This window comes from Salvelinus alpinus, chromosome 8, assembly GCF_045679555.1.
Source record: "Salvelinus alpinus chromosome 8, SLU_Salpinus.1, whole genome shotgun sequence".
Classification (NCBI taxonomy): domain Eukaryota; kingdom Metazoa; phylum Chordata; class Actinopteri; order Salmoniformes; family Salmonidae; genus Salvelinus; species Salvelinus alpinus.
The window spans coordinates 31,558,916-31,703,094 of NC_092093.1; the positions used below are offsets into that span (position 1 = coordinate 31,558,916).

Genomic DNA, 144,179 nt, shown 5'->3' on the forward strand with positions numbered 1-144,179 from the left:
TTTTTGTACTCTGTCCATGCCTTCTCATCTCTCTCTCTGTTTCTCTCTCGCTCCATGTATTTTTCTCTCCTTTCTCTCTCTTACAGTACATAAAATTCACACCTGCTGCTATTTTTGTTTTCACAGGTCTTTTGTCATAGAGACTCCAGGGATTGATTCCCTTCATAATGTCATATCCAGTCTGACCATTGAGGTAGGTGACAGAGAGACATCAGGAGACATTACCTAACTTGGAATCTGTCCACACCAATGGAACCCCATTACAGTTGCAGCTGTATAAATAGATTGTTCTGAGACCTGCATTAAAGGTGACCAAATTATTATTATTGTATATTCAGCTATGTAAACAGTGGTTGCACTTGCACCTGCCTTTTTATGTAGAGTATAGTGAGTCAACACTTTTAGAAAGTCTGTACATTGTGGTAAAATTACAGTATGGTAAAGACATTACAGAGGTTGAGAACATAATTATACTGTGTGGTGAGTTTGTAAGTGCAATGGGACCACTATTGTAGTCTATAATATATGGTTTAGATGTTCTTATTGGAAGTAACTTCATGGGAGAGGGAAACAATCCCTCAAGAATTTTCACGAGGGTCGACCCTGATTGCGGTGTCCAATACTATTTCTCCAAGCTGTAGAAAAAACTACGGCCGCAGAATGCCCACAGAGATTCTAATGTGCTCTTACAGTGTTGTAATGAAATATATAAATGGAGAACTAAATTCAAGTATTATCTATTTATTTGCTTTCCATGACAGAGAGAACAATATAGGTCCCTAGTTATTAAAACAATATGTTTGGAGAGGTCTCTGGCCAAATAAGGCTGATCCATTTAGTCTTTGGCAGTGCTATACTGTACGTATGCTGACAAAAAAAATTCTCCCTGTGTATTTTTGGGACATTTTTTCAATATTCCAATTTGGCACCAGGGATTTATATAGAGTGTTTCAATTTCAATGCTTATTTTAATGAAGTAACTTCTAATAAGCAATGTGTCAAACATTATTAATTAGGATGTAATGGAGATTAATGCTCTGCAAAATAAATGTTGGATTTAATTAATGAAAAATAAGCACACTTTCTTTTCTTTTTCCAAGCTGCAGGAGAATAGTCCACCGTTCAAAAGTTTGGGGTCACTTAGAAATGTCCTTGTTTTTAAAAGAAAAGTTCATTTTTTGTCCATTAAAATAACATCAAATTGATCAGATATATAGTGTAGACATTGTTAATGTTGTAAATGACTAGCTGGAAACGGAAGATTTTTTATGGAATATCTACATAGGCCTGCGTACAGAGGCCCATTATCAGCAACCATCGCTCCTGCTTTCCAATGGCACGTTGTGTTAGCTAATCCAAGTTTATCATTTTAAAAGGCTAATTGATTATTAGAAAACTTTTGCAATTATGTTTGCTGTTCTGTGAAGGGAGTAGTACACAGCATTGTACGAGATCTTCAGTTTCTTGGCATTTTCTCGCATGGAATAGCCTTCATTTCTCAGAACAAGAATCGACTGACGAGTTTCAGAAGAAAGTTATTTGTTTCTGGCCAATTTGAGCCTGTAATCGAACCCACAAATGCTGATGATCCAAATACTCAACTAGTCTAAAGAAGGACAGTTTTATTGGTTCTTTAATCAGAACAACAGTTTTCAGCTGTGCTAACATAATTGCAAAAGGGTTTTCTAATGATCAATTAGCCTTTTAAAATGATAAACTTGGATTAGCTAACACAACGTGCCATTGGAACACAGGAGTGATGGTTGCTGATAATGGGCCTCTGTACGCCTATGTAGATATTCCATAAAAAATCTGCCGTTTCCAGCTACAATAGTCGTTTACAACATTAACAATGCCTACACTGTATTTCTGATCAATTTGATTGTATTTTAATTGACAAAAAAATATATTTTTCTTTAAAAAACAAGGACATTTCTAAGTGACCCCAAACTCTTGAACGGTAGTGTACGTTGTTATGATCTGTGTACTAAGGCACCCACTCATCCTCAACAAGAAACTCTGAAACTCTGAATTAACCTATTTTCATTGTAATTTTGCAGTAACATGTTTTCAGCTAAACAGGTGGGGTCTCTAATTTTCCACTTTGATCTGGACCCACATGGCTCACAGGTGCTCTGCAATCTGGGAGACATCTTGGAAGTGTCTTCCCTTGGTCAGGTCATATTGATGACCACACTCCGCAATTCAGCTACAAAACATTGACTTTGGACCATTCTAACCTTACCCATTCTTAAATGCTATAGTTTCCAAGTTCCCTTCCTTTCAATAACAAATGTATTCACAGAGGATGCACAGAATTCCACAATATAAGGGGGGCAAATGAGAGTGAGACGTGGAACCATAATATGCATTACTGTCCAACAATGTGGTATATTGCGAAACAATATCAAAGTATCATGTGAGGACAGTTAAAGTTAAACAAAGAATGATTCACATTTTCCCCCAGCTCTCAAAATGGTTCTGAATCCACCAAAACCAACCAGAGTTCGTGGGAGGAGTACTGTAAATTGCTTTTTCATTTCCTTGTCTTAAAAATAACAATGTATTTCCAGCAAACCTTACAAAGTCCAGCTCAGCTTCAGAGACAGACAACTCCCTGTTTTACAGTGAAGCAGTGGCACCTTGATTGAATATGGCAACTCAATCAAAGGGGGATGTTAGCAATTATATAAACAACCCCTGCAGGTTACGTAACAAGAATCAGACAATTAGATGAACATAACACCACCACCACAGAGGAAGTGGTAATCTGATGTTAAATAGCAGTTAGTGCTTTGTGATATCTGCTTGTCTTTGTGCCATTTGGTTGGTAGATTTGCATTACTGTACACACAAGTATAAGAATCCTAATCGGCGAGGCCTCCTCCTCACAGCAATTTAGGAAGAATGGAAGTGAGGGATGGAGCATTGGGGTATGGGCCTCTCCCCCCTCCTCCCAGGCACTTTCTGCTAAATTCATCATCTGTGGTTGCCTGTTTAGAGCCTTCGGGGAGGGCCAGGACATGACTGGCAAGGCAGGCTAACGCCATCCAGATGGAGCCACAGCAGCGGGAAGGGGGTCAGGAGTTGTTAAGACAGCTGCCTGTTTCTCTGGACTATTATGGATGGTGGAAACACCATATTATCATAAGAGCCAGTCAGCAGAGACAAAGGGGAATGACTGGGCCAAAGGAGGCTGGTGGGAGGAGTTATAGGAGGACGGGCTCATTGTTGTGACTGGGATGGAATCAATGGAACAGAGTGAAACATTTTGTTTCCATGTGTTTGATGTGTTCGGTACCATTCCATTGATTCCAATCCAGCCTTTACAATTAGCCCGTCCTCCTATTGCTCCTCTCACCAGCCCGCTCTAGACTAAGGACTTAGGATTCCACTTGTAAAGTTGTTGCAAAACATTTTAACCTCTACGGGATCAGTGTCCCTATACCCGGACGGTTGAGCTAACGTGCGCTAATGTGATTAGCATGACAGTTGTTAGTAACAGCAAACTTTCCAGGACATAGACATGTCTTATATGTGCAGAAAGCTTAAATTCTTGTTAATCTAACGGCACTGTCCAATTTACAGTAGCTATTACAGTGAAAAAAGACCATGCTATTGTTTGAGGAGACTGAACAACAACAACAAAAAAGTATCACAGCAACTGGTTTGATACATTCAACTCTGAAGGTAAATCATGTACTTACATTCAGTAATCTTGCTGATTTGTCATCCTGAGGGTCCCAGAGATAAAATGTAGCATAGTTTTGTTTGATAAGATACACATATTGCAATAATGGACATTTTTGTTGTATCAAGTCTGCCCTAATGTGCCGAATTGATACAAAATATTGTCCAGTATTGCAATGCTTCACTAGATCAATTTGAAACTTTACACACTAAATTGCACCTAAACTGCAATATTATATTTTGGCCTTTCTCTTGCATTTAAATTTTTTTTTAAACGCACGTTGTTTTGTTTGTATTAACTTTTACCAGATCTAATGTGTTAAATTCTCCTACATTAAAAAAATCTGAAATACATCATCACCAAGAAGATGAATATGTTGTTATTTATATATATAAATATATATAAATATGTTGTTATTTAACAAACACAACACAGAGATATAACTACAGTATATACTGTACCTTGCGCAGCATTTTTAACACCGTAATAGTGAGGGAATAGGTGTAGGATCAAAAGCGAAAACCATGACATTAACCCGAGAATGATGCCAGAACACAAATCCCTAGACAATTTAGTGTAAAAGTATTTCAACTTCAGGCCACGAAGAAAAGTTATGACATGACACAAATGATAATAGTTACAAATAAATAATCTCTCTTCCACAAAGATAATTGTTTCCAGGGAGAAACGATTATAACGAAGCGCCTCTAAATATGACAGACAGTTTCACCACAATGATAGCTGCGCAGCTGTGACTTTGTTGGAGTCTAGGGTCCCCAGGCATTTCACTTAATTGTGATTTATTTATAATGTCGTTGGGTAAAACATGCAAACACAGCCAGTTTAGAGTTTGATTTCCTTTGGCATGGAGATTATCTTTAGTATGCAGTATGTGGGTCCCAACTCATTAACTTAAAGGCCCAATGCAGGCATTTTTATCTTAATATCAAATTCTTTCTGGGTAAAGTACCTTACTGTGATTGTTTTCAATCAAAATGGTCTAAAATAAAGAAAAATTTGCTTTTTCCAAGAGCAATTTCTCAAGCAACAATTTTGCTAGGACGGTCTGGGAGTGGTCTGAGTGGGGAGGGGAAAACCAAAAAATAACCGCTATTGGCAGAGAGATTTGGAACTCACCTTCTTATTGGTCTTTAACTAATTTACCGGAGGCCAAAACTCCATCCCACCAAAACAGGCTGAAATTTCATGTGGTTTTTTCAAACAGCTCTTACACTACAAGGGCATTATCCTCATTTTCACAATTTCACATGCTCCATGTGGTAAACGAGCATTCAGTTGTGCAAAAAAAGTGTTTTATAACTTGTAAAATAGTCTGGTTGTTTCCAACTATTCCCTCTGGCTCCACACCAATCCACAGATGCAGAGCGGCCCTGCCAAAAGGATGTCAGGGTGAAAGGCAGGAGATTGTGGATGAGCCAAGTGATCTTGGACAGAAGAAGGGCATCACATGGCTGGAATCTATTGTGGATTCCTGTGGCCGGGACTCACTCCTAACCCAGATGAGCCACCCGCCATCCAAACTAAACAGTCATTATTCCAATATGCACTCATGCATAATCCGACAGGATCCTGGGGGTTGTTGCACAGCATCAGATCTCATTATTCTGGCCCGATGGGAGAGCGATTACTGTTGTCCCAAAAATGTGTGAATGAATGCATCCACTTACGAACCATGCGTTGACATGAGTTTATGAGCTCATTTGATCCAGAAAGACAATGTTCCAGACAAAGTCTGAGAGATGACACTAACAGAGTGTCTCATAAGAAGCCAGGCAGATCCAAGTATTTATTGAAGGAAGATGGAAAACATGAATGCCTTTGTCTCCAGTGCCATAATTGTGTTTAACTGAGGATAATTTCACTCTTGGCTCAGAAAAGCCTATTGGATGGGTCAGAGGAGCTGGAGGAATCCTTGTTGTTGTCCTGTGAGTGGAGCAGGTTGGGCAGAGGCCCGTCCTGCTGGTGCACAGATTAGGGACATCTGTGTTCTCCTGCTGGGTCTGGGAACTAGACAAGGCTCCGCTGATAGCCAGGTGTAGCGGTGGTAAGAATTCACTCCATGGTGCTGAAAAGAAAGCTATGCTGTTGGGACAGCTACATGTAGTTCACTAGTCCCTAACACTGACTATACCTTATCTCGTTTACCAATGCCAATCCCAGAATCATACTTTAAAGAAATATATAGGATTTTATATGGGGGAAGGGAGGCCATCGTTTTTGGGCTTGAAAAAACAACAAGCACACCCCTCTAGAGGTGGCTTTAGCCTCCCTAACTTTAAATGGTTCTACTGGGCCCGACAGTTAAACAGCTAAGTGTAGAAGACCAGGATGGAATGGAGCTGTACAAACTGACTGGTATTATATGGAGAAGGAGATGTGGGAGGGAGTATCACCTTGGTGCTGGGCATTTCAATCCCTAACTCTTAGACAACAGGGTCATCCAACCATGTCCCGTGAGGCTGTGAAAAAAAATTGTTTTTAATAAAATGGGATCTCAAAAACAGAAAAACAAAGCAATTGTAATAGGGGGCAAAACAGCAGACTGGGGCGTCTGGATGAAGCTGACGGCCTCAGAAGGTATAACTTTGAACATCTGTCTGTATTCTGTAACATATGATTTGCCTACGACACAGTTTTGGAAATACCCACTGGTCACAGAGGTCAGTTCAACGTCTAGTTTTGATTTACATTTGGTTGAGTTGTCAACAAAAGTGAATGTCATTGGATTTAGGTTAAAAGTTTGGTGAAAAAAAATACGAAATGCTCTTACGTTGCTGATTTTTTGTGAATCCTATCAGTTTTTCACATTGATTCAACGTCATCACTGATTTTTTGGGTTGAAATAACGTGGAAACAACGTTGATTCAACCAGTTTTTGCCCAGTGAGTACCTACAATTGCAGAGCTGTCTGGCTAAAAACCTTTGTCAACCTCTGACTAGTTCAACTAAAAACTAAATTTGAAAGGCTTTTGTTTAAACAAAACAATAGAAAACGCTTGACCTCCTTTACAGTATATTCTTGCCTACTAGATGAAATGGCTGAACCACTGGCAAAAGTTAACAAAATACAACCTATAATGAAATGGGTAACAAATGTATACAAGCTAAAGTGATTCACAGGTGGCACTGGACTCCAGAGAAGCTGTGTAAAACCAAGATATTGCCGAATGATAACTGTTGGAGATGCAAGAGAGACACAGGATCAATCCCTCATATTTAATTGTTCTGTGCCTCTATTCCAGACTGGTGCAATAGTATCATCTATGCTATTTGTGAAGTAGTGGGGACTGATTTTTGCGTTTCTAATAAATGTATAATGTTGGCCTCTACATTAAGTGACAGAGTTCATTCTTCTCTCACAAGGAGGTGGATCTTGCTGGCCCTTCTGCAAAAATAGTAATTTTTAGTCAAAACTCTTATCCAGAGCAAATTATAGTAGTGAGCACATACATTTTCATACCGGTCCCCCATGGGTATAAGAACCCACAACCATGGTGTTGCAGGCGCCATGCTCTTACCAACTGAGCTACAAGGGACATTGGAAGCAGGATCGTTCCTCACTGACTGTGACCTAGTATGGGCTCCATTCCTGCAGTGATCAGCAGGTGGAGCTAGTAACTCATTATTCATGTTCTCAGATACGGCAATATTTCGATAGCATTAATGACATTCTCCCATCAATGTGTAACCATAACAGATTATGAACTCACGATTAATGAAATTGTCTCCCTTAATTGTATATACACTACCGTTCAAAGGTTTGGGGTCACTTAGAAATGTCCTTGTTTTTGAAAGAAATCACATTTTTTGTCCATTAAAATAACATCAAATTGATCAGAAATACAGTGCAGACATTGTTAATGTTGTAAATGACTGTTGTAGCTAGAAACGGCTGATTTTTTAATGGAATATCTATATAGGTGTACAGAGGCCCATTATCAGCAACCATCGCTCCTGCTTTCCAATGGCACGTTGTGCTAGCTAATCCAAGGTAATCATTTTAAAAGGCTAATTGATCATTAGAAAACCCTTTGCAATTATGTTAGCACAGCTGAAAACAGTTGTACTGATTGCAGAAGCAATAAAACTGTCCTTCTTTAGACTAGTTGAGTATCTGTAGCATCAGCATTTGTGGGTTCAATTACAGGCTCAAAATGTCCAGAAACTAAGGACTTTGTTCTGAAACTCGTCAGTCAGCATCCCAGAGTCGCCTCTTCACTGTTGACGTTGAGACTGATATTTTGCGGGTACTATTTAATGAAGCTGCCAGTTGAGGACTTGTGAGGCATCTGTTTCTAAAACTAAACACTATATTGTACTTGTCCTCTTGCTCAGTTGTGCACCAGGGCCTCCCACTCTTCTTTCTATTCTGGTTAGGGCCAGTTTGTGCTGTTTTGTGAAGGGAGTAGTACACAGAGTTGTACGAGATCTTCAGTTTCTTGGCAATTTCTCGCATGGAATAGCCTTCATTTCTCAGAAAAAGAATAGACTGACGAGTTTCAGGCCGTAAAAGAACCCACAAATGCTGATGTTCCAGATACTCAACTAGTCTAAAGAAGGCCAGTTTTATTGCTTCTTTAATCAGTACAACAGTTTTCAGCTGTTCTAACATAATTGCAAAAGGGTTTTCTAATGATCAATGAGCTTTTTAAAATGATAAACTCAGATTAGCTAACACAACGTGCCATTGGAACACAGGAGTGATGGTTGCTGATAAAGGGCCTCTGTACACCTATGGAGATATTCCATAAAAAATCAGCCGTTTCCAGCTACAATAGTCATTTACTACATTAGCAATGTCTACACTCTATTTCTGATCAATTTTATGTTATTTTAATGGACAAATAATTAGTTTTCTTTCAAAAACAAGGACATTTCTAAGTGACCCCAAACTTTTGAATGGAAGTGTATATTGTTCGATGTATAATAATGAATATGTGATTATTATTTATTTATTTACTTGGGGCAGAGGATGATGGTCCATATGTATCTGATGACCATCTTAACATTTATTTTGAAAGAATGACCTGTAAAAATTCCAGGCGCATCTCCCATGCATTGTTTTTTTATATAGTTTTTTTTCCCGTTGTGTTGCTGATGTATGCACCTTCATCATTCAGTAGACCTATTGGCAGTTTCATAAAATACTTTAGGCTAGATTATGAACTGACGATTAATGAAATTGTCTCCCTTAATTGTAGGCCTGCCTACCTCTGGAGGGGATGGTTTTTTATTTATTTTTTATTTCACCTTTATTTAACCAGGTAGGCTAGTTGAGAACAAGTTCTCATTTGCAACTGCGACCTGGCCAAGATAAAGCATAGCAGTGTGAACAGACAACAACACAGAGTTACACATGGAGTAAACAATAAACAAGTCAATAACATGGTAGAAAAAAGAGAATCTATATACAATGTGTGCAAAAGGCATGAGGAGGTAGGCAATAAATCGAATAATTACAATTTAGCAGATTAACACTGGAGTGATAAATCATCAGATGATCATGTGCAAGTAGAGATACTGGTGTGCAAAAGAGCAGAAAAGTAAATAAATAAAAGCAGTATGGGGGGTGAGGTAGGTAAATTGGGTGGGCTATATACCGATGGACTATGTACAGCTGCAGCGATCGGTTAGCTGCTCGGATAGCAGATGTTTAAAGTTGTTGAGGGAGATAAAAGTCTCCAACTTCAGAGATTTTTGCAATTCGTTCCAGTCGCAGGCAGCAGAGAACTGGAAGGAAAGGCGTCCAAATGAGGTTTTGGCTTTAGGGATGATCAGTGAGATACACCTGCTGGAGCGCGTGCTACGGGTGGGTGTAGCCATCGTGACCAGTGAACTGAGATAAGGCGGCACTTTACCTAGCATAGCCTTGTAGATTACCTGGAGCCAGTGGGTCTGACGACGAACATGTAGCGAGGGCCAGCCGACTAGGGCATACAGGTCGCAGTGGTGGGTCGTATAAGGTGCTTTAGTAACAAAACGGATGGCACTGTGATAAACTGCATCCAGTTTGCTGAGTAGAGTATTGGAAGCTATTTTGTAGATGATATCGCCGAAGTCGAGGATCGGTAGGATAGTCAGTTTTACTAGGGTAAGTTTGGCGGCGTGGGTGGGTGGGAATGGAAATAGTCTTGTTGATGTTAGGCTGCATATGTCTGTGTGTGTATCTTGTTTGTTTATTTTTGTCTCGTCTGAATAAAGAAAGAAACTATATATAAAAAAAGAGAAGCACAGTCCATTTTGTTGTGGGGGGAGTGCTCTCGATCACCCCCATGTGCAAGCCATATTGCCTTACATCAGAAGGAGGCCTTTCCAAAGACAGCACCCCAACTCTGCATTTTACGGCCTTGTTTGCTTTTGTTGGAGGCTTCAGCTGGTCAGGCTGGACACGGGGACCACAGCAGAGCAGGTGGGTCTGTTGGTCGGTGGGTCGGCAGTACTGCTCAGTCTGCCCTCCAGAGCCAGACCCTCCATACGTGGCGGTGTGTGGTCCCCCTACCTCTGTCAGCCACAGGCAGATGTTATTATAACCAGCACAGGGGTAAAGCATAGCTGAAAGAAGCCACAGTTAGGGAAACTTTCCTCCTCTCTTTCTCTAAACAGGAAATTACAGGACTGCCTAGCTATAGATAACAATACATCCATATAGCAGAAATGTTTAGGGTAGGAGTTACAATGGGCCACAAGTTGGGGGCACCATCGTTAGACTAGGTGGTACCCCACTGTGGTAAAGCAGTATCTGATACATGTTGTACTGCAGGGAAAGGGGGATACCTAGTCGTAACTGCCTTGCTCAAGGGCAGAACGGCAGATTTTTTCCACCTAGCCGTCTCTGGGATTCCAACCATCTTTTGGTTACTGGCCCAACACTCTTAACCACTAGGCTACCTGCCACCCTGAATGGGCTGGTTTCCTGGACCCAGAATAAGAGAATCCCCATTGAAAATGCTATTTCTGTCCATGAACAGGGTTAATCTGGGTCCGGGAAACCACCAGCCCTAAATCTCAGCCATAAAGCACATAAGCATCTGGCTCAATAGTGTACTGCACCGAAGCAAATTAACAACAATTTGCTCCCACGCTCTCTCTAGTCATTTCCACTCTCCACCCCACTGCTGCACTGTGCTTGGGTTCTGTGAGAATTGGGCTGGGATGAAGCTGAAGCTGATGCTCTGGCAGGGTCACGGGCTCCTGGAGGAGATGACTGCATATTTCCAATAAACACATAAACCTGCCTTCTCCACGTGGAGAGAAGAGGACCATCAGAGGTGGCAGCATTATGAGGTCATTCTTTCCACAGGACCTTACGCCCTGCCAGCATGGCTGACGCCCTCCTCTGCAGAATAACTCCTTTCTCAGGCTTCCATTACTGTGTGTGCCATCTCTATGTTGTGTAGGCCAGCTCTTCTGAAATGTACCCTCTTGTACATTTCTCCCACAATGTACCCTGTGGGAGAAACAGTCAATTCAGAGCTGTAAAAGCTTTGTAAGAGATTAAGCGGGGCTACCTTCAGGTTTCTGAAGCAAAAGTTCTGAGCACTGAGTTCAAAGTTATGGGAAACATAGGGCTTTTTGGCAGGATATTTGCTCGTAAATATGAAATTAAACTATTGTGACAGAGCTGGGAATGATCTCTAGTAGAGGCCTGTCCGTATTTGTCCTGGTTTAGTGCTTTACTTTTAGAATGTCACTGCCAAACTATTATTTTGTGTGATTTGGGTAACCGTTGCCTCCCGCTGCAAATTACATACGGCCCACCAAAAAATGTTTTATTTTCCACAAAATACAGGCTCCTGACACCAGCTAATTAGCCACCAAATTCCTGGTTTTGTCAGTCCCCCACCCAAAAAACAATTCTTTTTAACTTAAAAATATATTTGTTTAAAATGGCACCAATTTGCTTTCATCGTCCTGTCCCAATTAACACAACATACTAATTTATGACAAAACAAAACAACGGTGTAAATATAGATGCTGACTTGCAGTATATGAGGAAAACATAGGCATATAGCTTTGTCTCTGTGAGATCATATTGAAGAGACACTTCGAAAGAAACAAATCTGTAATCGACATCAAGTTTGATTATTGATCAAATCAATCAATGAATGAGAAATTATACCATTTACCATGTCAGAGTGACCAACTCTAGCATGATATTTAGTAAATGTGCACCTCCGGAAATAAAGCAATAACCTGCCATCTAGTGGTCCTAAAGAAAATGGAATATCAAAATGTGAAATAAAGCAACAGTAAATATTTTTCAGACTTAGTACAAAGTACATGTTGTTACAATGGGTGTAGCATAAGTTCTTGACTCTGCACTCATAGCTGTAAATCTATGTAGATCTCATTATAAAAATAACTGGGACGTCTTCTCAGTTCTGGAACTGACTCATACAACAGGACTAATAAAACGAGACAAGAATTACAAATTCTGGATGAACCCTTAATGACTCCCTTGCAAAGGAACAACTGAACTGCCACAGTGGTACCACTCAAGAAGTACATCTCTTTAGAACAATACAATGCAGGCTACTTCTAATCAGCACTGAAACATGACAGATTCAAAGGAAATCTCTAGCCACCTTAATAATTGGATGTAATAAATTGATCACTAGCCACTTTAAACAATGCCACTTTATATAATGTTTACATACCCTACATTACTCATCTCATATGTATATACTGTACTCTATACCATCTACTGCATCTTGCCTATGCCGTTCGGCCATCGCTCATCCAAATATTTTTATGTGAAATTGTTAGATTACTTGTTAGATATTACTGCATGGTCGGAACTAGAAGCACAAGCATTTCGCTACACTCGCATTAACATCTGCTAACCATGTGTATGTGACAAATACAATTTGATTTGATTCCCATGTAGGCCTGTTATGATAAGAGCAATTTAAACACACAACCAACTGTCAGGTCAGCTATAACTTCAATATCATGCCTTTGTCCAACAGTTTATGTCTTGAAAATGTTTTAAATAAATGCCTCAACCATGAAACAACTTTCATAAAAACATGTATTGAAGGTGTAGGCAATATTCCAGTCAGCTTGAAATCATACTTGCATGTGACAAATATGCATATTCACAGTTCGTTGAACACACAGGGTCCTGTAGTTACATACAGTTGAAGTCAGAAGTTTATACACCTTAGCCAAATACATTTAAACTCAGTTTTTCACAATTCCTGACATTTAATCCTAGTAAAAATTCCCTGTCATAGATCAGGTAGGATCACCACTTTATTTTAAGAATGTGAAATGTTAGAATAATATTAGAGAGAATGATTTATTTCAGCTTTTATTTCTTTCACATTCCCAGTGGGTCAGAAGTTTACATACACTCAATTAGTATTTGGTAGCATTGCCTTTAAATAGTTTAACTTGGGTAAAACGTTTCGGGTAGCCTTCCACAAGCTTCCCACAATAAGTTGGGTGAATTTTGGCCCATTCCTCCTGACAGAGCTGGTGTAACTGAGTCAGGTTTGTAGGCCTCCTTGCTCGCACACGCTTTTTCAGTTCTGCCCACATATTTTCTATAGGATTGAGGTCAGGGCTTTGTGATGGCCACTCCAATACCTTGACTTTGTTGTCCATATTGACACAACTTTGGAAGTATGCTTGGGGTCATTGTCCATTTGGAAGACCCATTTGCGACCAAGCTTTAACTTCCTGACTGATGTCTTGAGATGTTGCTTCAATGTATCCACATAATTTTCATTCCTCATGATGCCATCTATTCTGTGAAGTGCACCAGTCCCTCCTGCAGCAAAGCACCCCTACAATATGATGCTGTCACCCCCGTGCTTCACGGTTGGGATATTCTTCAGCTTGCAAGCCTCCCCCTTTTTCCTTCAAACATAACGATGATCATTATGGCCAAACAGTTCTATTTTTGTCTCATCAGACCAGAGGACATTTCTCCAAAAAGTACGATCTTCGTCCCCATGTGCAGTTGCAAACCGTAGTCTGGCTTTTTTATGGCGGTTTTGGAGCAGTGGCTTCTTCCTTGCTGAGCGGCCTTTCAGGTTATGTCGATATAGGACTCGTTTTACTGTGGATATAGATACTTTTGTACCTGTTTCCTCCAGCATCTTCACATGGTCCTTTGCTGTTGTTCTGGGATTGATTTGCACTTTCCGCACCAAAGTATGTTCATCTCTAGGAGACAGAACGCGGCTTGTTCCTGAGCGGTATGATGGCTGCGTGGTCCCATGGTGTTTATACTTGCGTACTATTGTTTGTACAGATGAACGTGGTACCTTCAGGCATTTGGAAATTGCTCCCATAGATGAACCAGACTTGTGGAGGTCTACAATTTATTTTTCTGAGGTCTTGGCTGATTTCTTTAGATTTTCCCATGATGTCAAGCAGAGGCACTGAGTTTGAAGGTAGGCCTTGAAATTCATCCACAGATACCTCCAATTGACTCAAATTATGTCAATTAGCCTATCAGAAGCTTCTAAAGCCATGACATCATTTTCTGGAATTTTCCAAGCAGTTTAAAGGCACAGTCAACTGAAATTGTGATACAGTGAATTTAAGTGAAATAATCTATCTGTAAACAATTGTTGGAAAAATTAATTGTGTCATGCACAAAGTAGATGTCCTAACCAACTTGCCAAACCTATAGTTTGTTAACAAGAAATTTATGGAGTGGTTGAAAAACGAGTTTTAATGACTCCAGCCTAAGTGTATGTAAACTTCCGACTTCAACTGTACGCCATCCTGTCACTGAGAATAACCCACTTTTATTCATGTAGTGGGAGGCATATCACATGTAGTGAAACAAAGGCCTTTTCTTCTGCTTGTCACGGTTGTTTGGAGTGAAATTGTTTATGCAGATGTGAAATGAAATTCAAGTCTTCTTGGAGAATTAATTTGGACGCGCTCCTCATACCTTAACCTGCTCCACGCATTTCAGTCTGTGTGATGTGGACCAGAGGTCAGGCACAGCTGCTTCCCATCATACATACACAGCATTGAGAAATGAAGAGATGTCACGCTTTATACTGAAAATCCAGCATGTTAAACCCTAGCTCTGATCATGACCCAGGAAAGAGAAACCTGATCTGTTACCCTGACAAAAAGCACTTGGAATAGGTAGGGGAGAGAATTGTACCCATATGACTAATAAAGGACCAAGTAACTCAAACCATTCAAATGTCTCACTCTTCATTAGCAAAGCTATGTCAACATCTTTTCTAAATAATAACCTGGGCAATTACTCTACCTTCTGGGCAGTTCAATTTAAAACAAAAATGGAACTTTGCGTGGATAAACAAGGGGAATTTTATTAATAACGTCAGCGCTCTTTCGGGCTATTACAAAGAAACATTCAAGATAAAACTTATTTTGCATGGCCTCATGGGGACACAACTACTAGGCTCCAGTCTCTGGGCAGGACAAAGTCTGCACCATCGGCCAGGTAAATTATAATAGATGTAAAGTACATATTAATTTCACCCATAGCTAGACATACTGGTCAAGAGATCATATATTCATTCATATCATTAGGTCAACATGCACCAATTCTGAATTAGATCATACAGCGTGTAAGGAATAGCAGTCCCAAGACTAAATCCTTGACAGCACTTGTCTGAGGAATCTGGAATTGCCGTTACCCTCGTCAGTCAAGCAGAGGATGTAAAGTACAAGATACCAATGATGTTTGAATTTTTCCTTTGAAATTCAAGAAGCGTAGGGAAAACAAGCAGTTCACTATGGTCCTGAAATTGTACATAATTGGCACGAGTACTGTTCCAAAAATACAGTAGCAAGTTTATCGATCTATACACACAATGTCAAAGCACTGTCCGGTATAACAGTGTGTATAACAGTGCAATCCAACAATTTTTAATTTCAGGGGATGGTGTCTCTCCGATGTCCCATATTCTCCTTTTACATGAAGTCATCCGAATCATTTCCGTCCTGAAAAAGACTCCATTATCCATTTCTGACATAATGAATGGTCGTATTGCAACAAGTCATATAACCGATTAACAGGCCAGTCTATTTCTAAAAGAAACAGATTATAACTCTGTTCGGATTTTGTTAATCAACTCACCTCATTTGTTGTCATATTGTCACTCGTCATCAGCGAAGAATAACTTCTGTTTAGGAACAATTACTGTGTAAGTTCATATCATTCACATAAGTGACACATGGTGTTTTGGGATGCCAGTCAAACATAGATGATGTAGCTAGGGAGATAACTTACTTGAGCTCCTCCAGCTCTCTTTTCTTTTTTACGTCATCTTTCTCTTTCTTTTTCAGATCTTGTATCTGGGCCTTCTTCTCGTTTCTCTCCTCCCTGTCTCGAGACTCTTTCTCTGCTGCTAGATCAGGGTATCGCTCGTCCTTTGTTTTCTCCACCCTGTTCACTATCTCATTGACCTTTTTCTCTACTGCCACGACCTTCACCTACAAAACAGTTAACAAAACAGGTCTAAATGATCGTTTCATAGAAATGACCAAAACGTCACAATACGGTGCAGTGTTGGATTTGGCTGCTCCGCTAAAACCATTGACAACTATGTGCCGTTTTCAGAGGATTGTTAAATAAATACTATAACCATTTGGTTTTAATGTCATCACCTCTTGAAGAGCATAGTCAGAACTACACGTCCAATTATTCCACATTTAGCTCTATAATTAGACTTATACAGCATGTAACTGCATGCCTTTCATGATCAGTAAACATCAATTGACAATATATTTTCAGATATGTTAGGGTAGTCTATCCATTTGGCATGTAGCTAGCTACAACATGTGTCATTTAGCTTGCTTCATCAGAGATTAGGCTTTTGGAAAGAGCTTGACATCGGCAAATCCTCGTCCTGGTAAAGTTCTCAGTCGGACTACTGTCATCACCACTGCAAGTTAGCTTGTTAACTAACCATATTGACGTGATCTGTTATTAGCTAGCTAGCCAATTTGACATGGTCCATCAATCAATGTAGCCAATCATGTCTGTCAGCAGCAATTGTGATTTAACACTCTTAAAAACAATGTTGAAGAGAATAATTTGTATGTGCCCTGCTGTTTGACAGGCAGAGCACACAAATGAACCTAAACCACACATACTTGTCAGGTATAGTTCACTTTAATCGAATTAATGGAGGACAATATTGAGAGATATCATGAGTCTACCCTCAGGTATCTGAAATTACATGATCAATTGATGTTTACTGATCATGAAATCATGCAGTTACTTGCTGTATAACTCTGATGGCAGAGCTAAATGTGGAATAATTGGACATTTGTAGTTATGACTATGCTCTTCAAGAGGTGATGATATTAAAAACCAAATAGTTCAAATTTATTTAACAATCTCTTGAAAACGACACGCAGTTATCAATGGTTTTAGCAGAGCTGGGGGTCTCCTTGCAACCCAGCAGGCAAATCGAACGCTCTGCACCTTATTGTGACGTTTTATTGATAACAACCTATAGAAACAAAGAACATATGAACAATAAAAGCTGAGACACGTATAAAAGTGACAGATCGGAAAGTAACACGGATTCATTATGCCAGAGAGATCACTGACCTCCTTGTGTCGATGGAAACCTATTTGGCCTACATCCATGTCTCCTGTTTTCTTTAGGTTAGCCCATGGTGTGTAGACAACATTGATGTTGTTCATTTTACAACCTGTTAAGAGTAATTAAGAGTTAAAAGGCTATCACCAAGTTTCCTGGAATTGCTTGTGATATTGTATTAACTACTCTATTATTTGTATCAAACTCACCAGGAAACTCAATGTATTACCTTGGATGCTGTTGTTTTTCACAAGCTGTGCACAGTCAATCAAGACTTCCTTGGGAATATCCTCTATTGTCAGTCCCTTAGGCATTCGCAGGTACACATGGGCAGAAGAGAGTTTATCCACATGAAACCTGTGGACACAATTATGATATAATTATTACAACAGCCTTAAGGCACACATACTAAAATAATCAATGACATACAGTACCAGTCAAAAGTCTGGACACACCTACTCATTCAAGAGTTTCTTTATTTTTACTATTTTCTATTGTAGAATAATAGCGAAGACATCAAAACTATGAAATAACACATATGGAATCATGAAGTAACCAAAAAAAGTGTGAAACAAATAAAAAAATGGTTATATTTGAAATTCTTCAAAGTAGCCACCCTTTGCCTTGACAGCTCTGTACACTCTTGCCATTCTCTCAACCAGCTTCATGTGGTAGTCATCTGGAATGCATTTGAATTAACAAGTGTGCCTTGTTGAAAGTTAATTTGTGGAATTTCTTTCCTTCTTAATGCGTCTGAGCCAATCAGTTGTGTTGTGACAAGGTAGGGGTGGTATACAGAAGATAGCCCTATTTGGTAAAAGACCAAGTCCATATCATGGAAAGAACTGCTCAAATAAGCAAAGAGAAACGACAGTCCATCATTACTTTAAGACATGAAGGTCAGTCAATACGGAACATTTCAAGAACTTGAAAGTTTCTTCAAGTGCAGTCGCAAAAACCATCAATCGCTACGATGAAACTGGCTCACATGAGGACCGCCACAGGAAAGGCAGACCCAAAGTTACCTCTGCTGCAGAGGATAAGTTCATTCAAGTTACCAGCCTCAGTCATTGCAGCCCAAATAAATGTTTCACAGAGTTCAAGTAACAGCACATCTCAACATCTACTGTTCAGAGGAGACTGTGAATCAGGCCTTCGTGGTCAAATTGCTGCAAAGAAACCACTACTAAAGGACACCAATAATAAGAAGAGACTTGCTTAATCCAAGAAACGAGCAATGGATATTAGACTGGTGGAAATTTGTATTTTGGTCTGATGAGTCCAAATTTGAGATTTTTGGTTCCAACCGCTGTGTCTTTGTGAGATGCAGATTAGGTGAACGGATAATCTCCACATGTGTGGTTCCCACCGTGAAGCATGGAGGAGGAGGTGTGATGGTGCTTTGCTGGTGACACTGTCAGTGATTTATTTAGAATTCAAGGCACACTTAACCAGCATGGCTACCACAGCATTCTGGAGCAGAATGGACAATGACCCAACACACCTCCAGGCTGTGCAAGGGCTATTTGACCAAGAAGGAGATTGTTGGAGTGCTGCATCAGATGACCTGGCCTCCACAATCACCCGACCTCTACCCAATTGAGATGGTTTGGGATGAGTTGGACCACAGCGTGAAGGAAAAGCAGCCAACAAGTGCTCAGCATGTGGGAACTCCTTCAAGACTGTTGGATGGAAAAGCATTCCAGGTGAAGCTGGTTGAGAGAATGCCAAGAGTGTGCAAAGCGGTCATCAAGGGAAAGGGTGGCTACTTTTTTGGTTACTACATGATTCCATGTGTGTTATTTCATAGTTTATGTCTTCACTATTCTTCTACAATGTAGAAAATAGTAAAAAACAAATAAAAACCCTAGAATGAGTAGATGGGTCCAAACGTTTCACTGGTACTGTACATACTACCACAGCCCTATTAGCTGATATAGGACTACTGTATCTTTGCTTAGCTCTAGGTGCCACCATGTGGATATTTTTCAACACTGCATAGAGTAATGTATCAGACAAATGTTCAGACTCAATGGTCAAATCACAATAAGAGGCTCATGGTTTCAGTTATAAGCAGAGAGAGATATTTGAGTTTCTCACCAAATGTCTTCAGGCCATCCATATTTGATGAGATCTTCATCTAATTGTGAGAAAGAAGTTGACAGTTAGCTGGGTAGGCATCTTTAATGCCTCTAACAACATGAATCATGGTTTGTTAGACAACAACACTTTAAATGACCAGCTACCTACTTTCATATTTGTCTTTCCCCATGTAGATAGTGTAGGGAGGTGTAACAACTGTACAATAAAAAAACAAAGCAAAAGTTAATAGTTTTAGTTAGCTATATCAACAAGGCTTTGGGGCTAATTAAATATGAATAATATGATAATTTGCCTAGCTACACATACCTGTCCGTTCTCAGAATAGGACAATAACTCTGCCATCATCCACTCCACATGATTATTATTCCTAATTAAATGCCTAGCTTCATCTGCTGACCTGAATATGTCAACAAACATCCATGACGAATGACAACTCGTGATTATATTTGTCAAGAAAGTAGCTATCTAACGTAGCTATCTAACAAAATGATTCAAGAAGATTCTCTAGGCTAGCTAGTTCAGCTGCTAACTATGGGCGGGATAGCAAGCTAAAGAAAAGCTCACTTACTCACCGGCACTCGTGAAGTAAAACACCATCTTGCATAAATCGAAGAAACAGTTTTAAACTTTAGAAACAAAATATGAATGGAGTACTTTACACACTTGCCAAATAACTACATTTGCCTCATTACGAGATGATAACTGTGCTGACAGTCAATTTCGCATGGAAAGTTGACCCGGAAGTTGGCGGCGGTCACAAACCAACTGTTTCCGCTTAGGTTATGCTGCTCAACTTTTTTTTCAAAGTGGGACGCGCTCATATTGTCATTGGGCGCGCTGTTCAAAAACAGTCTGCACAGGAACCGCGGGGAAAACAAGCCACATTCCAGAACTTTGCTACACATTGGATCACTTCGGATTTGGTATGCATTTGTGAAGAACAATTTATTTGATCAAAGTTAGCTAACTGTTTAGATGGCATTTTACATTTTGTTTTGCCTGTCAGCTGTTTGTTTGCACCAAAACGTTGCAAGCTAAAATAGTTAGCTAGCTAACAAGCCAATAATCATTTCAACCACAATAATAACAACTTAGTTAAAGTTAGTTTTTATATTAGTAACTTTTTAGTGAAAAGTTGCCGGCATGTTTTATCACATAAAGGACATTCCCACAAACGTTTCGTTAACTTTGTATGCCACACAGTGTATTTGTGTCAGATCCATCCCGCCAATAATGATTCACTCAGACACTGAACTAACGTTAGTCAGCTGGCAAAGACTGCGCTGTCTACATAATACAACATTTATTTTCAAGATATTAACCTTTTCATGTTGAAAGGTTACCATTACGTTTGCATTGCAAGTATAGCTAGATATGCTAGCTAGCTGATTATGCGTGGTTAATTTAACTAATTACTGTAGCTATCTATTGATTATCCAATGCGGGGCCTAGCTAGTTAACATTAATACTTCTATTTATTCTTCCAGTGAAGTTACAAACATGATGCCCAATACTACAAGGAAGAGGAAGCACTCTTCAGTTGATTCTGACAGGTAAGTGACAAGATGTGTATTATGAAGTCATGTGTTAAATCAGTTACTAATCAATCATTCATGCATATAACATTGAGTAGGGCCTAACATCCGTATAATTCTCCTACATTTTTAGTAACTCAACCAAAAGGCCTGTTACAGATGGAGGATCTCCCCTAAACAGGAAGTCATCTCGGTTGCCCCAGTCTCCACTAAAGATATCAGTCAAACACCAGGAGAAAGAGAACTGCCCATCTCCCCAGAGATCCCCAGCTCCATCTCCCCTAAAGATTGCTCCGAAGAGAGGCTCTCCGTTCAAGGCTGCTGTGGTAACAGGGTCCTTCTATGGTAAACGCAAACCTTTGTACCTGACACCCCTGGAGAGGAAGATGCTGAATGAGACCAAATCACCCCCAAGGCTGACCAGTGTGGATCCTTATGGAATGCCGACCGCTGCTGAGAAGAAGAGGATGAAGATTAAAAGTACCAAGGCCAAAAAGGTGGCCACTGTACACGGAATGAAGACTGGCGTAACGGGAAACGTCAACTCCAAGTCAAGCCTGATCAATTCCTCAAAGCCTAAAGCACCCACCAGCACAGAGCAAGTGGAGCTGAAAAAAGGCATCATCTTGACCTTCGGCGGTTTAAAGCCTAAGCCTAAAATCTTCATTGGGGCTGCCTTTTTCAGCACAGGAAAAAAAACTGCCTCCATGTACAAAAAGTCTGCCCCGAAATCTACCAAGCCAGCTTTGAGATTTGAGAAAACAAAAGCAATGGTTCCTGCCTTAGAGGGAAAGCAAGAAAAAGTACAACAAGCCCCCTTTCCACATCGATGTGCTGTTGTAGTGAAGACACTGCAGGAAGAGCCAGAGTCAACGCTCAGTGTGCAGGATGTACCAAAGAGTCCAGAGTCACTCGAGGTCCTGTCACCCAGAGCTATAGCAGAGAAATACGGCATGACCAAGGAAGTCAGGATTGTGTTAAGCCGATCTCCGTCTCCCACATGTCCAGCATCCCCAGAAATAAACACTCGGGTAAGCTGTATATCACTGGAATAGCATTTAGCATAGGTCTCACTGTCTGTAAGCATAGTGTATCCGTACTACATTTAGGATATTGTTCTTTCTGTTTGTAGGAGGACTTTATCACAGATACAGGTTCTGAGGCAGTGTTTGATCTCAGTGATATCAGCCCATTAAACAGCATCACCAGTCCAGTCAAAGGTTGGTTGTTTATCGTTGGTCAATTAGCATAAATGTTTTTACTTAGTGTCTTAATTTTCATTCATGGTTTCTCTCTCCCCTTTATGGAATCCTCAGCTGATGCTGTGTATCCAATCTTTGGATCTGCATCAAAGAGGTAGGCAATAACACTTTTTTTATTATTTTTTTAGCTAGAATGGTTTACTGCCCTCCAGGGATGGTATTATTTTCGGTGTTGCACATGGACAAATAGTAGTAACTCCACACACTGTCAACAGGTGTGTATCGATGTATATATGCATTTATCACTTTCTCTTTTCTGCCTTTAGGCCCCAGAGCAAGGCAGCTCTGGACTCTCCAGTGAACTGCAGCACCCCCTCGGCCCTTAGTCACCCCCTTAGTGCCAGGAAGAAGAGGGAGACTAACAAACAGGCTGAGGCTGATGATCAACTCATCATCGTAAGTAAATCCTCTGGAAAGATGATGGATGGAAATATTTATGATGACCGTTGACTGCCTCTCACACTGTCACCTGTGAGCTTTGCTAATGCTCTATGTTCTGTTCTGTGTTTACCTCAGGATGCTGGCCAGAAGCAGTTTGGTGCCACCGTGTGTGGGTCCTGTGGCATGATCTACAGTGCAGACAGCCTGGAAGACAACTTCCAGCACACACAGTTCCACCAGAGTTTTCTGGACGGAATTAAGTTTGTGGTACGTATGCCTAGGCATTTCCTCCCTCTCACCGACGCGTACAAGTTGACCTAAGCATGTTGCTTTTAGAGTGGCTTCTTATTTATTTTTTTCACAAAAGCTTAGCCAAAACCGTTGATGTGGTTTAGCGAATAAAGTGAAACTGACCACTCACTCTTGATTTCTGACGGTTGCTTAATCAGTGTTTCCTTCTCGTCCCCAGGGCTGGAAGAAAGAGCGGGTGGTAGCAGAGTTCTGGGATGGAAAAATCATTCTGGTTCTACCTGATGATCCAAAATACGCTGTCAAAAAGGTTTATCAATCATATCAGTGCCTGGGTCTGAAATGGCACCCTATTCCCTTTATAGTGCACTACTTTAGGCCCATAGGGTGTGTTTATGCATTTGGTGTGAATGGAATCGTGAACGCACTTGTTCATGCTTAATGATGATTTTTTTGATCAGGCAGAAGATGTGAGGCGACTTGCTGACAACGAGTTGGGCTTCCAGCAAGTGTCCCTCCGCTGCCCCAGCCAGGCTAAAACCTACCTCTATGTGAACAGTGACAGGATGGTGGTCGGCTGCCTCATTGCCGAGCACATACGACAGGTAACTTCTCTCTCCTCCTGTGCTGCTAAACTTTTGCACTCTGCTCCGATGTGTAACTTAGTTTTTCAGGAATGGATCAGGAGTCTTTTACCACAATATGCTGATGTAAAGGCCTGTGATAATGTAAAAAAACATTTGGTGGTGTGCACGTGGAAGATGGTCTGCTTGATCAAGAAATGAACAAATATACGCTCAGTCAAATATGATTAATCGGACGTTAGCTTTTGCGGCCAGTGAAGGGGTGGTCATCACCTGGCTCATTACAGAGCGTGTACAACATGTAATTAACAAGGGTCTCCTTCAGAGGTAGAAAGGTAGCACGCTGGAGGTGATTGTCAGATCTTTGTTAACACTGGGTGTAGTTAGCGAGTGAATTGCTATCTTACAGGGGTATTTAGCTGAGTGACTGAGTGATTAGTCTATCTTGCCCTTTTGTTTCCAGGGCTTCAGAGTGCTGGAGCAGCCAGAGCAGACCAGGGACATGACCAGGGAGGACTTCATGGAGCACCACAGAGCCTGGTGCTGCTCTACCACGCCAGAAAGGGCCATCTGTGGGGTCAGCCGCATCTGGGTGTTCAGCCTGGCCCGGAGGAAGGGCATCGCCACACGCATGCTCGACACAGTCAGGTTAGGAAATTATTACAGGTTAGGTAGTGCAAACTTACTTTTGATTTGTTAAACCGAGATGTGAGGAGCACAACAATTAAAATCAGCCAAACAGGCATACTGGTTTGAGGGCCTATTTCAGGGATGTATAGCTAAATGGAAGATGCCATGTATGGCCATTTTTTTAAATCTGAATGTATTTCTGTCATTTTCAGAAACTCCTTCATGTATGGGGGCCACCTGACCAAGGAGGAAATAGCCTTCTCTGACCCCACCCCAGATGGCAAACTGTTCGCCACAAAGTACTGCGAGAAGCCTGCATTTATGGTCTACAATTTCATTGGGTGACTTAAAGCACAAGTTCAGACTTTTTTTTTTAATGCTTTGAGTTTGATCAATGTTTGCCCCTTTTTGAGGAGTTTAATTTAAATCAGAAAGTTGAAGGTTTGTTGAACATGCAAGTTATGGCTGTTGCAGTCAAATTCCGTTAGTGTTGAACTCAAGTATATTTTATTCTACAGCTTGTATATAGTTTTAATAAAATTTTACTGACACTTCAAAGCCCAACTTCTTGACATCATGCTCCATCAACACTAAATGTTTTTTTTCTCCCCAAAATACACCCATTTCACTAGTAGTTTGTCTGTAATATGACAGTTGTGCCACTGCTATTCACAGAAATGCAGTGGGACCTAAATATAAACAGTTAAAATAAAGAGTAGTATGGCAGAGCATCTGAGCAATTTATTTAATCACATGACTGACATTCATGACACTTTACAGCCTTAATGATCCAGCATAGAATGCATCTACACTACACATTCCATTTTAGATTATGCAGCACAAACCATGTAGGACACTACTAAAATGCTCAAGTATTAGTCAACTCTAGTTTAAACAACCGGAGAAAAAACATGCTTCTTTGAATTCCTTCTGTTTTCATAGCAGTATATTGAAATACAACATTTTATTTACAAGTTTCACCTGACAAAGGAGTACAGGCCTAGAGAAGAGTACAGGACAGAATAATACAATGATATTACAAAAGTCAAGGTTTCTGGACACCGGTCTAGTCATTACAGTATGGCTTGATGAGACTGGTCAGTCTATGACAATGACCTCACTATTTTTGTTGTCCGCCTGCATGTTGGACTCCAGAACCTGAACTATTTGGGTAGCTGAGGGGCGTTTCTGTGGATTCTCCTCCGTGCAGAGCCAGAAGAGCTCCACCATTCTCTGGTAGGCTCCCCCAAGACTGTCAGAGTCCAGCGCTGGCCGGGTGCCCAACTTCTCATAGTAGGCATCCTCATCAAAGTCGTCCATTGAATCATCTGAGAATATAACGTTTATACAATTATTTAAAACTATTGAGCAAATGATCTTGTACGGGACAGAAGTCTTACATAAATCCAAAACAAGTGAAATTGCCTTTAAAATGAGCTCTAGACATATAGAACTCTCCTTACCTCCCTCCTCCTCACTGTCCAAATTCTCCAGGTGAGGCATGGCCAGAGTCATCATCTCCCACAGGGTCAGTCCGTAGGCAAAGATGTCTGCCTTGTCTGTGATCACTCCTCCCTCCAGAGCTTCCTTGGGCTTCCACGGCTCAGTGCCAACATACTCTGCCTTGGGGTTACTCACTGAGAGAGGAGCAGAAACAGGAAGAGGTTTAAACATGTCATACAGTAATTAAAGCATTGGTTTTTAGGCTTACTGGGCATTGGTATATTTGACCAACAGTTTATTTCTGAGTATTGGTGGTTCTCAGAAAATCCAAAAGTAGAATTTAAAGATCTGAAAGTTGGGAACATATGTAAGAAACACTAAGAATAAAGATTTTTTAAATGTATTATTTCACCTTTATTTAACCAGGTAGGCTAGTTGAGAACAAGTTCTCATTTACAACTGCAACCTGGCCAAGATAAAGCAAAGCAGTTTGACACATTCAAAACAGAGTTACACATGGAATAGACAAACATACAGTCAATAATACAGTAGAAAAGTCTATATACAGTGTGTGCAAATGAGGTAGGATAAGGGAGGTAAGGCAATAAATAGGCCATGGTGGCGAAGTAATTACAATATAGCAATTAAAACGCTGGAATGGTAGATATACAGAAGATGAATGTGCAAGTAGAGATATTGGCCAGCCAACGAGAGCGTACAGGTCGCAGTGGTGGGTAGTATATGGGGCTTTGGTGACAAAACGGATGGCACTGATAGACTGCATCCAATTTGTTGAGTAGAGTGTTGGAGGCTATTTTGTAAATGACATCGCCGAAGTAGAGTATCGGTAGGGTGGTGAGTTTTACGAGGGTATGTTTGGCAGCATGAGTGAAGGATGCTTTGTTGCGAAATAGGAGGCCAATTCTAGATTTAATTTTGGATTGGAGATGCTTAATGTGAGCCTGGAAGGAGAGTTTAGTCTAACCAGACACCTAGGTATTTGTAGTTCTCCACATATTCTAAGTCAGAACCATCCAGAGTAGTGATGCTGGACGTGCGGGCAGCGATCGGTTGAAGAGCATGCATTTAGTTTTACTTGCATTTAAGAGCAGTTGGAGGCCACGGAAGGAGAGTTGTATGGCATTGAAGCTTGTCTGGAGGTTAGTTAACACAGTGTCCAAAGAAGGGCCAGAGGTATACCGAATGGTGTCGTCTGCGTAGAGGTAGATCAGAGAATACCAGCAGCAAGAGCGACATCATTGATGTATACAGAGAAGAGAGTCGGCCCGAGAATTGAACCCTGTGGCACCCCCATAGAGACTGCCAGAGGTCTGGACAACAGGCCCTCCGTTTTGACACACTAAACTCTATCAGAGAAGTCGTTGGTGAACCAGGCGAGGCAATCATTTGAGAAACCAAAGCTGTTGAGTCTGCCGATTAGAATGTAGTGATTGACAGTCGAAAGCCTTGGCCAGGTCGATGAATACGGCTGCACAGTAATGTCTTTTATCGATGGCGGTTATGATATCGTTTAGGACCTTGAGCGTGGCTGAGGTGCACCCATGACCAGCTCTGAAACCAGGTTGCATAGCGGAGAAGGTACGGTGGGATTCGAAATGGTCGGTAATCTGTTTGTTAACTTGGCTTTCGAAGACCTTAGAAAGGCAGGGTAGGATAGATATAGGTCTGTAGCAGTTTGGGTCTAGAGTGTCTCCCCCTTTGAAGAGGGGGATGACCGTGGCAGCTTTCCAATCTTTGGGAATCTCAAGACTACACGAAAGAGAGGTTGAACAGGCTAGTATTAGGGGTTGCAACAATTTCGGCAGATCATTTTAGAAAGCGAGGGTCCAGATTGTCTAGCCCGGCTGATGTGTAGGGGTCCAGATTTTGCAGCTCTTTCAGAAGATCAGCTATCTGGATTTGGGTGAAGGAGAAATGGGGGAGGCTTGGGCGAGTTGCTGTGGGGGGTGCAGGGCTGTTGTTCGGGGTAGGGGTAGCCAGGTGGAAAGCATGGCCAGCCGTAGAAAAATGCTTATTGAAATACTCAATTATAGTGGATTTATCGGTGGTGACAGTGTTTCCTAGCCTCAATGCAGTGGGCAGCTGGGAGGAGGTGCTCTCCAGATGAGGAATTGATGTGCTTAAAACCCCAATTATATAATACATTAAACTTTTTTTAAACCCTTTTTGTTCCTGCCCATGTTAATGTCTATAACTAATCACACACACATTGCTCAAAATATTTACCAAAAAAAGCATTAAAAAGTTACCATGACAGGATCGAAACTATTAGATACAAGTATCGATATGCAAACAAAGCTTTTCTGCATTTGGTTTGAGGTTAACAAAACTCTTATTGCATTTCACTTGACAGTTGAAATGATTCACTATTGTGTCTTGACATACAGTGGGGAGAACATATATTTGATACACTGCCGATTTTGCAGGTTTTCCTACTTACAAAGCATGTAGAGGTCTGTAATTTTTATCATAGGTACACTTCAACTGTGAGAGACGGAATCTAAAACAAAAATCCAGAAAATCACATTGTATGATTTTTAAGTAATTTATTTGCATTTTATTGCATGACATAAGTATTTGATCACCTACCAAACAGTAAGAATTCCAGCTCTCACAGACCTGTTAGTTTTTCTTTAAGAAGCCCTCCTGTTCTCCACTCATGACCTGTATTAACAACTAAGGCACGACAGGGGGTAGTGCGTACAGCCCAGTACATCACTGGGGCCAAGCTTCCTGCCATCCAGGACCTACAGCGGATTCGGAAAGTATTCAGAACCTTTGACTTTTTCCACATTTTGTTACATTATAGCCTCTGATTCAGAGCGGTTTGGTTAAATGCAGAAGACATTTCATTTGAAGGCATTCAGTTGTACAACTGACTAGGTATCCCCCTTTCCTTATTCTAAAATAGATTACATTGTTTTTTCCCCCTCATCAATCTACACACAATACCCCATAATGACGAAGCAAAAACAGGATTTTAGAAACCTTTGCAAATGTATTAAACTTTTTTTTTTTTTACTAATCACATTTACATAAGTATTCAGACCCTTTACTTAGTACTTTGTTGAAGCACCTTTGGCAGCGATTACAGCCTTGAGTCTTCTTGGGTATGATGCTACAAGCTTGGCACACCAGTATTTCTAGAGTTTCTCCCATTCTTCTCAAGCTCTGCCAAGTTGGATGGGGAGCATCGCTGCACAGATATTTTCAGGTCTCTCCAGAGATGTTTGATCGGGTTCAAGTCCGGGCCCTGGCTGGGCCACTCAAGGACATTCAGAGACTTGTCCCGAAGCCACTCCGGCGTTGTCTTTGCTGTGTGCTTAGGATCGTTGTCCTGTTGGAAGGTGAACCTTCGCCCCAGTCGGAGGTCCTGAGCCCTCTGGAGCAGGTTTCATCAAGGATCTCTCTCTACTTTGCTCCGTTCATCTTTCCCTTGATCCTGCAGCTGAAAAAAAATCCCCACAGCATGCTGCCACCACCACCATGCTTCACCGTAGGGATTGTGCCAGGTTTCCTCCAGACATGAGACTTGGCATTCAGGCCAAAGAGTTCAATTGTGGTTTCATCAGACCAGAGAATCTTGTTTCTCATTGTCAGAGTCTTTAGGTGCCTTTTGGCAAACTCCAAGTAGGCTGTCATGTGCCTTTTACTGAGGAGTAGTTTCCGTCTGGCCACTCTATCATAAAGGCCTGATTGGTGGAGTGCTGCAGAGATGGTTGTCCTTCTGGGAGGTTCTCCCGTCTCCACCAAGGAATTCTGGAGCTCTTTCAGAGTGACCATCGGGTTCTCTGTCACTTCCCTGACCAAGGCCCTTCTCCCCTGATTGCTCAGTTTGGCCGGACGGCCAGCTCTAGGAAGAGTCTTGGTGGTTCCAAACTACTTCCATTTAAGAAAGATGGAGGCCACTGTGTTCTTGGGGACCTTCAATGCTGCAGAAACGTTTTGGTACTCTTCCCCAGATCTGTGCCTCGACACAATCCTGTCTCGGAGCTCTACGGACAATTCCTTCGACCTCATGACTTGGTTTTTGCTCTGACATGCACTGTCAACTGTGGGACCTTATATAGACAGGTGTGTGCCTTTCCCAATTATGTCCAATCATTTGAATTTACCACAGGTGGACTCCAATCAAGTTGTAAAAAGATCAAGGATGATCAATGGAAACAGGATTCACCTGAGCTCAATTTCGAGTCACATAGCAAAGAGTCTGAATACTTATGTAAATAAGGCATTTCAGTTTTTTATGTTTAATACATTTGCAAACATTTCTAAAAACCTGTTTTTGCTTTGTCATTATGGGGTATTGTATGTCGATTGATGAGGAAGAAAAGTTAAGTAATCAATTTTAGAATAAGGCTGTAACGTAACAAAATGTGGAAAAAGTCAAGGAGTCTGAATACTTTGCGAATGCACCGTATATACTAGGTGGTGTCAGAGGAAGGCCCCCAAAAATGTTCAGGCTCCAGTCACCCCAGTCAGACTGTTCTCTCTACTACCGCACGGCAAGCGGTACCGGAGCGCCAAGTCTAGTACCAAAAGGCTCTTTAACAGCTTCTACCCCCAAGCCCTAAGACTGCTGAACAATTAATAAAATGGCCACCCGGACTATTTACATTGACACCCCCCCCTCTCTTATACACTGCTGCTACTCGCTGTTTATTATCTATGCATAGTCACTTTACCCCTACCTAATGCACATGTACTAATGACCTCGACTAACCAGTACCCCTGCACATTGACTCTGTACAGGTACCCCCTGTATATAGTCTCGTTATTGTTATTATATTGTTTTACATCATTTTTAAAACTTTAGGTTATTTTGTAAATATCTTCTTAACTATATTTCTTGAACTGCATTGTTGGTTAAGGGCTTGTAAGTAAACATGTCACGGTAAGGTCTACATCTGTTGTATTCGGTGCATGTGACAAATACAATTTGATGAATAAAATAGATTGTTTACATAGCAAACCACCTGCAGATGGTTTGTTACTCTATACCCGTCCCTACAGCATCCCTACTATGAATTGAAACGCTGTGTTCCAAGAAAGCATGATGTAACCACTGGGCATGTGTTCCATTAGGCTCGTGACATGAGTGCGCGCAACACTGTGAAAATCATCAACAGCTATGTTGCAAGAACAACAGATGTTTGGCATTACACCCCAAGACCTAAACTAAAGAGGGCTAGGAATGCATTTTGTTCAGGTCCTAATCAGTGTTTACATCCGGCTAATTTCTCAGGTTCACACTTTCTAAACAGAGACAGGTTGTCTAACAACAGCAACAGATGGAGAAAAGAGACCAAAATACCAAGTTCTGCCTATTTTACCAGTGTTTGAGTGTATGTATTGAGCTCAGATGGTGATATCTACCTTTCATATTCTCATCCAACTGCAAGGAGACTCCCACATCACAGATTTTGACAGTCTCAAAGTTTCCCTTGATGACAACATTGCAAGACTTCATGTCGCCATGTAGTAGCTTCTTCGTGTTGTGAAGGTACTGAAGGTGAAACAAATATACATTTCATGCGTTTCCTTAATAATCAAAGATTCCTATACTCAGCAATGATGCTGTTTAAAAACTGCTGCATAAAGCAACACCCCCTCAGGGGATTACAGAACATTTGAAATGCTAAACCTGAAATTGTTGATGTAATGACACTAATGGAGGAGAAACTCAAATACCCTTCATCACCACATATTATTCATGTCAGAGGATGATTGAGTAGGGGAAATGTAAAACAGCAATCTTTAATTACATTTGCTTACATGACCTCTCTGCCCCAAAGCATGAGAATAGAGCCAATCCATATCGATGAGCTGGATGATCACATCCAGTCTACACTACAGCACTCCTGGTATTACAGCTTTATGTTACAAGCAATATCTCCATTCCTCCCCCTGTAACCCATTCCAGATCAATACCAGGTGAAAACTGGATTCAAAAGATGAGTAGGATGTTACCTGTAGGCCACGCGCCACATGTAAGGCCACTTTGTCAATGGTGGCGGCTGGAAAAGCCTTCAGGCCCTCCTCTCTCCTCCTCTCTATCAGATCGTTCAGGGACTGCTCCCCACCATACTCCATGGCCAGGCACTTGGAGCCGTCCTTGGCAGTGGTGAAGGCACGGAATCCAACAATGTTTGGGTGGTGCAGGCCTTTCAGGATCTTTGCCTCGTCACGGAGTCTTCTCTGGTATACACCCACCTGTTTTGAGGCACATTTGCTGTTGATCTTTTTGACAGCCCATGGAGACTGGTTAAATGTACCAAGTCTGCAAAAGAGCACATAGGAACATGACATACCAACACCATAGGTAATACTGAGAAGCTAAATGACAGAATATACTGTAAAGAGATGTATAGGAAAGATATACCAATGATGTGTATTTAACATGTGGAAATATGTCTATAGTTGGCTGAGATTAAGGATGAATTACATAAAGGTTATCCCACAAAACAAACCTGTTCATGAGATAAACATTCACCCCAGTTCCACATCCCAGTTTCTTCATGAAAGGGGAGGCAGGGATAGTTATGGGGGTTCTAGGACTGGGTGCGCCATCAGAGAGAGGGCTTTTAATCTTGTCTGGTTTGCAGGGCGTCTTAAATGCATTCACATCACTGGCAATAGAAGAGTCCATTCTTTCATCGATCTGTGAACACATTAGACAGAGTCAAAGTACCTCAATGCTAGCAAAGCTGGCTGGCTAACTTCAATAACAGTCAGTAATCTATCGCAAGGACCCAAAGTTAGCGATCAACGACCTAATTTACTCAAGTGGGAATATTATTTTTTTACGTAACTAACGTTACAGCATAATGTAATAAAGGTTTATGAACAAATTCAGTGATTATTCTTACCAATATTTCTGTCTTGTATGTCTTGATCACAAAAGATGCAGTAGAAAAGGCGCCCAACTTTTAAAAATCCAAAATGTTTTCGTACGTCAAATACTGGCGCCCTAGAAGGACAAACTGCAATCTATCAAAATTACTGAAAAAAGCGTTTCTAAAATATGTAGCCTCCCAACTATCTGAAATACAGGTCAGGGGCATTAACACATTGTTTTGTGTATAATATAAAGTACTGGTGTAGCTAATGGTGTTTCTGGTTTGATTAAAACTATGTTTATGCTTGTAGAAAATATTTGTAAAGTAAAATACATTGATTACACCACCAGAGAGCAGACTTAGGCGCTAAATAGAAAGGAACGTTGTGTAGACATAGTACTGCATGCTGTTTAATCCTTGGTAAAAACAGATTTCAATAGGGACATACCTAATCAATTGTACAACTGAATGCATTCAATTGAAATGTGTCTTCTACATTTCAGAGTGGTGCCTTAATCAACATCTACGTCATCAGCGCCCAGGGAACAGTGGGTTCACTGCCTTGCTCAGAGCAACAGATGTTTACCTTGTCAGCTCAGGGATTCGATCCAGCAACCTTTCTGTTACTGGCACAACGCTCCTACCTGCCAGGCTACATGTAGTTTCCTCTCTTTCCTTCAACCTGATATAGCAGAAACAGAGTATAATATGAAGAACACAGTACCTTGGTTAGAAAACAAATGTTCAAATAAACCTCAGAGGGAAATTAGCAAAAAAATGTGTGCTTGCTACATGTTGTGGTTGGTTTTATAGAAAAGTAGAGTGTGTTCCTTGGTCAAACCCAAACCTCAGCATGGGCTCTGGTTGGGGAGAAGGAGCTGTCCCCGGCTCTGCTCAAATTGGGTAGATTTGGGGAAATCCACAATTTAATAATTTCATGCATGTTTTCAATGTCAAACATTGTTCTGTAGACATGGTTTATTTGTCCATTGTTTTACTTGAATAATCAACTGCATTTTGATCATGTATGGCTTATTGTTTAGCTTTACAGTATTTTGGATCATATTCAGTGTATATACAGTACCAGTCAAAAGTTTGGACACACCTACTCATTCAAGGGTTTTTCATTATTTGTACTATTGTCTACATTGTAGAATAATAGTGAATACATCAAAACTATGAAATAACACATGGAATCATGTAGTAACCAAAAAAGTGTTAAACAAATCAAAATATGTTTGAGATTCTTCAAAATAGCCACCCTTTGCCTTGATGGCAGCTTGCACATTCATGGCATTCTCTCAACCAGCTTTATGAGGTAGTCACCTGGAATGCATTTCAATTAACAGGTGTGCCTTGTCAAAAGTTCATTTGTGGAATTTCTTTCCTTCTTAATGCGTTTGAGCCAATCAGTTGTGTTGTGACAAGGTGGTATATAGAAGACAACCCTTTTTGGTAAAAGACCAAGTCCATATTATGGCAAGAACTGCTCAAATAAGCAAAGAGAAAAAACAGTCCATCATTACTTTAAGACATGAAGGTCAGTCACTACGGAATATTTCAAGAACTTTGAAAGTTTCTTCAAGTGCAGTCGCAAAAACCATGAAGCGCTATGATGAAACTGGCTCTCATGAGGACCGCCACAGGAATGGAAAACCCAGGGTTACCTCTGCTGCAGAGGATAAGTTCGTTAGAGTTACCAGCCTCAGAAATTGCATTTCAAGTAACAGACACATCTCAACATCAACTGTTCAGAGGAGACTGCGTGAATCAGGCCTCATGGTCGGATTGCTGCAAAGAAACCACTATGCTAAATGATACCAATAAGAAGAGAAATTTGCTTTGACCAAGAAACACGAGCAATCGACATTAGACCAGTAGAAATCTGTCCTTTGGTCTGATGAGTCCAAATTTTAGATTTATGGTTCCAACCGCTGTGTCTTTGTGAGACACAGAGTAGGTGAATGGATCATCTCTGCATGTGTGATTGCCACCGTGAAGCATGGAGGAGGAGGTGTGATGGTGCTTTGCTGGTGACACTGTTAGTGGTGTATTTAGAATTCAAGGCACACTTAACCAGCATGGCTACCACAGCATTCTGCAGTGATACGCCATCCATCTGGTTTGCGCTTAGTGGGATGATCATTTGTTTTTCAACAGGACAATGACCCAACACACCTCCAGGCTGTGTAAGGGCTATTTTACCAAGATGGAATGCTGCTTCAGATGACCTGAACCTCCAAAATCACCCGACCTCAACCCAATTGAGATGGTTTGGGATGAGTTGGACTGCAGAGTGAAGGAAAAGTAGCCAACAAGTGCTCAACATATGTGGGAACTCCTTCAAGACTGTTGGAAAAGCATTCCTCATGAAGCTGGTTGAGAGAATGCCAAGAGTGTGCAAAGCTGTCATCAAGGCAAAGGGTGGCTACTTTGAAGAATCTAAAATATTTTTTGGGTTACTACATGATTCCATAGTTTGATGTCTTCACTATCATTCTACAATGTAGAAAATAGTACAAACAAAGTAAAACCCTTGAATGAGTAGGTGTGTCCAAACTTTTGACTGGTACTGTATATTAATCAATTCTGTAGCTATACTCGGTCTCAACCTTTAAGTCTTTACTGAAGACTCATCTCTTCAGTAGGTCATATGATTGAGTGTAGTCTGGCCCAGGAGTGTGAAGGTGAACGGAAAGGCTCTGGAGCAACGAACCGCACTTGCTGTCTCTGCCTGGCCGGTTCCCCTCTCTCCACTGGGATTCTCTGCCTCTAACCCTATTACAGGGGCTGAGTCTCTGGCTTACTGGTGCTCTTCCATGCCGTCTCTAGGAGGGATGCGTCACTTGAGTGGGTTGAGTCACTGGCATGATCTTCCTGTCTGGGTTGGCGCCCCCTCTTGGGTTGTGCCGTGGCGGAGATCATTGTGGGCTATACTCGGCCTTGTCTCAGGATGGTAAGTTGGTGGTTGAAGATATCCCTCTAGTGGTGTGGGGGCTGTGCTTTGGCAAAGTGGGTGGGGTTATATCCTATCTCAGCGTCCAGTATTTATGCTGCAGTAGTTTGGGTCTCGGGGGGCTAGGGTCATTCTGTTATATCTAGAGTACTTCTCCTGTCTTATCCGGTGTCCTGTGTGAATTTAAGTATGCTCTCTCTAATTCTCTCTTTCTTTCTTTCTCTCGGAGGACCTGAGCCCTAGCACCATGCCTCAGGACTACCTGGCATGATGACTCCTTGCTGTCCCCAGTCCACCTGGCCGTGCTGCTGCTCCAGTTTCAACTGTTCTGCCTGCGGCTATGGAACCCTGACCTGTTCACCGGACGTGCAACCTGTCCCAGACCTGCTGTTTTCAACTCTCTAGAGAAAGCAGGAGCAGTAGAGATACTCTTAATGATCGGCTATGAAAAGCCAACTGACATTTACTCCTGAGGTGCTGACTTGTTGCACCCTCGACAACTACTGTGATTATTATTATTTGACCATGCTGGTCATTTATGAACATTTGAACATCTTGGCCATTTTCTGTTATAATCTCCACCCGGCACAGCCAGAAGAGGACTGGCCACCCCTCATAGCCTGGTTCCTCTCTAGGTTTCTTCCTAGGTTTTGGCCTTTCTAGGGAGTTTTTCCTAGCCACTGTGCTTCTACACCTGCATTGCTTGCTGTTTGGGGTTTTAGGCTGGGTTTCTGTACAGCACTTTGAGATATCAGCTGATTTAAGAAGGGCTTTATAAATACATTTGATTTGATTTGATATGGACATGTTGACAGAATGTGTGTTCCAACAGCAGCATCTCAGCAGCATCTTCATCTGAACATTCAATCATTCATCCTCCCAGACACAGGAGACAGAAGATTGTTCAGGAAATCCAGGCCAACAGCCACCGATAACTCTCTCTAGTTTACAATAGCAAACAGCTTTGTCAAATCTCAAGGGAGGACTCTTTCTTATAGAACTTATCCTGTCCAGAATACACATGGGCACATGGGGGAGTTCAGGAGGGCTCTGGGGAAGCTTACACTTCTAGCAGTACTGATTACTGGAACTGCTCTTTCTCTCGCTGAGTTCTGTGACGTGACCCTAAACTGCTCTGAACAATGTAGTTTCTTTTTATAAATGGACTGAAGAGGTATAGTTATTGAGCCCACTACCCCTTGCACAAAATCTCTATAAATGGTTGCACTGTTATTTCAAACCCTTCTTACAGAGCTGACTCAATGTGACAGTCATGGATGTTAATGTCAGAGAGAGGTCCTCTGGGAACTATAGAGGATAATGGAGTCCAACGGTTCCTGTGTCCATCTGTGAATTCCCCTGAATTATCGCATCAGAAATATTGTACTCGGTCATACCTCAAATAAAATACTTGTTGTTTGTCTGCGTTTGACATAAAACTGAGGGTAGAAAATAATTTGAGACAGTTCCAGATGCTAAGGACTTTTCACAATGGGAGTGTATGAAACAGATTAACCCAAACATTTCAAAATGGAAAATTAAATATGTTCTATTACCTTCCAAAGAAATGTTTCCTCCAATAAAAGTTCAAACATTGATAAGAAGCATCTTTCCCTCAGCCGTAATTCAGGGTCTTTGTTCTCCTTAGGCTCACCATACGCTGAGGTGATCAGGTGATTCTCCAGCAATCATTTCTATTTTCGTCCTTCATGTGGAACCACTTTTAAGGTAATTGCTTCTCAGTTGTCAAACCAGAGATGATATACCCAACTTCCTCTATCCCTCCTCACCTGTTCTATTGATGTACTGTATCTAGGGTATGGGCTAGGATTACTTAGCTTTCAACTGAACTGCCTCAACCATTTTCATCTTAATCAGAAAATAATCAAGTCCACATGTATAAACAAATGTTTTTTTTATTATTTCCATGGTACATGAACAATTAAAAAATCTGAAAAATCTAGTAAAAAGTATTGTCTAATGGACATATGAAATATTCTTGTGACATATTCACTGTATTTATTTATCTATTTCATACTACTTCAGGTATTGTTGTCTGGGTGTTATGACCAGCACAATCGATAAGCAGATATTTACATTCCTCAGCAGTCCCTTTGTCCAATAAAAGTGGTGATTAGGGCCACAGTATAACCAAGTATAACCATAGTATAACAAATCAACCAATCTCGACATCACATAGCAATCATACCATCCTGGCATTTGATAATATGCTCCTGAAGTGGGAACCTGGGTTTGTGGTCCCTATTATACAAAGCAAATGTGTGCAGTCTGCTCCCTTAAATGTATGTGAAAAAGCATTGCATGACAGTGATTCATTTCCAGCACAGTTGAAAATCCATGCAAGAATAACCTCTGTTATGTTCACAGACTAACTGCACCCTGGTTGAATATTTGAGACAGGATTATAATAGAGATGATCACGTACTGTTGGAATATCTATTTCTACAAAACCAGAATAAATGTTTTGTATGAAAATATTTTAGGTAGAAAACATTTTTTCTCCTTTCTTTTCTGTTGAAAGACCTTTCCCAAGAGGGAAGCATGATCAGTCTGAGTGAAAATATATAGAGATTGTAAGGTATTCTCCTTGGCTGTCGGCTTAGAAAACGAGTGCATTGCAACACCTCTATAGCACTTGTCTCCGCTTGAACCTAAGTTGATAAAAGTGTGTACCATTTCTGAGGGGAGCTGCTCCACTGCTCCAGATGAAATACTGAGATAGTCCAGATTCATGAGTCTGAGAGTGGATCAAACCTAGTCCTCAGGACCTTCAGACATTTCATTGTTTATTCCAAATCAATATTTGGCAAGGGATCATCTACAGAAATATTTTTCTTACAGCCATCATATCATGTCAACACGTGATTTACATGTGAAAGTATCTTACATCAGGGGTTGGTTTTGTTTATTTCACACAATAATACATATTTCCCTGTTTCATTTCCTGTGAGAAACCTCAATTCATTGTGCATGTTTTACCATTTCACTTTATTTTCCCCAAACAGTAACTTGCCCTCTTAGGCTGTAATTTGTCTTACTCGTCGTTAGAGTCATGGTTTCCATACATAAACCAAGCATCAATCTTCAAACCGCCCATGCAATTATCGATGAAGAGGGTGACATTTTTGGATGCGCTCTAACAAAAAAAACTGTTGACGGGAGAAGCAAAAACGAGAGAGAGAGAGAGAGAGAGAGAGAGAGACTTATCTACCTCACTTGCTTTGGCAATGTTAACACATGTTTCCCATGCCAATAAAGCCCCTTGAATTGAATTGAATTGAGAGACTCTCGTTCATGATGATAAAAAACAATGCTTGGCTCTACAGGCAGAAATAGTAAAATTGTCAGACACAAACCAATAAATCGTACTAGGGCCAAGTCATACATCCATTTAAAATGGCATCTCTTCCCCTTTCTTTTCTTTGCAATCGCTTTATCTATCAAAAACTTCGACAAACATTTGTGACTGACCATTTTTTAAGTTGGTCCATTTTTGGCACTGAATCTAGTTCAGCTAAGAAGTATCTGCTATTGATAAACCTACTTTACATGAACAATAGCCATCCAAGAGGCCCTAAGGGGTCTGAAATCAAAGCATGTTTGCACATAACTGTCAACTCAGTTGCCCACAGCGGTGGGTGGGTGTAGGACAGCAGGACACAGCTCCTCTGCTCTACGTCACGCTGCCTGTCAACTGCAACTAATCTCAGCAGTTTGTAACTGAACTCGGTGGGGGTTCAAATGGTGGGTGTTAGGTGTTGCATGTCACCCCCGCATCCTCCACGTGCCCACAGTTTGTCTTACCCCAGCCTGAGAACTTGCACTGGTGAATGGTGTCCTCGTTCCCAACGCAGGCCACATCATCCATCCAGATGAGCCCAGTACCTAGAGAGAGAGAGAGAGAGAGAGAGAGAGAGAGAGAGAGAGAGAGAGAGAGAGAGAGAGAGAGAGAGAGAGAGAGAGAGAGAGAGATATAGCTCATCTCTTGGCAGTAGCACTGTAGACTACTTTATCACTGACCTCAACCCAGAGTCTCTCAGAGCGTTCACAGTCAGCCCACTGACACCCCTATCAGACCACAGCAAAATCACAGTCTACTTGAACAGAGCAATACTCAATCATGAGGCATCAAAGCCAAAGGAACTGAGTAACATTAAGAAATGCTATAGATGGAAGGAATGCAGTTTGGAAACCTACCAAAAAACAATTAGGCAACAGCAAATTCAATCCCTTTTAGACAACTTCCTGGGTAAAATGTTCCACTGCAATAGTGAAGGTGTAAACTTGGCAGTAGAAAATCTTAACAGTATATTTGACCTCTCAGCTTCCCTATCAAATCTAAAAATCTCAAATAGAAAACCGAAGAAAATGAACAACAATGACAAATGGTTTGATAAAGAATGCAAAAATCTAAGAAATAAATTGAGGAACCTGTCCAACCAAAAACATAGAGACCCGGAAAACCTGAGTCTACGCCTTCACTATGGCGAATCACTAAAACAATACAGAAATACACTACGGAAAAAGAAGGAACAGCACGTCAGAAATCAGCTCAATGTAATTGAAGACTCCATAGACTCTAACCAATTCTGGGAAAATTGGAAAACACTAAACAAACAACAACACGAAGAATTATCTATCCAAAATGGAGATGTATGGGTAAACCACTTCTCCAATCTTTTTGGCTCTATAACAAAGAATAAAGAACAAAAACATATACATGATCAAATACAAATCCTAGAATCAACTATTAAAGACTACCAGAACCCATTGGATTCTCCAATTACCTTGAATGAGTTACAGGACAAAATAAAAACCCTCAAACCCAAAAAGGCCTGTGGTGTTGATGGTATCCTTAATGAAATGATCAAATATACAGACAACAAATTCCAATTGGCTATACTAAAACTCTTTAACATCGTCCTTAGCTCTGGCATCTTCCCCAATATTTGGAACCAAGGACTGATCACCCCAATCCACAAAAGTGGAGACAAATTTGACCCCAATAACTACCGTGGAATATGCGTCAACAGTAACCTTGGGAAAATACTCTGCATTATCATTAACAGCAGACTCGTACATTTCCTCAATGAAAACAATGTACTGAGCAAATGTCAAATTGGCTTTTTACCAAATTACCGTACAACAGACCATGTATTCACCCTACACACCCTAATTGACAACCAAACAAACCAAAACAAAGGCAAAGTCTTCTCATGCTTTGTTGATTTCAAAAAAGCCTTCGACTCAATTTGGCATGAGGGTCTGCTATACAAATTGATGGAAAGTGGTGTTGGGGGTAAAACATACGACATTATAAAATCCATGTACACAAACAACAAGTGTGCGGTTAAAATTGGCAAAAAACACACACATTTCTTCACACAGGGTCGTGGGGTGAGACAGGGATGCAGCTTAAGCCCCACCCTCTTCAACATATATATCAACGAATTGGCGCGGGCACTAGAACAGTCTGCAGCACCCGGTCTCACCCTACTAGAATCCGAAGTCAAATGTCTACTGTTTGCTGATGATCTGGTGCTTCTGTCACCAACCAAGGAGGGCCTACAGCAGCACCTAGATCTTCTGCACAGATTCTGTCAGACCTGGGCCCTGACAGTAAATCTCAGTAAGACCAAAATAATGGTGTTCCAAAAAAGGTCCAGTCACCAGGACCACAAATTCCATCTAGACACCGTTGCCCTAGAGCACACAAAAAACTATACATACCTCGGCCTAAACATCAGCACCACAGGTAACTTCCACAAAGCTGTGAACGATCTGAGAGACAAGGCAAGAAGGGCCTTCTATGCCATCAAAAGGAACATAAATTTCAACATACCAATTAGGATCTGGCTAAAAATACTTGAATCAGTCATAGAGCCCATTGCCCTTTATGGTTGTGAGGTCTGGGGTCCGCTCACCAACCAAGATTTCACAAAATGGGACAAACACCAAATTGAGACTCTGCATGCAGAATTCTGCAAAAATATCCTCCGTGTACAACGTAGAACACCAAATAATGCATGCAGAGCAGAATTAGGCCGATACCCACTAATTATCAAAATCCAGAAAAGAGCCGTTAAATTCTACAACCACCTAAAAGGAAGCGATTCCCAAACCTTCCATAACAAAGCCATCACCTACAGAGAGATGAACCTGGAGAAGAGTCCCCTAAGCAAGCTGGTCCTAGGGCTCTGTTCACAAACACAAACACACCCCACAGAGCCCCAGGACAACAGCACAATTAGACCCAACCAAATCATGAGAAAACAAAAAGATAATTACTTGACACATTGGAAAGAATTAACAAAAAAAACAGAGCAAACTAGAATGCTATTTGGCCCTAAACAGAGAGTACACAGTGGCAGAATACCTGACCACTGTGACTGACCCAAACTTAAGGAAAGCTTTGACTATGTACAGACTCAGTGAGCATAGCCTTGCTATTGAGAAAGGCCGCCGTAGGCAGACATGGCTCTCAAGAGAAGACAGGCTATGTGCACACTGCCCACAAAATGAGGTGGAAACTGAGCTGCACTTCCTAACCTCCTGCCCAATGTATGACCATATTAGAGAGACATATTTCCCTCAGATTACACAGATCCACAAAGAATTCGAAAACAAATCCAATTTTGATAAACTCCCATATCTACTGGGTGAAATTCCACAGTGTGCCATCACAGCACCAAGATTTGTGACCTGTTGCCACAAGAAAAGGGCAACCAGTGAAGAACAAACACCACTGTAAATACAACCCATATTTATGTTTATTTATTTTAACTTGTGTGCTTTAACCATTTGTACATTGTTACAACACTGCATATATATAATATGACATTTGTAATGTCTTTATTGTTTTGAAACTTCTGTATGTGTAATGTTTACTGTTCATTTTTATTGTTTATTTGACTTTTGTATATTACCTACCTCACTTGCTTTGGCAATGTTAACACATGTTTCCCATGCCAATAAAGCCCCTTGAATTGAATTGAATTGAATTGAGAGAGAGAGAGAGAGAGAGAGAGAGAGAGAGAGAGAGAGAGAGAGAGAGAGAGAGAGAGAGAGAGAGAGAGAGAGAGAGAGAGAGAGAGAGAGACAGACAGAGAGACAGAGAGCAAGTGAGAGAGCAAGTGAGAGAGAGCGAGAGAAATGAAGAGGGCAGAAATACTTTAGTCAAGATTAACCTAACAGTGCACATATGTCCTCTCAGCCTCCCACTGTTATTAATTTAAAAAAAACATCCAGATCGACTCCAGTATTCAGGACTTACAGAAAAGTATGGTTTACAGCTAAGATGATAAAGGAGGGATATACAGGGCGGCCAAGTATCAGGCTCTGCTATTCTATTGTTTTTCTTCTCAAATCACAGCCTTTATCTGAATGAAAGAGAGTGTGATAGCAGAGTCTGGTCTGGTCATACTCTGGCTCCTCTTATTCATCACACCACTCTCCTCTGAGAGCCCTTGGAAGCGTTAATGTGAGGCAGATATCTGGCAGAGGGATGAGAGCATGTCATGGCTCCACAAACACAGAGGCTGGCGCAAGCCTCTCCTCTCTCCTCTCCCCACCAGGCAAGATAGCCAAGAGCCACCAGAGGGGACCTCTGGCATGGAATCTCTGTCTGAAATTGGGTTTATTGTGGTATCAATTACATTGAAGACAGAACTGAGAGGCCGAAAAATATACGAGACAACACCCTCTAGTGCCTGTTTCTCGGTCCAAATTAAAATAATTTCAAGACCCAGTCAAAATCTCTCGATGGCTTAAGTAATAATTGCTGTCTGAAGAATGACGTGCAAAATGAATGTCCAACGTATGAACACAAATGTAGAAACTCCATTGTTCATGATAATGAGTTGTGAGTTACAACGGTAGAGGTGGGACACTGAATTCATCATTGGGTTTGAGAATTTTTTTAACTTTCAATCGTTATGTATAGGTTCAGAACATTTGTGAAACAGCACAGTTAAAAATATACGGCAAATAGAAAACAACACTGGATGGTCTTCAGAGATAGATGGGAGGGGTTGAGGGTAATTGAAGGATTGGATTCAAAACAATCAAAAGATAACTAACGTAAAATACTCTGTGTCCGATCTAATTTACCTACTTGCCAAATAAGCAGGTTTGAGAAAGACATAGGACCTTAAATATACAGTGCATTCGGAAAGTATTCAGACCCCTTCACTTTTTCCACATTTTGCTACGTTACAGCCTTATTCTAAAATTTATTAAATTGTGTTTTTCCTCATCAATCTACACATAATAGCCCATAATGACAAAGCAGAAACACGTGTATTTTTTTTTGTGCAAATGTAGAAATATATAAAAAACTGAAATAGCACATTTACATAAGTATTCAGACCCTTTACACAGTACTTTGTTGAAGCACCTTTGGCAGCGATTACAGCAACGAGTCTTCTTGGGTATGATGATACAAGCTTGACACACCTGTATTTGGGGAGTTTCTCCCATTCTTCTCTGCAGATCCTCTCAAACTCTGTCAGGTTGGATGGGGAGCATCGCTGCACAGATATTTTCAGGTCTCTACAGAGATGTTCGATCAGGTTCAAGTCTGGGCCCTGGCTGGGCCACTCAAGGACATTCAGAGACTTGTCCAGAAGCCACTCCTGCATTGTGTTGGCTGTGTGCTTAGGGTCAATGTCCTGTTGGAAGGTGAACCTTCACCCCAGTCTGAGGTCCTGAGCCCTCTGGAGCAGTGTTTCATCAAGGATCTCTCTGTACTTTGCTCCGTTCATCTTTGCCTCAATCCTGACTAGTCTCCCAGTTCCTGCCGCTGAAAAACATCACCCCAGCATGATGCTGCCACCACCATGCTTCACCGTAGGGATGTTGCCAGGTTTCCTTCAGATGTGAGACTTGGCATTCAGGCCAAAGAGTTCAATCTTGGTTTCATCAGACCAGAGAATCTTGTTTCTCATGATCTGATAGTCCTTTAGGTGCCTTTTGGAAAACTCCAAGTGGGCTGTCATGTGCCTTTTACTGAGGAGTGGCTTCCGTCTGGCCACCCTACCATGATTGGTGGAGTGCTGCAGAGATGGCAGTCCTTCTGGAAGGTTCTCCCATCTCCACAGAGGAACTCTGGAGTTCTGTCAGAATGACCATTGGGTTCTTGGTCACCTCCCTGACCAAGGCCCTTCTCCCCTGATTGCTCAGTTTGGCCGGGCGGCCATCTCTAGGAAGAATCTTGGTGGTTCCAAACTTCTTCCATTTAAGAATGATGGAGGCCACTGTGTTCTTGGGGACCTTCAATGCTGCAGACATGTTTTGGTACCCTTCCCCAGATGTGTGCTTTGACACAATCCTGTCTCAGAGCTCTACGGACAATTCCGTTGACCTCGTGGCTTGGTTTTTGCTCTGACATGCACTGTCAACTGTGGGACCTTATATAGACAGGTGTGTGCCTTTCCAAATCATGTCCAATCAATTGAATTTACCCCAGGTGGACTCCAATCAATTTGTAGAAACATCTCAAGAATGATCAATGCAAACAGGATGCACCTGAGCTCAATTTCAAGGCTCATAGCAAAGGGTCTGAATACTTATGTAAATAAGGTATTTCTGTTTTTTATTTTTAATACATTTTCAAAAATGTCTGTCTGTAGATGGATTTAATTTTTTAAATAAATTTTAGAATAAGGCTGTAACGTAACAGAATGTGGAAAAGGTCAAGGGGTCTGAATACTTTCCGAATGCACTGTATGCCTAACATAACTACAACTTTGTTTGATTTATAACAAGGGATAATATACATGCAGGAAAACCACAGTGAATCCAGGTGAAAGCTATGATCCCTTATTGATGTCACTTGTTAAATCCACTTCAATCAGTGTAGATGAAGGGGAGGAAACAGGTTAAAGAATGATTTTTAAGCCTTGAGACATGGATTGGGTATGTGTGCCATTCAGTGGGTGAATAGGCAAGACAAAAAGTTCCTTTGAACGGGCTATAGTAGTGGGTGCCAGGCACATTGGTTTGTGTCAACAACTGCAATGCTGATGGGTTATTCTCGCTCAACAGTTTCCCGTGTGTATCAAGAATGGTCCACCACCCAAAGGACATCCAGCCAACATGGGCCAGCAACCCTGTGAAAAGCTTTTGACACCTTGTAGAGTCCATGCCCAGACGAATTGAGGCTGTTATGAGGGCAAAAGGGGGGAGTGCAACTCAATATTAGGAAGGTGTTCTTAATGTTTTTTTTATACTCACTATATACAGTTTATCAAACCAATCCAGAATAATATATGTTTTAAATGCAATAAGTCATAAGGATATCACTCTCCCCACAAAAGGTTCCCACAAAGTTAACATTAGCATAAGCATGTCTGTCTTATCCCACATTTGAATCAGATTTCACATTATAATTCCTGGTCTTCTTTTTGCTTCAGGGTTATATTCGAATGCTAGCAACATAATGAGCACAAAAAGTACAATATGCTTTTTATATCCTGAATCAGACATTCATTTCTTTCACTCTAAGATGACAGTTTACAGATGTGCATGTAGGCCTCATCCCCATAGGCCTATCAGGGGCTGTGTACCAGTGAGGGAATTCATAGACAGACTTGATGAAAGATAAGAGGCCAAATATATTCTACATTGGCTGGAGGCCGCAGACTAGACCATCAACCCTTTTAATGCCAGGGCTTGTCTGATATATCGTATAAATATACGTCTACAATGAGAACTATGTGTGTAGTTAGGAACTAATGTCTCCATTTCAGCTATTTTATTTTATGTATTTGTGTGTCGTACCTCAAAAGTAGTAGTATCACTAATGCTCAAAGGAGGCCCTTTGTGTGTATGGAAATATCGTTCCATATTGTTTTCCATATACTTTATGACCAGCAGTAATGTTGAGAAGGAACCAGGACCTAGTAGGCCTACCGTCTATCTACTCTATCTGTTTGTTCACGGAAACATTTTGAACTTTGAGTGTGAGCAATATTTTCCCTCAGAATGTTGGCAAACACACTCTGTATGATCAGAGTTTTTGCTTTAAGGTCATTCTACCACATTTAGCACCATGAGAGAAGACTCCAAGTTTGAGCATCACCAACTACATAACATTGAATAACTGAAACATCTTGAGTGCAGCATGAACTTGAAAAGGAAACTTGGCCAGGACCAGTATAGTATAGTGTACATTCACCACAGATGTTTGGACTGGGCCTAATACATCACTGTTGGGTTTATTTTAACTAGACATGCCTCCTAAACTGGTTTACCCAGCATCTCAACACTTATTTTGAGAATAATTTATTGTATTGACCATGTACAATGTCATCTCTAACATAATTATAGATACAAATATGGGTCAGGATGAGGTCAAGAATAAAGAAACAACATTTTGCTTCGCAAATGGGGTCTATGAAAGACACATTTACAACTGTTTAAATAATCCTCAAAAGTAAATGTGAATTATTGTTAATTTTAAAGAATGGTTCTTGGAATTAGATTTGTTTTTTTTAATTTTCCAGATTAATTTGAACTAAATAGTATTAATACACCATAATATTTTGATTGGACCAAACATAGATGTGTGTGTATGCATGATGTAATGATGGTTGTGGAAAATAGGTCATAAGAGAGGAAACAGATGGATATTACCACTGGCAAATTTTTGATGGCATCTGGCTCCTATGATGTTCCCTATAAACGTATATGAATCTCAGTAGTTTTCAAATGCTTTGTGCACTAATACCCACCATAAAAAAGTACAATTACAAAAACAAATGGTAAAAATCCTAATCCGCCTCCACAAGTTTATCACAGTCTGCACTGTAGTTAGTTCAAATCTCGGTAGAGATAAAAACAGCCAAAAGGCTTACCTTGTCCAAACCGGCCTGTTTTATGGATCTCGAAGGCTCCTTTGTAGCCAAGCATCCTGCAGACCACGTCGCCGTCCTTCTTGTCCCAGACGTCATCACACACCGTTCCCCAGCGTCTCTCGTGGAACACCTCCACTCTCCCCTCGTGAGGGCCTGATCCATTCACCAGCCTCACCAGTGTCTCATCCACTAAAATCGCACGCACGCACGCACGCACGCACGCACGCACGCACGTACACGCACACGCACACACACACACACACACACACACACACACACACACACACACACACACACACACACACACACACACACACACACACACACACACACAGCAGAGGAGAGAGACATGGATGGTGGTTTGAAAGGGGAAGCTGGTCATGGGCCAAACAAACCCCTAGCCACAGACCACTGATCAGATTGAGGTGGCTTGACTCAGTGTATTAACCTCAAAGATGGATCATAGAGTGCATTTCTGTAAAGTCAACTAAATTATAGTAATATTCAGAGGACACCGGCAAGTTGATTTGCTGTTGATTTCCCAACCAGGTTAGTGAAGTCATACTTTTTGGATTAGTTTGTTCAAAACACTGTTTGTACATTTCATGTAGACAAAAACAATCCTTCAGGTATGGAGCAACAAGCCAAACATCTTTCTAACTTTATTTAATGTAAATTATTTTTCCATAACCGGGAAAATAAAACAAAACACTTGAACACATCTTTAGGAAAGTCTTTCCATGAAGCTTGTTTGTTCAAAGGGGTTTGCTATTAGGGGTCATTACTGCCTCCATACTTGGTGACCTCTATAACTGCAGTTATAAAGAGTTTGGAGTGACATTTGTGGTCTTGTCGGGGCAGGAGAAGGTGTTGAAAACAATTAGTACCTCTCATTGGAAGATTAACTCTGACCGAACTAGCCTTTATTGACCTTTTCAGGAGATGGATAACCTGGGGCTCCAATGGCTGAACATGAATCTGGAGGACAGACTCGAGAAGAGCACAGGAACAAGGTCAGGAATTAGGTCAGAGAATGTTGTCACAAGAAATAGAGATGCAGGGACCGGATATTAGCCATATAATCAAGTGAAAATATTACAGTTTGTCAAAATAAACTTTAATTGACTAAATGTGTTTGTCAGCTTTTTGGTTAGGCATACGCAATCTGTGCTCTACCCTGGACTGTATGTGCCTCTGTTTCATATGCAAGACCTCACCTCCCAGAGATGGCCATCACAGGGACCAGTCTATGTGATATCGTAACTGTGCTGAGGCCATCTCCTCCATCTCAGGTCACCTCCGCTGTATGTGTTGATGCTAGACTGTGTTCTGCCTTGTTTAAAGAGGGTTATCTGTGTGTGTGTGTGTGTGTGTGTGTGTGTGTGTGTGTGTGTGTGTGTGTGTGTGTGTGTGTGTGTGTGTGTGTGTGTGTGTGTGTGTGTGTGTGTGTGTGTGTGTGTGTGTTTATGTGTATGTGTGTGTGTTCCACAAGACAGCAGGCGTCTCTTTCCCCCAGCACACACTGTGGGAGGCTGATCCGAGGGACCTCCCGTCCACCATCATGTTTGGGAAGATTTAGTAAGAATAGGAAGGAGAGAAAATGCTATTTCTAGCCAGGATGTCATATTACAGCTCCCCTGCACATGAAGCCTAGTCCTGTAATGAAGCCTAGTCCTGTAATCCTGCAACAAAATACCTAATGAAAAACATGTTGCAGCCAGGTTTGGACCTACCTTCACGCCAGCATGAGGCTTGGTTTGTTCAAATCATTTTTGGAGTTCAGACAGAAACTTAAGTTAAGTTAATCACACATCCAACAGAAAACCTCTTAGCAGACTTCTCCTGAGAGAGACTCATGCACAGTATAATACAGGGCCTATTAAAGTCCAGCTAATTGATAAGATGAAAACCAATACTTCCCATTTCTACCACCACACTCATGACATCTCTCTGTAGTTTCACAACTGAAGTATTTGTTCTAGAAAAATAGTTGTTTCGTCTTATGGGAGAAAACACTAAAAGCAGTGCTGTCAATACCTTATAAAAGTAGGCACGTTTCCAACTGTGCCTTTGACGATTGGAGCACTGGCCCACTTTGCTATACTTTACATCATCAAAACTACAATTTGAACTAGGCTTTTCATTATTAAAATACACTGGGGGAAAAATGATATCTGACTTGAATTTAGCATGTATGAGCAACATAATTAGAACAAAAACAATAACCGATTAAAGAACAAAAATGGCTACACTGACCTATAAAACTGTCAGTCAACCAAACTTTATACCTTCCTCTACTCTTAGGGGAGAGTAAGAGAGTGAATCTGAATCTTAGTGCAACAGCTTACAACATCTGGACCCTTTGCAACAACATTTCTGGACTAATGGACTAAGACAATGCTGTGCATTTTGGGGCGTGTGTGTGTGCAGGTCTAAGTGCACATGTGAGTGTGTATATGTTCACAACTTCAGGTTGTTCATGTGTAAATGCACCTCCCATTGGAAGATTAACTCTGACTCAACTAGCCTTTATTGACCTTTTCAGGAGATGAATAGCCTGGGGCTCCAATGGCTGAACATGAATCTGGAGGATAGACTCGAGAAGAGCACAGGAACATCTTGTTAATGTGTTGCAGATGCTGCAGCCTGAGCTCCGCTCTACTCTTAGCCTGAGACATGCAGCCAATCTGGCAGACTGAAACCATGTGTCTGCTGCAGATATGTAGGCATAACTTTACTCTGGTAATGGCTCAGGAAACTTCAATATGTCCAGTGAGACGCAGACCCAGGTTATCTCTGATAGGGGTGTGATGGGGCTAGGCCAGAGCCATGGTGGTATTAGCAGGGTAACTAACATGGCATAGTGGATCAGGATCTGTGTGCAGTAGGTAGCAGAACCGACATGGAGAACCCACGCTCTTATAAACGGCTAATTCAGCACAATGGTGCATAGGTCTACTTGACTATGAGGTCAGATTGATTTAGCCTACAGAGCCAAATTAGAGATACACGTACTTACTGTAGTATCACTAAAACTTAACAGTCGTACAGCTGTAAGTGAATCATGAAATACTTCCTTTAGGGAAATGGGAAATGAGAAATAGAATTGAGTGCACTTTAGAGGGCCATGTTACACTGTTACAGAGAGACATTTATGACTATGTGCTGCAGTAGAGGAAAGCCTCCCCTATCCGTTAGTGGAATTAGGTCCGAGAATGCTGTCACAAGAAATAGAGATGCAGGGACAGGATATTAGCCATATCATCAAGTGAAATGATTACCAAGATAAACTGTCTAGCTGTAGCCTGCTGCAGAACAAGGACAATATAACAAATAATCTCCCATGTTGACTTTGTCTACTTGTACAAGCATTTACTCTATAATGTATCTCTGCTTGACATCTGTACGTCTGAATACAAACACCACTACATCTCTCTGGCTTGCATTGACTAAATGTGTTTGTCAGTTCTTTGGTTAGGCAAACACAATCCGTGTTCTACCCTGGACTGTAGGTGCCCCTGCTCACGGTCCCTAAGGGACTTTCATATGCAAGACCTCACCTCTGCCTTGTTTAAAGAGGGTTCTGGGTGGGTATTGTCGTTATCCTCGTGTGTGTGTGTGTGTGTGTGTGTGTGTGTGTGTGTGTGTGTGTGTGTGTGTGTGTGTGTGTGTGTGTGTGTGTGTGTGTGTGTGTGTGTGTGTGTGCGTGTGTGCGTGCGTGCGTGCGTGCGTGCGTGCGTGCGTGCGTGCGTGCGTGCGTGCGTGCGTGCGTGCGTGCGTGCGTGCGTGCGTGCGCGTGTGTAGGCGTCTCTTTCCCCCAGCACACACAATGGGAGGCTGATCCGGGGGCCTCCTGTTCACCACACTCAAAAAATGTGGGGTTCAACAAGGGTTCTTCTATGAACCTTAGGGTTCCTGACACTGAAAATGCCCCCCAAAAGGTTCTTCCAAGAAGCCCATATGAGGTGGGGTTCATCGAGGAACCTCCTAAGTTGGTGGGGGTTCTTACAGGAACCTAACTGCCCAACTGAAACATTTGGATTTGAATTTGAAAGGACAGCAGGTGCCGGCACTTAACTGAAAAATATAAAGATCTCCTCAATTTAAGGTAAGGTTTGTTTCTTGTATTATCTACATTTATATTGTTTTATGATGATACCATCTATCTTTTCATATTGTGCAAATCTTTCTTAAACAGAAAAAGGACACAATTCAATGGATATCAATCAACAGAGAGGTAATAATATGTAGACCATAAGAATATGTTGAAGGCTAGCTGTTTTGGGTGAAGATGATTGAACTGCTAATTTTTGTGTCTTTGTCTGCAGGTATACAGACAAGGAGGCACACAAAGGTACAGTACCAGTCAAAAGTTTGGACACACCTACTCATTCAAGGGGTTTTTCTTTATTTTTACTATTTTCTAGAATAATAGTGAAGACATCAAACTATGAATAACACATATGGAATCATGTAGTAACCAAAAAAGTGTTAAACAAATCAAAATATATTTTAGATTTTAGATTCTTCAAAGTAGCCACCCTTTGCCTTGATGACAGCTCTGCACACTCTTGGTATTCTCTCAACCAGCTTCACCTGGAATGCTTTTCCAACAGTCTTGAAGGAGTTCCCACATATGCTGAGCACTTGTTGGCTGCTTTTCCTTCACTCTGCAGTCCAACTCATCCCAAACCATCTCAATTGGGTTGAGGTCGGGTGATTGTGGAGGCGAGATCATCTGATGCAGCACTCCATCACTCTCCTTCTTGGTCAAATAGCCCTTACACAGCCTGGAGGTGTGTTGGGTCATTATCCTGTTGAAAAACAAATGATAGTCCCACTAAGCATAAAGCAGATAGGATGGCGTATCACTGCAGAATGCTGTGGTAGCCATGCTGGTTAAGTGTGCCTTGAGTTCTAAATAAATCATACAGTGTCACCAGCAAAGCAACTCCACACCATCACACCTCCTCCTCCATGCTTCACGTTGGTAATCACACATACGGAGCTCATCCATTCACCTACTCCGCGTCTCACAAAGACACAGCGGTTGGAAACCAAAAATCGCAAATTTTGACTCATCAGACCAAAGGACAGATTTCCACCGGTCTAATGTCCATTGCTCGTATTTCTTGGCCCAAACAAGTCTCTTCTAACTCTGTCTCTTCCTTTCCTGTGACGGTCCTCATGAGAGCCAGTTTCATCATAGTGCCTGATGGTTTTTGTGACTGCACTTGAAGAAACTTTCAAAGTTCTTGAAATGTTCCGGATTGACTGACCTTCATGTCTTAAAGTAATGATGGACTCTCGTTTCTCTTTGCTTATTTGAGCTGTTCTTGCCATAATATGGACTTGGTCTTTTACCAAATAGGGCTATCTTCTGTATACCTCCCCTACCTTGTCACAACACAACTGATTGGCTCAAACGCATTAAGAAGGAAAGAAATTCCACAAATTAACAAGGCACACCTGTTAATTGAAATGCATTCCAGGTGACTATCTCATGAAGCTGTTTGAGAGAATGCCAAGAGTGTGAAAAGCTATCACGTTTCAGGAGAAGAACCAGATGCAGACAGTGTCTAAGTAACAAAAGTTTATTACTAGAACAGGGGGCAGGAAAAACGACATGTCAAGGGCAGGCAGAGGTCAATAATCCAGGGTGGTGTGACAAGGTACAGGCCGAATGGTAAAAAACGGGAAAACAAGAAAAATACAGGCGCAAGTGGAAAACCACTGATAGGCTTGACAAATAAAACTAACTGGCAACAGACAAACAGAGAACCCAGGTACAAATACACTGGGGATAATGGGGAAGATGGGTGACACATGGAGGGGGGTGTTGACAAGCACAAAGACAGGTGAAACAGATCAGGGTGTGACAAATGCAAAGGGTAGCTATTTTGAAGAATCTTAAATATAAAATATATTTTGAATTGTTTAACACTTTTTTGGTTACTACATGACTCCATATGTGTTATTTCATAGTTTTGTAAAGTAAAACCCTTGAATGAATAGGTGTCTCAACTTTTGACTGGTACTGTATGTCCATTAGTATTGGTATGTTATGCAGATCACATGTACCATCCTCTTCCCTTACCTCTTCAATGAAAATCACATAGGCCTCAACATTATGGACAAGGTATGTGTATGAAAACCATAATCAAAAGTTTTTTCATTCACATTTACCATAAAAACTAAGGTATGAATACTGTTGTGTTCGTGTTTTGTTAATCATCTGTATAATTACTATTTTTGGATTCATAGACATCACCCTCCCTTCTGCTTTTCCACAAAAATCATAATAAACACGGCCAACTAAAATACACTCATGACATCTCTCTGTAGTTTCACAACTGAAGTATTTGTTCTAGAAAAAGAGTTGTTTAGTCTTATGGGAGAAAACACTAAAAGCAGTGCTGTCAATACCTTATAAAAGTAGGCACGTTTCCAACTGTGCCTTTGGCAATTGGAGCACTGGCCCACTTTGCTATACTTACAGCTACAATTTTAACTAGGTCTTTTCATTATTAAAATACTGTAACGTCTGCTTCCAACTCACACTCTCAAACACATAGATCCCCTGAACACAGCTCACTCTCCAGATCCCAATCACCTGAATTCTGATCACCTGTTCACACACCTGTATGCCATTTACACAAACTATTTAGCTCAGTTCATTGCATCCCATCATTGTGAGGTATTGTTTGTTTTTGTCCACGGTCTAGGCGGAGCGCTGTTTAGGGCCATACTAGTCCTCCTGTGTATCATAGTTTTTGGCCATTCTCACTAACATCGTTTTTTTCCCTATTTCCTGCCTGTACTTTTGCCTATCAGATTTCCTGTCATCAACCTCTTGCCTGATCTCCCAGACTACGTTATTAGCCTTTTTCCTTGCCTATGCTGTTACCTTTTTGGATTCCCTGTGTATGACCTTCTGCCTGTCCCTGGACCCAGCTACCTGCCTCCTCCTGTGGTCCTTTACTAAATAAACACCTGCTGCACACTATGCTTGAAACAAGCACTCTGTCTCCCATCATACTCATTACAAATACACTGGGGGAAAATGATATCGGACTTGATTTTGGCATGTATGAGCACATAAGGCCATAAACAATAACCGATTAAAAAACTAAAATGGCTACACTGACCTATAAAACTGGCAGTCAACCAAACTTTATATCTTCCTCTACTCTTAGGGAAGAGGAAGGGGAGTGAATCTGAATCTTAGCGTAACAGCTTACAACATCTGGCAGGGAACCAATGTTCGGCCCTTTGCAACAACATTTCTGGACCAATGGACTAAGACAATGTTGTGCATTTTGGGGCGTGTGTGTGTTATGTTCACAACTTCAGGTTGTTCATGTGTAAATGTGACCGCTCATGCATGTGTATATGAGTAAAGTCTCAGTAACTCAGCACCGGGTTGACACTTCAAATGTGGAGAATGGAGCTTGTGCCTGTCCTGTAAAAATAATCTTTCCAATCCAAGCTTACTCCAGTTTCTGTTGGACTCTTGGGATATCGTATCAAAGTTCGGTACCCCCATCTTGAGAGGTGTGTGGATGTTAGGGTGAAAGGCAACGCTATGGCAACAATTACCAAGTAAGCTTTAAAGCACCTGACATTTTACAGCTTGTCACGCTAGTTACGGTATATGGGGCTTTAGGTTCAACTGCACCCCCAACTCTCAGCCCCAGCTCTCAGCCCTAACCCTCAGCCGGAGGTAAGCCCCAGCTCTCAGCCATCTAGGAGAAGCATGGTTGTCAGTTGTGACATTCTAAAAGTATAGCGGGGTAAAGAAGATAAATGAACAAGGGGACTGGGGGAGAGCCCCACGGTGTCTGAGCTGTGACAGACCTTCCTCTCACTACGAGGACCTATACTTTGTGTGACACCACTGCTTTCCATCAACCACTAGCATGAGAGCTTGACAATTATGGAAACAAATCCAGACCAAGTACCAGAAGAAAACCTCTTAAATCACATGGCTTTGAATGTGGAGTTCTGATCTTTTCCTGGTTGTAGCTAATGAAGAGAAATGTATTTCAGATGTTTGTAGCTGTCACTTTAAGAAGAACACCGTTCCAGCTCTCATCACACCAAAATGGGTTTAATGATGTCATAGAGAAAGAATAATATTTCCTGTGTGAGGGAAGAAATTGAGGTTTGCGGGTTTGTTTTCTTTCCCTGCTTGAAAACACATTGTGGTTTTATTGAAATGACCTGTCAGTGGGGGTGTGCGGGCATATACTGTACAACGATACGACAGGCCCACTCAGTACAACCAGGCCTACTAACCAGTTTGCCCATGCTTCAAACACTGTGAATAAATGTTTTGATACTTATTATTTGGTGAGGTAAGCCATATTGGGTGGTTTGGATACAGGAAGAAACCTGTAAAACGTGACGCTAATAACTGCTTCAACATATGAGGTGACCGTTCCATGTACAAGTAGAGCAGAGATTTATGCCTGTTGTGGCTCGGTCCATAAAAATAGTTTATTTTTCTGTTTGATCCACTGGCATCCCTGTTTACAAGTGGGGTCTGCCAGGTGAGAGCCTCCAGCTACTGATGTAAATGAGTAATGAACTCACTAGACTGAGACCAGCATGTGACTTCAGCTCTGGTGCTGAGTTTTGGAATGTGTTGTGATGGAGTAAACAGCATTCCAAAGCAAAACAGAGAGGGAAAAGGCCTCAAAAGACCCTCTGCACTCCTTCACCCCCTGAAGGAGTGCAGAGGTAGTGAAAGTGGATTGGTAGGTCAGTTAGGGTTAAATTCTATAGCCTACCTGGGTTTTATTACAACCTATTCCAATAACTCATTTTACGATGCAGCAGTGTTTGCGATATGTATGCAGATAACAATGGACAACATCATCGACCAAGATCATTTGGAGGATGAGGAGGAATCAGCAATTCCATAACTCTTCACTGCTCACTGGTCTCACCTGTTTTTTCACCACGGTCTCCCTTCTCGCCCTTCAGTCCTCTGTCTCCTTTGTCACCTTGGAAACGAAAGACAGACAACAAAATATTGTGTTACGCTCAGTGGCAGAATAAGAAGTAACACAGATTAATATATAACATCATGTAAGTGCAAAATTAAACTGAACACAAGTGATTCACTTGAAGAAGAACAGTATTACGTGTATGTCCCTAGAGAACCTTCCAGCATGCTACTTCTCTGAGCGGTGCCCTCTCCGTCTGTCATGGTTGACTCTGTCATTGTTGACTTTATGTGGGTGGGCAGGGATTAGACCTAAAGATAGGCTATGGTTTGAGGTTTCCAAATTGCCTTACTGTAATACTTGGGAGACATGAGAGGGTCTTTTTGCTCTTGGTTGGGGGAACATAAAGTAGCTCTAAAATAGCCCCCCTCACCCCGAGAAGAACGCCAGATATACCAACCTCAGGTCTGATATTAAACATTATCCCTCAGCTCAATTTCCCTTTGGATAACTTATTATCTTGTTAACCTGAATTGAAGCCTCACAAACTAAATGTAATTACCTTGTCATTAGACATACAAATTATAGGACAACCCCCTTGTGAACTACAGTCTCTTCGGCTTTTGGTTTTCCTAGCCAATGCATTGGACTAGAAACAGTAAAAATAGCAAATATGGTCAGGGTATATGTTTCCCCAAAAGTCAACATGAACCCATATGTCCTTGATTCTCTGTGATCTGAAGTCCATTATTGTGGGCCATTGTTTTGTTTGTTGCTCCGCTCTCAACATCTGAGGCAACTCAGCTGTCTGTGGATTGTATGCAAATTTTGAAAGACAAAAAAGGGTCAGGGCAAAAGACAACATCAATTTAACGATTAAAGGATTTAATTAACAAAATGAGTGGGATTGAGAAGCTGAAAGCACAGTTGTCCTGCATCTCCTCTTTCAGAGTGAGCGGAGAGAATCGTTATGGCATCTTTCTGGCTTGTCCGATGATGTTATATGCTTTACAGACATAGAAAGCCTCACTACTTGAGGCCAGTTAACAGTCTTATAAATGCGATTGAAAGTAGATCCTCCTTGAAGACATTTGTGTCCTGAATGAGGGCATCTGATGTTGATCTGATGAGGATCGGAGTGTGGACGCAGGGACATTCTAGAGCAGGGGTGTCAAACTCATTCCACGGAGGGCCTAGTGTCTGCAGGTTTTTGGTTTTTCCTTTCAATAAAGCCCTAGACAACCAGGTGTGGGGAGTTCCTAACTAATTAGTGATGTTAATTCATCAATCAAGTACAAGGGAGGAGCGAAAACCCGCAGACACTCGGCCCCCCGTGGAATCAGTTTGACACCTGTGTTCTAGAGCCTTGCAGTTTCATCTGAAATTCTTGATTTCAGATGCCAGCACCATACATGCAATTTACTGTCTGGACTTGAGAGAGGCTGTAGAAAATGAAGTAATCATTCCATTTCAATCTTTAATTCCACTCAATAAAATCTTCAGATTTGTTTTATTTTAATGTGCAATACCAGAAGTATGTCCATGATAATAGAGGACACCACGCAATAAGGCAAAAAGGAACATTATTGTACTATTTAGTAGAACATTCATAAAAATAACAAACTAAAGATATGCCTTTGATGGAGTCCTACCGCTCAGTTCTGTGGCAACATTTCTCTGTAATTACAAGTCTAAAACCCCAAGGTGTGGTTATGAGCTGTTACTGTAATAAAGTAACATTACACAATGATTATAAAGTGACCATTATCCCACGTTTATTTCCTGAATTTTCATATTCAAAATCACAGGAAAGGGACCAATTGCAGTGGCGCCCAAACAGAAGCACCAAGTGTCGGGTAGTGCTCCGTGCTGACCACATCCTCATCGTAGGTTGAGATATTTTAGACACTCACTCTGGTTCAAACACCTACCGCAAACACCACTCTGCCTCACAGAAAAACAGACATAATGAAACTGCCTGGCTATTCATAGGCCTGCTTTAACAAGCCCCAAAACACCTCTGCCTTTTCCACAAGGATCCTTTTGCAAGCATCACTGATATTTCTCTAACCCTGTTAATTGCGTGTTGTAGTCTCAGTGAGTCAGTCTAATAGAGCTGGGCCTGGGAGGCCAGGGCAGATAGACAGCACAGGGCATCCACATCCCATCTTAATGTTGTTGGCTCACAGAGGTTTGAGCCTCCAGCACTGGACAGTTCAGCCAAACTAAACTGATCCAGAACAGCTGTTTGGTTAGCATGGAGAAATAGAATAGGCCCATTGTGGAGAGTCAAATCTATGACCAATACGATAAGGCGCTGTGTCTCGAATCATGTGTGTGAGAGGAGTATCTCTCACACATATCTTTCAAAACAAGTGCTGCTTTCCAACACACAAGGTGACGAAAGAGGAAACGGCCTTCTAGAAGGCTTTGAGACATGGCTATAGACTCCAATGGTGTCGAGGCACCATATGAGTCTACAGCCAGTTCTCAGGGCTAAGGTTGGACCAATTAAAGCCCGTACATGGCTTTCCTCTATTAGTATGGCAAGAGCAAGACATACACTATATACACTACCGTTCAAAAGTTTGGGGTCACTTAGAAATGTCCTTGTTTTTGAAAGAAAAGCACATTTTTTTGTCCATTAAAATAACATCAAATTGATCAGAAATACAGTGTAGACATTATTATTGTTATGTCTCATTAACCATGCCTACGCTGTATTTCTGATCAATTTGATGTTATTTTAATGGACAAAAATGTGAGGACATTTCTAATTGCTCAGTGATTTTTATTTTATTTTATTTTTTATTTTCGTGGTATCCAATCGCTAGTAATTACTATCTTGTCTCATCGCTACAACTCCCATACGGGCTCGGGAGAGACGAAGGTCGAAAGCCATGCGTCCTCCGAAGCACAACCCAACCAAGCCGCACTGCTTCTTAACACAGCGCGCCTCCAACCCGGAAGCCAGCCGCACCAATGTGTCGGAGGAAACACCGTGCACCCGCCCCCCTTGGTTAGCGCGCACTGCGCCCGGCCCGCCACAGGAGTCGCTGGAGCGCGATGAGACAAGGATATCCCTACCGGCCAAACCCTCCCTAACCCGGACTACGCTAGGCCAATTGTGCGTCGCCCCAATTGTGCGGCCGGCTGCGACAGAGCCTGGGCGCGAACCCAGAGACTCTGGTGGCGCAGTTAGCACTGCGATGCAGTGCCCTAGACCACTGCGCCACCCGGGAGGCCCTAGCTCAGTGACTTTCAACGTGGCACCGTCACCTTTCCAACAAGTCAGTTTGTAAAATTTCTGCCTTTCTAGAGCTTCCCCGGTCAACTGTAAGGGCTGTTATTGTGAAGTGGAAACGTCTAGGAGCAACAATGGCTCAGCCGCAAAGTGTTAGGCCACGCAAGCTCACAGAATGGGACCGCCGAGTGCTGAAGTGCGTAGAGTGTAAAAATCTAACTGACTTGGCTGAATGGAAGCAAGTCCCCGTAGCAATGTTCCAGCAAAGGTGTAGGCAACTCCATATTAATGACCAAGATTTTTTTCAACGAGCACGTGTCCACGTACTTTTGGTCATGAAGTGTATTTCTATCTTCAAGGTTTTAGGTTGGCTCAGCACATCAGCTGATAAGGTAGGTCTGCTATGGGTTAGTCTGGGAAGGCAGAGGGCCTGCAGATATAGTTGTCAATGAGACACAACAAATCAGACGGAATTGACCCTGATCCTCCATCCATCTGCCTTGGATTACCTTCTCTTCTCTTCTCTGGAGCCTAAGAGAGAGCACGGTGGCACAATCGGTGAGAGCACCCCTTTAAGGTTCAAAGAGACAGGTAGGTACAGATGATAGTTTAACTAAGGATTCTACAGCTGTCAGACAGTAATAATATCAGACATACCTTTGGGCCCTTTGGGTCCCATATCCCCTTTCTCCCCCTGTAGGCCGTCGGGGCCGCTCGGGCCTTTTAGTCCCCTTGGACCCTGGATGCCTTTTTCTCCTGTTAAACCTGCCGGGAAGACATAGATAAATGTATTTTCCCAAGTCTTTTCAAACAGGATATCTGGCATGCATTTCAAAGAATGAAAACAACCTATCTTATTGGGATATTTGAGTACGATGGCATGCCATAATAACATTTTCCAATGTTCTCTTTCTTTATTCATAATTTCATTATGTCATGAAAGACTATCTAAGGGAATGCCTTTACTCCCTTTCCCAGGATGCTTTGAGCCCAGTTTGAGGGGCTGTTATTAGGTTGTTAGCAAACAGAGTGGATTTATGGGTTTGAAACCACCAGTGGTCCTGTTCACTAGGTATTGAAGATATTGTCACTGCATTACTCACAAGGTAATGTACTGGAGTACCCAACTCTTTAATGAGTAGGAAAGTGGAAAAACTGAGATTTTGAATGTGGTAGGAGGAGTGTTTTGGGTGGCTATAACAAATGTTCCATGTTCCTAAAGGGAGGCTTGCTTTCAGCATTCTTCTTGGAAATAAGTCTTTGAGGGTCTATGAGGGTTTACATAATTCACAATTGTGACCCGGGCCAATTACAGTAAGATCCTTTTAGAAAAACTTTGTTTCAAAAATGGTTGAAGAAAGTAATGTATGTTGAAAGCTAGAATAGGACAAATGACAGTACCGTACAGTGTACGAACCTCTCATCCCTGTGAGGCCTGCCACACCAGGGGACCCAATTGGCCCAACATCGCCCTTCTCACCCTTTGGTCCTGGAGGCCCTGTTGAAAACAACGTAATTAAAGCATTAAGTTGATCCCAAGATAATATAAACTGATTAATATACTGTAATATGAAGACAATATGATTATTGAAGTTGTGTAATCCCATAAGTCACTGGTTTCCTTTTGGTATGTCATTCTTGTTTCACCACACCCTCTGACTAAAGCAGAGGAGCTTAAGGCAAAATCTGAGTCTGAAACATGGATAAGGGACATCGTTCAATGGTTTGTTGTACTTGGAACCAGTTGACTGACTTCAGACTTGTTTGTAGAATTAGCTTGGCCTTGATGGAAAGCACATGTTACACAAGGTACACCACAATGGAACCACAATGGAATAGTTAGACATTTGTCTTGTTTTGTCCAACTGACATGTTCCAAAGTAGCCTTTCACATAATGGTGTGATCTGATCCTTACAGATGTAGGATCTTAATTTGAGACATTTTGCTACAGCAGGAAGATAATCCTGCAGCAACAGGAAATGTTGTGGATTATAATGAACTGACATTTTTGTAGGGGTTGACATATTTTCCATAAGAGAAAATCAAGTCTGATGTTTTAAAGTGGAAATTAAAAAATGTCAGAAGACTTTTTAAACCTCAAATACACTACAAGTTTTATATTTCCTGCATTGCAGGAAATTTCTCCTGCAACAGGGTGATCAAACTAAGATCCTACATCTGTATATCCTAAGATACTGTCCTGGCCATGCTTTGAGCCACTCAGCATCCCCTGGCCTGGCCTGAAACTTTACTAGGAAAATATTAATCTATCGGAGTGAAATAGTGACTAGTAAGAAGTCAGGTTGACTTGGAAGTCATATCATCCTGGGTGGCTGAAGGAGAAAACACTGAATTGAATTGAGTGGTGACTGGTTTGTTTTAGTAGGATCAACGTTATCACTCATCACTTCTTATTTAGAGTCTTCTATTAATTAAATTGAGAATGTTTAACATATAATGGATCAGCAAATCTGATTTGGCTGAGCAGAATCCATATGTTAGTAATGGGCTAATTGCATGTCAAGGGAAAATGGCTGCAATGCAATCAGTTTTGACACGTTTAATATCAAGCTGATAGATAGATTATTTGAAAACATTAGACTGCTTTAAAAAAAAGTTTAGGCTATTTTAGGTGACTGATATTGTTTTACACCAGGATGTCCATTTATCAAATTATCTAAAAGAACATTTTCCTTATTTTGTTTCACCATTTGTGAATAATGAAAACAGCGCTAGATCAATGTTCTATAATGAAAATCACATTTCCATGAGAATTAAATCAATAGACACACTGCTCCTCCCAGTCTGAAGACACTTCACTAAAACAGCAAACAGGTCACTCCTGAGGCCAATACTGTTAATCAAGTGGCTGTGTGATGATTATAAATGTTTCCATGCTCATGCTCTCCTCAGACCAACACATCACAGTTTCTTAATCCACCTCTCAACTTTGCAAAAATGTGTGTTTTTGCAATATGTTTTTTTCCCCTTCTCATTTGTCCACCGCTGCTAAATTGGAAGGTAGGCATGAAACATAAGCAAAAGGCATTGGGATGGAGGGAGGGAGAGGAGGCATCAGGCCAGAAACACCAAGTACCATGGCGAGGTGCAGCTTTCCTGGCTAAACCCACACTTAATGACAAACAAATGTGATGTGAGGGGAAACTAATGACAGGGCTGAGTTCCTTGGTTTTGGAGGCTTCTAAATGGAACCCCCAATTGTTTCCAGCCTAGATAAACCACTGTCCCACCTACAAACAGCATACATCAGATACTGGTTTACTTATTATGCAAAGATTAACATCACTCAACTCCTATCAACATGGAGGTGGTGCTAAGATGACGTAAGGAATTGTTTTAAAATGGTCATACTATGGATAATTTAGCTATTTGATTCTGAATTTTAGGATGCCTTTAGGAATACATTTTACATTTTTTATGTTTTCTTTTGATAAAATATAGAATTCGGCCATTGAATAGCAAATTCATAAACGGCAAAAAGGACAGTCAAAAAATGTATCATAAAAACAAGATTTGGAAGTGTCTGTCCTAAATCTAGGAGATACAGATTTAACCCCTTTTTGGGGGTAGGTACAAAACTACCATAATACTTCCATTCGTTTTTTAAAAACTGGTACTGTTCATAATAGTTTGTAGGTCAAACCGTTCGGATGCTACTGATGTTTATGTGAGAAGACTGATTTTCGGGATGTGTCGTGGTCTGACAAACACTGCTCTAGCTCTGCCACCCTTTCACTGTGGAAGTGAAAGTAACACATACTGTATCTCAAGCTTAAACTCACAGATTTTGCTGGGGATTTTTGTGTTATGTAACTTAGATTGATGCACCGGTGTGTCAATCGACTCTAGGGGGATAATCATGACATGAACTTCTAGCCAGTGATTAGTGTTGGGGCCGTTATTACCTTCTAGGAAGGTGATGTTCTTGAGGATATTGGAGTGCTCCCAGTCCTTGAGCCTCAGGTCCTCTGTGATGGTGCTGAGGATCTCCACCTCGTTCTTCAGTGTCTCCTCCATTTGCACCTGTGTCTCCCTCATGTACCGTGTGTCCTGGCTCACGTTGCTGATCTGCACCTGCAGGTCCTGGATCTTCAGGTGATGGATGCTGATGTCACTCGTGAATGTGTGGTTGACCGCATCTACCGTCCAGCCCACCTCCTCAAGCCTCTCCTTGAGCTGGTCCACCTGATCCGCTGCGCTCTTCAGCAGTATGTCGTGGTCGTGCAGCGAGACAGAGGCCTGGGCCAGCTGGTTGCTCAGCCCACTCACGTTCCTCTGGGACGATTGGTTCAGGGTAGAGACACGGTCCCCCAGCTGCTCCACTGCACTGTCTGTCGACTGGGAGTGGCCCTGCAGATCCCTGATGTCCCTCTCCAGGCCGTGAAATGCCCGGCCCAGCTGCTGTAAGGACTCGCTGTGGTTCTGGAACAGGTTCTCCAGCTTCCAGATTTTCTCCAGGAGGTTTGCCTGAGAGGAGATGTCGCCCAGGGACTGCTGGAGCTCCCGGGAGCGGTCCCCCATACGGGTCATGTTCTCCATCAGTGCCTCCTGCTTCTCTGAGGACATCTGAGACCTGGACACTGAGGAGGACACATGGAGAGAGGAGAGAGATGGGATTTTACAACGCTTACATAGAAAACGCTAAAGATGAACAATGCTTACTAGAGTAAAAGTGTGAAAAAATTGGATCAATGTTATTTCCTGACATTTGCTGGTTGGAAATACAATCTACATGATCTTCTAATCAGCAGGGTTTGAATGGGTGGAGTTTCGGCTTGCCTAAATAAGTCAATAGACCAATAACAAAGAGAGTTACAAACCTGTCTGCCAATTACAGCTAGTTTTCAGTTTTCAGGTGCCCTCCCCCTCCAACAAAAGCCATTGTGTTTCTTGTTTTTTACCATTTTAATGGAAAACTATTACAGTAAGGATCTTAATTGTTACACAGAAATTATTTGACATTGATTTAAAAACAGCTGCATTGGGCCTTTAAAGTTTAGGTTCTGTTGGAGGGAAGTTTCTTGGTAACAGTGCAATCAGCCAGATAGATACAGTATGTTGAAACCAAATCCTCTCAGCTCTGCAATGACAACATCCTCTGTTATACTTTCAATGTAATGTAATGTTGCTCAATGAGAGAAAAAGAGAATGTTGGAGAAATGGATGGAAATGGCTAATTCCCAGCACAGATGCTCAGAACCCCTCTCATCCCTGTCCACAGCTATTATAACATTGTTGCCTATGTGTGTGTTGTGGGCCAGAACTAAATTAATTATTTCAATATGAGGGACATGTTGCCTACATGGCTGCACAAAAGGGACTTTATATTCCTTCTCATTTTATGTTGTGCACATTTCCAAAATGACAGTCTATCGTACAGTATGTTATTTCCACACGAAGATAAGCCTAATTGTTATTCATCAGGAATTCACTGACTTCGGTTCTAACGTGGCAAAAACCACAAAACCAAAACAGATGGATTTGTTTCCCAGCAGGATAAATTAAGAGGAGAGAGATGTGGGTTCCTGAACTAGACTCGGGTGAATATAGAGTTGGTGAAGGTCTGCACTCATTTAGCATTCAATCACTCATCCTTGGTGACACCGACGTCTCTGGTAACACATTGAGGCTCTTGGCGTGACCTGCTCTACTGAAGGCCAGTTGCAAGAACTCACACAAGAAAACAGACACATTCCTTGAAATGCTCCAAAATGCACAAAGACTCTTTGCTCCTATTCATGTATTTCAGTTTCCAAGAATCTGGGAGCCCAATTAAGTTTCAAGCAATGCTCTGGAGAAGATCTGATGTATACATTTCAACATCGCCCATGCAACATTTACCTGCGCACCAGAGACAAACAAAATTGCAAACAGGGGTGTGGCGACCAGTAAACTGGACTGCTCATGTAAACAGCCAGCAGGTGAGGTCAACAACCCCAATCCTCCACTAGACTACCTACCATGAGGACTGCGGAATCTGTAAAAGATATGGGGAGTCAATGTGTAAAACATCCCCTGTGAGAGTGTGGTGGCGGACATGTTATTCCCAGAGTCCTCACTGTTCTGGTGCATCATGGAGTTTTACAGGATCATACTGTGCAAGACCATCTCTAGGACCAGGTGCTGGGCAGCTGTTTACTCTCAAACTAGTTAAAAAAAAACAGGAGTTTGAAACATACAGGCCACGCACCTCTCCTTTTCCTGTTTTTGGATTTCACATCCCCACACCCAGGTCCCTGATTATCCACTGTTTTGCCTCTTAACAAGCCTCTTCAAAAAAATAGTAGCCTCATACATGTTCTGTACCTGTCCCAGGAGTTCAGTATGCAGGGGACCTTTGACCTCGTGGAAGTGTGTTATTGTCAATAAGAACTGACATCCTCTCGTAAAATAATAACATCAATACCTCAATAAACAACCATATGTTTTTTCAGCTACACACCTCCTCTACCAGTGGATGTAGTGTAAATATAAAACCAAAACATACCCACTAAAGCTCGTTATGGGTTCTATAACCAAATGACCTGGAACTAACAATACCATAACCACTATGATTAGACAGATAAAGTTGACTAGGGGCGACTACGGGTCTGGGGCGACTACGGCTTCAACTCCTGAGGAGGGTTAGTAGAGGGGGAAGGGGGTACTTGCATTGCTAACTATCCATGGACAACCTGCTTTAAGCATGGTCTTCATTCCTGTCTCTGAGAAAAGTCCAAACAATATACAGGTTTTCGAAAAGGAATAGTGGCAGTTTGACAGTTTGCTAGGCTCATAGCGCCTGTGTGCACTCAGAGGCTCAAATGACCAAAGGGGGCTGAGGTTGGGGCTGATGAGGTTTGGGGCCCCACACCCAGAGCTGGTCTGGAACCGGCCTAATGGACTACACATACCAAGTGTGAGGAAGGCGATCGCCACAGCCCGCTGTGACTCATTTGTTCTCGAACAGAGCGAGGGCAGCCTCAAACTGAGCGGCTTGGCCAACTAGTCTCTCCATCTAGCTCTCAGAGGATCACTGAATCTCTCCCTGAATGGGCCTTAGTTGAGGGGATAGATTACAACAGTGCCTGAAACTCTAAACATGTTATGTCACAATATTCTAACAGTACTGTCTGATGTGGCTCATGTCTCTCTTTTTGGCCTTGGGTGTTCTGGTGAAAATCAAAAGTTAAACAAAACTTGTCACTGATATTCTGTATTTTAAGAGTTAAAATATGTCAAACATCCAATTTACAGAGTGTACCAGTTAATGTTAGACCGCACTCTATCAATAATACATCAAGATCATAACACACTTATCTAAAGTTCAAGTTAGACGTTCAAGTTAGACAAGTTAAGCTACAGTGGGGAGAACAAGTATTTGATACACTGCCGATTTTGCAGGTTTTCCTACTTACAAAGCATGTAGAGGTCTGTCATTTTTATCATAGGTACACTTCAACTGTGAGAGACGGAATCTAAAACAAAAATCCAGAAAATCACATTGTATGATTTTTAAGTAATTAATTTGCATTTTATTGCATGACATAAGTATTTGATACATCAGAAAAGCAGAACTGAATATTTGGTACAGAAACCTTAGTTTGCAATTACAGAGATCATACGTTTCCTGTAGTTCTTGACCAGGTTTGCACACACTGCAGCAGGGATTTTGGCCCACTCCTCTATACAGACCTTCTCCAGATCCTTCAGGTTTCGGGGCTGTCGCTGGGCAATACGGACTTTCGGCTCCCTCCAAAGATTTTCTATTGGGTTCAGGTCTGGAGACTGGCTAGGCCACTCCAGGACCTTGAGATGCTTCTTACGGAGCCACTCCTTAGTTGCCCTGGCTGTGTGTTTCGGGTCGTTGTCATGCTGGAAGACCCAGCCACGACCCATCTTCAATGCTCTTACTGAGGGAAGGAGGTTGTTGGTCAAGATCTCGCGATACATGGCCCCATCCATCCTCCCCTCAATACGGTGCAGTCGTCCTGTCCCCTTTGCAGAAAAGCATCCCCAAAGAATGATGTTTCCACCTCCATGCTTCACGGTTGGGATGGTGTTCTTGGGGTTGTACTCATCCTTCTATTCCTCCAAACACGGCGAGTGGAGTTTAGAGCAAAAAGCTCTATTTTTGTCTCATCAGACCACATGACCTTCTCCCATTCCTCCTCTGGATCATCCAGATGGTCATTGGCAAACTTCAGACGGGCCTGGACATGCGCTGGCTTGAGCAGGGGGACCTTGCGTGCGCTGCAGGATTTTAATCCATGACGGCGTAGTGTGTTACTAATGGTTTTCTTTGAGACTGTGGTCCCAGCTCTCTTCAGGTCATTGACCAGGTCCTGCCGTGTAGTTCTGGGCTGATCCCTCACATTCCTCATGATCATTGATGCCCCACGAGGTGAGATCTTGCATGGAGCCCCAGACCGAGGGTGATTGACCGTCATCTTGAACTTCTTCCATTTTCTAATAATTGTGCCAACAGTTGTTGCCTTCTCACCAAGCTGCTTGGCTATTGTCCTGTAGCCCATCCCAGCCTTGTACAGGTCTACAATTTATCCCTGATGTCCTTACACAGCTCTCTGGTCTTGGCCATTGTGGAGAGGTTGGAGTCTGTTTGATTGAGTGTGTGGACAGGTGTCTTTTATACAGGTAACGAGTTCAAACAGGTGCAGTTAATACAGGTAATGAGTGGAGAACAGGAGGGCTTCTTAAAGAAAAACTAACAGGTCTGTGAGAGCCGGAATTCTTACTGGTTGGTAGGTGATCAAATACTTATGTCATGCAATAAAATGCAAATTAATTACTTAAAAATCATACAATGTGATTTTCTGGATTTTTGTTTTAGATTCCGTCTCTCACAGTTGAAGTGTACCTATGATAAAAATGACAGACCTCTACATGCTTTGTAAGTAGGAAAACCTGCAAAATCGGCAGTGTATCAAATACTTGTTCTCCCCACTGTATATCCTACAAAATCGTGTTCACAAGGACGAGTGATACATTGCTTCATTGTGTTATCAAATCAAAAATCACATTTTATTTGTCGCGTACACATATTTAGCAGATGTTATTGCGGGTGTAGCGAAACGCTTATGTTCCTAGCTCCAACAGTGCAGTAATACCTAACAATACACTCAAATCCCCAAAAATGTTAAGAAAATAAGAAATATAGAAATATTAGAATGAGCAATGTCAGAGTCCGGAATATAAATATATATATATATACAGTATATGATGTTGTGTATAGACATTATGGACAGTATATGAATAGAACAGGTGTGTTCAGCAGTAGTTATATAGGATGAGCCTTGACTAGAAAACAGTATATCCATATGAAGTGGGTAAACAGTATGTAAACATTATTATAGTGACCAGTGTTCAATGACTATGTACATACTGTTGGGCAGCAGTGTCTAAGGTGCAGGGTTGAGTACCGACTGGTAGTGTGATGTTGAGTTTTGTGCCACTGGACAACTGCTTACATTCCTGCAGCTGGAATCTTCTCATGGATTAAGTAAATCTCATCGAACCATTAAACTGCCAATACTATAATTTGCAATGCATTCCTCTACTGTCTCTGTCAATCAGCCTTTTATAAGAAATACCCTGAGGACGTGTGATGTTCATTCATAGTGGCATCTTTTTCAGTGGGTACCACATACAGACATGCATGACAACCATTACAAAATACACTGAGTATACAAAACATTAAGAACACCTGCTCTTTCCATGACAAAGACTGATCAGGTGAATCCAGATAAAAGCTATGATCCCTTATTGATGTGACTTGATTTAGATGAATGGGTGGAGACAGGTTAAAATAGGATTTTTAAGTCTTGAGACGATTGAGACATGGATTGTGTGTGTGTGCCGTCAGAGGGTGAGTGGGCAAGACAAAGGATTTAAGTGCCTTTAAATGGGGTATGGTAGTAGGTGCACTGGTTTGTGCCAAGAACTGCAACATTGCTGGGGTTTTCACACTCAACAGTTTCCCGTGTGTATCAAGAATTGGCCACCACCCAAAGGACATCCAGCCAACTTGACACAACTATGGGAAGCATTAGAGTCAACATGGGCCATCATCCCTGCGGAACGCTTTCGACACCTTGTAGAGTCCATGCCCCAACAAACTGAAGCTGTTCTGAGAGCAAAAGGTGTTCCTAATGTTTGGTATACTCAGTGTACAAGTAGTAATGCAGTCAAGGAGGTTTTTCTCATCTCTATCTGAACGTGCCTAGAGGAAGGACGCAAATATATGAAGGTATCCATCACAGAATATATAATTGAATAAGTTAAAGGGAACCTTAACCTATGACCAGGTAAAATATATCCATCATATTACAGCATGAATCTAATACTTCAAAATATACAGCCTAATATACAGCCTACAGTTCAATGTGAATATAAGGTAAACACATGGATTCTACAAGTTTGAAACGTTCCACAGCGATGTTGGTCCATGCAGACGAGATGGCATCAGCCTGTACCGTTGACACCAGGAAGGATGGGTCAATGGACTCATGCTGCTTACACCAGAATCTGACTCTGCCATCAGCATGACACAACAGGAACTGGGATTTGTCGGACCAGGCAATGTTTTTCCACTCATTCTACACCACTGTTGGTGATCACGTGCCCACGGTGCCCACTGGAGCAGCTCCTTCTTGTTTTTAGCTGATAGAAGTGGAACCCAATAGCCCAACCGTGACAAGGATCAACGAGGTGTGCGTTTCGAGATGTCGTTCTGCACACCACAGTTGTACTGCGTCATTGTTTGTCTGTTTGTGGCCCGCTTGTTAGCTTGCACGATTCCTGCCCTTCTCCTTCGACCTCTCTCATCAACAAGCTGTTTTCGCACACAGGACTGCCGCTGACTGGATTTTTTTGGTTTGTTGCACCATTTTCGTTAAACCCTAGACACTGTCATGCGTGAAAAGCCCAGGGGGGCAGGTGTTTTTGAGTACCTGGATCCGGCGTGCCTGGCACCACGATCATACCACACTCAAAGTTGCTTAGGTCACTCGTTTTGCCCAGTCTAACGTTCAATCGAACAGTAACTGAATGCCTTGATGCCTGTCTGCCTGCTTTATATTTCAAGCCATGGCCACGTGACTCAATGTCTGTAGGAGTTAACACTTTTCATAAACGGACGGTGTAGCTAATAAGCTGGCCGGTGAGTCTATGTTCCACTGTACATCCATATGTAGAGTCTTTATCAATAAACATTAAATGACCCACATCAAAGCAACCCCAACAGCTGTTTCTCGGTCTTATCTGTTACCATTCTCCTCCTCTGACCCAAGGTCAAGGGCCCTTCAGAAGAAGGGTTAGGGCTTAGAGGCATGCATATAAGTGAATCACCCTGATAGAGAAAGAGACCGTGCAGGGCAGGACAGGGCAGGTGCTGACAGTGTTCATGCTCCAGACAGACAGACAAACAGTGCATCTGGACAGAGCAGGTTAACCTGAATCTGGGGAAGTTTAAAGGCCATCTATCAGCCATGACAGTTATGGCTCCCTGTCCTCACATTTATCTGTTATGTCTCTGACTGGTTCTGGGTTCTGCATAGGCTCTATCATTAACAAAACAAATTATATATCACATTCAGAGAGGTTCAACATAATTTATCCTATATGAGTCATTTACTGAAAGAACTGGAATATGAGTATACTTCTGACAGTGTCTAGCTACCAATAAGCTGATTTACAGATGATCTTGCACCTGATTAAATCATTATAAATTCTTTCTCTATCATCGCTCATTGCATATGAGAAAGTATTCTCTCCCAGTGACAGACAACGATGCAGATTAGTTACAATCTCATGCACAGGTCTGGGTGTTTTAGACAAAGGGCTCTCTGGGGAGAATCAACAACCTTGTCCACCCAGCAATGCTCTGGAGCTCTGGTCTGGCCATGTCTTGGCAGGGGCACAATAGGCCTACAACAGCGCTCTTGTTTTCTGAGGAGGACACAGTGTCACAGAATGTTTGAGTAGACACCAGGCCAGAGCCCAGTAGAAACCTGTACCACTACGTTATCACCCAGGCCTGCACTCCCATGCTGGATCCATGGTGGCACACCCAGCCCTAGGGCTCAGCCAGCATACCCACCCCACAATAGGACCATTGTCTCTGGGAGAGGCCAGAGAGACGTCCATCCTAGATCCTGCTCAGACCAGCTTGGCTCTTTCATCCACAGTGTCACAGACTGGCCAAGAAGCAGCCCACTCTCAAATCAAAGGGATCTCAGATTGTTAAAGGGCTTTGAGAGAAAACATACAGATACAACCAGGCTCTTACAGTTGAACAACTTAATGTGAGCCATGGGACGCACAAACTGACATGACATTTACAGGGTGGCTCGCTGGGCTGGCTCCATCTGCGTCCACTTCACAGTGCCACTGTCAAGAAGATGCACGGAGACGACTATTAGAGCCGCATTCCTCCGAGAGACAATTTTGAAAGCAGTGAGTCAGTGGCGTCATTTCGTTCTGGGAATGCGTGTCAGGGCCTCGTCAGTGTTGCTGAGTGCTCCTCTCGGCACTGAGAGCAGAGAGCAGCACTGAGCGCTGTCACAGGGTGCCAAGTCACTCTTTTTTTTTAGCACATCAGAGTGTGTAAGCTGTGACATGACTGTCATCTGGAACACATTTCAGTTTGTGTTCTGCTCTCGGTGTCACGCGCACATTAAACAGAGCATTAACTTGTACTCAGGCTGCAGTAAAAGTGGTGGGGAGGTCAGGAAAAAGAGTCTCATCGGATTTATTCTGTATACTGCACAGTGCATGTACGGACCTGACCCTGTAGCCATAGATGCTAAGCTGGCTGTTTAGGCCTCTCAGGGTTTTCAATAAGGTTATTCAAAGGGCCTGCTGAAATTTCTGAGGTGGCCATGGAAATGTATACAGGCGTAATTAATTTTGGACTGTCTTGCCCCAACAAACAGCGATATTGGACGCCTGAGTCAAGATTAATATCCCACGGGTGTCACATCTTCTCCTGCTCCTTCCCTCCGGCGTACGACGTCGCCAGAATACTAACCACCCGTCCTGGGATTCATCATTACGCACACCTGCACTCATCATTACGCACACCTGGACTTCATCACCTTCATCATTTCCTCCCCTTTATATGTCACTCCTTTATGTTTTCTCACCAGTTGGTATTGTTCTTGTGTACCGGCGTGTAGCCTTATGTAATTGGCTCGTTACTGGTTGTGTTGTTTTATTAAATGTTTCACCTGCACTTGCTTCCCGACTCTCAGTGCTGTTATTACAACTGGAGAGATCCTTTTTAGGTCAACCGTTATCATATTGACCTTTGACTAAGCGTTCCTGTTGAAATTAGAAACCTCTCCCAGGACAAAAATCCTTCTGTCGTCCAACTTTAATATCTAATAATAAACATTCTCTAATCGCAGTTTTCGATGCCATTAAACCCTTCCCCACCCTGGAGCTTTAATCAATGATAAAAGTTCCTCTGTGTGCCCAAGTGCTCTTCAGAGTCTAAAAACATGGCCCAAGCTTGGTTTACATTGGCCTTCACCAACTATGCTAAAAGCCAGCGTGTCACTTGATTGTTGACTCTGATACTGTCTACTAGCTATTCGTTATGTCCACCAGACAAATTGATGTGCATTTGAGCTGTTTGTGGGGGAGGATGAGTGAGCAGACCAAAAACAGCTGCCTGTGCTTCCAGTATGCCATCTATCCCCACAGTGTGAGTTCTGTTTGTGGTGGATACACATCAAGTAGTTCCATGTTGTGATGGCAACCTCCGAATGTAATACCTCAAACAGAGAGTCAGGTACTCCAGTGGACATCTGCTATGAAGGGAGAAATCGAATCTGTGCACACTACTGAATTGTCCGAGCAACTAGAGCCGTTTGGGAACTATAGAGAGACCTTGACATTTTCCAGGTGGAATAATACAATTATGGGAGGTTAAATCTGTTTTGTTTCACATCAGTGAAAAGCCATTATTCATACTGTCTGGACAAGACAAAGGCCCGACTTAGTCCTGTTCCCGGAACAACCTTTCTTACCCATAAGCCTATGGGATTGAATGCGTAATTGAGGAGTGTAGGGTCGTTTGGACGGTATGTGCGCTAAATTGCTGTGGATTACATAGATCAGTCAGTGTCCCAGACAGGGAGTTACCAACTCTATCTGGACCATGTGATCCAGGAGTGGCTATGAAGGGACTGTCTGCTGGACAATGAGAAGGTCAGACCTGACCAAGAGGCTGTAGCTAGCTCGGGATGTGTGGAATGGAATTTCCACCAGCTATCTGAAACCTAGCTGCTGAAATATAGAACCCAGGCTTTTGTTTGATTCTGATCCACTTTCTCTGGTGTGAGAAGGATCAAAGCCAAGTCCTGCTGAAAGGGGGGTTGGCTGGTTGAAGTGATGCATTCTGGGACCACGGGGGGAGCTTTTCCCTGAAGCCCCTGAGGTAGAAAGCACCTGTTCTCGCTCTCTCCCGAGGGCTTTCACTATGGAAATTGAAAATGTCTTGTGCCTAAGGAAACTTAAATTAGAGTATTCTCTCTCAATTCATCTGAGCTTATCTCTGCATCTATCCATTACTACTTCTGACGTTCAGGGAGGGAGGGCATTATCTACGTCATTGCCCGTAGGTTTGCCAACACTACAGTTTTATGAGATACTGTACCTTGAAGAAGCATTGAGGCAAACAACTTTGAACCACTAGTAAACCAAGTAATGAGACAGATGAAATTTCCCTCTTCGAACTATTGTTTCCCTAGACTAAACACTATTTTTATAAGAATGCCACAAAACAACTTTTACAGCCACAATAGAAGGTAATGATGTTGATCTCAGAGGTTTACTGTAGAGTCAACACAAACATATCAAGTTCATGTAACTTTACTATCTATAACCTGGGGCTTGGACATGAGACAAACAATCCCTTCGGTTTTTGCTCTCCAATCGTTTGTTTAATTTGTCTTTGCCATCTAATCAACTCCCCATACACTGTTTGAAAGTAACAACTATGCAAACCCCTGATGGCAGCCATCATGCATTGTGTGTTTTCCCAGCAGTATAATCACTGAGGCTGGAAACCCTATGGCGGCCAAGACACAAACACAGCCCAGCATGAGGCCTCGGAATCTTTTGTGCTTAATTACCTCTTTGTAAAACATAGAAACATTTAGAGGTTTAATTTTGTACCCTGCTGCGACATTTGAGTGTGATATACATTTATAGTCCTCTCCTGCAGACTTCTAGAATCACAGTAATCATTTGTGAAAAGTTGTATCAATGACACTGCTGGTTTATTGGACGGGCAGAGCTTCGGTTTTCCGATGTTCATTTTTCTAAAACGTGTCTGTTGTGAACTACTTGAGGTCCTTGGAAGTGGAATAGTTTATATCCTATTAACCTCTTGACATGAAGGGCTTTTGTCCCGGTCGGTTAGCAGGGACCACCGACAGCCAACGAAAAACTAAGATTCAAATCAACAATTCCCAACATAACTTTTTAATGAAAGTATATTATTAACATCCAGCCCAGATATGGGGTCAGAGCTTATCGGCCCTTTCGTCACTAACCCCTGACTATTTTTAATAGAACAGCTGACAAAGCTCTCTGCGTGGAATGAACTCAGCACATGGAGACAACTCATTATAACAGTGATGAACTGCAAAGTGCACAGTCCAGCAACGGGCCAGACCAATTATGGCTACAATGTTAATTGACACGCTGTTTAGCTCTCTGTCTGAATGGGCATCTTTTTAGCATTCATGACTTCCTAGTAAGCCTATAGGGAGCAGGACTTATCCAGCGGGAACCCAAGGGTTCATCCATGTCTGTAATGAGTTCGGCACAAAGGAGCCTGAACGTCAGCTCAGAAGTTCATTAGAGGGGCTTTTCCAAAGAAGAATGGACGGAAACTGGGGCAAAAAGGGGCACTTGGAAACTAGAGAGGGTTCCAGCCAGGGCTTTAACTCTGTTGCCAAGCTACACGTGTTTGCGGGAAATCTTTGTCTTCTTCGGAATGCTTATGAAGCCCATATAAAAGTTCACTTCTCACTAATATCAAGCGTAAACACATAAAAATAAGAAATAACTTGCAAATGTGCACGGAAACCCAATCGTTTTTCAGAGCTGGGTGTGGCAGTTCTATTGATGTTCTCTTTCAGGTATGAGGAGAAAGTTATTCTATGGATGAACTGGGCATGACATGTGTTATAGATTCATGCTTTTTCTTATCGTATCATGTTATATGAAATATGTAAATATGGTCATAAATAACTTCAGACATCGTAAAAAACTTGTCTGTGGTTATGCTAAGCTCAACTTCTCATTATTTTCCCAAAAACTCAGACTGGATTTGATTGTCTCCTGCCTCGCCCAAGTCCTATACTTCTAATAATTTGGCTGAGTAGTGCCTTTCTAGTTGGTCACAGATAATGAAAACGCCACAAGGTTGGCATCAGACCACAGACCTTCCTTTAATCTGTCAGTTTGTGGTTAAGTTGGCCAGCAGTGTGGTTGAGAGTAAGCAGAGAGGTTTGGGACTAAGCTTTACTGCTTTACACAAACTGGGCCAAGAAAGCCCCAGCGCCCAGTCCAGATCATATCCTGGAAACATCATACCGCAGACAAGGAAGATGGTTTCATTGGTCCAAATTGACTTCAGCAAGGCAGGAGAAGTTCAATAGCGCACGGGTCTTACCAATCATATGACTTCAAAATCACATATAAAACGAATTAAAAATTAAACCCTAGAAAGATTTTGCACCATAGAGTTGGGTGTTGTAGTACTATTGATGTTCTCTTTGAGCTATGAGGAGCGGCTCAATTGACCATGCATGCAGAGTCAAGGTCCACCCCAAAAAGCAAAACATCTAAGGAATGACATGTCAGGAAAAAAAACAAGTTAATTGGAAAACAAAATCAGAGGTCTGATTTTTCATAGCAGAAACCTACAGTATGATGGTAATTTATGCTAACCAGCAACTTGTCAGGAAAATCAGCAGCCCTCAACTTTTCCAACGATCCACTTCGGAAAAAAAGCCATAAGTAAAAATGTGCACAAAATTGACTGGTTACATACAGTACATTCAAATGGAAAACATTACTCAAATGTATAGGGTAAACAGAGGCATGCAGGAAATGGTTCCTGTGGTAGAGAATCATGCCACATAACATTTATTAATACACAGGGGTTGGAGGGTATTTCTAAACATTGTTTGTGGACGCCAATGATTAGCAATAGCCTAAGTACTGTATGTCTACAGTAAAATACTGTAGATGCCTGTATCTATAAAAGGTCATTTCCTCTCAACAGAAGGATGTAAGTCTCTATCCAGACAGCCTAGCAGGGAGGAAGGTCCAAGAATAGGGATCCCTAAATATAGCAAAACTCTGATTGAGAAAAGCAAATAACTAGACACTGGTATCAGTGAACAGACCAATATGTTTTTTACCAAGACTATAAAAACATGGACAGTGATGCCTTGATCTTGATCTCTCGGAACTGCTTAGACATAAAAACCAATATCATCTCAGGTCTGACTGCATTCCTTATAAAGTAGCCTCAGAGCATGTTAACCTGGTGCTGAGCCTGTAGAACTAAATCAAGTCACCATCGTTCCAACTAATAACCATCTGGGGAGAAGTGACGGTGAGGCCGTAATGACTCATGACAGAGCAGAAAGGTTTTCCTGTTGAATGTTCTCTCTCAGCAGTGCTTCTCTGTTTAACTATTTACACAGATGGATGAGGTTTAGTTCATGGAACTGGGCTTGCACAACATTGAAACACGCCCAACAACGCTCTTTTAAATCTCTTATATTTCAAATGTATGCCAGACAGGCCTATGGAAAATGTTGTCCTACAGCTTCAAAAAAGTCTGTTGCTCTCAAACTAGGGATTTGCTGGCTAAATGAGGTAAGTAAAAAAAGTTATTATTTAATTGAATTAAGTGTGTAAGAAATATACAGACATTGACACACCGAGCCCAAAACAGGAGGTAAAATACCGACGTAGTTTGGCCAAATACGAGAACATAACATATGTCTTGTCAGAAAGAAACTAGGTAACGTTAAGTTCACATTAGTTGAAAACTCAACCAAATGTAAATGAAAAGTACACATTGAACTGACGCCTGTGCACAGTGGGTTATGACCGTATCATGGAATAGGCAATTAGTCGGCCTTCAAAACAATAGATGATCTGAACAGGTCGATCTGGTTTATTTCATATGTAGAGAGACTGTCCAGATGACCTGTAGGCATTTGGAACAGGACTATGCAGGAAAAGGTTTGGGGAGCAGTTGTTACCAGCAAATCCTGGTGTTTTCACGCTTTGAAACATGAACCCACTATAAGGGGGTAATAGCTCCCAATGCCTGAAGCTTAACTAGGCACTTGATTATGATTCATAGGGGCCATTTATACAGACTAATGTAGCCAAGTTAAAAACATTTTTTAAAGCAGCTGCAATTTGTTTAGCTATTGAAATAGAACAACTCTAACATGACACATTAGTTATGTACCTGGAATAGGAAGCTGCCTCTCTTCACGCTCAGTTGTTGACAGTAGAAAAGCATGAACTCTCTGTGACATCCTCCTTCAAATTTATCCTACATACAGTTTTTGGGTTGACACTTCATTTATTTTTTTTGCAGTCTTTTTCCTCTTGACTGCACCGGTTCCTTCCCATCTAAAAACACTGGTCGAACAAGTCCATTACTTTTACTCATAAACATGGAGGATCAAAACTATGAGAGACAGTAAGGAGCCTAAAGGTTGTTAAACTCACTGGAACACTTTCAGGCAGCTGAGAGAGCCAGACTTAATCAGGGAGGTCCCCACTGGAACCTAAATACTAGCTGGGTCACTCACTTCTCATGTACTCTCAACATCATGTGCTAAGGTCAAGTAGCCGTAGAACATGGAGTGCTTCAGTTTTACTTCACTGCTCTGCTAAGCTGAACTCTGAGATTTTAGACTGTTATACAGTATCCCAATTCTCTTTTCTCTCCATATGTCCCTCCTTACTGTCCTTGGCACTTCCATTCCATCTCAATTCATGAGGAGGAGGGTGATAGTTACTGTGATTGTCAGAGTAATGTGTAGTTATACTAATCCTAAAAAGTAGCAGATTTCTTTGATTGTACTGTATGTAAGCTGTTCAACTGTTTAACAGCTGCGACAGCCATTCTGAGTCAGTGTGCAGTGGCCAGAGGTATAGCAACAGAGGTTGTTTATGGAAAGCGTGTGAGTATCCTCTGATACAGTCCACAGGGTTCAGTTCTGTATTCATGCCGCGCCTTCTCCGACCTTACAGAGATGTAATCTCTCAGCATGGGTCAACAAGTACATCTGAAATATCGAGTGATATGACCTCTCTCTCTTACAGTATCTATCTAAAAGTATAGATTAAAGGTTCAGATGTCAGGTCTGCATATTTGTGCTGGCTAGGAGATTGAAGCCCAGGTCATATAGGGAGACCTCATAAATATTCACATATGAACGCAAAGTATTTATATGAATGAAAGCAAATGTGGATTAAAAAGTGCACTGGGTGTTGGTTCGTGTTCACACTGGAAGCTTGGCATGGTCCCTATGTAATTTCCCTATGTAATTTCCCCCTCCACAGCGGTCCTCATGTTATGTTAATCTCATTTAGCCTCTAATGATCCACATGTCATTTTATAGGGACTATCTGAAAGTTAGATTACTTTTTAAATTAGCTTAAATTTAAACCACAAATTACTAAATACCTCCATGACAGTGTTTGTCTCATACAATTTTCAGGCTCCTTTTCAAATGATGTCACTGGTATTGCATGTCGGTCCCAATAATGCCTTTGCCTGTATCAACCTATAGAACTGCAGTTATTATGGTCCTGATGGAAGGAGTTGGAAAGGCCTGCTTCAAATTACATAGATATTACACAGAGTTTATCCATCCAGATACCCGCTGTTCACCAACCCAAACGCTTAAGTCTGTGTCCGGGAACTTTCCCCCTTTACTAATAATGCAGAGGTGTGATTTACAGGGAAACACTGCAAGGTTTCACTGGGCTACAGACCTAGTATCTACCAGTGAAACATTATTCATTTGTCAGCCATGGCTACCAAGAGCCTCATTCTTTTCAGATGCTTTGGATTTTTCCAAATCAATCAAAAAAGCTAAAACAAAAATGATGCTTATGTTAGTCCTATTTCACACATGTACAAGCGTGTAATTCATTTGCATGTTGGAATTGGAAATGTGTTTTTTGCAGATCCCACTCTTCCTGAGACACCCTCGGAGAGTGGGGTCACATCTAATGTGAATATATCTATGGAAACAACGGTACAATTCAAAATCGGTGTAAACAACAAAACACATTAACATAAATCCAACTTCAAACTTTCCACAGTTTTGCATTCATCCCACCAGAGTGGTCATTAGTTTTGAAAGACCTGTCAAAACAGTGACTTCACATCACTCCCCTGTTCAAGCCCCTTTCTGTTAGTCCTGCTGCTCTTGTCTAAATAAAGCGCCAAGGTGTTGCCCACGTCTGATATATCAGCATTACAGGTCACCAGGGTATTGGTTCTAACCCTGACAAGTCACGTTATAGACATCCTTCCACAGACACACACAGACTCAGGCCTGGAGGAGGGGAGAGGCTCTGGGCACGGCTTGACAGGAGAGTCGTTCCATATCATTTCATCGAGCCAACAATTCTGAAATTGTTTCCGTTGTTAGAAAAAGATAAGATTAGCATTCCTGCAACATTATTTTGTTGAAATTTTATTTGATCTGACAAATTAAGATAATTGATTGCACCAAAATTGGCCCTTTTAATTTATAGGATTAGCATAATCAATAAATATACACCCAGTGGCCAGTTTATTAGGTACACCCATCTAGTACTGGGACAGACCCTCCTTTGCCTCCAAAGCAGCCTGAATTATTCAGGGCATGGAAACGTTGCCTGTTTCAACCTATAGAACTTCAGTTATTATGGTCCTGATGGAAGGAGTTGGAAAGGCCTGTGTCAAATTACATTATTCCATATACTGAATGAGACAGTTACTTAAATTTAAAGTGGGGTACAATTGCAAAGCACAATCCTTATGTATTACCTCAGACAGACTAACTGTTTTAATGTCGCAGTACCCATACATTTACCAATTCATTCTTCATCTTGTGGGATCACTGATGTCATTGGTTGCAAACGGCTGGAGCCCAGAGTTCTCAAGTGAAGTCAGATGGACTAACAATTTGGAATTTCACTCGAAGAACTTGAGAACTGAACACATCTGAACACAAGTCAACCAGAATACCCGTTTCAGACAGTGTACATCATTGATTTCAATCACATTTGATCCCACAAGGAAAAATGTCAAGGATATTATTGTAACATCCACCATTCACCTCTTAGGAACTAGAATAACATTGACAGTGTCCAATATAGTCTTTTATCTTATTTTAACTACCCAGATAGGGTCGATGTGGTTGTTAATTTAAACTCACAAAGAGCCAGTTTAGCAACAACATGCTTTGTAACTCAAGTGATTTGACTTACCTGCTAAACAGAGACCAAGGATACACAGAAGTACCAGGATGTATAGAGACACGATAGCATACTTGATGGCAGACAGAGAGTTCAGGTGGCTGCAGCAATTGTCTGACTTTCTTCTCCTCTTGGCAGAGCCGGCTAAAAAAGAAAAATCTCTTTAGAAATGGACGACAAAGATGGATATAAAGGCTCTTAGGTGAGGTCTGAAGTGAGGGGTAGAGGATAAAAGAAGTTGGATGAAATTAGGATAACATGTCATGAGGTAATAAAAATGTCCTAGATGAAAATGCATGCCTGACCGTAGACTGAATGACTTATTGCATTGTTGCTGTCAGATACAATATGAGCATCTCTCATTCCATAGGACAACTTTATGAGTGCAAAAAAATCCCCCCAAATGATTGTGTTATTGCTCTATTAGTACTGACGTAGCGAGTTGGAGGCCTTGATTCTCCACTGGGCTGATATTGTAGTGAGCATGAGAGTCAAAACAAAGTCTGCAAGTCTGGCATTTGGCCTGTTGGCCCCTGTTGCACCACCATACATCACAGGGCTGCCACACAGATACAGAGCAATATATACATTCATTAAACACTTGTGGAATTCATTTTGATAAAACTGTCATCGTGAAATTCCAGTTGGAAGTGTGTGCGTCATGTGTGTGAGCAAGCAAGGATTACTGAGCAAGCAAGGGAACATTCAGTGCTGGTCAAATAGGCCCCAAAAATGGTGACAGAAGACATCATTAGTCATGCTAAGAAGATTTCAGTCTAATAGGAATTTGGTATCAATTCCAGAGTGTATTATGCTATTAGGACATGAAGCACATTGTCTTATTTCAAGGCGACATAAACCCTGAGAGAGACCAAGGGGAAAGTATTACACACTTTGATTTTATGTTCTCCTGGCAACTCATCCCAGCCACAAGACAAAAAATGACTTGTTTTTAGAAACAGGCTGAAACATGGTTCTTCTATGTGCCTTTGGTCTTTCTCTTCCTCTCTGTGGAACATATAGCTCTGAAGTCACAGAGGAGCCTGCTTTAGAAGACAAGGCCCTCAGCCTATTTTCCATAAACAGTCTTGTGCCTGCTCTGCAGCCCGGTTTCAATTGTACTAAGACTGGTGATGTCATGTCAGTGGAGACAGGCAGTGGATCTGTGCTGCACACGTGCTGTGGCTGCTGGGATTCTGTGTGAACAATAACCTTGCAGAAGAGCCACTTCACATCACATCCCACTAGGCTGAGCTCCATGATAAAGTACCTTTTCTTAAGGCAAAATAAAATATACAGCTGTTTAAGCGAGTCAAATATGTGGAATGTATAGAAATTTAGAGGCCTTTGCATATTTGAGCCATGCAAACGTGGACCTCAATGACACAAATAATAAGCATTTGTTTGTTGAAATGTGCCTTTTTGAATGTTAGTGTGAAAACATAAAAGTGCAAGACTTAAAATACATTTCCATTTCGGAAGGTATGTATGCTGGTCATGTAAAGGGTGACTCGTTTGACATTTTTCAGTAAAATTTGCCTGCTAACTAAATCACACTAGTTTTTCTGTGGAAGAGAAACACGTAAATAAAAATGTTCCACAGAAAAACACTGGTGCTTTAAAGTGTTTTCTTCATGGCATCATGTGTATCATATATCCTACCATACACCCCGAGTATTTACCATATATACTGTGCATTACAATATTTACTTATCTTAGACATTCATAGGGGTCAATAAAGTCTAAACACAAGCTGACATCAGGCAGTGAGACTGAATATTTATAGAGGAAGTGGAGCAGAACAGCTTCGACTTTTTTTAAAAATCCTGCAAAATGAAGACAGAAATTGTAATACGTTTAGACACAACACCAAAGACCACAAGTTAAATTGGCAGTATGTGGCTGCATGTACAGCCTAACTTTTTTAAAAGGGGGTGTGATGGCAACAATATCATTCAGTGTTTACAGTGAGTATGCTTGGCAAGTTTAGGGACAAACTAGTTGACTTGGGCAAGAAGAGACCAACAGAATTTTAACCATTTCACTGGTAAGACTCGTTAAGCCTTTCCCACCAGCGTGGCATGCCGGAGGTCATAACTTGAGAACACTAAAGTCGATTTTCTCCGCTACAACTGTCCATGCCCGAAACCCTCACACATTAACACACAACAGACTATCAGCACTTAGTGTTTTTTCACCGCTCGCTGGGTGAGTGAACTCTTCAGTCCCCAGGAGGGTTGAGGGACAGGAGTCAGATTTCCCATATTTATCTTCGCAGTTACAAGCATATCCTCTAAAAAGGTAATGACTAAGTTGGGTCAAAGGAACTCTGCTTGCATCCCTTCATGAGCTGAAATACGAGCACATCGCATATGGAGGCACTCAATTAATTCTTACATCAATGGCAGAATTCAAAGAGGATTCTAATATGCTGTGATTATACATGGGCCTGTGGGCCCATGTGTGAAAGGTCAAGGGGCAAGGATTTATACGGGACATAAGGGAAACTGCTTCTTTACCGTCTTCACACAGGTTCAGCTTTGATAGGTTCTTGCCATCGTAGCCCTCCTCATAGAAGGATCCGTTCTCCCTCTCTTCGTATGTACTCAGGTACATGGCCTTATTCTCCATTCAGGAACTGTAGGGTGGACAAAACAGATGATTTCCATGCAACCAAAGCAATATGCAAGATAACAATAAAAAGCTCTCTGTATGCATGTACTTTCATAATCATTCATGGAACAGAGAATTACAGCCGAAATGTAATGTAAAGCATGTGAGATTCATCATCTTGACATGCTGATTCTAACCCCCCTGGACAAGATGATGTATCTCCTTCAGAAATGCTTGTCTTTGGCATACAATAGCAGACACCAGACTAACCACACTACCTTCCAGTGTAATAACAGCTATTACAATCAGGCTGTAATGGTCTGGCAGTCCATAGCAGCTCAGGAGCACTAAAGAGACCAGACCACCGCTCTATTCTACTGGCCTATTTTAGATTTAGTGTGCCACTGCCATGCCCCTCCCCCCCTTTGCCTGTTGTTCTGATTATGAACTACTTGGATGAAGTCACTGTCTTTGATTTAGGGGAGAGAAAAAATACTTGCAATGAATGCACTCCAGATTGCATGAATAGATGAAATGTTCCAGTAAAACTTCTGGCAGGACAAAGCTGACTTATTACATTCTATCAAGCTCTATTTCTCCCCACTCTTGTTTCTAACATTGATCTGAGTGATCTGTCTCTTATACGCCATGGCTGAGTGTCAATTACAAATCTCAAGTTTTAAATCATCACCAGACCACTAATGTGGCTGGCTGTCAGTGTCAAAGCGTTCGTTATTAAGTTGAAGTTGAGGTGTGGATGTAGGGCCGTCGGTCGAGCACTGTACCTCTGTCTCTCAGACTACTACATATTATTACAAGTATCCTTACCAATCTATTACCTTATCTTTTTAGCATGGAATACAAAACCTAGGTCATAACTTTTGTCTCTAAAGCAAACAGCAGAGAATCTAAAACATAAAGCAAGTGGCATGGGTTGAATTATAATAATCAATGGCAAGAATGTAGAGGGTTCAAAGCCTCCTGTGCTGCCATCTAGTGCCATAAATCAGACTGTAGTCAGAGAGAGAGAGAGAGAGAGAGAGAGAGAGAGAGAGAGAGAGAGAGAGAGAGAGAGAGAGAGAGAGAGAGAGAGAGAGAGAGAGAGAGAGAGAGAGAGAGAGAGAGAGAGAGAGAGAGAGAGAGAGAGAGAGAGCAAACATTCCCATCTGAACAGCTGTGAGAGAGAGAAGCTCCCCCACATTCCTGGGCCACAGCAGAGGCAGACCTATGGAGTCTTCCCCCTATGAACAAGAAGCAGCAGGAAATAAACCAGAACCTCATAAAATATAATATAATTATATAAAATAATCCACTAGATTTAGGAGAAAGGTGCATGTACATGTACGGTATGCTATGGCTGAGAAAACTGTGCCATTTGGACTTTAGTGGGTGGGGAGTAGGTCATTAATAACTCCGTAATAGAGAATAGATAGTGAATACAGAGACGGATGTGGGACTGTTGAACAAAGTCATTAAAAAGAGTTCAATCTGGCCTTTTTCATTACACGGAGGGAGTGTCAGTTGACATTTTTGGATAGGGGGCAGACAGCCATTACCGAACCAGGCTGCTAGGAAACCTGTACAGTATGCTAACACCATCACTGATCATGGTCACCCCATGCAGGACTATGAGAATGTACATCCCTTCCATCCTGCCTTCATTCACATCTTTGTGTGTTTTCCCCCAGAGGCAGGGCACTGATAGGTTCCCATCATGGTATACTTCCTTTGCGATCGGAAGCTACAGTACAACTCCTCCATGGTATTGCTCTACCTGGCAATGAGTGAGCCTTGTGATGTCTCCTCAAATACAGGAACAAACCCTTGAGCATGTCCAATCTCCATGAGGTCATTATGTATCATGAAAAAGATAGTCCCTATAGGCAAAGGGAGAAGACAGAGCTCTCTATCCATCATTGTGACAAAAATCCACACTGTGGGCTATGACTATGCCATTGTAATATTTGCCTTCTCTCTGCCAGCCAGGTAGGTCTGAATAGACTAGACGCACTGAAAACCAGCATACATGGATAGTGATGGAATCTAAAGGAGAGAAAACAATTAAAATGTCCCCGGGTGCACCTCACAGCTGAGTGGCGTCTCTCTGCAGAGTGCACGGGGTCAGCAGTACGTGTGGTCTCAGAGGTCTCACATCAGCGGAAACTTTTATAGAGACATCCCGTGTCCATCCGTCCGTGGGGAATTAACCCATTTCCCAGTTAATTAAACGCGCGGACACTTCACCCATGAGTGGAGAAATATAGAACAAAAAACGTTCAGTGGTTTTGGATGTGCATTTTCTTGGCATGAAGTCAACGAGGAACACAGACCCGTTCTTTTTTGGATACCAGAGCACAGGTGTAAAATAACGTGGCCATACAGTAATTTAATTCAGATGTCATTATGAAGAGGCTACAGGTGAATTGTCTCGTTGTTTTTTTTGTAATTTCAAAGTCATGATGCAAAAACACTGAAAATAATGTGTCTATGGACATAAATTAATGTAAGGTCTGCAGGGATAAATGCATTTCAGGTTCACTATGTTGATGTTTTCAAATAACTCATAGAACAGGTGTCACAATTACACTACAGAAATTGATGCAACATTTCGAAAAGTTTGTCACTCACCTTGTCAACGTTCTGACTAAAAAGTATTACAAAATGTTATCTAAAAAGGGTGCATGTTTTGCAAATGAACTGACATCTCAATAAATGTTTCCTCTCAACATAAGACAATTCACTGAAGTCTCTCTCAGCAGATAAACGCAGGGTGGAGATCCGTGCAACAGCCAGTCTGTGATGCTTGGGTGAATTAATCCCTGTTTAAAAATTGTAGTGGAGGCATGGAGACTACGATGTGACGAATACCGCTTCCTGCACAACTCTGATTAGATGTGTTCGTATCTCATTCTATATAGTATCTAGTTTCTCAATTCATGCGCCCGGGGCAGGGTCCAGTATAAATTATGTACCGCGGTAAAACTTTTTTACACATTTCTGAACAAATGCGCCCTCCTCTGGGCATTTAAGCATGGCACGTCAGGCCTACAGAAAAGGTGCACTGTATCTCTACAGATCCTATACAAAGACTACCATCCTAATTCCTCATAAGATACATACATTATACATAGTTCAATATCTTCAGAGGAAAATAAACTATTCTTAATCGAAAGTAATTCGTCTGCAAAAATATTAGAATAGACTAATGTTAATTTGTGTCTTTAGGCCTATTTTGTAAACATGACTCTGTGGGCCCAGTATATAAATAATCTATATTAAACCATGTCCGTCATAAAATAGCCTTTATTGCCTCTACGTGAAATGGGATTTTTATTTGGATGAATATGGCTGTGGTCCAAGATCACATTTTAGTTAGAGTTCCTTCCACACGAGGCCGCCCTCGAGTAGTGGTTCTTCCTCCAACCAGGTGTGCACGGACCAGCGCAAGCACCCACTGCAGGACGCGGGCGCGACAGAGACAGGAAGGGTTGTGCAGGTAAGATCTGACTGCCGATAAAACGATGAACTGTACTTGATTAAACACTACAACAAATTGTACTGTTATTAATTTCTAGCCTAGTAGATAGTGAATAGTGATAGTGATAGTGAAAGCAGGACATCGACAAGGTCTAGCCTACTCAAGTCTGCCTTACCAGAGCCAGGTTTAATTTACAAATACGACGTGGTAGGATTTACAGTAGATTGTATACTAGTGGCACTAGTAAACAAAGACTACCGATTTGGTTTCACCCCTTTTAGACCTTTGTCGGTCTTTAGTGCAGTTCAGTACATTTCCTGTGAATGGCATACTGTAGGCTACCATTACTGTAGAGCGAGTGGGGTGACGTTAAGTTGAGCCCTTTTTACATTCAGCATCACTCCATGATGATGTCTACATATATTTCAGGGTGTTGTGTATCCCTGAAAATATTCAGAATTCATATAAACATTACAGGTTTGACCACAAAGTAAAGCCACCTACATTTGCCTGTATTTAATTAAATATTACCACTAAGGTTACCTTTTTAAAACCATGTCTACACCGAGCTCCAAAAGTATTGGGACAGTGACATTTTTTGTTGTTGTTTTGGCTTAAAAATTATACAATGACTACGAGGTTAAAGTGCAGCTTTAATTTGAGGGTATTTTCATCCATATCGGGGTGAACCGTTTAGAATTGACAGCACTTTTTGTACATAGTCCCCCCTCCCATTTTATGGGAATACATTTCAACTCTATATCTGACATGGTACAGGTGTCTTCTTTTTTCTAAACCCATAACCATGTGTGTGAGGTGTATTCTTTTGTTTCAAAGTAGATTTGTTTAAGACTACCAAGAAACACTCTGTGTGACCCTGATTTAGCCCACTGCAGTGAAAGGTTAATTCCATGTATACCTGTGTAGCGCGTGAACGTACAATATAACGTCATTGAATGACCGTCAGTAGTAGAATTTGGGAGGTGAATGTTCTGTGATATTGCATATCACCACTAGGTGGTGTATTTCTCACATTGGGCCCAATGTTGTTCAGTAAAAACCCACTGGGAGTTCTGTTGGCAAAGACTGTCCGTAATATATATACACTTCTTGTATACCCAGGTCCTTCAAAACATTAAACAGCTGTTTAAGGTATGTTCAATTACTTGGCAAGTTTGATTAATTAGCTGAGCAAGGGGGACCTACTGTATGCACCTCCTCACATAGAAACGTACTGTATCATCTCCCTCTCTCATTTTCCCTCCTTCTCCTCTTACGGTCTCTCTGTATCTTTATTCCACCAACCCATATAATGTTTATTGAACCTTTTTCTTATAACATTCCAGGCCCGCAGAGCTTTACTCTAAAATTGATATATAGTGTTTGATTAGGTCAGTCTTAAATTAAGCGACATTGACTCCAAACCTCATACTCCGTCTGGTCCGTGGTCTACCCCTCCAAGAGTTTGTGAAAACAAACAGAAGGGAACTGCCCAATGGGAGATTTGGGGTTGGGAGTAATGGTCAATATGGATGGATGTATTTTTCACTACTTAGATCCTATCTCTCCAGTATCATGTGATTAACCCGGGTGTATTGTAAGAAATTAAATACTCTAGACTTTGAATCACACAAAACATTGAATTACACACCAGTCAGAAATGCACTGGGTCAGATTATGTGGTTTCATTCCGGTCAGATCAGGAAGATGGTGATGTAATCCTTCTAGAAAGCAGCAAGACTGATAAAGAAAGATGCTTCTCTGCTCAGATTGTTTCATACAGGTTGCCGTGAGGTTTGTATACAGATGTCAAAGTCTAATCCCACTGCCCCTAGCTCCGGAGAGAACATCTTACTGCAACATTTCACAGTGTTTAGAGCTTTCTTTATGTGGGCCGAAAAAACTCCTGCCGATACATACTATACAGATGTGGATCTTAATTTGAGCCAGTTTGCTACAGCAGGAAAATAATCCTGCAGTAACAGGAAATATTAATTATGTGGATTATAATTAATGGACACTTTTGTAGGGGTTGATACATTTTTCGTAAGGGAAAATCGAGTGTAAAATGGAAATGACAAACTTCAGAAGCCTTTTTAAACCTTCAATACACGACACGTTTTACACCCTGCAACAGGGCGATCAAATTACATCTGTACAAGAAGAGAGGTTCTCACTGTCTGGTCTGGTGGTCCATGGAGCTCATTCCATCATAGATCAGTCTCTTTGTTAAATCAGAAAATTACATTCCTATATATCCAACATCACAAAAACAATACTATGCCCCACAGCATGTAAAGGCCAAATAAACATTGATGCAGTTTTAGCTCTATAAAAGTTACTGGTTGAACCCTAGGTGATATGGCTGAGGAAATAGTACTATAATGAAGTTGATTTACAAAAGCAACAATCTCACTGTCATAACATTTGCGAATGCAGTATTCATTTATTTTCTTACCTTTGTTTTAGCAGGGAGTTCCATTGAGAACAAGGTCTCTTTTACAAGGGAGCCCTGCATATGCACAATTCACTAATCCAACATAATACAAATATACACAATTTCAAAACACACTCAAGAGAAACATTCACATTCCTCAGCAAAGATGTTCCCAATCAACATGTTGAACTGTCTGAGAGGCACCAGTGCATCTAGTTGTAGGGAACTCTGTAGATTGTTTGCACCCCATGTATGGAACAAACTAAAAGCAGATTTACCTAACTCGGTGGAGACCAAGTCGGTGGAGTTAGCCATCCCTAACACCGGGTATGGTCATTTGTACGTCTAAAGACGGAAGTTTTTGTAAGAGAGCTTTATACATAAAAAGACAGCAATGAATCGACCTACTGTACATGACTTGAACGAGTACCAGCCTATTTTCTGGTATAGAATGCAGTGATGTACTGAAAGTGGGTTGCCACTTTTTGAGGAATGTATCCAAGGATCCATTGTGTGATGCTAATCTCAGATTTATACTAGTTTCTCACGCTGTTTATTCCTCCCCTGGCATATACATTGCAGCCCATGCTAGAAATCCACAATGAGCCTCCCGAAAAGGGTCTCCCTCTGGACCATGGTGGATGTGTTTGACTGGGTCAAGGAGAAGCACCCCTACCAAAAGAGTGTCCTCCAACTGGCCATCGTGAAGCATGACATATCCGGTAACTATCTTCAGTAGCTCCTCTACTTACCAAATCTTGTCCTAGAACAAAACAAGCTATGGTCATGTATAACAGTCATTATTAATACACTGCTATGATCTTAAAAAATCTTGAAAAATTGTGAATATACGTGATATTTTATCCCTGGCCTACTCCAACCCTGTACTGTATGCAGATAGTTCACCACAAAATGACATGGAACATTAACTGCCTCCAATGATCTTCCCAATTGCTGTTAATCATACCGAACACAGAGCTCATGTTTGACACAAATAAAGTTTATCATGCAATTCAGCCAATTTTCTATTTAAAATCCATGCACCCAGCCTGAATTGACAGGCATAATTTTGCCTACTACTCTAGTAGCCTCCCCTCACCACCTTTCTTGCCTCCTTGCTCTGCCCCTCCCCAGGCCGAGCTCTGCTGATGATGGGTGAGCACCAGTTGGAGAGGATGGGGGTGAAGGGGGAGCATCTTCAGGACATTCTACTGGACATTCTTCACCTCAGGGTCCAGGAGGAACTGGAGAACCTCAACAACATCTTCTCTGGTGAGGGATTCTACAGTCTCCTCTTAAAGAGATAGTTAGACATTTAGGCAGTTAAGCCATTTTGTAATCTTACCCAGAGTCAAATGAACTCATGGATAAGGGACAGTGGAGTAAGTTGAGTCAAAAGGGTTAGTTGAGCCATCCTTGTTTCTAGGAAACCATACACAAAAGTAATAATTTGACCAAAATGTAGGAAGAGGTCATCATTTCATAGAGTCCGAAGGAAGAAATCACATGGGAAAAATGGTAAGCAAGTTAGGTCCAAAAAAATGATTTTCAACAAGTCAAATTTATTTATTGTGTTAGATGTTTCATGATGTTTGTATCTAAACCAAAGTAGATAATTTTAAGATCTTCTATGCATCATTTGGGGTCTCTATAAGCTTCAATATGATGTCCTAAACCTAGCATGAAAGTGCATCCTTGTAGCTGTGTGGGATTATAGTCAAAATGTTTTCCTTGGGGTAAATTGAGCCAATGGTTGTGCCAATGGCAAGTTTGGAAAATGGAAGTGTTTTCTTCCCAGGCATAATACAAGGCATTATCGCTGGGATATGAGGTACCAACAGGGCCTAGCCTATATTAAAAGTGTTTTTTTTAAGTACAAAGGGTTTGGTTGTTGTTAAGCCTGTGTTAAATGATGCTTAAAATAATTAAAAGACAAAAAATTATTTTGATTGTGTTAAATTGTGTTTGGGGAAATAAAGATAGACATGGTTTTAAAAAGGTAGTGGTAATATTTCATTCAGTACAGAAGTTTGTAGGGGGCTTAACTTAACCTATCCCGTGGCTCAACTTAACCCATAACGGGTAAGTTGTGCAAAGAGACCACTTTTTTTGGACAAGCTATGTTTTCAAAACTGTAATGTTTAAATTAATTCTGATTATTTCCAGGGATACACCACATCCTGAAATATATATAGATACAGTGTCTTTGTTATAAAGAATACTATATTTCTGTTGATGGAGTGATGCTGAATGTAAAACATGTCTCTACTTACTCCACTCTACCATTTTTATGTCTGAGTGCAGTTTGAAGGAAGTTGAAGGTCATTTCTGGATACATTGCTAACTGGCGTTAGCACAATGACTGGTCCTCTACTGGAGCAGCTAGCATGATTTCATCTGACTCTGAGTAAGTAGAAAAAAGGGTTTGATTGCCAGAATGACGAACTATCCCTTTAAACTATCAGGAATACAGTTGTAGCCTATATCAACGGCATCTTCTTTGATGAAGAAGTAACTACTGTATTGTCTAAAACTGTATCATAAAGGGACAGACATCTACTGTGTCCTTTTAGATTGCATAAAACAATTCACTTGTAGCCTATATCAGTTGGCTCATATAAACTCAGACAGTGCAAATACTGTGAGAGAGTCATACAAGGTTCCATCATCAGCCAACATGATTGACAGACATGTATTTCATCAAGAGGGTTAGCTTAGAGATACATATCCCCTGCCAAGAATAGATTGACATCGAAAGAGAAGAGAAAGCCTCTGATGGATTATTCAACAGAACTGAAAAGAAAAGACAGAACAAGTTACGTTATTTGGCATGGATACATAAAACAAGTTCAAGTTCAATACTATAGATAAAATACGTTCACCAGGGCTTTTGTTCGCAGTGGGGTATGCTTGCATTTAAAATGTATTTTTAACCAAAGGTTTCTTTATCGCTTTCTCTTTTGAGTGTTTCTCTTCATGACTAGGAGAAGATGTCTCTGATATTCTTATGTTCCCCATCTACTATGTGGAGGTCTAGAGAAGACAAAAGCATTTGCTTTCAGGAATCATTGACCTGAAGAAAAAAGGCCAGATTGGTTTTGGCACAGTGGTATTTTCACGGACACTTCTGTGAATCAAGTCCTTGCCTCTTGCTCTGTGCTGCTCTTGCAGTCTTATTTTTCACAATACTCAATACACTATGTGGCAGTTATTACAGAGGGAGAATATAATTCCCCATTGAACAGGGGATACAGTGCATCCCTCATCTGGACTAAATGTTGCCATCCCTTACTCAGTGCTGATTTGGCTATCTAATGGCCTGTTATATTACTCTCAGGAGACCCTGTGTGAATTAGAAGGGAGAGTAAGTAAATTAGTCTTGAGTTAAATGTAGGGACACATGGCCATAATTTAGATAACATCCCAAATGCTGCTCCAAGCTATTAGGTCTTTCACAGGGACGGTAATGGGGGATCATTTAATGGGAGGTTTCCGGCAGAGACAAAATGTCTAATGTATTTGCTTATAAGTTCGATGTTGGAGCAAAGATGTTGTGTCTTCTGACTGAAATTGGTGTCGTCATCTTTATTTGTCTTTTGTTGCTCCGAACCTCATGCTTGTAAGATGTCAGCTGTGTTTTGTAAGATGTCAGCTGTGTTTTTCTGTCGATCACATACAATGCAATCACTGACACATCTTGGAATGAAACACAACTATGTATAGAAACCGTCCAGACAGAGATGTATGTATAGGCAGAGATTTCCTCCTTTATTTGGTGCCGAATCATGTTCATATTACTGTAACAGTCCATTGTGTTATCATGTGTGTATTATATGTGCTAGTTTAAAGTGCATAGAGATACTGGTTTGGCATATTAAAGATGTTTTCAAGTTGAGCAAATAAAAGTGCTAAGTTTGCAAATACTAAGTATGTTTCTTTCAAATCCTTCTTGCTCAGAGCAATCCCTCCCCAGACTTAAATGTTCTGCCCATAGCACAATGATAACATTTGTTTGCTCCAGCTTGAAGTATTTTGGTGCATCCCTAAGGTTCTCCACGTTTCACTAGACAGTATATGCACATGAAAAACTGCAGGACTGTCAAATCTGAAGCTCATACCTTAGCGTATTTTACAATGCAATCCAACTCTAAACCACTATACCTGTATTATAGTGTAGTATTTTCAAAAACAGGAAGACATCCATTTGCTATATCCAGCCTAGAACTCAGGAAAAAAACAAAGTATGGCATTTGTGAGCTCCATTTAGTGGAGGAATCTGACTTGACACCTTATTTTCTAATGAAGACCAAGTCTGATCCTTGTTGGTTTGAAATAATTGTCTCCAATGATAATTATCTAAAAATCAATATGTAGAATCAGCCAGTGGCCTAAATCTTGAGAGACATACTGTTGCCCTAGACACTGTCCATTTGTCTTTGTTACATGACTCACAGTACATCTTTCCACTTCCCCACAAACTTGTCAGACAACCCAAACTTGCAATCTCCTCGTTATTCTGAAGGGCAGACCAAAAAAATTGAGGACAGCCGAATGTAAGCAACAACATGTTGTTCAGTGAAAGTAACACCTCTACGGGAATTTCAGATTTGTTTTTCTTTGTTCAGTAATCCAGCCCCTGAAAAGTGCAGCCCAGCACTGACGTGCTGAATCTGATGTGCCCCATAAAAGGAGTGTTTACATTTCCTCACCTTCCATGGACATTAGCAAGTGCTGAGCCTGTGGCTCTAGGGTCCCAGCGGGGGGTACACCAAATTAGACGGGCTGATTAATATCCCTCAGAGATGCATGGCATTTGATTTCTTCCATTCAGGGCAGTGGTGCATCAGGAAAGCGCTGACTCATATTAAATGTAAATATACCTCGGGGAGAGATACTAAATCATAGCTGACAGAAAGAGGGCTGCCCGAATATTCCAAAGGTTAGCAAATCGTGCCGTCGACCCAAAGAGATTAAACAAAAAATATGAAACTGGGCTGTGTATTGTTTGGCATGCAACAAATGAGAGGTTGAAAAAAAAAATTTTGTGTTGTTTTGGGTCCGTACTCCAGCACTTTGGATTTGAAATGATACAATGAGGTTAAAGTGCAGACTTTCATTTGAGGGTATTTTCATCCATATCGGATTAACCGTTTAGAAATTACAGCACTCTTTGTACGTAGTCCACCCATTTTAGGGGACCTAAAGTATTGGGACACATTCACTTACAGTACCAGTAAAAAGTTTGAGCACACCTACTCATTCCAGGGTTTTTCTTTATTTTTACTATTTTCTACATTGTAGAATAATAGTGAAGACATTACAACTATGAAATAACACATATGGAATCATGTAGTAACCAAAAAAGTGTTATTTTATATTTGAGATTCTTCAAAGTAGCCTTAATGACAGCTTTGCACACTCTTGGCATTCTCTCAACCAGCTTCATGAGGTAGTCACCTGGAATGCATTTCAATGAACAAGTGTGCCTTGTTAAAAGTTCATTTGTGGAACTTCTTTCCTTCTTAATGCATTTGAGCCAATCGTGTGCAAAGCTGTTGTGTTGTGACAAGGTAGGGGTGGTATACAGAATATATACCTATTTGGTAAAAGACCAAGTCCATATTATGGCAAAAACAGCTCAAATAAGCAATGATAAATGACAGTCCATCATTACTTTAAGATATGAAGGTCAGTCAATCAGGAACATTTCAAGAACTTTGAATGTTTCTTCAAGTGCAGTAGCAAAAACCTTAAATCGCTATGATGAAACTGGCTCTCATGAGGACTGCCACAGGAAATGAAGACCCAGAGTTACCTCTGCTGCAGAGGATAAGTTCATTAGAGTTAACTACACCTCAGTAATTGCAGCCCAAATAAATGCTTCACAGAGTTCAAGTAACAGACACATCTCGACATCAACTGTTCAGAGGAGACTGCATGAATAAGGCCTTCATGGTCGAATTGCTGCAAAGAAACCACTACTAAAGGACACAAATAATAAAATAATTATTTTCCTTTTTTTTTACACCTCCATTAAAGAGTTTGTTTGGTAATGTATTGTTGTTATATATAAAAGTACCATGTATGTAAAATGTATATGTATATGTAAAATGTATAGGTAAAATGTATGTATATATAGCAAAAAAGCTGTCCTCAATGGAGGACAAATATTTTTGTATTCTTTTACAGCTTTTTTGCTCCATATACATACGTTGTACCTATACATTTTACATACATGGTACTTTTATATATACCAACAATACATTACCAAACAAACTCTTTAATCCTAACCCTCAGCCACTCTCAGCCCATCCCACCTATCACCATAGACCACCCTCGTTTGGTTTCCATGTGCCATATATTTTTCAATTGTGCTGTGATGTTTTACTACTTTTTTGAATCTTTGTAATCGTATATTGTCCACAGATTGTTAGTTAAAGATGAAAACCTTTCCTACGAGTATTATTAGATTATTTATTGACTGACTATGGCTTTCCAGATCACCCAACACTGCTATTTGTAAGGTTAATTTTAAGTGCATGTTGTGATTTTCTTTAACCATTCCTGAAACTGTGACCAGAAACAAGCTACATAGGGGCAATACCAGAATAAGTGAGCTATTGATTCTGTCTCTTCGCAACAAAATCTACAGAGATGAGATTGTTGTATGCCCCATATACAGTGGGGAGAACAAGTATTTGATACACTGCCGATTTTGCAGGTTTTCCTACTTACAAAGCATGTAGAGGTCTGTAATTTTTATCATAGGTACACTTCAACTGTGAGAGACGGAATCTAAAACAAAAATCCAGAAAATCACATTGTATGATTTTTAAATAATTAATTTGCATTTTATTGCATGACATAAGTATTTGATCACCTACCAACCAGTAAGAATTCCGGCTCTCACAGACCTGTTAGTTTTTCTTTAAGAAGCCCTCCTGTTCTCCACTCATTACCTGTATTAACTGCACCTGTTTGAACTCGTTACCTGTATAAAAGACACCTGTCCACACACTCAATCAAACAGATTCCAACCTCTCCACAATGGCCAAGACCAGAGAGCTGTGTAAGGACATCAGGGATACAATTGTAGACCTGCACAAGACTGGGATGGGCTACAGGACAATAGGCAAGCAGCTTGGTGAGAAGGAAACAACTGTTGGCGCAATTATTAGAAAATGGAAGAAGTTCAAGATGACGGTCAATCACCCTCGGTCTGGGGCTCCATGCAAGATTTCACCTCGTGGGGCATCAATGATCACGAGGAAGGTGAGGGATCAGCCCAGAACTACACGGCAGGACCTGGTCAATGACCTGAAGAGAGCTGGGACCACAGTCTCAAAGAAAACCATTAGTAACACACTACGCCGTCATGGATTAAAATCCTGCAGCGCACGCAAGGTCCCCCTGCTTAAGCCAGTGCATGTCCAGGCCTGTCTGAAGTTTGCCAATGACCATCTGGATGATCCAGAGGAGGAATGGGAGAAGGTCATGTGGTCTGATGAGACAAAAATAGAGCTTTTTGGTCTAACTCCACTCGCCGTGTTTGGAGGAAGAAGAAGTATGAGTACAACCCCAAGAACACCATCCCAACCGTGAAGCATGGAGGTGGAAACATCATTCTTTGGGGATGCTTTTCTGCAAAGGGGACAGGACGACTGCACCGTATTGAGGGGAGGATGGATGGGGCCATGTATCGCGAGATCTTGGCCAACAACCTCCTTCCCTCAGTAAGAGCATTGAAGATGGGTCGTGGCTGGGTCTTCCAGCATGACAACGACACGAAACACACAGCCATGGCAACTAAGGAGTGGCTCCGTAAGAAGCATCTCAAGGTCCCGGAGTGGCCTAGCCAGTCTCCAGACCTGAACCCAATAGAAAATCTTTGGAGGGAGCTGAAAGTCCGTATTGCCCAGCGATAGCCCCGAAACCTGAAGGATCTGGAGAAGATCTGTAGGGAGGAGTGGGCCAAAATCCCTGCTGCAGTGTGTGCAAACCTAGTCAAGAACTACAGGAAACGTATGATCTCTGTAATTGCAAACAAAGGTTTCTCTACCAAATATTAAGTTCTGCTTTTCTGATGTATCAAATACTTATGTCATGCAATAAAATGCAAATTAATTATTTAAAAATCATACAATGTGATTTTCTGGATTTTTGTTTTAGATTCCGTCTCTCATAGTTGAAGTGTACCTATGATAAAAATTACAGACCTCTACATGCTTTGTAAGTAGGAAAACCTGCAAAATCGGCAGTGTATCAAATACTTGTTCTCCCCACTGTATATAGCATTCTGTCGGTGGCAAGAATTTTATATAATAATTTAAATTGAAAAACTCTTAAGTGTTTAGTCAAGTGTAGTTTTTTTGTACCAGTTCATAAACCATGTGCCATGGAATTGGTACATCAGATCTCCTCCCATTTATTTTGCATCCTGTATGGCACAGCTGTCAACATTTTTGTCCTCAGATAAACTGGTATATTTTTCTATTTATGCCAGTTCCTTTCAGCCAATTTGTATCTTTAATATATGGCAGGCAAACAAGTTCCTTACCTTCTCCCTTTTCCACTTGCCTCCTCCATTTTTGTGGTTGTGCTGCAATCAGTTGGTTGTGAATTTGTATTGAGCAGATATTACCATATATTTTCAATAACTGCATATGTGACATAACTCCTCCATTTCTATTCATAATTTCATTAATAAATATAATACAATTTTTAAACATTTTTTTCCATAAAGAGTGTTTTTTTATAAATCAATATATTTTAGTTTAACCATAACATTTGTTGTATTATTTGTTCTATCTATTCTGGAGGATAAAACATTGTAACCAGCTTTGCATGGCTTGTTTAAGAAAGAGCAATACTTTAAACAAAATTTCATTTTCAAATAGTCGGAAATGAGAAGTTGTAATCTGTATGGATGTCAGAGTCGTGTGTATAGGTGGCAGGGAAGTCAGGCGCAGGAGAGTCAAACGGAGTGTAAATGGAGTCTTTTAATATATGTCCACTTAACATGCTCCAAACACTAATATGTACATACATAAAATAAACATGGGTACGAGGACCCGTCGCGCACCTATACAACCATAAACAACACTGACATAAAACAGGCTACCTAAATATTGTTCCCAATCAGAGACAACGCAAAACACCTGTCTCTGATTGAGAACCATATCAGGCCAAACACATAGAAATAGACAAACCAGACATACAACATAGAATGCCCAATCAGATCACACCCTGACCAAACAAAACATAAAACATACAAAGCAAACTATGGTCAGGGCGTGACAATGGAGGCAAAAAAGTCATTTTTGAACAAAGGATGAGCTTTTCTTAATAATCTACTGGAGAACCATTTTGGGTTTAAGTATAACTTATGTATGAGTGAAGCTTTTAGTGAGGTTTAAAGCTTTACTATTTAATAATTGTAGCCCATAAAACTCACATTCATTATATAAATAGGCACGTTTAATTTTGGCTGGCTTAGCATTCCAAATAAAATGAAGTATCTCATATGATTTTAAAAACGAATAATCTGGAATAGGCAATGTCATTAGTAAGTAAGTAAACTGTGATAGGACCAAACAGTTAATCAATGTAATTTTTCCATAAATAGACAAGTATTTACCTCTCTATGGTTGCAAAATCTTATCTATTTTTGCTAACTTTCTATTGAAATTAATTGTGGTAAGTTAATTTATATTTTTTGAGATATGAATACCAAGTATGTCTACTTCACCATCTGCCCATTTTATTGGTAAACTACAAGGTTCTGTAAACATGGTATTTTTTAACGATCCAATACGTAATATTGTCATAATTAGGTTTTAATCCAGAGAGGCTAGAAAAGTGATCAAGATCTTCAATGAGACTGTGCAGGGATCCAAACTAGAGTCATCAGCATACATTGACACTTTTGTTTTTATCCCCTGGATTTCCAACCCCTTGATGTTCTTGTTGGCTCTCGCATTTCAATGGCTATAATAAATAGATATGGAGATAACGGACAGCCTTGTGTTACTCCTCTTAAAAGCTCAATACTTTCTGAGAAGTAACCATTGTTTACTATTTTACATCTGGGGTTGCTGTACATAACTTTAACCCATTGTATAAGAGATTCACCAAAATTAAAGTATTCCAGGCACTTACATATAAATTCTAATCGTACTTTATCAAACGCCTTTTCAAAATATGCTATGAAGACCAGACCTGGTATCTTCAATGTTTCATAATGTTCAATTGTTTCAAGTAATTGTCGTATATTATCTCCAATATATCGTCCATGTAAAAAACCTGTCTGATCAGGATGAACAATATCTGGTATAACCTTTTTTATTCTATATGGTATGCATTTCGCCAGGATTTTCGCATCACAACATTGAAGTGTTAGAGGCCTCCAGTTTTTTAAATGGACTGGATCTTTATACTTACCACCTGGGTCCTGCTTTAGTAGTAATGAAATCAGACCTTCTTGTTGAGTACCTGAAAGTCTACCATTTGTATAAGAGTAATTAAAACATGCTAATAATGGATCTTTGAGTATATCAAATAAGGTTTGATATACCTCTACTGGTATACTGGTATACCGTCAAGCCCTGGTGTTTTTCCAGACTGAAAAGATTTTATTGCCTCAAAAATGTCCCCTTCTGTAAGTTGGCCTTCACAATCTTTCTGTAAATGTGTTAATTTGACATTATTATTATTAGGAAATAAATCCTTACCGTTAACATCATTCAGTGGACATGGAGGAGACTGAAAAGAAAACATATACTTAAAATATTTTGCTTCCTCTTTCAAAATATAATTTGGAGAATCATGGATAACTCCATCATTTGTAACGAGTTTCTGTAAATTCTTTTTGGTAGAATTTCTGTGTTGAAGATTCAAGAAAAATGTTCTGCATTTTTCCCAATTTTCCATCCAATTCGCTTTATTTTTGTAATACATTACACTTGATCGTTCTTGAATAAGTACCTCCATTTCTTTTTGTTTTTCCTCTAACCTATTTTGTGCCTCTATAGTACAGTTTCCATTACCATCTACCTGCGCTGTTACTTCCTCTATTTCCTTTATTAGTCTAATCTCTTTTGACCTAAACTACTTTTGTTTTAATGATGAGTATTGAATTGCCTCTAAAAGTACATTTGGAAGTGTCCCATACAATAAGGGGATCTGCTGTACCTATGTCGTACAAAAAAAGTAAATTATGAATTATTTTGTCTTAGTTAAGAAAAAATTGTCAGCCAATAAGCTTTGATTATGTAACGGCTGATTTCCTCCTCTTCGTCTGAAGGTGTAGCAGGGATCGGACCAAAACGCAGAGTGGTAAGTGTCCATGTTTTATTATAAAAAAACTGAACACTACACAAAACAAAATAACAAAGAGAATCTAACCGAACAACAGTCCCGTGTGGCACTGACACGGAAGACAAACACCCACAAACCAACAGTGAAAACAGGCAACCTAAATATATTTCCCAATCATTGACAATGCAAAACACCTGCCTCTGATTGAGAAACATATTAGGCCAAAATACAAACCTAAACATAGAAACACATAACATAGACTGCCCACCCCAACTCACGCCCTGACCATACTAACTAAAGACAAAACAAAGGAAAATAAAGGTCAGAACGTGACAGTACCCCCCCCCCAAAGGTGCGGACTCCGGCCGCAAAACCTAAACCTATAGGGGAGGGTCTGGGTGGGCGTCTGTCTGTGGTGGCGGCTCTGGCGCGGGACGTGTATCCCACTTCACCATAGTTTTTGTCCGCTTCCTTAACCGCCCCCGTGGCCTCTTATGAGCGGCGATCCTCACCGCCGACCTTGGCCTGGGAACCTCAATAAATGGGCTCATAGGACTGAAAGGCACCTCTGGACTGAGGGGCAGCTCCGGACTGAGGGGCAGCTTCGGATTGAGGGGCAGCTCCGGACTGAGGAGCAATTCCGGCATCGCCGGCGTGACAGGCGGTTCTGGCAGCTCCTGGCTGACTGACGACTCTGACAGGTCCTGGTTGACTGACGGCTCTGGCAGATCCTGGCTGACTGACGGCTCTGGCAGCTCCTGGCTGGCTGGCGGCTCTGGCAGGTCCTGGCTGACTAACGGCTCTGGCAGCTCCTGGCTGGCTGGCGGCTCTAGCAGGTCCTGGCTGACTGACGGCTCTTGCAGCTCCTGGCTGGCTGGCGGCTCTGGCAGCTCCTGGCTGGCTGGCGACCCTGGCAGGTCCTGGCTGACTGACGGCTCTGACAGCTCCTGGCTGGCTGACAACTCTGGCAGGTCCTGGCTGACTGGCGGCTCTGACAGCTCCTGGCTGACTGGCGGCTCTGGCAGGTCATGGCTGGCGGGCGGCTCTGGCAGGTCCTGGCTGGCGGGCGGCTCTGGCGGCTCCTGACTGGCGGGCGGCTCTGGCGGCTCCTGACTGGCGGGCGGCTCTGGCGGCTCCTGACTGGCGGGCGACTCTGGCAGCTCCTGACTGGCGGGCGACTCTGGCAGCTCCTGACTGGCGGGCGGCTCTAGCGGCTCAGGACAGACGGGCGGCTCAGATGGCGCTGGACAGACAGGCGGCTCAGATGGCGCTGGGCAGACGGGCAGCTCAGACGGCGCTGGACAGACGGGCAGCTCAGACGGCGCTGGATAGACGGGCAGCTCAGACAGCGCTGGACAGGCGGGAGCAACTGTAGAGAGAAAACGGAGAGACAGCCTGGTGCGGGGGGCTGCCACCGGAGGACTGGTACGTGGAGGTGGCACCGGATATACTGGACCGTGAAGGAGTACAGGAGCTATTGAGCACTGAGCCTGCCCAACCTTACCTGGTTGAATGCTCCCCGTAGCCCGGCCAGTGCGGCGAGGTGGAATAGCCCGCACTGGGCTGTGCTGGCGAACCGGGGACACCATGCGTAAGGCTGGTGCCATGTACGCCGGCCCGAAGAGACGCACTGGAGACCAGATGCGTTGAGCCGGCTTCATGGCACCTGGCTCGATGCCCAACCTAGCCCGGCCGATACGAGGAGCTGGAATGTATCGCACCGGGCTAAGCACGCGTACTGGGGACACCGTGCGCTCCACCGCATAACACGGTGCCTGACCAGTACGACGCCCTCTCTCTCCACGGTAAGCACGGGGAGTTGGCTCAGGTCTCCTACCTGGCTTAGCCACACTCCCCGTGTTCCCCCCCCCCAATACATTTTTGGGGCTGACTCTCGGGTTTCCAACCGCGTCGCCGTGCTGCCTCCTCATACCAGCGCCTCTCTGCCTTCGCTGCCTCCAACTCTGCCCTGGGACGGCGATATTCCCCTGGCTGAGTCCAGGGTCCTTTGCCGTCCAGAATCTCCCTCCAAGTCCATGAATCCTGTGTCTTCTGCCGCTGCTGCTGCTATCCTTTACCACTCTGCTTGGTCCTTGGTTGGTGGGTATTTCTGCAACGGCTGATTTCCTCCTCTTCATCTGAAGAGGAGGTGTAGCAGGGATCGGACCAAAACGCAGAGTGGTAAGTGTCCATGTTTTATTATTAAAAAACTGAACACTACACAAAACAAAATTAAAAAGAGAATCTAACCGAAAAACAGTCCCGTGTGGCACAAACACTGACACGGAAGACAAACACCCACAAACCAACAGTGAAAACAGGCAACCTAAATATGGTTCCCAATCAGAGACAATGCAAAACACCTGCCTCTGATTGAGAACCATATTAGGCCAAAATACAAACCTAAACATAGAAACACATAACATAGACTGCCCACCCCAACTCACGCCCTGACCATACTAACTAAAGACAAAACAAAGGAAAATAAAGGTCAGAACGTGACAGATTAAATTTCCAAAATCCCTGTCCACGTGGAAATTCTGTAAGAGATATATGAAGGCCAATTAGATGGTGGTCCGATCTCATTCGGTCTCCTATTAATACTTTTTAAAACTTTTGATGCCAGCAAGAACGAGACTAGGAAGTAATCAAGACGGCTAGCTTGATTAAGCCTCCTCCAAGAATATCTCACTAGGTCAGGGTTTTTCAACCTCCACAAGTTCTAATGTATCCATGATCTTTGTAAACCTCCAATTGTCCTAATATTCCACCCACTAAAACCTCCCCCCATATCTAGGTCTGTTGTCACTAAGACCATCAGACCCTCTCCCTGACTCGTGATGCACCATTGCGTCCTAAGGCAAACCCTTGGCCGCCAAATGGCGTTGGCCAGAGGGAAATATGGGCAGTCCCATGATAACAATTATCTATGAGGGTGCTTATGAGAACTAACCAAATAACATGGAAAACTGTCCGATTTTTAAAATAGTAACAATAATATATAATATTAATATAAATAATAACAGCACAATCTTAAACATGCATGCTCATATTTGGAAGTCCTAGCAAGGCTATAAGCATGTCAGCCCAGCCTGCTCAGTTCATTGGATTCAATTGTTCGTAAAAAAAAAAAGGTTTTAAAAATGAAAAAAAAGAGAAGACAACAAATATATCGCAAGACCAGTCCTCTTTTTTTTAGGCCCATTACATGCAAGACATATTTCATGTAGTCCTCATTATATCCTGTTGTATTCCGACCAAAAAAGGAAGAAAGAAAAAGGAACATAGATTCTAACGGCCGCAAGTAAAAAAATGGCATCACATTATATCATTATCCTGTTGTATCGTGCCATGGCTGTGCCAGAGCCGACCGCAAGCCAACCCCTGGCACTCCCTTATGGGAAGGCATACTCAAGTTCAACTCACAATCGATTCCGACACAGCCATGGCACGACAGCCAAGAACACATGCAGTACTGACAATCCAGAGTAAGTAAACCTGTAAAACCAATGCTCTCTCCACCCTACACATTGTTTTTTATTCCAGGGTCGTTGCTCTATTGCCTCGACTGTTTTACATTACACCTTGGCCTATATCATTAGGATCAGGAATATAAAAGGTAGCATAAATAGCTTATATAGAAAAATATACTATACTAGACAATTATTGTATTAGTTCTACCGTTAACTTTAATCTCTTTATCCCAGTGTTAACGAGCCCACACACACTAGAGACAACAACCCTGTTGACAATACCTAATCCATCCATTTGCCGGTGTGTATCGGAACAATAATCATCCTTTACATTTTTTAAATTTAGATTTATTTTTTAAGTGTAAAAGGGTAATAGCAATTATTTAAGGATTGTATATGCCTATTCCAATAGAGAACCTAGGCTGGTTTTTAATTATATAATCCTTTCTCCTAGCCCTATAATACATCTATACATATTTATTAGGATTTATCTAAAAAAGCTAATCATTCCGATTCACATCGGCGAACAAGGGCCGCACTATATAACAGCTTTTAAGTCATAATACACCCGACCTCTTCAATTAGGACATATTATATTAAACTAAAAAAAGTGCCTTGTTATTTCTGATGTAAAATCTTCAAATTAAATACATAAAAAATCATGAAAAAAAAAATGTCAGCCATACCCCACGTCCATATAGTCCAAAGTTCCATATGGCCTAAATAGAAAAAGGATAAGTTCATCATACCCATTCTGCATTACCACAAATCCAACCTTATTTTAAGTCCACATAGTCCACCGTTCCATAATGCATGAATATAAAACAAAACAAAAAGTAGTTCATGCAAGAAAATTGTTTTTGTAAAAGAACAATGAATCCATATTTGTACTGTGTAATGCGGTGCAAATATGTATCGGGGACTACATCAACAGGAGGTAGTGATCACTCACAGCCACATTGTAATCTTCGAGTCCTTGAACATTTGATTATTTACATATAATTTATCAACCACGAGACAAACATTCTGCTTCTCGGGGGGGGGGGGGGGGGTACTGTCACACCCTGACCTTAGATCCTTTTTATGTCTCTATTTTGGTTTGGTCAGGGCGTGATTTGGGGTGGGCATTTATGTTTTCTTCTATGTTGTCCTTTTCTATGTGTTTGGCCTGGTATGGTTCCCAATCAGAGGCAGCTGTCAATCGTTGTCTCTGATTGAGAACCATACTTAGGTAGCCTGTTCCCACCTGTGTTTCACCTTACAGGACTGTTTCGTGTCGTTCACTCTCTTTGTTGTTTTTTGTCATTCAGTGTTCAGTTTATTTGATTAAATTTACTATGAAAACTTACCACGCTGCGTGTTGGTCCGATGATTCCTATTCCTCATCATCAGACGAAGAGGAGGAGCGTTACAGTCATAGAAAATAAGAATGTGTTCTTAACTGACTTGCCTAGTTAAATAAAGGTGTAAAAAAATATATATATCTATTTTTACTTTTATTTATTTTTATCGGCCACATACCGATGTATGTATGTATGTACAAATACCGATTTCCGATTGTTATGAAAACTTGAAATCTGCTCTGCCACCAAAACAGAGGCTCTTTGAAAAACAATTGTTTCCACCTGTTCGTCCGTCATCTTGAGATTACGTTTCATGAACACCTTGACTTTTTCCTCCATTGACTGATAGTTTTCATCCTCCTTTATTCCCATTATAACAATATTATTTCTCATACTTCTGCACATTAGATCAAGTAATTCAGCTGTCATTGTTTTATTGTCATACCGTAGACTCTCTGTAGTGTCTTTTAGGGAGTCCACGGTAGTTTTCAATATGTTATTTTACGCTCGTATTATTTCCATCATTTATTACTGTAATCCATTCCTGTTTTTAAGGCCTCAACCTCCCCCAGTAGCCCAGGCAATAGACCCAGTTTTTTGAACTGCTTGCTCATGCTTGTAAGCAATGCTCTATCTTCTGGAGAGAAAGTTATAAAAACGCTCCCCTCCAATGTTAAGTTTAGAATTTTAGACGGCGGCTTTCCTCCCGTTTCGCTCACAGAACTCGAGGAAAGATCTTCTCGTTCGCTTCGATGTATCCGTTTCTTTTTCGAGCATATCAAAATGCTGATCAATAAATACTTCCAGAATCTCTATATTATCCAGAATGTTCGTTGCGTAGTTCAGCTAATCCTCTGTTTTTGTGATTAATTCATGGAACAAGGTTGTCATCCACCCTGTGCTGAAATGTCTGTGCCTTGAGCCTACTTGTATGGGCACTTCTAATGTAACTCTCTGGCAGCACTTGCTTTGGCCAAGAAACACAAGCAATGGACATTAGACTGGTGGAAATCTGTCCTTTAGTCTGATGAGTCCAAATTTGAGATTTTTGGTTCCAACCGATGTGTCTTTATGAGACGCAGAGTAGGTAAACAGATGATCTCCGCATGTGTGGTCCCACCGTGAAGCATGGAGGAGGAGGTGTGCTGGGATGGGGGTGCTTTGCTGGTGACACTGACAGGGATTTATTTACAATTAAAGGCACACTTAACCAGCATGGCTACAACAGCATTCTGCAGTGACACGCCATCCCATCTGGTTTGCGCTTAGTGGGTCTATCATTTGTTTTTCAACAGGACAATGACCCAAAACACACCTCCAGGCTGTGTAAGGGCTATTTGACCAAGGAGAGTGATGGAGTACTGCATCAGATGACCTGGCCTCCACAATCACCTAACCTCAACCCAATTGAGATGTTTTGGGATGAGTTGGACCACAGAGTGAAGGAAAAGCAGCCAACAAGTGCTCAGCATATGTGGGAACTCCTTCAAGACTGTTGGAAAAGCATTCCAGGTGAAGCTGGTTGAGAGAATGCCAAGAGTGTGCCAAGCTGTCATTTTGATCTGTTTAACACTTTTTTGGTTACTACATGATTCCATATGTGTTATTTCACAGTTTTGATGTCTTCACTATTATTCTAGAATGTAGAAAATAGTAAAATAAACCCTGGAATGAGTAGGTGGTCCAAACTTTTGACTGGTACTGTAAATGTGCTACCATGATTACAGATAAATGCTAACCTCCCCTGTTATTGTAATGGTTAGAGGTTAGCATGTCTTGGAATGATATTTGTACGTCTAACTTTCTCACGCATTATTATTCACGGTTCATTCAGGATTATCTATAATCATGGTAGCATCCACATTAATGTAGAAGTGTTTAGAAACATATTCTATTCTTATTTACAATAAAAGTGACTCCAAAATGATACAATACATTATTTACCATTCATTTATATTGGCTACAAAATAATCTGAAACACAACCAAAACAAACTGCAAATGTATCCAACAAGTTTGTAGAGCCACAAGCTTGATGCAATCATTGTGTGCTAGGAATTATGGGACTAAATACAAAACCAAAGTGCTGGAGTACAGAGCCAAAACAACAACAAAATTGTTACTGTCCCAATACTGTTGGAGCTCAGTGTACAGACTCGGTAGTAACAGTCTTATTGTAGTTAGACTGAAGTTTCCTGACCAACATAATGTTCCAATCATCCGGGGGGGGGGGGGATTTCTGCAACCTACAGTATTGGTCTTGTTTATTTTGGACTCAAATGTCAGTTCAAGAATGCCATCAGGGCTTTGTTGATGTGGAGTCTCTGGTCTGTCTTATATTCCATATCTAATTGACAACCTGTTGCCATAAAGAGAGTACACCATGCAAAGGCCTGACTAAAACCTATACTTCCCTCTACTAAGAGATAATGCATAAACAGTTCATTGTCTGCACCACTGGATCAATATTTAATGCAGGCAGCAAATAAAACAGGGAAGCTTTGTAGCATCTACTTAATTATTAAGGGTTTGTTGAACTTTTAACATGACCTTCCGATTCTCATTTTAGTTGAACATTAACAAGATGTTTACAAAATTACTTGAACCAGGAGTCAATTAAAGGTTATACGTTACTCATTCTTCATTATGCAGCTACAAAGAAATGTATTTCCTGTCTGAACTTCATGCCATGATCTTATTGCTCAGGTTACAATCTTAATTCAGGCGATGTAGCAGGGCTGCACGGCAGAGCAGACGACTCACAGATGATCCTCAGCTACACTGAGACGGACAGGACATCAGAGGAATGCCATTACAGATCTTTGTGCATGTTGATCATGACTGCATTGGGTCAGCACATCGCCATAGAGATGTGTTTCTAATGGGATACCTGGGGAGGTTCAGAGGAGATGGGCCTTAAATCTCAGCCTGACAGACATTGCTTTTACTGTAATGACACTACTGATGCCTATCGGTCACACAGACAGGCAGCCAGGGGTTGGGTAGACTTTAGATTGGGAAAAGGATGACAGGGCTCTTTTCAGAATAATGAACCAATTAGTTCCCTTGTCTTTGAAAGTGGGAGGAAAAAACACTGTTGCCGGGCCGGACAAAGTAGTGACATTTCCCTCAGCAATTAAATCATTTGCTGCCAGTAAGGGGCTGTATGTCGTTGTTTTTCATCACAACCCTGTATTTTTCCCTTCGCTCCCTGTTTGCTGTGTTCACATTGTAGAAATGGCAGTGCATCCCATCCCTATCACCCCCAAGTCAGCCAGCCAGCAGTACATCCATCTGATGCCACTGCAGACTGTTTGTCACTGTCTTGTAATTTATTCATAGCTGCAACTGCAAGAAAAAGGATCAATACATTCTGACAGAGAAATGAGTTAGTGGCAGGGCATGCGATGCATCCATCTTTGGATTAGAGAGAATAAACAGTGGAAACAGTCCTGGAAGTGATATTGAGGTTGAAGAGGCCATGCCAGGAAGCTGCTTTATTTTGGCCCCCTAAAGTGGAGTGAGCAGATTTAACCTGTTCCCTGCTGATGTGTTTTATGCCAAAGAAATAACTCTGACGTTGGTGACCAATGTGTTAGTCACTCCATACACCCTAAAGACAAACCATAGAACCCAAGTTAAATTATTTTCAAATGTTCCATGTTCCATGGAGGAAGAGAGTGTGTGTGTGTGTGTGTGTGTGTGTGTGTGTGTGTGTGTGTGTGTGTGTGTGTGTGTGTGTGTGTGTGTGTGTGTGTGTGTGTGTGTGTGTGTGTGTGTGTGTGTGTGTGTGTGTGTGGGCAGACAGTGACATTATAACAGAATGAACCACCATAACAAGTTTTACTGCACCCAAACTGTCACTCTGAAGCAACAAGATAGGAAATCATATTTATTCAATTTTCTCTGAGTGTACCTGCTTATGAAATCAAGCTGTGTTCACTGAGGCCTGGGGGCTGGTAAACTGTAGAATTAGACTGTAAATTAATTTATTTGTGAAAAGTAACAACTATCCTCTCATATCCCCGACATGCTTCTATACATGTGCTGTCCTCCACACGAGAGACGCATATGAAAGTATATGTATGTATGATCTACTGCATAGGAAAAATAAAGCAAGGAGGTTGGTGCATCCGTATGCCTACAGACAATTTACATCTTGCAGTTTATTCATTTGGTCCTAAATATCCTATAAAATGGAAAGCTATGGAAATGACCTCCCTTGCTACATGACAAATAGTTTGGAAATATCTGAATTGGAACATAAATGAAAATGATGTATGGCGTCTGTATCTATGACATCCTATCTGAGTTTCATCCCATTAATTGTTAGATTTAAGCTAGGTTGAGAAAAAGCTTGAAGAATGGAAATCTTGAATCCTTAGTTCTTAAATCCATTGTTGTTACATCCGTTAATTATATACTGTGTACCCATTGATTCTTGAAGAATATAAAATGCCTCAAGAGCTTAGTTCAACTGTCGTACCCCATCAGAACCCCAAAAATAAGCTGGTTTTACTTCAACGTTTGTATGCAACCCACGTCCTTTCAACAAAAACTAAAAACGTGATGATGTTGAATCAACGTGGAAAACTGATTGGATTTGCAAAAAGTCATCAACGTAAGATAATTTCTTTTTTCCACTCAACATCTAATCTAAATCCAATGGCAGGGGGACATTTTTGGATGATTTCACGTTGTAACGTTGAATTCACGTTAGTTCACAACTCAACCAAATGTAAATCAAAACTAGACGTTGAAATTACGTCTGTGCCCAGTGGGAATGTAAATGTAAACACACACTGTATAGTCTCAAAATATGGTTAGAACTACAATTTTGATATCATGAATGGTCAGTCCTTGCATTCATAGCTTTTTCTGTGAATTTGAGTGGTTACATTTCTCTAGGCCCATTCCTCAGCTTTTTAACAAAACTGGGGGGTCACCGCTTTGCTATTGTTTCAATTAAGGACTCTAGCTTTAAGGTGCCATACTTAATTTTGACTGACATTAATGATTATTAAACTGTTTTTAAAGTAAAACCCATAAAATCTTTGGAAAGTATTTGGCAGTAGGGCAGAAAAAGCTACATTAACTTGTTCCTTGTTCTGATGTTTATTAGGATTCTTGAAATTCTTATTGGACTCCTGCTGCAAGGCTGCTTGGCGATTGCATTTCTGTAGGGAGCAAATCAAGTTACTCCAGCAGACATTCGGAATGGCCTCCGTATCCTCATAAGACATTGGTTCGATGGGTTCTCTGTGATTAATGTGGCGTAATTTGCAAGTCATCCATGCATTCAGTCAAACCTTCACACCAGGTGAGAGGAAAGGAGAGGGGGAAAGAATTTATGATTGAAGGAAGCAATCATACAAGACATTGGTACTTTTATTAGCATAGAGTACACCTAGAAGCAGTCTGCACACTAACTCCAGGTTAAAGAGCACAGCTTGTTATTGAATATGTCCATTTGTCAAGACAAATGAGGTACACAGCTCTGGGTCTGATGGGCAGGCTTCTAGCAAGGCCAAACTACCATGTAGTTTATTACCGGGGTGAGGAAAACTAGTTCTCTCAAAACACAGGCAAGGGCAATTTATTTGCCTGACATCAATGGACCTTTGGCAGATAATTTATCTTTGGTGTATTCAAACTGATTGTGTGAGAGCATCTACAAGTGGCTTGTTGGAGAAAGGGTTTCAGGGCAGAGCTGCCTTGGCTCATTTGGTTGTTGTAATTTATAGTTGCAAAGCCTTGCAAAAGTTCTCATAGAGAAATCTTCCATTTTCAGTGGCTTGGCATGCCCTGTCTATATAAAGAAAAAAGGAATGCCTCTGGTAAAGATGCTGTATGTATTTGGCAAAATCTTATAAAAGTTTATCTAATAAAATAATGGCTATACAACCTGTTACAAAGCTGAGCAACATGGACATCGTCTTTTTGGGGATGTATAGATATTCCGCTATCAAGTGTTATCATCGATCTTTCCCATCATACGCATGTTTGGCTATAATATTTTCAGTAACTTGAATGCCTAATATAAATGAATGCCTAATATGGATATCTCCTCAGTTATTCTTGTTTCCAAACTAATTTCAAATGTATGAATATGCCATTCATATGGCATTGCATAAACATTTTACAGCGGTTGGTCAGTGAAGCACATCATATGCAATACATGTTGCACATGAAGCTCAAGGGGGAAAGGGGGGTTTGAAAAATGTATGGTGGCAGGGAGACACGTTGTAAAGTGTTGGAGGTAATTGGTGCTCTGATACGGGTGCTTCACTTTCTAATTATTTTACAGTTAGTATATCAGGTCTGGTCCTTAGTGGCAAATATCTTTATGGAGATGTTTAGAAAATGCTATATCTTGTTGAATGATGATACAAAAATAGTCTGAATAGTCATAGTTCTCAAATTATATGTTTGCATCCAGTTTCTGTCTTGAGTTTTTGAGTGTTCTTGTGTTTGGGAGAATTAAAATTTCATTCCCATCAGCTTCTTGACAGCATTGACAGATTCTGTCAGTCTGAGACATGATCTTCTCCCAGTACCTCTTGTTATTGAAAATTAAACTTTGGAATCATCTCTTGTCTGATGTGAAAGAGATACTGCCTTCACAGGGCATACAAATCAAGCTTCAAGACCTGTCGTACATGGGATATAGCACTTAATGTCCCTGTCAAGAGTGGGCATGCTAATGAGAATGGGTGAGTTTAATTCAAGCTGAGCTGTCAGAATGAAGATAAATATTCACGACTGGTGAAGAGGGATTGCACACTAGAGAAAGAGAGAGAGAGAGAGAGCGAATGAGTGAGTGAGTGAGTGAGTGTGAGAGAGAGAGAGTTGTACTTTATTCCATACAAAACATGGATTATATTCTCCTGCTCACATCAATCACCCTAGTGAACGGACTGTAATAATACCAGTATAATCTTACATATCCTGTTGGAAATTCCTGTGATCATTCCACTGGAGCTCTGAGGGGATATGTGAGATCAGGATCTCTCATTTCTGTTAATTTACGTAGTCCCTTTGACCGAGTGTCTGGTTAAAATGAAATTAAGAAAACACAAGATGTCATCTGTTTTAGGTCAAGTGTCCAAATGTTTTACTTGGATTCATGCTGTGAATCAAACCAATTGAAGTCTGAATTCTTAAGTCTTTATTTTCATGGCTTTTCATGAGTAAAACTGAATTGTTACGCTGCTCTATGTTCGCTACCTACGTCAGTCTGAGACGGCCATCGTTCAAGTCGTTTGGGGACGTCAAAACAAGGGCTGTTGTACAAAACAAAGTTGTACCAATCAGAGTATCTAAGCCAGTGACACATTTTCAAAACGGTGCTTTACCCACGTGTTCTGGCTCTGGCCCTACCCATCAGTTTCTGGGACTAATCAAAACTGTTAGAATGTGTTTGCGTTCTAGAAATCATCAGGGAGTAATTCAGATCCAGACTCATTGCGGAGAAGAAACTAACGTCCGTGGGCATGGTGTAGAGTTAGGCCGGAGCAAGGAGTCTGGGTAGCCAGGCAAGAGTATGAGAGCATTTCCACTGATAAGTGTCGATATCAAGCAGTGACCACACACAGAGAAGTAATACATTGTAAAGGCATTTGAAACTGGGTTTCAACCAACATTTACTATAGTGCAGCACATTCAAGTCAGGATTCAATTGTAAGAAGACATCTCCACAGGTAAAAACAGCCTGACTCTAACTACCTTGTTGATGTCCCGACAGTCCTCTGCAAAAATATAAAGTGTCACAGCACCAAACATTGGGAGTCCACCCCACCACAAAGCACTTGCCATCCTCCAGTTATGATATGAGGGGCTATGCTAGCATCAGCAGCTCTCGCTGTAAAACAAAATGCCTTTGTTATGAAAAAAATTATCCATTCTCTGAATGTAAGACTTTCCCTGGCTTTTAAAACATGAAGAATGAATAGTTAGCTCTATCTTTGGTTCACTGCCTCACCCTTATTTTCCTCTCAAAATGTCTTCATTCAATAGCATCCAGATGGCAATGTTTGGTATATGCAGCCACTATTAGCCTCATAACATAAATATAATTGTTATATTTACTCTAAGTTCAAGTTTGTCCTGACCTGAGTTTGTAGTCCCTTCCACTATTTTGTCAGAGCGCTGTCAGATGTTTGCAGGGGAGAAACAGCTATTGGTTAATCCGTAATAAATACAGTCCTACAATATGTATAAATAAAATGTCTAAATATGTTTCCCCCAGTGGTTACAAGCCTCCACTGTGATTATTATTTGTGATACACAGTGTACAAGTAGCCCATGAGCAAAGACATCAATTTGGCTCCCCACTCCTAAGAAATAACAACACTGAAGCACAGATCATCAGCACAGGCCTGTACTCAATCCTATGAAACATTTCAAGACACTCTTTCTAACACAGAAAAAATATCTCAATTTCAGGAAATCCTGTCTGAGGCTCCCTACTGAGAGTACATGCAGTTTGACCAGGTGTTTGTAGCTGTTCTGGTGCTGGTCTGGGAGTGGGCCCCACAGAGCTGTGGGTGTGAGAGAGGGGTGTCTAGATCACGGGTGTTGGCCAGGGGTACCGCTGGCGTCTTTGCTGGCCCCAGTGCTTTTCACTGGGATGGAGAGAGACATGTCCTGTGGCCTTGTCTGGAGGGGCCAGATGGTCTGGCTTCAGATTTCATCTTCCTATGCTCCTGGGCAACCATACATACTTGTAGTGTGCAGAGAGCTGCATGGTAGGCTGCATGGTTTTCATAATTCAAATTGACAACCAGCATTGAAACTAAATATCTACAGTATATCTTCATTCCACACAAGGATTTTTTTGTTTGTTGCATTTTGTGTAACTTATTATTTAACTTATTGTGTACATAATGTTGCTGCTACCGTCTCTTATGGCCGAAAATAACTTCTGGACATCAGAAAAGTGATTACTCACCACGGACTGAAAGAAACTTTAACGAGTCCGACGAGAAGGATATCCTGCTTTCACTGGAACAGGCCCAGATCCATGCCTTTTGCGTGAAGAAAATACGCCGGAAAAGAGGACGCAGATCGGGAATCGTTCTGAGAAGCCGGAGGCGAGCGAGTAAACTCCTAATGCCTTCCATTCTCCTTGCTAACGTTCTTCATGGCTCACGTCGGTAGCCATGAAGTGCTTTGAAAGGCTGGCCATGGTTCACATCAACAACATCCTCCCGGACACCCTAGACCCACTCCAATTCACATACCGCCCCAACAGATCCACAGATGACGCGATTTCAATCGCACTCCACACCGCCCTTTCTCACCTGGACAAAAGGAACACCTATATGTGAGAATGCTGTTCATCGACTACAGCTCATCGTTCAACACCATGGTGCCCACGAAGCTCATCACTAAGCTAAGGACTCTGGGACTAAACACCTCCCTCTGCAACTGGATCCTGGACTTCCTGATGGGCCGCCCCCATGTGGTAAGAGTAGGCAACAACACGTCTGCGACGCTGATCCTTAACACTGTGGCCCCTCAGGGGTGTGTACATAGTCCCCTCCTGTATTCCCTATTCACCCACGACTGCATGGCCAAACATGACTCCAACACCATCATTAAGTTTGCTGACGACACAACAGTGGTAGGCCTGATCACCGACAACGATGAGACGGCCTATAGGGAGGGGTCAGAGACCTGGCAGTGTGGTGCCAGGACAATAACCTCTCCCTCAATGTGATCAAGACTAAGGAGCTGATCGTGGACTACAGGAAAAGGCGGGCCGAATAGGCCCCCATTAACATTGACGGGGCTGTAGTGGAGCTGGTCGAGAGTTTTAAGTTCCTTGATGTCCACATCACCAACGAACTATCATGGTCCAAACATACCAAGACAGTTGTGAAGCGGGCACGACAAAACCTTTTCCCCCTCAGGAGACTGAAAAGATTTGGCATGGGTCCCCAGATCCTCAAAAGGTTCTACAGCTGCACCATCGAGAGCATCCTGACCGGTTGCATCACCGCCTGGTATGCAACTGCTCGGCATCTGACCATAAGGCGCTACAGAGGGTAGTGCGAACGGCCCAGTACATCACTGGGGCCAATCCTTCCTGCCATCCAGGACCTATATAATAGGTGGTGTCAGAGGAAAGCCCATAAAATTGTCAGAGACTCCAGTCACCCAAGAAATAGACTGTTTTCTCTGCTACTGCACGGCAAGCGGTACCGGAGTGCCAAGTCTAGGACCAAAAAGCTCCTCAACAGCTTCTACCCCCAAGCCATTAGACTGCTGAACAATTCATAAAAATTGCCACCGGACAATTTACATTGACACCCCCCCCTCTCTCTTATACACTGCTGCTACTCGCTGTTTGTTACCTATGCATAGTCCCTTCGCCCCCACCTACATGTACAGATTACCTCAACTAGCCTGTACCCCTGCACACTGACTCGGTACCGGTGCCCCCTGTATATAGCCTCGTTATTGTTAGTCTTAATGTGTTACTTTTTATTATTACTTTTTATTTTAGCCTACTTGGTAAATATTTTCTTCTTCTTGAACTGCACTGTTGGTTAAGGGCTTGTAAGTAAGCATTTCAAGGTAAAGTCTACACTTGTTGTATTTGGCACGTGGAAAATAAAGTTTGATTTGACTTGGAAAATGTCTCCTTGAGATGACATTTGTATTCACATACAGAATATGTTCTAACATGGTAGTTCCCTAAAGATGATCAAACATACAGTAGCATCTTCATCTGAACAACCAGGATGACCAGACCAGCTCTTTATAACCCAGATCTGCACCGATCATGTCATATCAATTGTTATTTTAAATTTAGAATGACTCTTTAGACTGACCTAAGTCTCTATATTATATTGGGGAGATTACTACAACTATAATTGCCTATTACCTTTTACATCATTATCAGAGGGACCGCAGATGATTTACTCTCCAAATCAACGGTAAAAGATAATCATGCTAGGGCGGTTAGTAGAAATAACTAAGGTTCTGTTATCCGAACACCTGCAGCGTATCATTTATCTGCACCACATAAAACCCCAAAAAATTGTGACAATTAAATGTGTCTGAAGGCACTTTGTTTATCCAGAGCCACTTTTTCATTTTGACAGAATGCGTGTCTGTGCAAAGATGAACTCAATGACACACCACACTGGGTTTAAAATCTTCAGTAGGTGTTCAGTACAATTACTGAAATGCTGCCACTACTCAGAATAAATTCATAGACTTATGAAAAGTGCAAGAGCATTCATGATGTTTACACTCGCTATATACTTTAAACATACTTTTTTATTGATTGATTTGGTGGTTGTCCATTTCATATGGATTAAAATCACATCCATTTTCAAATCTTAGGTTAATGCCAAAATCATGTCTTGTATAACTGTAACTGGACCTTGAATAATGATAATTTGCTGGGTGCTTATGTCATATTTTTATAAGTGTGTATTATATGCATGTGTTTTTTGCATTTCCCAACTCCCCCTGAGACACCCTCGGGGAGAGTGGGGTCACGGCCAGGGTCAGCCATTACAACAGCGACCTTGGAGCAATCAGGGATTCTTCACCTTGTCGGCTCAGGGATTCAAACTAGCGACCTTTCGGCGTCATAAGGCATTCAAAAGTCTTGATGGTTGATATTTCACTGCAGCAGCTGATACTTCCTCGCCTGAGGAACGCGCCCTGGTGTACTCTGACATTTTCTTGGGAGAGCTAAAGGACACCACTCGAGGGACTGTATTCAGAGCTGGTTCTGCTCTTTTTATTGATTGACCCAAATATGTTGTGAGTTCCTCGACATGGCGCTTCTTCTCCCCCAATAGCACCAGCGGTGGCAACACGAGAAATCCATTTACACCATGGCTGAAATGCAGCAGACCCCTTTTCGCAACAGAGGCGAGAAGTACCCTGATCCTCCATGTAATGCAGTAACCTCACAGCTTCAGTGCATCCATACACTCTCCAAGTCCTCATAATGCAGTAAAGCTATCCTGAGAAGAGGTATGCATTTTTAGCACCAGAATAGTTTATCATTTGAAAATAATAGAGGATGTATTGTTTATGCTTGTGGTGGTTTTATTCAGTGCAAATAATATAAATCAGTCATATAACCCAACTCCCTCGAATCCAATTTTGCAAGGTTTTCAGTGACAAATGCAACACATCACATCTTCTGTCACTTTCACCTTACTTTCAGCATAATATAGTTTACTTGCTTTGCTTGTTCATCCATTTTTGATGGCATCCATGTGTTTACGACAGATGTGTTGTTTTTAGTGCTATCAAACATCAGTCTTTAAAGTGCTAAATTAGCCGGCAGGGTGTACTAATGCATTCCATCTTTTACAGACCATCTGGGGTTTGAACTATGAAGGTCAATTAAAGTAGAGGGCTACAGAAATGACAGTGTGGCATTACAACCAGCTTGTCATTTCTACATGTACTGTATGTCTTCAAACCACTCTCTTCATGTAATCTGCACTCCAGCCACAGATAGGACAGACTATCGCTGTGTGTGTCCTCACTTCAGCAAGCGGTATGTCTGAGTATGAATTCATCCTTTGCCTGATAGGATGTTCTGCTACCTGTTCCACCCTACTGTTTGTTGTCAGACTCTCTGGATCAAGTGGGTTTAGCTGTTTAGTCTAGATGTTGTTGAGCTTAATTATGGGGAATATCACAACATTGAGTACAAGCAGATGGCCGTCAAACAAAACAGCACATTATTTCACTGATGTTTACGCTCAAAAACCATTAATCAAGTATCCAAACAAAAGAAACTACGGAAGTGGCCACAGATGGCTGTTGAATATTTTTTCATTTTATGTGTGGCTGACTGGCTGGATGTGTCATTGAAACGAATAAACATAACTGAGAAAATGTTCTACCTAAATTCAACAGGTTGGAACATCTGATAGACATATGTGCTACTAAAACATTATTCGATTTTTGATTCAGTTAACGTCTTTGGATTTTACATCACTATTTCAAATAGAATTCTTGCAAGTCAAATCCTTTCCTGAGAGTGAAAACTATCCCTCTCAGTATATCAAGAATCACAAAACTATGTGGATCTTTTTTACAATTCACCAAATAACATGACAGGTGTATGAGTTGATCCCTTTCAGAGGACAATATCACACCTCTTAATGCAGAGGAAAATAGGGGCAGTAGCAATACTACTTTTGACCAGTCAGATACTTGTCACAGTCAGTGTAAATGACATGCCAGATACATTTAAAATGGGATACCTTACATCCTAAGGCACCATTATCAAATGAAAAAGTCCAATCATGTTGGTGTCATGAACTCATCTGGTCGAATGTGATTTTTAACAAAAGGTAGTGTTACGGAACAAGGAAACCCAAGAGCAGACTCAGACGAGGAGACTGGGATGAAGTAACCAAGGTGTTTATTGAAACACGGGGAAGATGGAGTGCAGGCCAGGGGAAGCTCGGGTGGGTTGCAGGAAACCAGGTGCGGAGGCTGAGGCTGGAGCGAGAGGGGTTGGGACAGGGTAAGCAGGTCCGGAGGGGAATCGAAGAGAGCAGTAGAGTGGGGAATCCAGGGCAGAGTAGCAGGATGAGGAGACGTGGGACTGGAGATAGGGACCAGAGTCAGAGCGGGTAGAACTGTAGTGGAGAGGAACTGTGTCAGGCAAGGAAAACAGGCACAACAGGATAACAGGATCTAGATAGTAACAAACGGCTAGAAACGTAGACTGACTGAGCAGAGATTACGATCTGGCAGTGTGGAAGTGGCAGTACTGAGTATTTGTAGAGGTCTTGATTATGGAACAGGTTGCAGCTGGTGGGGATCTGCTCTGATGTAACAATTAGCCGGCAAGATGAAATGAACATAGTGCATTAGTGAGTCAACCAGTGCTGTTTTGATGAAGTCAATCTTTGTATGGAGTTTGAAGTGGTTCATCCTCACCTGACTCCAGGAGGCCTTGATGAATCAAAGACATGTTTTCCCAAGTTCTCTCACGTCACCCCGCTCCTCCGCTCTCTCCACTGGCTTCCAGTTGAAGCTCGCATCCGCTACAAGACCATGGTGCTTGCCTACGGAGCTGTGAGGGGAACGGCACCTCCGTACCTTCAGGCTCTGATCAGGCCCTACACCCAAACAAGGGCACTGCGTTCATCCACCTCTGGCCTGCTCGCCTCCCTACCTCTGAGGAAGTACAGTTCCCGCTCAGCCCAGTCAAAACTGTTCGCTGCTCTGGCACCCCAATGGTGGAACAAACTCCCTCACGACGCCAGGTCAGCGGAGTCAATCACCACCTTCCGGAGACACCTGAAACCCCACCTCTTTAAGGAATACCTAGGATAGGATAAAGTAATCCTTCTAACCCCCCCCCCCCTTAAAAGAGTTAGATGCACTATTGTAAAGTGGTTGTTCCACTGGATATCATAAGGTGAATGCACCAATTTGTAAGTCGCTCTGGATAAGAGCGTCTGCTAAATGACTTAAATGTAAAATGTAATGTAAATGTAAATGTTTTCTTGGAACATCTCATCAACATTCTGTCTGCTCTCTCTCAAATTGTATGTGTACTCTGATAACTTTGTGTTTCAGAAATTCTTTATACAGCTAATGGGAAAGGAGTTGGGAAGGTGGATCAATATTTCATGAGGGATATTTATTTTGTCAAGACTGAGGCAGACACACAGGACCCAAATCGCTACTTTGTTTTTAATAATCTGTTAACCCAGGAGACTGCCAGAGGAATCTCAACAGAACAACCACATTGATAAAAGGCCACTCAATCCATATGTAATTCAGTTTAAAACATCAGTACTTTGTCTTGCTTTACAGTTTCCAAAACAGTCCAGTCTTTTACCCCTCCATTAAATATGGGTATTGCACTGTAATACTGTGCGAGACAAGACAACATCATTCTCAATTTGTCCATTATTGTTTGCTTGACAACATTTTTCTTCAAGACTAAAAAACCAAGACTCGAGCAGTGGGTTTGTGAGATCATGCTGCACTGTATTTTTTTCTAGACTTCAATACCATGTGCCTTGCATGCACATTCCATAACCATTCAAATATATATTCTAAGTTTAGGCCCATCTAAAACTTTGTGTGTAAATCCCTTTCAATATTCTTACAAGACTCAGTCCTGCTTATCTTGAAGGTAAACACAATTTCACCGGATTGTATCAGAGCAACAAGGTCAGGTTTTAGGCCAGCAGGACTGTTTGCAGGGAAGATTGTTCTCACTGTCCCACAGAGTATATAGTTAGCAATCCAGAATCAACCGCAGGTAGACCAAAGGCTAGTGTCCCTGCACCTATGGGAATCTCACTGACAATCTGCCTCGCTTACAGCCTCCCACGACCTGATTAAACAGGACCTTCCCAGCATTACCGTTCATGGGGGACACGTTCAAAAGCCCTATTCGTGTAGAGTGAAGGAGGGGTGAATGTGGGCACTTTGTCACAGGTGATAGGAAGCTTCACAAGGCTCTCTCATCCGGCAGCAGTACTGAACGCGCACTGTGCTTGGTGATACAAAAAAAAAAACTCCCAAAGTGGATCCAAATCCTGCCTTAAAGATACATTCTCATTAGGTATGTTTTAATGGTCACCCCCTAGGACATCCTTATCAGTATGGCTGGAAGACACGGGCACAGTGGGGTAGAATAATGATTTTCTTATGAACCGCGCTCCGGGTGATGTCCATCACATAGAGTACCTCTGAACCTAGAGGGTGTCAATGCTTCTTCTCAGGCCAGTATTAAAACCTGAAACCTTCAACTGTCACCAGGGGTTGCTGGGAAGCACCAGGAGGAAGCTGGCACAGGCTTCATCACATGATTTCCTCACCAGATGATAGAGGACTATATTTGCCAGAAAGGAAAACAGTGGCTGTGGAAACAGATGCATATATTGTAGAATGAGCCAAATATGTGAATTGCTAATAGTGTGTTTTAATATCCTAGACAGTTGCATAAGAATTACACAATAATAACTAAAGGATTTTCAGTCAGGTAAGTAGTGCATTCCCGCAGTAAAATCTCAAAAATGAAAAAATTGTTTAAAGAGCATTCTAAAGCAGAAAGAATGAGTAGCACTGAGCTGAACTTATAACATGTTGGTGAATGGACACTGCTCTACAGATTGACACACAGAGCATGTCTAAACATGCAGGACCAAAACGGACACCAATATGACAATGATATATGGCCTGTGTAATAAACCACCCTCCAAAAAAATGCACAGAATATTTTTCAATCAGCTCCTAAACAGCACCTGACGGCTGGCAGGCTTTCACACTGCCTTATAACGCATAGACTACTGTATATGGCGCTGGGACAGAATTTCATTTGTCACTCCAATACCCTGTTGCTGTGTTTGCATTCTTGATGTATACAGTATTTATTCCTCTGAATTAAAAGACTTATGGAGACATTATGCCTGACGTGAATAGTTAATTGCTCTTAACCCAGAAAATTCAGTCTCGTTGGATATTATCATTTTCATTCACAGTTGTGATCTAGAGCAATGGAATCAACTCACTTGGACAAACAGTAAGTACTGTAATTGTGCACAAATACTGTGGGTATTTGTTATTTGATAGCACCTGATTTGTCTTGAAACCCACTTGTGGTTCCGCTGACCTGTAGCTGTTACTGATAGAGCTGAGATGCTCCACTGAGCTCTCTGTTGCCCTGAGGATGGTGAGCTCCCATGTGGGCTAATCCCTACTGTACCTGGGCCACTGCTCTGCCATCAGGGCGTATAACATGCACCCCAGACGGCCAGCATATACTGTATAACCCTAGGGGCCAACTTTCATACTATAGTTTACCTGCCACAATATATATCTTCAGGTCAGCTGATGGTCACTTACCACCAGTTTCTGAGAGCTCTGAGGCACGGCTGATGCTATCATCCCATTGGAGGGAGATGGGGTAGTTAAGGGTCAGCTAGCAGCCACAGCTGAGACCTTTGACCAATGAGGAAATCCTGCTGGCAACACATAATGGACAAGTTGAGGAAACAGTGTGAGCATAAACAGCCTTCCAATGCAACACTACAGGGGAACATTCACAACAGTGGTTGTTGTTTAGACCCAAAGGCAGTAGTGAGTATTCCTCTCAGTAGAGCAGAACTGAGATGATTCAGCTTCTTTCTGTAAGTGTTGACAAAATGCTCCCTCATAGCATCATAGCGGTGGTGCATGGCCTGCCCCTGTGCCTGTGGTCATGGCTTGATAAAATCAATGAACCCATACGGGGGCAGAATGCAAAAGTAAAACGTGATTTTCACTTGAGCACACAGAATATTTTAAAATGTATCATTCAGGCACTAAATAGAACTCTCAAGTTACACTCTGACTTGCAAATTATTTTTGCATGAGACGTGGTTATTTTATGTGGATTGATTTCAACTGATTATTATTACATGTTGTGAACAGATGTTCAAGTCTGCTTGTACAGATTTGAATGCATGTACATTTGATTCTGCCATACATTACCTTTGAACATAAATAAAAACAGACAATATTTAATTTACCACTTGTTGATCTAGCATACCAACAGTTATACTCACTCGGACAGTGATCCAAAGCTTTTTGAATTATGCATAGATTTTTTTTGCTACATCTCAGGCCACAAGATGGCATCATTTATTGCATTTGAGCTGATACGTGAACCGTACTCTTAGCACCTCTATCATTAATTGATAGTTTAAATTAACTGTTAGAATTATATTTCAGAATTATAATTCAGAATGACAATTATGAATAGTTTCTTCAAAAGTACAATGCATCATGATCAATCAATTAATCTAACAATCTTTATTTGAATCAACATTAGCAACTTCCTATATAAACAAGTTGTGTATCTAATGAAGCCAGCTGTAACAAGGTGAACTGTTAAAGTACACTTACCAATAAATCAAAAAACAATATTGAAATCCAATGAAAATTACAGAACAATATCCAGCGAGCATAACATGGCATCAAGCAAAGGTCAGCATATCTTTAGTCATACTTTAAGTGTCACTATTATGCTAAATAAAAACGTTTAACTTTCACTGTTTTATAAATGTGGCATTCCCAGATATCCTTATGGTTTATTTAATAGACTTGCAATGAATCCTGCTGAATGTCTCGTGGCTTAAAAGATTGGGAAATGCTTTATAACCTCCCTGAAAGCTTCGAGAACAGACTGCAAGCTGTCAAGCTTGTGACACATTTACAAGTAAATCTAGCATGGGGTGTTGCTGAAGTCATAGCGCACTACAACGATGACATACTGGACCATATTACAGAGTTATTACATTATTATCACACGTATTTCTATGCATTATCATCATTATGAATCAGCCATTGAATCATCTACTCAACATCTAGTTCTCAGTCTGTGCATTCCGGATTCACTCAAATATGCTCAAAGACATCATATAATATTTTGTTATGGTTGAGATAGAAAAACGCATGTGCAGGTGTGCATCTGCAATATTTCGAGCACACCCCTAAATAGTTAATATGGGCGACTGATACAAAAAAAAAGGGCTCTGGGCACGTCATGAGTAGACTACCATACACCACCAACTTCTGATAGCATGCTTTCTTATCGAATAGCTATAGTTGCTGCCAACGCCTCTTGAAATGATCGACGCTTCCACCATCCATTTCCATTGCTCACCGCGCATCCTCTACCAATAACCGCGGTCGGAGGCGCAGCCTCTCGTTGTGGGAGGTTCATCGCATGGTCCTCAGCTCTGAATGAGAGTGGAGGGGGATGCAGAAGGATTCGTAAACTCCACAGGACCCGTGGAATATGTAGAATGAGCCCCTATCTGCGAACTGTGGTTGTATTAGTAGTGGTTCACAGCCCGGTGAATGAAAGACGGAGAGATTGCAGCTTGACGCACTACATTATTTTGGAGTAGATTTGACGCGTAATCGTTGCAAGATTCTGTGCTGGACTGCTGACTGTTGAGGCGCGTGTCGTTCAGGTGACACACATACCGTTAACTTTACGGACTGTGTATCATTTAGCTACGATGTAATCGGGAGCAAGTGGATGTAGTCTACATTGGATCCCTAAAATGACGATCATGTGGATTTATTGAACTGTCACTCATTATTTTTGCGTGCATTTATAGAGATTTAGAAAATAACCCCTGAAATAAATCTCAGTAGAAATTCGTGCACGGTGTGCATGTGCGCTTTGTGGATCTGACTCAGTTGGATAGACATAATCATGGACTGTCATCAGACGAAGAATGTGCCAATGCATTGTATGATCCACAATCGTAGCGATTGGAATTGACATAGCCAGTCTACGCGGGCCGGAGAAGTATGGAGAGACAGTTCTAGATTCACTGGTTCGGATTCACGCGTTAAGAGCGCACTTTGGAAACTAGTGTTTTGCTCGGAAACTTTTATGCCGGAGTCCGACGCACACAAAGATGACAGCAAACCGTTGTAAACACCACTATAAAATTGCATGCATACAGAAAATATAGGTTTCTAAGTAAATCCTATGGGGGGGGGTTGCTTATGAAAATATACTCGATCAATTGCTTATGATAAAAACAATACCTTTTAGCGGTAAATGTAATGAGCATGGAATGAGTCTCCCATATGGGAAGGTGACCTTTATCGCAAGTGATGACATGTTCATCAAGAAGTGCGACTCAGAGGCCCTTGAGAATGAAAGAACAGTATTTTGCATGATTTCTCTGGGATATGATGTAAAAGTACCACATTCTACTTTCTAGGTAAGGAAAAAAGTGACCCTGCATCGGATGGCTTCCAATGCCTCTCCAACTTCTTTGGCTTTTATCCACACGAATAATGATTTTTGTTAGTTAAGTGGCCCCAAAGCTATTCGGATCATTTAGGATGCTGTGTTTACATCGTGTTCATCCGGGTGAGAGGGCATCAATCAACGCTGGAAGCTTCGAAAACCAACAGTATCGCAGGTGTTTGTTACAAAAGGTAGGGCACATGTTTTCCCCGATACATTACTTAATTCACCAAACATTTGGTTTTGCTTCGAAGTTCAATGAAATTGATGATGAGTGACCTGAAATAATTCATGATTAGACTTTTATCGAATTGCTTTGGCGTTAGCCTCGTCCCCGCAGGCTAATTGCGCATGGGTGGAAGTGTCTGAACAATATTGCTTTGGTGTGGCACTAGCTACAGATTGTTACATCAGATAATGTGTTATAAGGAAAAAAAATTGGTATCCATAACTGGGTGTTACAGGTTTGCCTATACAAAACATTGCCAGAGATTGTTCAACTAACCTGTTATTGGCGATACTATATTCGTTCTTGAGTCGGGCAAACATGTATCTTCTAAAATGTCCTGTCCAGTTGCAGGTGGTGCGTTTTTGAATTTAGAAAATGCTTAATTATTTTTTTTAAAGTATGTTTTTTTTGCTCCATGAAGTAATCCGACAATGTGTACACCTCCATCTTGTCTATTTCAAATCTCATTGATTGAGACAGGTGGGTCCACCCCAAAGGGCTGAATGTCTCGATGATGGTCACTTGTCTCAGGCAATGAGGGAAGATTTGAAATAGACAAGATGGAGGCGTACACATTGTTGGACTACTTCATGAAGCAAAACATTTTATTTATTTGAACAGCATTTTCTAAATTCAAACGCACCATCTGCAATTGGACACTGACATTTTTGGCTGAATCGAGAACGAAGATAGTATCGCAAATACCAGGGTAGTTGAAAAATATGTGGTGAGATTTTGTATAGGCAAACCTTTAATGGCCAATAATGGAAACCAAAAATCTTTGTTACAGCAGATAATGTGATATGACCAATCTGTAGCTAGTGGAGCCATTGATTCTAATCATCAGACAATATTAATATTGATTTGTCTCAAATGTGCTGTAAAACAAGAAGCAAACACTGTCAGTGATATCAAATGCATCTCTTGTCTATGCAATCCATCATAATGCTCATCTCTGATTATCTGAAATGGAGTCCAGCTATAATGTGATTTTCACGCTTTCTGTTTTATCTTGTGCACACAGTGACTCAGACCAGCAGCATGCTTACCTGTGGATAAGAGTAAGCCCCGTGGGTTGAGTGTGGACCCCCACGTCCTCCCTGCTCCTTCTCCTGCCTCGGTTCCCATCACCTTCAGCCCTACTGTCCACATGCAGGCCAAGAAGAGGTACCTGGTCGTGTCTCTAGGGGCCTGTCTTCTTCTGGTTGCCTACCTGTGGGGACTTCAGATTGGGGAGTTCCATCATCAAAACCACCACCAGCACCTCTTCAGAGTCGCCCAGAGCCCCAGCTTCAGCCTGCTCAGACAGCGTTGGCCTGAGTGGACCCACCCGCTCAACACCTACCTGGAGGACGGAGAGCAGGAGGAGGACAGCCCTCTGCTCCACCACCAGCACACCTCTCCCAGGGAGAGACGGGAGATCCGCAACAACATCTACAAGAGCAGGAGGTGCCGCATGGACACATGCTTCGACTTCAGCCGCTGCCAGAGGGGGTTCAAGGTGTACGTCTACCCCCTGCTGAAGGGGGAGACGGTGTCTGAGAGCTACCAGAAGATCCTGACAGCTGTCGAGGATTCCCGCTTCCACACCACAGACGTCAACGAGGCCTGTCTGTATGTGCTGGGCATTGACACTCTGGACCGGGACCAGCTGTCTAGCCAGTACATTCACAATGTCAAGGCTAAAGTACAGAGTCTCCCTACGTGGAATGACGGGAGGAACCACCTCATTTTCAACCTCTACTCTGGCACCTGGCCATATTACACAGAGGAGCTGGGCTTTGATATTGGCCAGGCCATTTTGGCCAAAGCCAGCATTGATATGGATAATTTTAGGCCACACTTTGATGTGTCCATTCCTTTGTTTTCAAAAGACCATTCTCAAAAAGGAGGGGACAAGGGTTATTTGACACTCAAAAATGTCCCTCCATCAAGGAAATATTTACTGGTTTTCAAAGGGAAGAGGTATCTGACTGGTATCGGTTCAGAAACCAGAAATGCTTTATATCATATTCACAATGGGGAAGATATCATTCTATTGACCACCTGCAAGCATGGGAAGGACTGGGAAAAGCATAAGGATGCAAGATGCGACCGGGACAATGAAGAATACTCAAAGTAAGTTCCCCTCTTGTATGTCCTTTCACTGGTTCAGGGTCTGTCGGGGCTAACCATTGAAAGTGAGTCAAGTATTTCACAATGGTATGTTTCTCACTCTACAGCACAGGATGTAGACCGACAGTCTGACACAACATATCAAGGGGTTAATCCCTATTTCTGGATGACACATTCCTAGCACTGTGGATATTATCAGACTGCAGTTGCTCATCCATGTTAGTTGGATTATCCTGACATGCTGTTTTTCCTCTCAATGTTTGCATCCAGTTTTTCTTTCATTTCTTGCTACAGTTTACAGTATCTATCTACCAATATTTTAAAGCAGGTTTGTTTGTTACAGGTTGGGTGTGATGCTCTGCCTGTTTAAAAAAAAAAAGTACTTTAGAATACCCATGAGAGTACTGCTAGTCTGCTATAGAGTCAAACAATATTATTTTGCTCTGCAGCCTGAGTAAAAGCACAGTGCAACACACTTGAGAGATCTGTGCACAAAAAAAACCTCGCTGCATAACAACTCGGCATCAACAGCTGACAAATGAAAGGAGTTTGTAAGCAGTTGAGCAAAACGTTATGGGCCGGGTAGAGGAGTTCAGGAAGGTACAGTACCAGTCAAATGTTTGGACACACCTACTCGTTCAAGGGTTTTTCTTTATTTTTACTATTTTCTACATTGTAGAATAATAGTGAAGACATCAAAACTATGAAATAACGCATATCGAATCATGTAGTAACCAAAAAAGTGTTAAACAGATCAAAATATGTTTTATATTTGACATTCTTCAAAGTAGCCACCCTTTGCCTTAACAGCTTTACACACTCTTGGCATTCTCTCAACCAGCTTCATGAGGTAGTCATCTGGAATGCATTTGAATTAACAGGTGTGCCTTGTTAATTTGTGCCATTTCTTTCCTTCTTAATGCGTTTGAGCCAATCAGTTGTGTTGTGACAAGGTAGGGGTGGTATATAGAAGACAACCCTTTTTGGTAAAAGACCAAGTCCATATTATGGCAAGAACAGCTCAAATAAGCAAAGAGAAACAAGTGCCCATCATTACTTTAAGATATGAAGGTCAGTCAATCTGGAACGTTTCCAGAAATGTTAACGTTTCTTCAAGTGCAGTCGCAAAAATCATCAAACACTATGATGAAACTGGTTTTCATGAGGACCACCACAGGAAAGGAAGATCCAGAGTTACCTCTGCTGCAGAGGAAAAGTTCATTGGAGTTACCAGCCTCAGAAATTGCAGCCCAAATAAATGCTTCATAGAGTTCAAGTAACAGCACATCTCAACATCAACTGTTCAGAGGAGACTGCGTGAATCAGGCTTTCATGGTCGAATTGCTGCAAAGAAACCGCTACTAAAGGACACCAATAAGAAGAAGAGACTTGCTTGGGCCAAGAAACATGAGCAATGGACATTAGACCGGTGGAAATCTGTCCTTTGGTCTGATGAGTCCAAATTTGAGATTTTTGATTCCAGCCGCTGTGTCTTTGTGAGATGCAGAGTAGGTGAACGGATGATTTCCACATGTGTATTTGTGATTTATTATTTTTTTTTGTTCAAGACACACTTAACCAGCATGGATAGCACAGCATTCTTCAGCGATACGCCATCCCATCTGCTTTGTGCTTAGTGGGACTATCATTTGTTTTTCAACAGGACAATGACCCAACACACCTCCAGGCTGTGTAAGGGCTATTTGACCAAGAAGGAGAGTGATGGAGTGCTGCATCAGATGACCTGGCCTCCAAAATCACCCGACCTCAACCCAATTGAGATGGTTTGGGATGAGTTGGACCTCAGAGTGAAGGAAAAGAGAATGTTTGAGAGAATGCCAAGAGTGTGCAAAGCTGTCATCAAAGCAAAGGGTGGTTACTTTGAAGAATCTCAAATATAAAATATATTTAGATTTATTTAACACTTTTTTTTTTTTGGTTACGCTATGATTCCATGTGTGTTATTTCATAGTTCTGATTTCTTCACTATTATTCCACAATGTAGAAAATAGGAAAAATAAAGAAAAACCCTTGAATGAGTAGGTTTGTCCAAACTTTTGACTGGTACTGTAGGTTTTCATCACACAACTTTTCATATTTTTCCAGTTAGTCTGTATAATGTAAGTGGCAGGTGTTAAATGTTCTGCACTGAAAATAATATTCTTTGGTGTTCACCAAATATGATCAAACTTTTCAGTGGATTGCACATTCACTGGCCTTTCTTGAATCAGAGCGCAAAAAAGTTGTTACTCTTTTTAAAACGCGTGCTTCAGTAAAATTACTTCAGGGTAAATCCATTTGAGTTCAACCACTTTTTGACGGCATGCTTTTTGACTTAAGCAGCTTTTCATACATGTTTTCCAATGGAAGAAGTGGTCAGAAAGTGACCTTTTGGTTCTGGATGCCAAAACATTTAGGAGATAAAGGTGACGTTTTGCATACCATACCATAAGACATCCATGTCTTCATCACTGGAAAAGATCAACGGTTGAGTTCATTTAAAATCTTACATACAGTGTTGTCAAACTATATATATTTTTTTTATCGCCATGTATCTAAAAACATGTTGAAAAAAATTATCATACTCTCATATGTTGTAGCTTAGACTGTATTTCACATAATCTGAGGTTTTTGTGTTGTGGCCGCCATCAGTTTAGACACAACCTGCTCTTGAATACAGGGTGGGTGTCATTTCAATCATGGAAATAATTTATGGAATGGACCTATCCATTTAGAGCACTGCAATTTAGCTGGAACACCATTTGAAATTTGTGTTGTATTGAAACTTCTAATTGCCACCACAAAGACGAGCCTCTAATGTCAACTTGAATGGTAATGCATATTCTATCTATATTTCAATAGGTTTCCTATGGAGGATTGACAGTATCATTTAAAACAATGGATATTCCCATTCAAGTCAACATTATCTGATGTGTGGACATCCAACCATCTTTGTGGTACCATTTGAAAGTTGAAATTTCAATTTTATTCCCATTTTTAGGATGTTTATCAGTAAAAACATGATGTTGACTTAACCGATGGCGGGCACAACACAAAAACCTTAGATTATGTGAAATACGGTCTAAACTACAACATATGCAAATAGGGGGAAAAAACAAGTATATGTGTTTTAAGATGATTGACATTAAAGGTTTAAATATGACAGTTTTTATTCCAAACATTATTTTCAAGAAATAATACAATAGTTTGACAACACTGTAAGCTTTTAAATTATATCAAGCTCAACCGTTTATCTTTCCCAGTGATGAAAACAACATGCATGTCTAAAGGTATGGTGGGGTTTTCAAAATGGGGGAATTTTAAGCACCTTTATCTCTGGAATGTTTTGGCATTCAGGTCCAAAAAGTACAATTCTGAGCTCTCCTTCAGTGGGCAAATATGCATGGACGGTTTCATTCAAATCAACGGGGGTGCTGTCAAGAAGCTATTAAATTCCCCAAAACGAAATGTACTAATCTCATACGGAACCATGTGACTGTTTAAACTTGCCTCATTTAACCTGGAACGACATGGGAAGTACTGACTCCCATTGTATTGGGCTCTCCTGATTTGTTTTGTATGGCTGGGTTTTTCCCCGCTTGCCATTGTTGCAGGACGGGCATGTTTGTGCAGTGAAGACAATGTCATCACTGGTAATGCTCAGTCTTACGTACGTTTTTAACTTACATTCCAGCCCTCACTGTTATTTCACTGCCTGGCTCGCCCTCATTGGTTATTAGTATGAATGAATGTCTCAGGTGTTTTTAGAATGGTCAGATAGTTGAAGTGTGGAACACATCCTGTTAGATCTTTTAGGGGGGTTCATTACAGTTCAGGCTCTGTGCCAAATCATATCACAAAACTTTGTTTGATTTTGACAGCTGGGCTCATCTGGAAATCGGTAATATTAAACATCAGATTGCCTCCATTTTAAAATGATCTTCAAGCTCACAAAGAGAAAGATTGAATAGCACTGTTTTGAAGAGAAACAGATGTGGCCTACAGTAGAAATCCAAAAGATTGATAACCAACGATATCAAATAACACTGACAGTTACAAAAAAATCCACAATATTTTGTATATCAATACAGATACAATGTGGGCAAAACAAGGTACCCACTTGAAAATACTCACTGTGTGAATATAATTGAAGGGGATTTCAAAGCCTCAGTCAGAAGAGTCAATAATTGGCTTTCAATTGAATTAAACCAAGGCTGAGGGATCGAGGATGATCCCACCCCGAGCGGGGCAGCCATGGATTGAAGTCAGATTTCACTATACTGCGATAACATCCCCAAGAACCCCACACGACAGGCCCACGTGTCTCAGTCACAGTTTAGACATGAGGACACAACGTTCCTATTTAACATGGAAGATTTACATCATGACACTTATTTCATTATCAAAATGGTGTGGAAGAAGTCATCAAAGCTTGTGTGTCTCAGAAGCCAGTCAGATTTATTTGTCTGGTCCTTGTTCTTTTCAGCCTTAGGCTAGAGAGACCCTGCTGATAAGATGTATAGATAGGCTCTAAATTAGTTTCTCACTGTTGGGTGCTTTCTGCAGATCCATCACCAGCCATGAAAGTAACGGTCCTCCGACAGTGTTTTAATTACAGACTACAATTTAACATGTTGTTCCCCGGCCTTGCTAGCAGGGAAAAGGTCTAGACTAGTTCCTGCTATTACTGTAAATACATGTTACATGACAAACCTGTTTGAATGGATTGTAAGAGGCCTTGGAAAGACTAAAAACATAAACAAAATTGGGAACGTTAAGAAAAAAATCCATAAACGAAAATCAATAAAATAAAAAAAATCTAAATAAATCTTAACAAAATCAAAACTACCACTAACAGGTCCTGATCATCATCATAAAGGGGAAAATGGGTGGAGATGTGCATCTTTCAATTGATTTGCCACGGACATAAAGCGCTCTGCACGTCATCGTCGGTGGAAAAAGGGCAGAGTATGGCAAGCGACAGCAGCGAAGTCCTGTATGCCAAATCTTTGAGAAGTTAAGTGAGAAGGTGGTGAAATGCAAACTTTGCGAGGTGAAATTGAGGTACAGTAATGGTAGTACAGGTACAATGCTTAACCATCGGAAACGGAAGCACCGTGAGACCCAAACTGTTTCTGGCAGCAACAACAGACAGACGGCTTCACACAAAAGAAGTGCGATAAGGGACAGAGTTAGAAAATCGCAGCGCTCATTACAGAATCGGTTGATATGCAGCCGTTGTCAAAGGTTGAGCATGTCGTCTTCAATGCCCTGATGGCATGTCTAGAACCAGACTACAACGTGCCATGTCAGAAAACTGTGATGGCCCGGGTGACGAAATTGTACAATGATTTCTCTGCCAGTACAACGCGCGATCTCTCAAAAACCCCATACACGGCGTTAACATCAGATTGTTGGACATCTATGAACATGCTGTCATACGTCACTGCAACGAGCCATCATATTGATGAGAAGTGGGACATAAAGTCCCATGTACTGACCACTGAAAACATGGAGTGGCACCTAGCAGAGTGGGTGGGGGACAGCAGTAAGGTGAGTGCCATTGTCCAGAAGATAGAACTTCATTGCCCGCTAGCGGTCCTATGCAGTAGGTCACAGTAGGACCATATTTATCATTGTGAAATTATATAAATTTTTCTTAGTTTTAACAGGAAACAAATTTTAAAAAAAATCCAGTTTAAACGTTAAGCCATTTTTTATTTTATTTGTCATGTCCCTATTTCCAAATGTCTTTCATGCTGTTGAACTAACATCTCAGTTTTATATAGCAGAACAATGATATTTCCTGTGGCCTAGTTTTGTCTGAGGTCCAGTTCTAACCAGATTGCAGAGGTGTACTAGATGTGCAGTGATTTAACTTTCTGTCTGGTTTATCCTGAGAAAGGCAACTAAAAGACCAAGCAGGGATGCTCAAATCCCTTTCATAACGAGATTTCTTTTTTCTCGAACAACTGGAGTCGACGCCTGCACTAAAATTGGCTTACATTCAATGGACAACTGCAGACTGCACATTCAGTGCTCTATATTTTTGTTTTGTGCATATATCTGACACAGTACATTTTATTATTTTAGCCAAAGATGCAGATCTTTGAGACGTACGTTGACAGCTGAAAGAAAAGCTGAGAATCTTCTATTCTGCAGAAATAGACTCATCAACATTTTGGGCATTAGGAAATACAGTGCCTTCAGAAAGTATTCACACCCCTTGACCTTTTCCACATTTGTTGTTACAGCCTCAATTTAAAATGGATTACATTGAGAATGTGTGTCACTGGCCTACACACAATACCTCATAATGTCAAAGTGGAAATAGGGTTTTAGAAATGTGTATACATTTGATAAAAAATCAAAAGCTGAAATGTCTTGAGTCAGTAAGTATTCAACCCCTTAGTTATGGCAAGCCTAAATAAGTTCAGGAGTAAAAAATTGCTTACCAATTCACATAAGTTGTATAGACTCGCTCTGTGTGCAATAATAGTGTTTAACAGGTTTTTTGAGTGCCTACCTCATCTCTGTACCCCACACATACAATTATCTGTAAGGTCCCTCAGCAGCAAGCATTTCAAACACAAAGACCAGGGAGGTTTTCCAATGCCTCTCAAAGAAGGGTGCCTATTGGTGCAGACATTGAATATCCCTTTAAGCATGGTGAAGTTAGTAATGACACTTTGGATGGTGTATCAATACACCCAGTTACTACAAAAGATACAGGCGTCTTTCCTAACTCAGTTGCCAGAGAGGAAGGAAACTGCTCAGGGATTTCACCATGAGGCCAATGGTGACATTTAAAACAGTTTAATCAGCATTTGTGTTTAATGGCTGTGATGGGAGAAACCTGAGGATGGATCATCAACATTGTAGTTACTCCACAATACTAGCCTAATTTGAAAGAGTGAAAAGAAGGAAACCTGTACAGAATAAAAAATATTCCAAAACATGCATATTGTTTGCATCAAGGCACTAAAGTAATACTGTAAAAAAAAATGCAAAGCAATTCTCAGTTTTTGTCCTGAATACAAAGTGTTATGTTTGGGGCAAATCCAATACAACACATTACTGAGTACCACTCTCCATATTTTCAAGCTATGGGTATGCTTTCATGTTATGGGTATGCTTGTAATCGTTAAGGACTGGAGTTTATTAGGACGAAAAAAGAAACGTAATAGAGCTAAGCACATTCAAAATTCTAGAGGAAAACCTGGTTCAGTCTGCTTTCCAACAGACACTGGGACCTTTCAGCAGGACAATAACCTAAAACACAAGGAAAAAATCGACACTGGAATTGTTTACCAAATAGACAGTGAATGTTCCTGAGTGGCCAAGTTACAGTTTTCACTTAAATCTGCTGGAAAGTATATTGTTGTCTAGCAATGATCAACAATCAATTTGAGCTTGAAGAATTTTGAAATTAATAATGGGCAAATATTGTACTATCCAGGTGTGCAAAGCTCTTAGACTTACCCAGAAAGACTCACAGCTGTAATTGCTGCCAAATGTGATTCTAACATGTATTGACTCAGGGGTGTAAATCCTTTAAAAATATATATATATATATTTCATTATTGTGTAGATGGGTGAGATTTTTTTTATATAGATTAAAAAATATATATATACATTATGAGTTCAGGCTGTAACAACAATGTGGAATAAGTCAGGGGGTATGACTACTTTATGAAGGCACTGTATGTTTCACAAGTTTGGATAGTACAGTACTGAGTGTAGTACAGTACACTCTACAATACAGTAGGACAGTACAGTAAAGCACAGTGAGTAGAGTACAGTGTATTGTACTGAACTATACTTGAATTTACTTTACTGAACTCTACTCTGTTCTACTGTACTCTACTGTGCTGCGCTGTGATGTCAACTCATGAAACATGAGGAGAATGACATTCATATCCATAATTATGCATTTCTGTGTAGAACAGATCAGGGACCCATGATGTCATTCCATTACCGTAATTCCTTACTGTAGTTCAATAACCAAAATATATTTCTTTCAAACTCAAGGTGTCATGTCATAGCTGACACCCCATTCTTTCTGCAGACATCTTTGAATCCTAATTCGGAGTGCATCTTTAAAGGGAAACTTCTCAATTTTTCAACTTCATATTCATCATCTCCAGCACCACCCCAAGATCAACATATGTGAAAATGGTTCATTTCTATGTTTTGTAGTAAAAAAGATAGAGAAAGATAAGTGTTTCCAATGACATCACTGGTGTGCAGCATGCGGTTTTGACCAATTTTGAGTAGGTATTGCTGACTAATTGGTTGATGTCATTGGAAACACTTATGATTCTTTTTTACTACAGGACATAGAAACTTGCCATTTTCACATGTTGGGGTGGTGCTGGAGATTATGAAGTAGAACATTTTTGGGAATGTCCTTTTTTAAGAGTTTTATGGAAAACGTAGTCGCATAACTTGAGGGATATTTTACTGTAGTTCTGTTACCAAAGTCTGCATCTGCACAGTTCTTCCACTAAATTCATTTTGTATAATGTTCAGTGGAAATTGTTAAAAGTAGTCCTTGTGCATAGTTGTATGGTTTGTTAAACTTTGAAATCAGTGGTTTTTGTTTGGCATACATTTTAAAGTGAAAAAACTGAGTAAAAGCATAATTACATTACTGTGGAATTGCCCCTCTATCAGTATGTGGGTTCATTACAGGGTATTTTAAGACAAACTACAAGCTGCAAAGGCTTATTGGCTTAGAAGACGTCCACACTGACTGGAGTACGAATATGATTTGAGAAATTTTGGAAAGGCTTAATGAGACTAATGTACTGACTCAACACCTTGAAGGTAGCAAGATTATTATTGAGTGATTGACAATCACCTTCTACCTTTTGTAGTTGAGAATATTGGCGGCAAGATCAATACTTGATCAACAAAAACCAAGGAGAGCATGAAAAGACCTGGATTGCTTTGTGCTGTAAAATTAGTAATTGCGTTTTCTGTCAAGTGGATGTGTTGCCATCTCGACTAACTCCATAATCTCAAATTATAGTGTAGCAATTTTAACTGGATTTGAAAGTGTTAATATGTGTTTGTTGTCCGTAACTTATGCCTGCCCATACCATAACCCCACCGCCACCATGGGGCACTCTGTTCACAACATTGACATAAGCAAACTGCGCGACCCCACGACTCCATACATGCTGTCTGCCATCTGCCCAGTACAGTTGAAACCGGGATTCATCCATGAAGAGCACAGAATTCCAGCGTGCCAGTGGCCAAGGTGAGCATTTGCTTACTGATGTCGGTTACGACGCCCAACTGCAGTCAGGTCAAGACCCTAGTGAGGACGACAAGCACGCAGATGAGCTTCCCTGAGACGGTTTCTGACATTTTGTGCAGAAATTCTTCGGTTGTGCAAACCCACAGTTTCATCAGCTGTCCAGGTGGTGGTCTGACGATCCCACAGGTGAAGAAGCTGGATGTGGAGGTCCTGGGCTGGCCGGTTGGAAGTACTGCCAAATTCTCTAAAACAGCATTGGAGGCAGAGAGAAATTAACATTAAATTCTCTGGCAAAGGCAATGGTGGACATTCCTGCAGTCAGCATACCAATTGCACGTTCTCTTAACTTGAGACATCTGTTTTCATTGTGTTGTATAACAAAACTGCACGTTTTAGTGGCCTTTTGTCCCCAGCACAAGGAGCACCTGTGTAATGATCATGCTGTTTAATCAGATTCTTGTTACGCCACAACTGTCAGGTGTATGGATTATCTTGGCAAAGGAGAAATGCTAATTTTAACAGGGATTTTAACACATTTGTGCACATCATTTGAGAGAAAAAAGCTTTTTGTGCTTATTGAACATTTTGGGGATCTTTTTTTATTTCCGCTCATGAAACATGGGATCAACACTTTACATGTTGCGTTTTATATTTTTGTTCAGTGTTTTTAAAGTCTAGCCAACTTGGCTGCATTTGCTTGCTAACAAATTGAACTGTTAGGAATACACCCTCTGTCTCCAACTGTTTGAACAACCCAGCCTTTCAGAATGAGAACGAATTGCCAATTACTTATATAAATGCGTCTTTTTATGCTCTTGAAAATGTATAAAATGCAAACTACTAGACAGATAGCACATAACAGTTTGTGGCCAAAAAAAGGGTATCGTTAGAGACAAAAAAGGTGTCGTTAAAAAGTTATCCATTACAGTAAAATAATGTTTCGGCGTCCATATGACTGACTCTGGACCAAACCTCAAATAGTGAGTTGAAACTGCTTGTAGTCAGAGAGGAAGTGATCTTTGTTGTGAGGGTTCTTGATTCTTCCAATAAAGGCATTTGGAACGTCGTTCTAAAACATTAATTAGAATTAATCAAGTTAATTCAATATACTGTATCGCCCAGCCCTAACCTCACCTTGACTCCAAATAAGTAATATAGGGATGGGACTTGGCTCAATCACAGGTTTTTGTTTTTTCTCGCTCTTTCCCATCTGGACAGCCAAGTGCCAGGCTTTTAAAAAAACTTTCTATGTTGTGATTGGTGAATTACTTAGGCAAGTTTGTATAATTAGAGAACTGTCAATACCATATGCTTTATGCAATTCAATGCAAAATAATAACATACTGTAATTCCAATTCTTACTTTTGGCATTCTGAAGCACTATCCAATTAACATTTGCCAACCCTTTAAGTTGATAAAACGCACTATCGAGTGTAATTTTAGAGCCATTTTCTAAATGTTGAGAAAAGCAAACAAGCGGGGTACTTTGATCCTAAACTACTTCATCAAGGCACACAAATTGGCTCCAACAATTAGTGCATGTATGCTTTCATGTCAAACTAAAGTGGGTCTAAAGAGGCAAAGCATCATATGCCACTCACTGCAGTTAAGGTGAGCTGATTACATTTAAGGATCAAGAGGTTTTGACCTGCGAATATGTGAGTGAGTGTTTTTTTTGGTTTTACTGTCCTTGTGGGGATCAGAATTCCTCACAAGGAGAGTAAAACAACATCAATTCGGACAAGTGGGGACATTTCGCCGGTCCCCACTTGTCCGAGAAAAAAGACTATATTAGGCGTAGGGGTTAGGGAAAGTAGGATTTTTAATATAAATCAATTGTCTCCACAAGGATCGTAAAACAAATGTGTCAAATAAAATGTAATTTGCTGAATACAACAGGTGTAGAGCTTACTGTGAAGTGTGTGTGTGTGCACATGCACGCGAGCTTGGTGTGTGTGTGTGTGTGTGTCTCTTTGTTAACATCAGCTGGTGCATGAGCTCTGATATTAAGAAAGTCTCGAGGTTCTGCTCATCTTTTTTTATTTAACCTTTTATTTAACTCGGCAAGTCAGTTAAGAACAAATTATAATTTACAATGGCGGCCTACCAAAAGGCCTCCTGCGGGGATGGGGGCTGGGATAAAAAATTAAAATATAGGACAAAACACACATCATGACAAGAGAGACAACACAACACAGAGAGACCTAAGACAACAACATAGCATGGTAGCAACACAGCATGGCAGCAACCTAACGTGGTAGCAGCACAACATGATACAAACATTATTGGGCACAGACAACAGCAAGAAAGTAGAGAACAAAATCGTTCTGCTTTCTGACTGTAGCCTAGAGCGCATTCTCTATATTAGCGGGTTAGGGTCGGGTGCCTAAGATTTTCACTTATAGTATATTATCACATAGTCGTGCGGATGGGTTATTAGCAATTGTGGATGGGTGCAGGTGAATAAACGGCTGACTCGCACACCACTAAAAGGCTAGAGTTGCCGCTTTCAAGAAGCGGGACACTAATCTGTACGCTAATAAGAAATCCTGCTACGACCTTCGATGAGTCATCATCAAAGCGTCAGTACAGGACTAAGAGCGAATCCTACTACGTCGGCTCTGACGATCGTTGGATGTGGCAGGGCTTGATAACTATCACGGATTATTAAGAGGAACCCAGCCGCGAGCTTCCCAGTGATGCGAGCCTACCAGACGATCTAAATGCCTTCTCTGCTCGCTTCGAGGCAAGCAACACTGAACTATACATGAGTGCCAGCTGTTCCGGGCAAATGTATGATCATGCTCTCTGTAGCCAATGTGAGTAACACCTTTTAGGTTAACATTCACAAGTCCGAAGGGCCAGATGGTTTACCAGGATGCGTACTCAGAGCATGCGCTGACAAGCTGGCAAGTGGCTTCACTGACATTTTCAACCTCTCCCTAACCCTGTCTGTAATACCTACATGTTTCAAGCAGACCATTATAGTCCCTGTGCCCAAGAACGCCAAGGTAACCTGTCTAAATGACAATCACCCCATAGCATCATGAAATGCTTTAAAAGCCTGGTTAGGGCTCATGATCATCATCCCAGACACCCTGGACCTACTCCAATTCACATACCGCCCCAAAAGATCTACAGATGACGCAATCTCTCTTGCACTCCACACTGCCCTCTCCCACCTGGACAAGAGAACACCTATGTGAGAATGCTGTTCATTGCCTACAGCTCAGCGTTCTATACCATAGTGCCCTCAAAGCTCATCACTAAGCTAAGGACCATGACACTGTACACCTCCCTTTGCAACTGGATCCTGGAATTCCTGACAGGCCGCCCTCAGGTGGTGAGGGTAGGCAATAACACACTTATGGGGGCCTCTCAGAGCTGTGTGCTTAGTCCCCTCCTGTACTCCCTGTTCACCCACAACTGCGTGGCCGCAACTCCAACACCATCATTAAGTTTGCTGACAACACGACGGTGGTAGGCCTGATCACCGATGATGATGAGACGGCCTATAGGGATGTCAGAGACCTGGCAGTGTGGTGCCAGGACAAAAACCTCTCCCTCATCGTCAGCAAGACAAAGGAGCTGATCGTGAACTACAGGAAACGAAGGGCCGAGCACGTCCCCATCCACACATCACATTGACTGTAGTGGAGTGGGTCGAGAGCTTGAAGTTTCTCAGTGTCCACACACACCAACACAGTCATGAAGAGGGGATGACAACGCCTCTTCCTCCTCAGGAGGCTGAACAGATTTTGCATGGGCCCTCAGATCCTCTAAAAGTTCTACAACTGCACCATTTGAGAGCATCTTGAATGGCTGCATCACTGCTTGGTATGGCGGCAACTTGGCATCCAACCGCAAGGCGCTGCAGAAGGTATTGTGTATGGCCTAGTGCATCACTGGTGCTGTGATCCCTGCCATCCAGGATAGAGGTTGGCATGGGAATAGTCCTCCCGCGTGTCCCGCAGGATTCTGTCAGGAATGGGAGTGAAGTTCTAGATTCAAGTTCGGGACCGGATCAACAGTCCACAGGAACGGGGAGTGCTGGAAAAGTTATAAACTGCGTTTTTTGGGGGCGGAAATATGTGTGGAGCATTTAATTAAAAAAACTATTGTGTAAGTCTCCATCATCCTCCAGCTTAATCAATCTACATTTGGGTCATTTAGAATACGTTCTTATCCAGAGTGACTTGGCCTACAGTCAGTGTATTTAACTAAGACCGGTAAGACAACCAAATTACTGAAATAATTTTCAATACTTCCTAAACAAACACAATAACCTACGTATTTCTGCGTGCAAAAATGAGCACAAAAATTATTTTTATTTTAGCAATAAGACTGCTAAATAGTTAATCAAGTAGCTATTTCGTTAACTATTTAACTATCTGCATTGATGCTTTTGGCCCTGACTTTGACTGCTGCTACTTTTTATTATTTAACCTGTAGCCTAGTCACTTTATTCTTAGTTATAAACTCAGAAAAATAAGAAACGTCCTCTCACTGTCAACTGTGTAAATATTTGTATGAACATAACAAGATTCAACAACTGAGACATAAACTGAACAAGTTCCACAGACATGTGACTAACAGAAATGTTATAATGTGTCCCAGAACAAAGGGGGGTCAAAATCAAAAGTAACAGTCAGATTCTGGTGTGGCCACCAGATTTGCCAGTTCTTGCTGTGAGAAGTTACCCCGCTCTTCCACCAAGGCACCTGCATGGCCATAGCCCTCTACTTCCGATCCTAACTAACTTAAGAGGATAAGTACATTGATATCTGGATAAGAGCTGATATTTTTTATACCGTGCGCATTTAATAGCAGTATAATTTAGAAGTTAATCATAATAGAAACAGTTTGGCATTACAAACTTGCTCAATGGGATTGAGATCCGGGCTCTTCGCTGGCCATGGCAGAACACTGACATTCCTGTCTTGCAGGAAATCGCGCACAGAACGAGCAGTATGGCTGGTGGCATTGTCATGCTGGAGGGTTATTTCAGGATGAGCCTGCAGGAAGGGTATCACATGAGGGAGGAGGATGTCTTCCCTGTAACGCACAGCATTGAGATTGCCTGCAATGACAACAAGCTCAGTCCGATGATGCTGTGACACACCGCCCTAGAACATGACAGACCCTCCACCTCCAAATCGATCCTGCTCCAGAGTACAGGCCTCGGTGTAATGCTCATTCCTTTGACGATAAACGTGAATCCGACCATCACCCCTGGTGAGACAAAACCGCGACTCGTCAAGTGAAAAGCACTTTTTGCCAGTCTTGTCTGGTCCAGTGATGGTGGGTTTGTGCCCATAGGCAATGTTTTCTTGTGAGGAACAGGCAGTTGTTGTTGCCATCCTGTTCCTGTCCCGCAGGTGTGATGTTTGGATGTACCGATCCTGTGCAGGTGTTGTTACACGTGGTCTGCCACTGCGAGGACGATCAGCTGTCCGTCCTGTCTCCCTGTAGCACCGTCTTAGGCGTCTCAATTTATTGCCCTGGCCACATCTGCAGTCCTCATGTCTCCTTTCAGCATGCCTAAGGCACGTTCACGCAGATGAGCAGGGACCCTGGGCATCTTTCTTTTGGTGTTTTTCAGAGTCAGCAGAAAGGCATCTTTAGTGTCCTAAGTTTTCATAACTGTGACCTTAATTGCCTACCGTCTATAAGCTGTTTGTGTCTTAATGACCGTTCCACAGGTGTAGGTTCATTAATTGTTTATGGTTCATTGATCAAGCATGGGAAACAGTGTTTAAACCCTTTACAATGAAGATCTGTGAAGTTATTTGGATTTTTACAAATTATCTTTGAAAGACAGGGTCCTGAAAAAGGGACGTTTCTATTTTTGCTGTGTTTATATACATATCTATCTCAATTACCTCGTACACACATTGACTCCGTACTGTTACCCAGTGTATAGTGCCAAGTTTTCGTTTCTCATTGTGTGTTATTACTTTTCTATTTCTTTATTTTATTTCTCTACATTGGTGGGGAGGGCCCACCAAATACATTTAAGTTGTGTGTGTGAGTCAGACTCACCCATACTGGTGGCAGAGTGCAGCTCTGCTCTGTATACTGGGGGGGGGGTACTTCTAGCTCCTCAACAGCTCTCAGTATGGACTAGGTGAGAGCTATACAGAATCACCTGGCTCATTTAAAACAACCCTTGAGCGTGTCATACTGGAATTGTTGTACTTAGCAAACCTGCGGAAGTAGTATTCCCTTTGTGTGTCAACATCTCTCCAGAGGCATTAAAAAGGCCTTGTTCTCAGGGGTCCTTGCTGGACCAGGTACAGCACAGTAAACCAATGGATGGGATGTGTGAGGAGGACAGGAGGCCAGCAGTCAGTCAGTCGGTCCTGAGAGGCCTTCAGGTGCTGGCAAGGTGAATCTCTATCTATAACCAGCCATGGTTTGAGCACTGAGTAAACATGCCAGCCTCTCCATCTATTACCAAGGCTGCTGGGTCAATCATCTTTACAGCTGCTTTATGAAGAGTGACACCTCAAGGAATAAACTCTGGCTTTATTCCTCCTGTCAATTCAAATTTATCGAACCTATCTAACATTTCATACAAGAGAAACCAAACAGCCCTTCCCTTATTTTCCCCTGAAGATGAAGGCAGTGGAGTGAAACATTTGCAGCACATTCAAATTAATTGTTTTTACTGCTAAATATGAATTACTTTTAAAAAATTCGGAAAGTATTTAGCCCCCTTGATAATAAAGACAAAGTGGAAACAGGTTTTTAGAAAATTTAGCAAATGTATTAAAAAATGTAAACAAAATAATCAATGGTTGTCGTAAAAAATCTGCAGCTTCTAATTTTGGTATGATCTGAAAACCTTGTGGCAATGTACGTTTTGCTTAATTGCAACGTGTTGGTCATAAAGTGGAGCCATAAAACATCAAGCTGCTGTTTTGGCATGGATTCAGGAACTTTCATTGTTCCACTAATGCTGTCGTGTCATAGAGCACTTGCTTTATGTTTTCAATATAAGGTGATGAGCCATACTAAGACCATAACTTAGTCGGAACGGATTTATTGCACGTTGACCCTTATTATAAAAAAAGAAGTAATTCTCAACTACCCTCGGCCTACTATTATCCATTTACAGTGTCATGTTTTTAACTCCATGTTGCCTAATCCCTATTGTCCTCTCTCAGTATGCATTGTATGGGTAATTTGAGAGCAGAATTATACAATGTCCAGTGGAATAAACGTTTCAGGAAATGTTCTCTGAATA

General features: G+C 41.5%; 6 protein-coding genes and 1 long non-coding RNA gene across 13 annotated transcripts in view; 3 read left to right on the forward strand and 4 right to left on the reverse strand.

Annotated features, from left to right (window-relative positions):
- Positions 1 to 14,998: 14,998 nt before the first annotated feature.
- Positions 14,999 to 20,080, reverse strand: ccdc25 (coiled-coil domain containing 25). Of its 3 annotated transcripts, none has more exons than XM_071413471.1 (8): positions 19,941 to 20,080; positions 19,516 to 19,563; positions 19,366 to 19,405; positions 17,495 to 17,622; positions 17,274 to 17,377; positions 15,945 to 16,147; positions 15,792 to 15,837; positions 14,999 to 15,655 (listed from the first exon to the last, which is right to left on the reverse strand). In XM_071413471.1, exons 1-8 carry the CDS (start codon positions 19,963 to 19,965, stop codon positions 15,626 to 15,628), a joined length of 624 nt encoding a protein of 207 aa, XP_071269572.1. In that variant the 5' UTR covers positions 19,966 to 20,080; the 3' UTR covers positions 14,999 to 15,625. The 3 variants fall into 3 exon arrangements, with proteins under 3 accessions (XP_071269572.1, XP_071269573.1, XP_071269574.1); XM_071413472.1 differs by having other exon boundaries at positions 19,937 to 20,076; XM_071413473.1 differs by having other exon boundaries at positions 19,675 to 19,941.
- On the forward strand, positions 20,079 to 24,560 carry LOC139582950 (N-acetyltransferase ESCO2-like). Its single transcript, XM_071413468.1, has 11 exons — positions 20,079 to 20,291; positions 20,856 to 20,921; positions 21,037 to 21,934; positions 22,036 to 22,123; positions 22,220 to 22,259; positions 22,432 to 22,561; positions 22,682 to 22,813; positions 23,016 to 23,105; positions 23,257 to 23,400; positions 23,843 to 24,027; positions 24,222 to 24,560. The coding sequence occupies exons 2-11, from the start codon at positions 20,869 to 20,871 to the stop codon at positions 24,352 to 24,354; spliced, it is 1,893 nt and encodes a 630-aa protein (XP_071269569.1). The 5' UTR covers positions 20,079 to 20,291; positions 20,856 to 20,868; the 3' UTR covers positions 24,355 to 24,560.
- A 179-nt stretch (positions 24,561 to 24,739) lies between these two features.
- LOC139582951 (lymphokine-activated killer T-cell-originated protein kinase homolog) lies at positions 24,740 to 32,458 on the reverse strand. Of its 2 annotated transcripts, XM_071413470.1 has the most exons (6): positions 32,343 to 32,458; positions 31,944 to 32,134; positions 31,444 to 31,753; positions 30,850 to 30,979; positions 25,473 to 25,646; positions 24,740 to 25,337 (listed from the first exon to the last, which is right to left on the reverse strand). In XM_071413470.1, exons 2-6 carry the CDS (start codon positions 32,120 to 32,122, stop codon positions 25,108 to 25,110), a joined length of 1,023 nt encoding a protein of 340 aa, XP_071269571.1. In that variant the 5' UTR covers positions 32,123 to 32,134; positions 32,343 to 32,458; the 3' UTR covers positions 24,740 to 25,107. The 2 variants fall into 2 exon arrangements, with proteins under 2 accessions (XP_071269571.1, XP_071269570.1); XM_071413469.1 differs by lacking the exon at positions 32,343 to 32,458 and having other exon boundaries at positions 31,944 to 32,146.
- A 4,708-nt stretch (positions 32,459 to 37,166) lies between these two features.
- Positions 37,167 to 86,454, reverse strand: LOC139582953 (scavenger receptor class A member 5-like). 2 transcript variants are annotated; one of them, XM_071413474.1, is made up of 9 exons: positions 86,131 to 86,451; positions 83,409 to 83,527; positions 80,902 to 81,033; positions 63,267 to 63,941; positions 60,757 to 60,837; positions 59,997 to 60,104; positions 56,096 to 56,152; positions 47,145 to 47,333; positions 37,167 to 39,174 (listed from the first exon to the last, which is right to left on the reverse strand). In XM_071413474.1, the coding sequence occupies exons 2-9, from the start codon at positions 83,518 to 83,520 to the stop codon at positions 39,041 to 39,043; spliced, it is 1,488 nt and encodes a 495-aa protein (XP_071269575.1). In that variant the 5' UTR covers positions 83,521 to 83,527; positions 86,131 to 86,451; the 3' UTR covers positions 37,167 to 39,040. The 2 variants fall into 2 exon arrangements, with proteins under 2 accessions (XP_071269575.1, XP_071269576.1); XM_071413475.1 differs by lacking the exons at positions 37,167 to 39,174; positions 47,145 to 47,333 and adding an exon at positions 51,532 to 51,958 and having other exon boundaries at positions 86,131 to 86,454.
- A 475-nt stretch (positions 86,455 to 86,929) lies between these two features.
- Positions 86,930 to 93,328, forward strand: LOC139582954 (sterile alpha motif domain-containing protein 12-like). 2 transcript variants are annotated; one of them, XM_071413478.1, is made up of 4 exons: positions 86,930 to 86,998; positions 90,000 to 90,139; positions 90,552 to 90,689; positions 91,722 to 93,328. In XM_071413478.1, the coding sequence occupies exons 2-4, from the start codon at positions 90,019 to 90,021 to the stop codon at positions 91,724 to 91,726; spliced, it is 264 nt and encodes an 87-aa protein (XP_071269579.1). In that variant the 5' UTR covers positions 86,930 to 86,998; positions 90,000 to 90,018; the 3' UTR covers positions 91,727 to 93,328. The 2 variants fall into 2 exon arrangements, with proteins under 2 accessions (XP_071269579.1, XP_071269578.1); XM_071413477.1 differs by having other exon boundaries at positions 90,552 to 93,328.
- Positions 93,329 to 120,224: 26,896 nt separating this feature from the next.
- On the reverse strand, positions 120,225 to 126,070 carry LOC139582956 (uncharacterized). Its single transcript, XR_011676460.1, has 3 exons — positions 125,827 to 126,070; positions 122,411 to 122,529; positions 120,225 to 121,425 (listed from the first exon to the last, which is right to left on the reverse strand). It is a non-coding gene; the product is annotated as an uncharacterized lncRNA (long non-coding RNA).
- The window catches only part of LOC139582955 (exostosin-1-like), a 239,172-nt gene continuing 219,179 nt past the window's right edge, over positions 124,187 to 144,179 (forward strand). Inside the window, exons 1-2 of one of the 2 annotated variants that reach the window (XM_071413479.1) lie at positions 124,187 to 125,512; positions 126,575 to 127,668. In XM_071413479.1, the coding sequence (XP_071269580.1) occupies positions 126,701 to 127,668 (968 nt within the window). In that variant the 5' untranslated portion in view covers positions 124,187 to 125,512; positions 126,575 to 126,700. Of the gene's footprint in view, positions 125,513 to 126,067; positions 126,278 to 126,574; positions 127,669 to 144,179 lie in introns of those variants that run through there. The other variant, XM_071413480.1, reaches the window with a different exon arrangement.

Coding starts and splice junctions, on each gene's coding strand:
- LOC139582951 (XM_071413469.1), bottom strand. CDS start 32,146: ATGTGTTCACAGATCGATGAAAGAATGGACTCTTCTATTGCCAGTGAT. Junction 30,980..31,443: donor ATGTGGCGCGTGGCCTACAG/GTAACATCCTAC, acceptor TTTCACCTTCAG/TACCTTCACAACACGAAGAA. Junction 25,647..30,849: donor GTTGGATGAGAATATGAAAG/GTAGATATCACC, acceptor CTCCTCTCTCAG/TGAGTAACCCCAAGGCAGAG.
- ccdc25 (XM_071413471.1), bottom strand. CDS start 19,965: ATGGTGTTTTACTTCACGAGTGCCG. Junction 19,564..19,940: donor GTTTTACTTCACGAGTGCCG/GTGAGTAAGTGA, acceptor TTTATTGTACAG/TTGTTACACCTCCCTACACT. Junction 19,406..19,515: donor GGGGAAAGACAAATATGAAA/GTAGGTAGCTGG, acceptor TCTCACAATTAG/ATGAAGATCTCATCAAATAT.
- LOC139582950 (XM_071413468.1), top strand. CDS start 20,869: ATGATGCCCAATACTACAAGGAAGAGGAAGCACTCTTCAGTTGATTCT. Junction 20,922..21,036: donor TCTTCAGTTGATTCTGACAG/GTAAGTGACAAG, acceptor CTACATTTTTAG/TAACTCAACCAAAAGGCCTG. Junction 22,260..22,431: donor TTTGGATCTGCATCAAAGAG/GTAGGCAATAAC, acceptor TTCTGCCTTTAG/GCCCCAGAGCAAGGCAGCTC.
- LOC139582953 (XM_071413474.1), bottom strand. CDS start 83,520: ATGGAGAATAAGGCCATGTACCTGAGTACATACGAAGAGAGGGAGAAC. Junction 63,942..80,901: donor CCTTGGTCTCTGTTTAGCAG/GTAAGTCAAATC, acceptor TGTCCTCCTCAG/TGTCCAGGTCTCAGATGTCC. Junction 47,334..56,095: donor AGACCGTGGTGAAAAAACAG/GTGAGACCAGTG, acceptor GTGCGATTTTAG/TGGATGAGACACTGGTGAGG.
- LOC139582954 (XM_071413477.1), top strand. CDS start 90,019: ATGAGCCTCCCGAAAAGGGTCTCCCTCTGGACCATGGTGGATGTGTTT. Junction 90,140..90,551: donor CGTGAAGCATGACATATCCG/GTAACTATCTTC, acceptor GCCCCTCCCCAG/GCCGAGCTCTGCTGATGATG.